This window comes from Aquarana catesbeiana, linkage group LG02 (assembly GCF_042186555.1).
Source record: "Aquarana catesbeiana isolate 2022-GZ linkage group LG02, ASM4218655v1, whole genome shotgun sequence".
NCBI lineage: Eukaryota > Metazoa > Chordata > Amphibia > Anura > Ranidae > Aquarana > Aquarana catesbeiana.
Genome location: NC_133325.1, coordinates 401,839,009 through 401,983,187, shown reverse-complemented (window position 1 = coordinate 401,983,187; position 144,179 = coordinate 401,839,009). Strand labels below are relative to the sequence as shown.

The following is a 144,179-nucleotide window of genomic DNA, read 5'->3' as shown; positions in this document are numbered from 1 at the left end:
TGGATGTTTACACATTTTTTTGCTGTTCCAAACGTATACTGTTATATATCAGTTTTTTTTCACATATTATCACAGTTGGTATATGTTATTTAAACACTCTTTTTAAGCAGTGCCAACGTCCCTTACTCTGATTACCAATTCTTTGGATGCCACTAGTGGAGTCTTTTTTCAATAAGGATGCAGCTTAACTCATACCTAAGCGCGGAATTTTTAGTTTAATATTGATGGTGACTATTGTTTCCTTGCTGAATTTAGCACACACCTCTGTCGGTCTTCATTGACGAATATCCACCTATTTTGCACCGTATGAAAACTTAAATGAGTTCAAAGTGAAAAAAAAGTAAGTGTCTCTTGGAGCAGTTTAATGGACATTTAGGTTCTCAATGTGTTTATGTGTATGTTGTTTCCCCATTTTGCATACTAGTCTTACTTTGCAGGCAATGTCAATAATGTACAGGGTATGTGTAGTGCTATTCTTTTCTCTCTCTGCGGCTACTGAGGTATGATGGTGTCACCTGTATAGTATTTAGGAGCAGAGTCTTCATAATCAGTGTGATCAAGACAGTATCTCTAACAAGTGCAGTGCCTCCACTCAATCAGGGCTTGTAAATAGCAAATGAAATCCATATTGAGAAATATATCTCCACATAGACAGTAATCCACACAGCATTGTATTTGAAAGTCCGTGTATTGAAGAAATAACATTCAATGAACCATCCAACATAAGGTATTTTCCAAACAGGAACATGAAAGCATTAACAGTCTCTATGTATGTCCCGTGAAGCTGCAGCACTTACACAGTCTGTTCTCGCTTAGCAGGAATTCACTCTTCTCCTTCTGCCACATGTCCCTCTCTCCACCCACTTACCCACAAAACCTCTGCTCTTCTTGATGGAGAGAGAGAGAGAGAGAGAGAGAGAGAGAGAGAGAGAGAGAGAGAGAGATTGGAAAGGGGCAAACAAACATTGCATAACAAGAGTATACACTTGGTAAATGGGCAAAGAAATTATCACATCACTACATTCTCCCCTGCTGAAAATCCTTCCGACCCAGCAAGGATATACACTCAAAACAACAAAACATAGCAAAAGTTAACATTGCAGAGATTAGCTGCAAAGGAAATATGATTAGTAACAAATAGGCATCATGCTAGACAGTCTAGAATGAGCTGCAATCATGTCCATCAGAACATGAGGTTGTAAATAGTTCTGTACAGCATAGCAGGGTCTTTCCAAGGTGTCATAAGTAACCACTGGTGGAGGACGTCGAACACAATCTCCTATCCTCAAGCCCTCGGGCATTAGTCCAGATAACTCTGGGACAGCATTAGTGGGAGAACTTGGTGCTCCAACCATGCCTGGAACTGTAGGTACAAAGTTTTGGGCTGTTGGTTCAAAAACAAGAGTATCTGGGTTTAGACCTCCCCTCTGAGGAAGGCTCCCATCTGTAATAGGTGACCTGTACAGGAGACTCTGGTGGAGGTGTAAACCAGTCAGTGTCATCACTCTGGTCTCCACGGTCTGCACAAGGCACATGGTGGTACTGGAAGCAAGTGATTCCTATGCCAGGCTTTGACCCTCAGGTCCTCGAATCCTGTAGACTGGAATTCTAGGCAGTTTTTCTATAACTTCAAACAACTAATTTTACCAGTGATCAGCTAATTTATGTTTGGCTGAAGGTCCCAAACTGCGGAGAAGCACTTTATCACCAGGTTGTAAGTCTTTGTAACGAACTTTGGCATCAAAACACCTTTTACTGGCCGCATTTATTTTTGCAGTATTTTCCTCAGCCATTTGATAGGCCTCTTTTAAACTCTTAGAGGACATAGGGCAATTGTGGGCTCAAGACTTTATAGGCACAGTAATAACTAGATATATGATTAAAATTCTAGTTTATTTGGAAAATATTAAAAATAGAGGATAAAACAAGGAAACATATATAATTCAATTGATAGTTACACAGTTTTACAAATTATGCACTCCATACATAGCTAGATGGTTAAATTAAATAATTTGAGCAAAGTTTAGAGTCAAAAATCTTGATCAATATAGTTACAGTACGTTCCGTTGAACCAGAAGCTATGCAGTGGTGATAATCAGATTCTGTATAGGCTCGACATGTTACGCGCCACATGCGCTTCTTCAGGAGCACAGAATTGAATACTGTAATGAACAATACATTTACGATAAATACATCATGGTATAATATAATTAGATAAGATTAAATAAACAGTGTAATAAGATAATGAGAAGAAGAGGCTGTTCCTGAGATCCAAGGAGGTACGTCTATCCTACAGTGTCCCGGCGAAACGCAAGCAATGTGGGGACGTATGTAACATAATAAAAGATTAATAATGGGGAGGTGGGATGGAGTAAGGAATGCGATATAGGCCGCATAATCAGGTAGGGGTGGGGTAGGGAAGGGGGGGGAAAGGGGGGGGATGGGATGGGGAGGGGGAAGGGGGGGGAAGGAGGGGGGGAGGCAAGAGGGGACAAAGGGAGAGGAAAGAGGGGGGGTAGGAGGGGCGGAGAGAGGGTATACTGTACAGGTATCAGTACTTATGTTTAATCGAATTGTAAACTTAATTAGTAAACGTCAAAGATTAATAATGAAAAACTAAGTAAGTTGTAAAGTTGGAGTTGTAAAGTGTATTGTGTGTCAAAAATCACGTATAACCTGTAGGGTACCCCCTAATATTTCATATTTAAAATTGTAATTAGATTTGAAGTATATATTGCACTTACCCTTATAGACTTTATAGCTATGCCTAAAAAACAACAACCTCATTAGCCAGTATTGATAACTCTCAGTAGTTGATTATCAGCGGTTCTAGTTTGATGGAAGGGGATCTGGTGTCAATCAGAGGTAGATGACGGTATTACACCAAGATTCGTATAGGATTTGTTCCTTAGGAAATTGCTATTTCTGATCCCCAATCTTGCTGAGGCTGTTGTAAAGATAAATCGACCCATAGGGAGAGAAGGAAGGCCATAAGTATAGGGTATCTATCATCTAGAGGCAATATCTAAAGGGCAGTTGTGGATCAAAGCTTACCTGAGTCTGTAGATGGAAATGGTAGATAAGAGGAGTTAATTGCATGGAGCCACACAGCCGTCTCATAGAGAGCGGCTGGTAGTGTGGATCGTACAAGGGGAGACGCCGGAGGCGTCTCTTGTACATCCGCCCTGCCTGTAGTCACCAATTGGCGTAGCCGACGTGACGTCATTCAGGCCGGCCGCCGACGCGTACTGCGCATGCCTCAATCCCCGGCGCCAGCCGAACAGCTGACGGCGCATCGGGGAGAAGGAGGCAGTCGCGTCATGGTATCCCGGCAACTGAGCGAGCACTGAAGCAACTGCGCAGACTCCCCATCTCCGGCGCGAGCCGAACAGCTGACGGCGCACCGAGGAGAGAGAAGGCAGCTGCGTCCTGGTAACCTGGCAACCAGGAACACAAAGAGGCATACTGCTCATATCTCACCCCTCAGTAGGGCCTGACAGCTGCCCGCTCGTCGGGAAGGAGTGGGGGGATGAATAAGCAGCCGCATCCATGCCGACACAGCAACCGGGGACACCTGATGCGCCAATCACCTAGGGGTAGGTGTGGCGCTGGGCGGCCGCACATTGCTAAAAAAAAACATTGCCAGACAATGTAGTGGAGGGGCGTACCCCATAGTGAAGGGACAGCCTCTGGATGTGGTGTTAGTCTAATAAAGATAAGACAAATTGGTTTAGAACATGGTAGTAGTTAACAAACAGCGGCCAAAGGTTATTATAACAACAATCGAGATGAGGAGAAAAAAATATGTGAACAATCCACAACTAGACAAAAAGACAATAATGAAAAAAAAAAAAATTTGATTGGTAGAGACGAGGCATATACTATAGGGGTGCGCATCTTCACTGGCCTCACGATTCGATTCGATTACGATGATCAAGTCAGCTATTCGATTCGATTCCGCGATGCATCACGATGCATCACGATTACAGCGCAAGTCCGCAAGTGCTCATGGTTTTCATCAAAAAAAATTCAAGTAGTCAGGAGAACTCCATTTTTTTATTCTATCTGTTCTTAAGAAAAAAAGAGACAGCAGAGGAGCTCCAGGCTCTCTTCCAAAATACTAAAGGAGATGGTCAGAGACTGCGGACATGCTACAGGAGATGATCAGAGACTGCGGACATGCTACAGGAGATGATCAGAGACTGCGGACATGCTACAGGAGATGGTCAGAGACTGCGGACATGCTACAGGAGATGGTCAGAGACTGCGGACATGCTACAGGAGATGGTCAGAGACTGCGGACATGCTACAGGAGATGGTCAGAGACTGCGGACATGCTACAGGAGATGGTCAGAGACTGCGGACATGCTACAGGAGATGGTCAGAGACTGCGGACATGCTACAGGAGATGGTCAGAGATTGCGGACATGCTACAGGAGATGGTCACAGACTGCGGACATGCTACAGGAGATGGTCAGAGACTGCGGACATGCTACAGGAGATGGTCAGAGACTGCGGACATGCTACAGGAGATGGTCAGAGACTGCGGACATGCTACAGGAGATGGTCAGAGACTGCGGACATGCTACAGGAGATGGTCAGAGACTGCGGACATGCTACAGGAGATGGTCAGAGACTGCGGACATGCTACAGGAGATGGTCAGAGACTGCGGACATGGCACAGGAGATGGTCACAGACTGCGGACATACTACAGGAGATGGTCAGAGACTGCGGACATGGCACAGGAGATGGTCACAGACTGCGGACATGGCACAGGAGATGGTCACAGACTGCGGACATGGCACAGGAGATGGTCAGAGACTGCGGACATGGCACAGGAGATGGTCACAGACTGCGGACATGGCACAGGAGATGGTCAGACACTGCGGACATGGCACAGGAGATGGTCAGACACTGCGGACATGGCACAGGAGATGGTCAGACACTGCGGACATGGCACAGGAGATGGTCACAGACTGCGGACAATAATGCAGAGTTGTGGTGTGATGAAGGCACATAGAAGACAATTCTATGTTATGGACTTGTGTCACAGTGCCCCCCCTCCCCCTCTGTACTTACATGCTGCTCTGCCGGTGGCAGCCTGTAATGAGCAGGGCGATCTGCCTGCTCACCATCTCCCCCCGATCTCCATTCGTGCGGCCGGTGTTCCGCCGGTTGTCACATCTCTCCTGAGGTCAGCAGTGAATTCTCCCGGGAGAGCACTCCGTGCATAAAGCTGTTATTAGTGTGTGTATATTCCGGTCATGTGACTCTCGGCCGCGCCTCCCTTCTCTCACGTCTCTCCTGATGTCAGCCCCGCCCGCCTCTCTTCTGACCTGATAGCTCCAGTCAGTGAGCTGACATCAGGAGAGACTGAGAGGAGGGAGGCGCGGCTGAGAGTCACATGACCGGAATATACACACACTAATAACAGCTTTATGCACGGAACGCTCTCCCGGGAGGGGGCGGGGCCAGAAATCGATTTTTCGGGTCGCATGCATCGATGCCGCATCGGGGACACCCGAATCGCGATGCATCGATGCTGCGATTAATTTCAGCAGCCCTAATATACTAGTATTGATAAATAGCGATAAGTTGTTCCATAATTTATACCTATGTCAAAGGACACAAAAAAATCAACCATATGGTACCTGAGCAGAGATAGGGTCTCACATCTGTTAATGTATAACTGTAAATTAGTCAATAAATAATTTTGTGGTTAAACATGGACGGCAAAAAAGCTAAGCAGTATAGAGGGCCAGAAGAAAGTAAATTAAATTGTATTTAGAGAAAGGGCTTGTAAGTTTGAGCCTCATTAATTCCAGGGGGAGATGTGGCGCATAAACGTTCTATCCACATGGTTTCTTTTTGACACACTATTTTGTCCCAGTCTCCACCCCTGGGATCTATTGGAACCACTGCTAGTACAATGAATGAAATGAGGGAGACATTGAATCTATGGTGAGGTCAAGGTGCCTACTAACTGCTGTCACCATTTTCCCCTCCCCCGAATAATAGACATGGTCCCTGATTCTACTGCGTAGGTGTCTAATCGTTTTCCCTACGTAGAACGCGCCACATTGACATAGCATAAGGTATACCACTCCTTTTGTGTCACAGTCTGCATAGAATTTGGGTATAAATTCTTCCCCATTTGGTAGTATGAAGGATTTCCCTTCTTTTACCCATGGGCAAAAAGAACATTTGCCACATTGGGCAATTCCTAATTTCAGTTGTTTAGGTTTGGGAGTGGTTACAAAGTGGCTTGAGGTTAGTTGATCACCTAGGGACCTGGTTCGTTTAAACGTGATTTGAGGGGAGGGGCCAATGTATTTGTTAATGATGGGGTCTTCTTGGAGGATCGGCCAATGTTTATTAAGTATGTCCCGAAGTTTCTGATGCTGTTGCGAAAATTTGGTGATGAATCTTACTGGGGCACTGGTGGAAATGGTTTTTTGCTTGAAAAGTAGGGAATTTCTAGACTGGCGAATGGCTTTGTTGTATGCACTGCGCAGTATAGTCTTAGTATAGCCCCTTGCTAATAATCTATTGCGGAACGCGTTTGCTTGGGATTTAAATTCCTCTAGATGCGTACAGTTGCGGCGTAATCTGAGATACTGTGCATAAGGGATACTTTTAATAAGCGGTCTGGGATGGGCGCTTTCCACGTGCAGCAAGGTGTTTCCTGCAGTTTCCTTTCTGAACAAAGTAGTAGCTAGACAGTTCTCTTTGTCTTCAAAAATAGTTAAATTTAAGAAAGTTATTTGGTTCGGATGAGCATAAATGGTGAATTTGAGATTCATAGAGTTATGATTGATGATTTGGATAAAGCTGTCCAATAGATTTTGGGTACCTGTCCATACTAAAAAAATGTCATCTATATAACTCCGCCATATAAGGGCGTGGTCAGTATAGATGGTTAGGTCCTCATTGGAGAAAATATTGCGTTCCCACCCCCCCAGGTACAGGTTGGCGTAGGCCGGTGCACAGCATGTGCCCATGGCCACGCCCTGTACCTGGAGGAAGTGGGAATCTTTAAAGCAAAAGTAGTTACTGGTTAGTACAAATTTAAGCAGTTCCAAAATGAATTCACAAAATTCCCAACTGTAGTAATCTTGTTCTCGTAGAAACATGCGTGCCATCTCGATGCCCTGCTCGTGTGGGATGCTGGAGTATAAGGACTCCACATCCAGTGTCACGAGGAGGGCATCGGGAGGGACAGGCAGTCCCTCTATTTGTTTCAATAGATCAAGTGTATCACGGGTATAAGACGGAAGGCTCAGTACATGTGGCATTAAAACAAAATCTATGAGGCGGCTGGCGTGTTCAGACAGAGAGCCAATACCGGAGACGATTGGGCGGCCGGGGGGCATTGTACGGTGCTTATGTATCTTCGGTAAGGCATAAAAAGTAGCCTCTTTGGGTTTTTTAACATTAAGATAGTTGTATGTATCTTGGTCAATTAAGCCCTTTTGAAAGGCCAAACCAATGGTCTCCAGGTATTCTTGCTTGAATTCTTGAATATGAGTCTCAGATAGATGGCGATAGCAATGTTTATTCAATAGAATCCTATTCACCATAGATTCGTAATATGTTTTGGTCATAAGGACGATGTTTCCTCCTTTATCCGAAGCTTTAATTTCTAAGTCTGGGTGGTTTTGTAGGGCTTGGATGGCTTGTCTTTGGGGATAAGAAAGGTTCCCTGGGGTTACTGACGTAGTAATTTGTTTTATATCTTTAATAGTCCCTGTGAGAAATGCTCAAATGTGCGAGTTGGTAGTCAGTTCTGGAAAGTGTTGTGACTTGGGTTTAAATTTTTTTGTATTCGGTGTATGTATAGTAGACGCCACTGTCTCCTGTGAGAGATTTGATTCTTGTGACGATTAATTTTCCTCCAATAGGAGTATAAGGTCTCGGAGGACTTGAAAATCCTCCATAGAAAAGTGTTTCACTTGTTCTGATATGGCTTTATCTTGTTTGGATTGTAACACTTGTTTATCAAGAGAAATTTGTACGTTAGATTGCGCGAGAACAGGTAAACATCTTTTATTGTCTCGTATTTATCGATGTTAGTAGAAGGGCAAAAGCTTAATCCGAATTTGAGGACATCAAGTGTCTCTTTCTCAAAATGATAGGGGGTTAAGTTAATAACTTCCAATCCCGTGGTTATGTCAGTGTCGTAGTGTTCGTGAGCAATTGAAAATTTGCCTGTGTATTAGGTGTTTGGATGTGTGCATCCAGTGTACTTTGTCTGGTGTTGGGCACTCGTTGTGTCAAAGGTGGGAGGGTGGTGGGGGGATTATGTCCCTGATAGTTCATAAGGTCAGTGGGGTTCGGGTTTGTGCGGCCTACCTCAGTGGGGCCTAAAGTGTTGAGTTGTGTCGTATTTTGTGTTTGTGGTTGGTTGCTCAATATCTGTATTGCTTGTAAGGCTGTAGCACCCAGATATTTGGGTTGTGTTAGTGATCGATCATTAGGTTGTGTAGTATGCCCTTGTGTTTGAGGGTGTGATGATAATCTGGTATCTGCATTAGGGGGGCGTTTTTTGGAGGAAGGTGTATAGGAGTTTCCTCCATAGTCTCTTTTTCGAGCTGCAGAGTTGTCTCGGGGATTATGTTGGCCCTGTCTTGGAAAAGAAGAGGTTGATCTAAATGAGTCTGATTCAGTATCCTCATCTGTAGCCCCATAGTTATTATTAGTTTTGGTTGCACGGCGATAGTTTCTAGAGCCCTTTCTTTGCATGGCACTCTGCCAATGGTATGCGAAGCCCTCAGAGAAGGCTAAACGATCTTTAGATAATTTATTTTGTTTTTTATAGATAATGTCTTTCGTAATCCTTGTTATATAATCTTTAGTTTCCTGGACTCGTTTAGAAAAAAGCGTGTGTTCCCTGATATTTTCATTCAATGTTTGTAGTAAGAGGATCTCCTGGTCTAGCGTATTTAATTCTGTCTGATAGTAGAGGATCAAGAGTTTCATTAGATCCAAACTGCATTGGGTCAGTATGTTCTCCCATTTAAGTTTAAATTCTGGGGACGTTACTTGGAAAGAGGGGTAGAGTTGAATCCTTAGGCCTAGGGGGTTAATGTTTTCCCGTACATATTTCTGTAAGAACTCAATGTGCCAATGCAGATTAGCTTTCTTTTTAAGAAGATGTTTAAGTTTGGCCATGTATTGATTTATTCCGATTTCTTGTTCGGTATCTGTATTGCAATTCGTTTGGATCTCTGTCATGTACCCTAACCATCCAGTACCAACAAAATCCATGATAAGGGTGGGTATGCGTGTAATTAGTGGTTTAATGGTAGATAAAACTAAAAGGAGAGGGACAAATAGAAAGACTAGAAGAAGGGATGTGGTAAAAGAGGGTGGGGGGGAGGGAGGGAGAAGAAAAAAAAAAAAGGAGGAGGAAGATTCCTCAATAGTTGGAGCCTATGGTAGAACAGCCGCGATAAATAGAAAATTTATAGGAGAAAACCGGGAAATATCATTAACCACTAGAGTTGAATTAGAGGTACCCGGGTGCTTCCACCCATATTAGTTTATTAGATTTTTGAGCGTATCAGCGCATAGTGGTCATGCGGATACGAGCTGGGTTACAGGTGCCACGTCTTATTTTAATAGATTAGAGGACATAGGGCAATTGTGGGCTCAAGACTTTATAGGCACAGTAATAACTAGATATATGATTAAAATTCTAGTTTATTTGGAAAATATTAAAAATAGAGGATAAAACAAGGAAACATATATAATTCAATTTATAGTTACACAGTTTTACAAATTATGCACTCCATACATAGCTAGATGGTTAAATTAAATAATTTGAGCAAAGTTTAGAGTCAAAAATTTTGATCAATATAGTTACAGTACGTTCCGTTGAACCAGAAGCTATGCAGTGGTGATAATCAGATTCTATATAGGCTCGACATGTTACGCGCCACATGCGCTTCTTCAGGAGCACAGAATTGAATACTGTAATGAACAATACATTTACGATAAATACATCATGGTATAATATAATTAGATAAGATTAAATAAACAGTGTAATAAGATAATGAGAAGAAGAGGCTGTTCCTGAGATCCAAGGAGGTACGTCTATCCTACAGTGTCCCGGCGAAACGCAAGCAATGTGGGGACGTATGTAACATAATAAAAGATTAATAATGGGGAGGTGGGATGGAGTAAGGAATGCGATATAGGCCGCATAATCAGGTAGGGGTGGGGTAGGGAAGGGGGGGGAAGGGGGGATGGGATGGGGGAGGGGGAAGGGGGGGGAGGAGGGGGGCTGGAGGCAAGAGGGGACGAAGGGAGAGGAAAAAGGGGGGGGAGAGGGGGGGCGGAGAGAGGGTATACTGTACAGGTATCAGTACTTATGTTTAATCGAATTGTAAACTTAATTAGTAAACGTCAAAGATTAATAATAATGAAAAACTAAGTAAGTTGTAAAGTTGGAGTTGTAAAGTGTATTGTGTGTCAAAAATCACGTATAACCTGTAGGGTACCCTCTAATATTTCATATTTAAAATTGTAATTAGATTTGAAGTATATATTGCACTTACCCTTATAGACTTTATAGCTATGCCTAAAAAACAACAACCTCATTAGCCAGTATTGATAACTCTCAGTAGTTGATTATCAGCGGTTCTAGTTTGATGGAAGGGGATCTGGTGTCAATCAGAGGTAGATGACGGTATTACACCAAGATTCGTATAGGATTTGTTCCTTAGGAAATTGCTATTTCTGATCCCCAATCTTGCTGAGGCTGTTGTAAAGAAAAATCGACCCATAGGGAGAGAGGGAAGGCCATAAGTATAGGGTATCTATCAGTATCTAGAGGCAATATCTAAAGGGCATAGAGAGCGGCTGGTAGTGTGGATCGTACAAGGGGAGACGCCGGAGGTGTCTCTTGTACATCCGCCCCGCCTGTAGTCACCAATTGGCGTAGCCGACGTGACGTCATTCAGGCCGGCCGCCGACGCGTACTGCGCATGCCTCAATCCCTGGCGCCAGCCGAACGGCTGACGGCGCGTCGGGGAGAAGGAGGCAGTCGCGTCATTGTATCCCGGCAACTGAGCGAGCACTGAAGCAACTCCGGCGCCTCTTCTTCTCATTATCTTATTACACTGTTTATTTAATCTTATCTAATTATATTATACCATGATGTATTTATTGTAAATGTATTGTTCATTACAGTATTCAATTCTGTGCTCCTGAAGAAGCGCATGTGGCGCGTAACATGTCGAGCCTATACAGAATCTGATTATCACCACTGCATAGCTTCTGGTTCAACGGAACGTACTGTAACTATATTGATCAAGATTTTTGACTCTAAACTTTGCTCAAATTATTTAATTTAAGCATCTAGCTATGTATGGAGTGCATAATTTGTAAAACTGTGTAACTATGAATTGAATTATATATGTTTCCTTGTTTTATCCTCTATTTTTAATATTTTCCAAATAAACTAGAATTTTAATCATATATCTAGTTATTACTGTGCCTATAAAGTCTTGAGCCCACAATTGCCCTATGTCCTCTAATCTATTAAAATAAGACGTGGCACCTGTAACCCAGCTCGTATCCTCATGACCACTATGCGCTGATACGCTCAAAAATCTAATACTCTTTTAAACTCTGTTTAAATCATGCCACATACTGGTAGTGCACACAATATAAAAAAACGGTGTGGTTGCGCTACTGTAAAAAGAGTATCAAATGACACATATAGCAGCCAGCATCAACAAAGTAGTGACAATGTGAATAATAACAGGAAGAAACGATGCAGCGCTAAACATAACAATCAGGATTGAGTGATCCACATAAATGTGACTATCAGCTGTGCAACGTGATAGTGTGTAGCTAAATGTAAAAAAATATATAAAAAGCCAAATACAATATTATAATTAGTCCATGATCATATCAACGACCAATAACGTAGACATCATGGTCATGTGAATGTTCAATGAAGAACAGTATAAATGTAGGATGAGTGAGAGGTTTCTCAAGGGTGATACGTGGTTCACAGAGGTGGTGTTCCAATACTCAGTATCCACAGCAAAGAATAGATGGAGCAAATACGCTTACCGAAACTGGTGGACATGTTTGCCGTATGGCTAGGTGTCATACAGGCTTGAGGATAGATCGATCCAAACAGATGTAGAGGCGTATACGGTAGGTTCCACTGGTTCCTCTGTAGCAATGGTAAACGGCCTGGAGAGAAGCAGATGTTCAAAGTCCAGTTACAGGCATTTCTCCAACCGGTGTATATTGGGGGAATACACCTTTCACATAGCCACCATGGGGACATGGAAAAGGAAAAAAAGGCTCCACATAGTGCTTTAAATCCAAAAAAGCAGGTTTATTATAACCCAAACAGGGTATAAAATTCAGATAACAGCATCCAGGATAAAAGTGATCACAGTAAAGAATATCGTGGTACCAAGAACAAAAAAATCAATTGCAAACCGACATGTTTTCGGACTAGAGGTCCTTCTACTGGGGCATATTGTCCTTTGTCTGGTATCACGCTTGTATATATAGACATACAGTTAATTTAAAATCAGCTTCAGCTGTCACACTAAAATCAGCTGTGAGAGGCTGTTGAAAAACGGACCTCACAGCCAATAAGCATCCAGGTGGATAGGAATGACATACACCTGCTCAGCCACCCAATCACGAGTGGCTAAGTATGTCCTATCAGCTGTGAGAGACCGCTATAGGGCAGACCTCACAGCCAATGTCGATCTAAATAAATAGGGGTGGCTTGTGGTGATGAAGCAGCCCGATCACGAGCCGCCAAAACCACCACCTGACGTCACATTACAAGGAGTCCTCCCCACGCTCTGGCTATTGTGTTTCAAGCCTCAGTTCCACTCAGGGAAGAGGCTGGTATGAATACATAATGTGGAGCGGCGTAGCTCCGCCCACACCGGGCGCTCCAGCGTCAATGTGTAGAGAGGCCGAGCGCAGGTAACTGGACAGCTGTATGTGACACCGGATGTCCTAAAAATAAGCACAGATGTGCTAGCATAACAAAACTGTTGTCAGGATCAAAATAAAAAACATAACCATAATATTAAAAACGCAAGGACATACATTTCTAAACTCCTACACTCTATTATCAAAACTAAAAAGCGTATAGAAAAGGAACTTTTATCTCATATTTAGTGCACATCCTAACAGTATCTATTAGAACAGATATGGCTTGGGACAAAAAATCGATCTATCTCAACATCCATCTTGAATACATAATAGATGTATAGAAAATGCTATATCTAGTACCTTTATGCGACTCCATAAAAGACTAAAATTGTGTGTAAACCAGGCCCTGTTCATTCAAATGGTACTGAATGAAAATGATTGGATGATGTAATAGAGATAAATGTTGATGGGTGAGAAATAGAACGACAGAGGTGGAAATGACCAAACCTGAATACACTGCAAAAAGTGGGGCCAAATCTACAGTAGGTCATGATTTATTGATGAAAGCATTCAGGTCCCATTCAACATTCAACCCATGAGGAAAATAATTCTTTAGCTGGAATATCCAAAAAGTTTCAAGTTGAGACACCCCTCTGATGCGTGGGCCCCCCCTCCAGTGCGAAATGTATTTATCAATGATTTGAAACTTAGTGCCTCTCGGATTCCTGTCATGATGTTCGAGAAAATGCAGAGGCACACTATGATTGGTACGGCCTAGTTTTATAGCGGTAATATGCTCATTCACCCGGGTGCTGAACGCCCTTATCGTGCGGCCCACATACTGTCTGTTGCACGAGCAAGTGATGAGGTACACAATAAAACATGTAGCACACGTGGTGAAATGTTTCATGTGGTATGTAATAGAAGTGACTGAAGACTGGAATGTTTCTGACTTCCTACGTCCACATACGTTATACATACAGACATTACAACGTCTGCAGGGGTAGTATCCCTTAGTTTCTGGAAAAAGGGATGTTCTGTTGGGTGCTTCTATAACATATTGTGAGCTCCTCTAAAGGTAACACCTGCATGATTAGGGAGCACCGGACCTAAAACTGGGTCACTTTTCAGAACTCTCCAATGTTGGTTCAAAATATGTTTAATTTGCCTATGTTGGATAGAGAACTGAGTAAACATTGACCATTTGAATTTATCATCAAGGGTAATCTTAGGACTGGTAGTGATTTCTATTTTCCACTCCATCAGACACACCCAACTGAATGTCAATAGGGAGACAGGCTTCTCTCCCAAACGTGAGAAAATAAGGAGAGAAACCAGTTGATTCATGTCTGGTACAATTGTAGACATGTACCATAGCTCCAACATGTTGGCTCCAGGTTTGCTTAGCACCATTAGGGAGGGTACCCAATATGTTCAACAAGGTGCGATTGAAACGTTCAGGGAGAGCATCACCCTATGGATGATAAGGTGTGGTGTGGCTCTTGTCGACTTTAAGCAATATTAACAGCTCTTTAATTAGGTGACTTTCAAAGTCTCACCCCTGGTCAGAGTGAAGTCAATTTTGCAATCCATAATGAATGAAAAACTTTTCCCACAACACTTTAGCTACAGTTACTGCTTTCTGATCTTTGGTGGGATAGGCTTGAGCATATCGAGTATAGTGATCAGTCACAATCAAAACATTTCCCACACCACTGCTGTAATTGTCAATACACAAAGTTCATGCACACTAAATCCATTGGACCAGAACTTTTCAAGTGATCCATAGGAGCAGCTTGAGTAGGCAAAGTTTTCCGCTGCAGACATCTCACACAACAGTGGCAATAGTCTACAACAGATTCTCATTCATGGCCAAAATAAACGGTCTTGGATTAGTCCATAGGTTTTTTCAACTCCTAGATGTCCATGTTGGTCATGCAAACTTCTCAAAACAGATTTTCTGTAGACTTGAGGGAGCACTAGCTGTCTCCTTCCTGGATGATCATGGAACAAATGTATCCTGTATAAAATCCATCAATTCTTTTGAGTTTATCCCATTCTTTAAGATAGTAGGTACAGTACTCTGCTCAGATAGGGTTTTTCTCATGTAATTAGGATCTTTGCGGAAAACAGATTCTCTAACATGTCTGATTACTGGATCTCTCTTGAAGAAGGATCATATCTTTCTCTTGCAGCTGGATGTTTTCTGGTACCCCTAAAGCGGTGGGGCAGCAATACATGTTTGCCATACATTCTTCACCAGCTCCCAGAGAGTCAATAACTCGTAAGTCAGAGAAAACTATTTTGTCTCCTTGTACATTAGCCTGTAGCACAGTAGGCAGCCACAACAGGCCCAGGTACTTCCTCCCATTCACTTTCTTCTAAGTTCACTGGCAACACAGGATGCCTAGAGAGAGCATCAGCCCCAATATTTTTGGGCCCTGGCTTGTACTTGAGAGTGAATTGGTAATTAGACAAGGCAGCAAGCCACCTATGACCAGTGGCATCCAGCTTAGCTGTAGTCAAAACATAAGTGAGGGGGTTGTTGTCAATTCTCACCTTAAACTGAGCCCCATACAAGTAATCATACAGCTTTTCAACAATAGCCCACTTCAGGGCAAGAAATTCCAGTTTGTGAACCGCATTATTATTTTCTGCTGGGCTTAGACTGCGACTGAAAAAATCAACAGACCTTAGTCCCCCCCGGGTACTCCTGATGTAGGACTCCTCCTAATCCATCATAGCTAGCATCTACATGCAGAATGTATGGCTTTTGTTGGTCTGCATAAGCCAACACTGGTGCTTCTGTAAGACTTTTCTTAAGCTGTAGAAAAGCATCCTCACAAGCAGAAACCCACCTCTCACTGAAATGAATTTTGCTGGTTGTGTCAATGGCAGGTTTTTTTTTTGAGCAAGTCATTGAGAGGCTAAACAGTCTTGGAATAGCCTCTAATGAAGCGGCGATAATCGCCACAAAACCCCAAGAAGAACCTCAGTTCTTTCAGATTTGTGGGACGGGGCCAGGTTACCACAGCCTCCACTTTAGCAGGATCAGTTGCTACCCCTTCTGCAGATACGATGTGACCCACAAAGTTTACTGATGAGTGAGCAAACTTACATTTGTCCAGGGAGAGTTTCAGATCTTCTTTCCTCAGACGATCTAGCACTTTAAACAGTCTCTGGTCATGGTCCTCCAGAGTGGAGCCAAAAACAATTATGTCATCTAGGTAGACAATACATTGAGTGGGACAAAGGTCTCCCAGTGTCCGATCCATTAGACGCTGGAAGGTTGCAGGTGCACCACTGATGCCCTGAGGCATGCGAGCATACTGGAGAAACCTCAGGGGGCTGATAAAAGCTGTCTTTTCTTGATCTTCCTCACTCATTGGTACTTGGTAATAACCAGATCTTAAGTCCATTACTGTGAACCATTTGCTGCCTTGCAGGGCATCAGGAGTTTCCTCAATGCGAGGTAGCGTGTATTGATCTGGTACCGTTCACCGTATTAGAGTCCCATAATCAACATATATTCGTACTCCACCGTTTTTCTTTCTGACCACCACTATTGGGGATGCATACGGGCTTTTAGACTCAACAATGATGTTTTGATCTTTCATTTTGTGCAAGCACTCTCGAACATCATCCAGATCTTTAAAAGGTATGCGCCTGGGTCTTTCTCTAAATGGGGTGCTATCTGTTAGGCGAATACTGTGCTGAATACTTTTAGCACACCCAACATCCATGTCATCACTTGAGAAAACATCATCGTATTCCATTAGCTGCTCTCCTAGCACTTGTTTGGGCTCTGCAGGACTATCAGCATCATTCAGGTGAAAGTCTAATTTGGTTTCTTTCTCCTCGACCTTGGCAGGGTAGGAGCTAATGGTTTCCACTGGGTAACAATAGGTTACCTCTTTCCAGGCTGGTATTATAACTGGGTATGTGGTAATGTTCTGAACAGTAACAACATCCATTCTTGGACATTTTAAACGATAATACCAGAAAGGAAAGACTATCTCCCAGCAATTCTTTGCAGCCTCTTTAGTATCAGTCTCTAGCAGGAAAAAGTTACCGGTTGTACTTGGTGAAATTTCCACATAAACCCGCAACACTCTCACGTCCCAGGCTGGAAGCTCTATGGGATGCCATGGATTTTCCACACACCCTCCAGGAAGATCAGGAGCAAAGGTTTGGCAGATATTTAGAAGCTCTGGAGCAACAGACAGTAAAGGTAGAGGAGTTCCCTGTTGGGGCTATAGAAAATGTATGAAAGCAGCCTCAACGGCTTCCACATTGGAACCCACAATCATAGGAGCATACTCATTACCTCCAGGTGGAGGGCTCACATAAGCAATGACTTTAAGTGGGGGATCCTCATCAGCTAACCAGTATCCTGTTCTGTGATTGTTGATTGCAGTTGTAGCACAACCAGTTATTAGGTTTAAGGGGCAATTACTTTTTACTTTTTCACATAAAGCCAGGCAGGTTTGGACAGCTTTTTTGCCCTAATAAATGAAACCATCATTTAAAAACTGCATTTTATCTGGTTATCTTTGTATAATATTTGTTTGATTTGAGTCAATTAAGTGTGACAAATATGCAAAAAAATGAAAAATCTGAAAGGGGGCAAATACATTTTCACAGCATTGTATATTTCACCATTTTTGAACATTAGCGCAGTACAACACTATATATTACACTATTTCTGGATTTTTTTTACTGCTGCTGTTCTTAGCTCTATCCATACATCCATCATAGATGTTTTTGAATATAGAGTGGCACGCACCGTTAATACTGATGGTGTGTTTGTAGTCACTAATAGTGATACAGAGATTGGAAGTTTGTTTACCAGATTGAAAATGTTATGGTTTTCTAATTGCATTTGCAATGGGAAATAGCATTTTTAGAACAATATGTATCAGAACATATGTGCCAAGGAGTCTCAGGTGGGATGTCAACCCCCAGGAAGGTGATTCTGATTTGGAATCATGGTTTAAATATTTCAATGAGGCTGGTACCAAATTTCCTTATCTCCTTATCACCAAAAAAAGGAATAGATTATCCGCCTTCGATAGAGAAATTAAAGATCTAAAAGATAAACTCATTCCTCTCAAGAATTTGGCTCAATACAGTTCTCTCTTATCCAATCTCCAAAACCATCTGGAGAAGGAGGAGAAAGATCAAAGGAATAAAAAACAAAAGAAATACTCTAGGGACGTTGGAGATTATAAATCTGGAGTAGTGTTTAATTGGCAAAAAAAGATGAAGACCTCTGAAACCATTCCAAACGATTCTTCTAACACTTTAGGTGTTTCAGGTAATCCAGTTGGAACAGGTATGGGCTTTCCTTCTAACAGTGGACCTATATAGGCTCACAGAGGGGGAAGACCTAACCAAAGAGAGAGTTCCTCTCAAAGAGGGCAACATGCTAGTTTTCAAACCCCTTATAATAATCAGAGGTAGAGGTTCCCATTCTAACAGAAGAGGAGGTAGGGGTTTTCATAGGGGTAACCAACGTAACCCCTTATAACCACTATAGTGACCATGGTCCGGGTGGCCACTATAGGAGAGATTCTCCTATAAGATATGACAATCATCCTACAACATACAATTCCAATCAACACTAATCTAATCACCAATTCACAACAGATATTCTCCATTGAGAGATGCTCACCATGATGAACAATATTCATACATGGAAGGGGACCCTGATGGCTGTGACCGTTCACCATATAATTACAACCAACATAATCCCAATCACGATAATCAGCTTTTTCCCGGGGAGACTCAAGGGAAAAAAAGAGGGCCAGATCAAAGAGAGGCTCCCGAGGGGGGAGGCGAATTCAGAAGAAAAAAAGGAGAGTGTAACCAATCAAGGAGTATTTAATCTTAGTAATAAAGAACTCAGTGAAGAAGAGAAGTCAATCCTAATTAAGAGGTCTAAAATTTGCCCCTCCTAAAAAGTTGGACAAGTTTGGTACCTTTATAGACATACACAAATATATCCGCAAATTAAACATTCAACGATATTTAATCTCAAATCCAAGTAGGACATATCCACAAGTCATTACATCTAGAACAGTTAATTCTGGTCTATCTAACCCATCCCTTTTTAACCCCCCAGGTCCAATAGCTCCAGCCATCAATGTCTTTAGAGATTTGGTTCTCAAAGACTTGGATAAATTACCTTAAAAGAAAACGTTTGGTCAAACTAAAGTGAATATTGGATTAAAATCTTTGTGAGAGGAAAGACCTAGTTATCCGCCCCGTTTTAATCAATCGAGATAAATACAGAGAATTGTTCAATAATCCTACCTTTTCATACAAGGGTAGTATCATTATCGATAAAGGTTTTAATGAGTACATACTAAATAAAACAGAAAAGGCATTTTTGGTGCCACTTGCCTCTAGAATTCCAACCATGTATTTACTGAAAGTCCACAAAGACCCAATACATCCTCCAGGTCGCCCTATAGTAAGTGGAATTGATTCTATCACTTCACGTATAGGGCGTTATATAGATTATTATTTCCAACCGTTAGTTAAGCAAACTTCCTCTTATCTTAAGGATACTAAGGGCACCATTAGACTATTAGAAAATGTTAACATCCAAGGAGATTATATACTGGCCACGGCTGATGTGGCCTCCCTCTATACCTGTATACCTCATCATTTAAGTATTGAGGCAGTTCAATGTTTTCTGGCTAAAGATAATTCATTTTCTTGTTGCCAACGTAGTTACATCATAGAACTCTTGGACTTTGCCACCAAACACAATTATTTTTGGTTTGATGGCCATTACTATTTACAACAGAGAGGTGTGGCAATGGGGGGGGGCAAATTTGCCCCAAGCTTGGCCAACCTTTTTATGGCCAAGTGGGAGGAGGGTGTCGTCTTGGCTTTAAATAGCCCCAATTTAGTCCTATGGGCCAGATATAGCATCCTCCTCCTTTGGATTGGCTCCTTTTTTTTTGTCATTAAACAGGAATGATCGCGGAGCGCAGTTCTGGGCAGCAGTTTTTGAAGCCAACAATGGCCATCTTCAGCTATCCCTGGAACTGTCTCCTGAACTGGCTCTGCTAGGTATACAGGAGGACGACCAGATGCCTCGTTACACCAAACTCTTGACCTGTTATCTTATGTATTATGCTAAGAAAGCTATTTTGCTCGAGTGGAATACCGCCCCCCCCCCCAACGTGGTCTTTTGGGAAAACTCTGTTAATGGTGCTTTACTGTTATATAAACTGACCTATTTAAACAGGGACTGTCCCAAAAAGTTTGACAGAATCTGGCAACCATGGACGGTGTGAGTAGCTTATTAACCTCATATTATAAAAATTGAATCCCCCTCCCCCTTCCCCCCTCCTCTTCTTCTTTTACAAGAGGAGCTGTATTGATGCTATAGGATAAATAACCGGTCCCCCTTTCAGTCGAATATCTTTTAGCCTCAGAACCAAAGATGCGGTACACACGATATAGCTGTAATCATTGCTTGTCTGTATCTAACCTGTATGCATAATCTTGCTTTTATTATGTACCATCTATTATCTGGTTGACTGTTTATACCAGGGGTCCTCAAACTACGGCCCTCCAGCTGTTGCGGAACTACACATGCCATGAGGCATTGTAAAACTCTGACATTCACACACATGACTAGGCATGATGGGAATTGTAGTTCCTGAACAACTGGAGGGCCATAGTTTGAAGACCCCTGGTTTATACCATGCTTGTTCCTTTTTCACAATAAAATGAAATTCTTGACCGTGAAAAAACAGGAATGATTGCGGTATTGTATTGACACGAGTCCAGTCGAGAGCAAATACATTTTCTAGACTTAGATATTGGATTGTGTAATCGAGAGTTTAAGTTTAAAACCTATTTTAAACCAACCGACTGTAATGGTTTTATACCTGTTAGTTGCAACCATAAATCATGGCTGTGGTCCATTCCTCGCAGTCAATTTTTAAGTCGGCGACAGAATTGTACCGATACACAGGATTTTATTCATCAGGCTTCTGTACTTAGACTTTTATATTTCTTGATAGGGAAAATACTCAGGCGGATGTAGATTTAGAACTAAATAAGACCTGTACTGTAGACAGAGGCTCCCTTTTGGAAGATAAACCTTGCCAAAATAAAGATAACACCTTTAAGTGATCTCTGTTTACCACCTTCTCTATTCAATTTAGACAGCTCAAACATATTCTAGATAAACACTAGAATGTTATAAAAAATGATTGCATCTTGGGCCCCCTTTTGCCAGATAGAGCTAAGATCATATATAGGGGTGCTCCATCTTTACAGAACAAATTTGTCCCTAATATTATCAATCCCCCAGTTAAGCCTTCATTTTTTCATAAGTTAGTGGGTTATTACCCCTGCAAAAAATGTAAAGTGTGGCAACATAACACATGCGGCAAAATGAAAACAAAGCAATTTAAATCTACAATTACCAATCAAGTTTATGATATGAAACAGTTTTTTATTTGTGCCTCTAAACATATTGTATATTTAATCACTTGCCCATGTGGTAAACAATATGTTGGCAGAACTATTCGCTCGATTTCTCGAGTCAATGAGCACATAGCCAATATAAAAAATGGACTAACCAATCGTTGTTCCCAAGCATTATTGGAAATATCATAATCGAGACCCTAGGGGCACCCAATTTTTGATCATTGATCACTATATACTAACTTGGCGAGGAGGGGCCCTTACCAGGGGTGTTTCACAACTTGAAACACTCTGGATTTATGAGTTACATTCTTTTTTTTATATGAATTCTATATACATGGTAGAGGGGTTATTTTGTAGTATATTTATATATCTTTATTTTATTTTGTGTCCTATATGTCATTTGAGTCATGATCATGTAGTTTTATATCTGTTTTTATTCATTACAAACGATATTTTTAGATATTATTTATGTTAATTTTATAGTTAACAATGACATGGTTATACAGGCTTGTCCGTTTTGATACCATATTGAGGCTTGACTTGCAGTTGTGACATCTCTAGGGCTGTTTTTTGCCTTCACATTCTGTTGTCTCGCCTCTATTTCAGATAGAGGCTTGACTTGCGTGTATTTTTGGCGTTATAGTATGCTTTGTGAGCTGTTTTTTGCCATGATTTCTATATGAGGCTTGACCCGCATTCATAATGTCGTCATATCCGGTTGTCTTCCCTCGAATTCAGATAGAGGCCTGACACGCATGCATATGTGCCATTTTTGTGTGATCCCGGAAATGATAGGACAATCTTTACACGTTGTGTTATGCAGCACAGCTGTCCTTTTTGTGGTCACATTTTTAATAAATTAGTGGTAGAAACGTTTGGACACCACAGATGATGTCTGCTTGATACAAAACGCGTCGGCTCTACTGTCCTGTCTATCCCATTACAGTTAGTTTTTTCTGGTTTACCATGAATCGTCCATCTCATGCTTTTGATGTATACTGAAATGTGAGTGGTTTATATTTTTAATACATTTTTTATAGATGGTTTTACACTGTCGAGTCTTCTATCTTCTCTCCTTGGCTTTATGTACTAATGGAGTGTTGATGAGAGGATTCCACCTCTGACTTTCAAATGTTCTGTATATTAACATGTATTGCTACATCAGTTTCGGTGATGATTGGCAATCTCCCTAGCAACATACAGTCCATTTGGAGATGATTGGAGTGGAGCGTCTATATCCAGGTGTTGAGACACCATTGCCTTTATTGACCCATTTGGTATAAGCTGAATTGGGTCCATATGTTCCAGTAAGTCTCCTTATATTCCATTTGGTGGCAGATTTCACCACAGTGGTGATTCTTCTTCTCTGGGTGATCATCACAATTTGGATCACACAATTATCATATACGCCTTTATGAACTTATTCACTTTATTTTGGACTTTTTTAGTTCACCAGTGGTTTTTTTCTGTACTGATTTGTATTTGTGCCATATATTGTTTTGCACAAGTTGTTCATTGTGGTGCTGACTGCTGGTGCTTTGAATATTGATTTTGAATATCCATAAGAAAAATACATGCTAGAACATGCAAACTTTCAGCATGCATATAGTTATCTAAAGGCAGATTGTCATGTGCTGCATTTGTTTAGCCATTCAAAATGAATAAATGTTAAAGCGCAAAAAAATATGTTGTGCTGTCGTTTTTTCAATGCGGGGTGCAGAAACGTGTGCAGTCTGTAAAGGTGCCATTAAAAATGTGTGCACAGTGCACTACCTTATTTTACATTTTACCACACGACACTGAAACAATGTAGTGTAAATTGGCCCTTAAAGGAAAGCTGTCATGGGGGTTAAAGGGCCTTAGTTCTTTTTAATTTAGTGACCTTGCTCATATATGCAGATCAGGAATTAATTTGCAAATATTTTCCAACATGTAAACTCCTTGTGTACCATCACTGTTCATTTCCCTTTTATTCATAGAAAATAAATTGATTGTAAATGATCACCTTGTAAAATGGTCTACTCAGTTTAAAATGGAAACAAAAGGCAACACGTTTTGTATTTTAAAGAAAAATTAAGAAAATTATAAATATCTTTTTCCCCGCTTCTTATAAGTGATCATATTCTCTCTGCTCCCTCTGTTATCAGCTGCATAAGAGCTGGGGGAGGAGAAGCAACAGAACACGGAGCTTCCCAGTAAATGGCTGTGCGGGAGGGGGGGGGCATGTCATGACAAGTCTGATAATTGGAGGAGAGCAGGCTGAGTTCCCAGCACCGCTAGAGTAATAACCACAGTGTGTTCTCCTGCTTAGTGTAGTCAGTTTCTAATAGGAAAGCAGAGGGACTGGCTGGAACACCAGGGATTTCACACAATGGAAGCATTACAAAGAGAACAGGATACTTTTTCATACAAGTACATGATACAGCAGGCACATATCAGGAACATAAAATGGTGGGGTCACAAACACTTTAAAAAAAGAAAAAAGTGATTCTGCGCAAGGACTAAGTACCAGCTCAAGGGTTGGAACTGATTACTGGAACCGCTGCCTCTACCGGTTACTGCCACTAGGTGGAGTAAATAAAAAAGTGAAAAGAAAACAAAGTAGATTTAGTGCTGTTCTTGTTAATATATATATTCCTGATAACAGATGTTTTTGTTTGGAGGATTACAAAGAGGAGCTAATAGACCCACTTCCACTACCAATTAGTGGGAAAAAACCAGTGGAAGAAAAGGAAGATAAATATAGCTGATGCTGTAAGTATGGTCTAATTGGTAAATCTGCTGAAAACAGCTACATCCCCCAATTTTTCCTAAGAACGTGATTGTAAAAAAATATAAAAAATATAAATTCAAACCAATATATAATGATTCTGATGTGTTACATAAAACTGGGTGTATATGATGTAAAACCAAAAATCTTTTGTCTAATCTGTCACAATTGTGCAAAAATATATAAAATCAATAAAGTGTTATAGATAAACCACCTGTTAGTCTTATTTTCTATTAATTAAAACAATAATCCAAAAAACATTTGAGATGAATAAGGTGCTCTTGTGCCAGTGAATAAAAACAATAGTCCAAAAAACATTTAAGATGAATAAAGTGCTCTTGTGCCAGTGAAGCAATCCGTTTATATAATTGTCTTCTCAATAGGTGATCACACCGTGTATGCCTTATTTGTGCTCCTATTGCGGCTGCACTCAACAGATCCTTCTCCCCCTCCTGGGGTCTAAGGCATCCACATTATAAGCCACTGTGTAGCAATATAGGATTTAGAACCGTCATTAATGTTGGTAATGAGGAAATTCCATCATATGTTGAACATCATGAAAAGAGAGAGAGCCCAATAGCGTAATACTGTAACTTTTGTTAATTGTGTAATTGTTTATTACACAAACACGTAGAGAGGTACTCACATTCAGTAGAAATAACATAAGCATATGTTGCTCACACCAGCACCTGTAGCCGGAAATGATGCAAGGACGTATGCTGACTCCGCCCTATGCGTTTCGTGACTCTGATGTCATTTGGAGCGTGCATAGTGCTTGCCTCAATCCCTCTTTATAATGCTTTATGATTTGCATGTCATTATGTTAATGACGGTGGTAACTCCCAAATCACTCCCAAAATGGCCACCACGATTACCATAATGAAATGCAAATCACAAAGCATTATAAAGAGGGATTGAGGCAAGCACTATGCACGCTCCAGATGATGTCAGAGTGACGAAACGCATAGGGCGCAGTCAGCATACGTCCTTGCATCAAGTATTTAACCACATCTAAACACCAATTTTTTATTTATTTTTGGTTTTGCATTATATACACCCAGCTTTATGTAACACACCAGAATCATTATATATTGGTTTGATTTATATCTTTTTACAATCACGTTCATAGGAAAAATTGGAAAATGTAGCTGTTTTCAGCAGATTTCTTTATCTCACGTCCAACTGAGATTTACCAATTAGACCATACTTACAGCATCAGCTATATTTATCTTCCTTTTCTCCCACTGGTTTTTTCCCACTAATTGGTAGTGGAAGTGGATCTATTAGCACCTCTTTGTAATCCTCCAAACAAAAACACCTGTTATCAGGAATATATATATTAACAAGAACAGCGCCATATCTACTTTGTTTTCTTTTCACTATAACAAACACTTTAACACTGAGCATGTGCTGCTTTCAAATGAGAACCCTAAAAAAAAGATTGTTCCCAGCAGCATGGGATGTGAAAAGGGCAGATCTTCCACCATACTTATGCTTGATTAGAAATATGCCTAAATACAATGTGGCCACCTAAAGCTGCCAGATTTGCGTAAGACTAAACTACAATCAAGATTGCATAAATCACATACAGTAAATTTTTGTCATGTTTTATTTGGGAGAGTGATGGCAGCATTTGTCCACCAAGAAATATGTTGATAATACTTTTTTGACTGACATCTGATCTAGTCAATAAGCAGACAGCATTATGCTGCATGCAGTTCAAATTCTGGAGTGAGAGTGATGTTATAAATGACCTTTGGATCTCAATATGATCAAGAGAATGCCGGTCATAGTCAAAGTGAACCATGTCAATAAAAATTAGCATATTAGGCTCAAAGAAAAATAGTAGGTAAGCTTTATTTTTCAAAATCGCATAGATTGCGTAATCAGAGAGCCAACAATCCACCTGTCAAGTAAATGACATCCTGTCAAGGGTGTAGCTAAAACTCATGGATCACAAAAGTTTGGTTGGGTCACATCAATTCACCGCTCCCCACTGTAACCACTCTGTGCACTACCCAGAACTTTGGTCAGTTATGTTTCTTGATAAAGGCCTCCTTTACAACAGGGTGACCAGACGTCCCCATTTTTTAGGGACAGCCACCCATTTCAAGAGTCCCCTATTTTGCCCCTGTTTTAATTATGGCATTCCCAATCTCTTCCCAGTTTCAATAATGGCATCCCTACTCCAGGAACTGTAGGATAATTGCCATCTGCCACACCAGTACAGGCCCACAATGAGGGCCGAAACTGGAGTGGGGGGGGCATGTGCCCCAGACACCACACAGAGAGGGGCCCCACTGCAACCTCCACTCCCTGACATGTAGCCCATCCTCGCAAGCCCTCATTTTCCACTCGCACAATGTGAGTAGGTGAGTGGAAAATTTGAGGGCTGATCTATACCTTTCCCTCTGGTCCCGCTCATTTATTCTCCTCTCTTTAGTCTCTTCCACCTCTCCTCCCCGGCACAGCTGATCTCTGCTTATCTCTTGTTCGCCGCCACTAACAGTTCCAGCTATAGGCTACTCCTTTCCACTGAAATCAGGTACGGTCTGCAGCACCATTTTCCAGCTCTCCTCCCCTCCAGTAGCAACTCTGATCTGGACACACACCTGCGCTTCCTGCTTACTACTGATAGTGGTGTTATGTAAGGATTCTAATGTGAAAGGAGGGTTACTGATGTAAGGAGGGACTCCAGATGTAAAGGGGACTCTTATGGTAAAGTGGGACTCCTGATGTAAAGAGGGCCCTTAATGTAGAGGGCTCCTGATTTAAAGGGCCTTTGCTGATGGAAAGGGAGACTCTTGATGTCAAGTTAAGCATGGCTCCTGGTTTAAAGGGCTGCTGCTGATGTGAAGGGGATCTTTGATATAAAGCAGGACTCAGATGTTAAAGAAGGACTCCTGATGCTAAATAGGGATCTCCTCAATAAGGGGGACTCCGGATGTGAAGGGGACTTTGATGTGAAAGGGGGACATCTGATGTAAAGGGTGGCTCTTGATGTAAGGGTCTGGCCTCCTGATGTAAAGAGGAAACTCTTGTTTGAAGAGGGAAGTCCTGAAGTGAGGGATGGGGGTGGGGGTGGGGGGTCTGATTTGAAAGAGGGGACTCCTGATGTGAAAAGGGAGACTCCTAATGTGAAGTTGGGACTCCGCATTTGAACAGGGGATTCTGATGTGAAAGGAGAAACTCCTGATATGAAGGGAGGACTCCTGATGTGAGAGGTCTTCTGATGTGAAGGAGGGGACTCTGATGTGAAGGGTGGCACCTGATGTGAAAGGGGGTCTTATTTATGTGAAGGGGGGACTCTGATATTAAGAGCAACTAATTATACCCCATACTGACTGTATTTGAGTGTATACAGTACATATTATGTCAGCCTGTCACTCATAGCACAGTAATTATGGAGTATTTTGTAGGTACAAGAACTGCAGACGGTGTACAGTGTATAGCATATGTAGGATTAAAACTTTATTAAACCCAAAATCAAAAATATAATATATTGCAACATACCAATCCTTAGATATGGTGGCTGCATCTGAGTCCCTCTTTTTTAGTCTTTTTTCACTCTCTTTTCACCTAGTGATCTAAGCCAGTAACACTAAGCCTCAGTTCACACCAGAGGCGGCACGACTTGCAGGTCGCCTCACCGAGGCGACCTGCACACGACTGCCTGGGCGACTTGCAAAACGACTTCTGTATAGAAGTTTATGCAAGTCGCCCCCAAAGTCATACAGGAACCTTTTTCTAAGTCGGAGTGACTTGCATCGCTCCCCTTAGAACGGTTCCATAGCACAAAACGGGAGGCGACTTGTCAGGCGACTAGGTCGCCTGACAAGTCGTCCCTGTGTGAACCGAGCCTTAGAGCATTGTCGGTCTAAGGGAGGGGAGTGTTAGATGGACTAGCAGATTTACACTAATAAATTGAAGTCAAACTCCACATCATACTTAAATTAAGTTACAGCAAACAGTTTTTTTACTTTTGGAATAAAGGTTTTACAAAATTAAAAAATTAAAAGAGTAAATAAAATCTGATCATTGTAAGCACTCCTGCCAGCGGTAGATGGTTTGTCTCAACTCTGTAACTGCTAAATATGCAGGACAGCTTGTTCTATTAAAAAACAGCAGACTTACCGGTAGGGTTACCAGGTAAAAATAAAGGAAAGCAAGCCTAAAAAAATAAAACTAATGCAGCCATCACATCTAAGAATTGGTAAGCTGCAATAAAATAAATGTTTGCTTTTGAGATTAATACCGCTTTAAACTCTATTAACCACACTCCTTTAAGCCACCTCAATAGTCAGTGCATTTTTGCCACGGAGGCACTCCGCATGTCTTTTCCGTCCTTAGGTGTCCCTCATTCTAAAGTTCCAAATTTGGGAGGTATGCACCTTCACCTTTCTTCTGTCACCTTACACCCCCTGGCCACCTATTCCCCACACTGGCAGAAGAAAGTGGAGGTAGGGGTCTGCTAAGCAAACCCTGCAAAGTCCTGGTCTGACAGTGCATCCGGTAAACCAGTAGCACTGTTCCCAGTGATCTGACAGCAATCTCTGGGGATCAAGGGTATGAATGGCTTTGAATATTTTCAGACCCATTCATCATTACGTATGAATTGGTTTAAAGGTAAACCCATTCATATACTGTAAATGTAGAAATCTGAAGTGAGGACAATGATTCACCATTGTACTCATTTCACAAATCTATTCATAAAAGTACTTATATGACCTTTAGGGGACATTCACACCAGTGGCTGCATTGGAAATTATGGTGCATCACACTGTTTACTTTTTGTTTAACAAACTTTATTGAAATGTCAAACAGTGACATTTCATTAAAGTGATTGTAAAGCTTTAATTTTTTTCATTAAAATAACAAACATGTCATACTTACCTGTTCTATGCAGTGGTTCTGCACAGAGTGGCCCTGATCCTCCTCTTCTCAGGTCCCACGCCAGTGCTCCTGGCTTCTCCCTCCTGTTGGGTTCACCCGAGCTGAACTGCTGTTCTGTGTCCATTCACATACGCAGCTGTGGTTCGGCCCCGTCCCCTCGGTCTCCTGATTGACTCACTGACAGTGATTGGCAGCAGTGGGAGTCAAGGGCTCCTACTGCTGCCAATAGCCAATCAGGAGTGCGAGTTCCTGGACAGGCAAGGCTCTCGAGGACATGGCTGGATCGAGAAGGGGCTCGGGTAAGTATTGAGGGGGCTGCTGCACACAGAACTTTATCCTGTCAAAAGTATTTTATTCAATACAATAAAGTCAAGTACAATAAAATTAATACTGTATATTGTACAATTCATAATTATTATATAATATTCATAAATGGTTACAAATATAGAGTTGATCATGAAGTAAAAAATTATGATAAGTTAAAGCAATTAATTAACTAATATGTATTAAACCAATAGTAATGTAGACATTCAAATATTATGTAATACTAATGATTAGGAAAATTAAATAACGATTTCCTGAGCAAACTTGAGTTCATGAATTGTGTTTCAATACTGATGTTATCTTTGTAACCTTAGGAACACACAGAACTTAATCCATATGAAAACAAGTACTCAAAGATAATGGAATGCACCCTGGGTTCTGCCAGAGAACTGTGGTTAGTCTGCATGAGTTGCTAAAATGTATCCCAACATGTTTCAGAATTATATTCCTTCTTCAGGGGGGATTTGAGTACTCAGTCCTTTCTAAAATGTAAATATAATTATACATTACTATATATATATATATATACACACAGACATATCTATATAACAGTACTGTGGTTAAGTATGTATGCTATGTTCTGGACTGTTGATAACAGTGCTGAAGTTTTTTTTTAAACCACTAAGCTACTCATTCACCCCCTTGTTATTTCTCGCCTTGACTATTGAAACTCCCTTCTCATAGGTCTACCTCTCTGTAGGCTATCCCCTCTTCAGTCTATCATGATAGCTGCTGCCAGACTTATATACCTTACCAACCACTCCGTGTCTGCTACCCCTCTCCACCAATCCCTACACTGGCTTACGCCCAGCTAATTAGATTCAAAATACTAACAACAACACGCAAAGCCATTCAAAACTCTGCCCCGAGCTACATCACCAATCTTGTCTCCAAATATCACCCAAACTTTCCTCTCCGCTCCTCAAGACCTCCTGCTCATAAGCTCCCTTGTCCCCTCTTTCCATGCTCGTCTCCAGGACTTCTCCAGAGCCTCTCCCATCCTCTGGAACTCTCTTTCACAATCTGTCTGGCTATCTCCTACTCTGGCTGCCTTTAGGCGATCCCTGAAAACTCTTCTCTTAATAGAAGCCTATCATGCCTCCAACTAATCTTTTATCACTTTCATCAGCTCATCCCCCACAATTATAACCTTTTGTACCACTTGCCTCACCCTCTTAGATTTTACGTTTGAGCAGAGGCCTCTTAACCCTCTTATTTTATTGTATTATAACTGTACTGGCACCCTTTTATATTGTAAAGTGCTGTGTAAACTGTCCGAACTATAATAATAATTTATTGCTGCAAACCAGCTGAGCAAGACTTATTTAAAAGATAATAGTACCATATACATCCAAGAGCGCGTATTTCCACCCAATACAAAGTACCCAACTTAGGGCCCGCCTACAAACATCACAACAATCACATGTAGCACCCTCTAGTGTGCTAGAAATGATAGTGTTTTTTTTTTTTTGAGAGTAGGTACATTTCCAGGCTTGGCTGGTAGCCAAGTCTGGGTTTGTTTGATCTGGGCTGGGAGTGGTTTAGGCTAGCCCTGGGTGACTCCCACTTCTTTCCAAAATGTTCTGGTGTTTTCTGGAAAGAGGTGGAGAGGGGAGGTGGAGCTGCCTGGTAATTTGTTTTTGGGGGGGCGGCAACAGTTACTTTCTACCATGTGCTGCCACCCGTGTCAACCACGGCGCGGGATCGCGCCCATGAACTACAAATATGTCCAGCGTTCTGAAGGTGTTGTGAAGTGTGTAGATGGTCATTAGCGTAGGATGTTGTTGTGTTCTGTCTTCACAGGTTTTCTTTTTGGTTGGGGCGGCTGTCCATCTATCTCCGGCTGGAGTCAAGAATCCTGCCCAAGGGAAAAATGGTCTGACATTATTGTACAAATTTTGATGTGTTGCTGTTAGCTACAGGGATCCGTAGTTAGGTCTGTAGTGAGTTGTATATGATCTAATTACTTACCAAATATCTTCTATTTTTGTACGTATTTATTTGTGTATAGCCCTGTCGGGGTTTGTTCCTTTTTCCCCAACCAACTTGTTTATTTTTATGAGATGCCCTTGCTCCCGGGCCCAGGAGCTCATTTTTGTAAATTTCCCAGCTAAGGGACTAGCTGGATGTTTGGGGGGGGGGGGGTGAGTGTAGCACCCTCTAGTGTGCTAGGAGTGATAGTATTTTTTACAGTAGGTACATTTCCAGGCTTGGCCAGGCCTGGGTGTGTTTGATCTGGGCTGGGAGTAACTCAGGGTAGTGCTGGGTGACTCACAGGTAGCGTGTCACCAGGACCTCCCACTTCTTTCCAGAATATTCTGGTGTTTTCTGGAAAGAGTTGGAGAGGGATGGTGGAGCTACCTGGGGTGTTCTGAGGAGCCCTGACCAATCTAGAATGGCAGGGGGCATGCCTCCTTAAATACACAGGGTCCGCCCAGTGTAAAAAACCATGAAATCAGACCGAGACAGAAGTACAGTTAAATCATACTTGTTTAATAATAAAAGTAAAAAGAACAAACGTGGTCAAAACATAGCCAAAGTTCAGTAACCGGAACGGATCGTCAGCCAAGCCAGGAGTCAGGGATCAAAGTAGTGGAACAGCAAGCAGGATCTGTAGCCTGAAGGGATGTCGGCAAAGCCAGTCTTTAAAACAGGAACGTAGGAGATATTTTCTTGTGATGTGACCAAGTCAAAGGCAGAGCTCCTCTGTACTGGACAGCTTAAGTAGGCAGGACTGACAAGCAGGATCAACTTCAGTTGTGTAACTGGAGAGAGATGGGAGCTGGCAATTAGCCAACAGCTGAGCGGCCAGCTCAGAGGGAAGGGCTGAGCCCAGCCCTGACACCCACCTGGGGAGGAGTTGATCGGGTGGAAGATGGAGATGGAGTGTTAGGCTGTCGGGGCCCTTGAGGGAGCCCCCCAGTCTAGGGGGGGTGACCTTGGGCCTGAGCTCAGGCCCAAGGTCACCCATTTGGTAGCAGTAAAATAGCATAAATCATGGACACTGTACTACATTATAGTTTTATTCATAAGCACAAGCTGAAGTGAGGGGCAGCTACTCTAATAATCATGAGGACCGGTTGGCAAGTACCACCCACATCCACATACACTGGGGTTGCCCATGATTCCTTTGCTGCCTATATAGCACACTGTATGGTCTATTTGTCCTTTAGCTTTTAAGCTATTGATTCTATATCATTTTGAGACGTATCTCTCTTATGCACATCAGTGGATAAGACATGTTTGCACAGAGTCGTTGGGATGGCAGTGGATTGAAAAGCATATTGACTCAATTGCCTTGGTGATGGGTTTTTTACGGTTCTTGTAAATGTACTCTCTATTACAGGCGACTAATTTGCTGTTATAACTGGGTACTCTGTAAGTTTTGCTTTACCTATGTTATACTATATTATAAGGCCATTGCCTTTCATGTACTACATAGGGAGGCATATTTGTACACTGCATCAATACCTTTTGTTCCTACCTTGATTGTGTAATGTTTTTATTTTTATTTTTATTGCTAAATAATTCAATATAATAGTATAGTATATAATTAGTAAAAGAAAAACATGTTTGCACGCAAATTTCATACATACAAAAAAGAGATGCCCCTAAAAATAAAAATGTCAGCATCAGATGCTGTTTTACCGCGAAGAAGATGTAAATAAAAACGAGACATAACACAAGGCTATAGGTCATAAAATACAACAACCAAATATATTCTTGTTATAAACAAAATGACATATCATTGATGCAAAAGCTGGGCAGTGACTTATTTGCAGGCTGAATTGTGAACAAATTGTTGCTAGGGTATGGGAGGATCTTTTTGCTCTCAGGAGGCCATCGACTGGATGAATGTTCTTTCTATTCATCTCCCTGTTTCTTGTCCAGCGTATGGGAGAAGCAGTGCAGCAGAAGCCTGTTACACTCAGTTACACTCAGTATATATTTATCCTCCCTTCTCCATTTCATGGACTCAGGAGCAGGGCAACACAGGGGGCTTATGGGATGCCATATAAAGACCTGTCACTGGTAAGGGGAGAGGCAAAGGGAAACTGGCAAATTCAGAGAGAGAGAGAGAGAGAGAAGGAGGATGTGCTAGAGCAAAAGAAGAAAATAGGGAGGTGGAATTCCATGTGAAAAGAACTGGAGAGCAAAACACAGCCAAAAGGGAGAGATGAAAGGGAGATATACAAAGCAATCAGCGGGTGAGATTTAGAAAGGGAGGCAGGAGAGCCTTGTGTCATACTGTTCATCTCCATCACACACACAGCCATCAGCAGTACCCAAGCCTATCGACTCAGCAATCTACACTGAAAATATGTTGCCTGGCTCCGGAGATGCAGCTGAGGGAGGACTGAAAGACAGCCATGTCCCTGCACAAAATCCCAAAGGGAAACAAACATGGGAAGACGCCAAAACCTTCTATGACAATCTAACTGCCACCAAGAAACCCAAATCGGTATGTACATCCTATGTCTCTTATTACTAGATGTTTACGTTCCTTCACCACTCAAGAAATTGCTTAAAATAATGTCACCGCAGTAGGAAAGTTGTTCAGCATGTCCCCAACATACCGTATAACATCGCTTTCGGTGTATTTTATCTTATCGCCTTTCCCCATATTTCCTATTTCAGTCAGCAGTTCTCAGAAAGGATGGCGTTAGCCTACGAACAGGGAAACTGTATATGTGAGGCTTGGAATATCTGTACTTTGAGCCAGGGGACAGTGACAAGCTGATATCTCTAGATCCTATGAAGGTGATTGCTTGTGCACAAAGCTTTGTGACCTTCAAATGTGGAATCAGCAGCTGGTGTAGAATAGGCGACTGGATAAGGTCACTGACCTATGACACCGCCCCATTAGAAAATTGGCCCTGGAACTAAATATACACGTAACAATGTACACAGCCAGCGCACATGAATGTGTGTTTATATATAAGCACATCCAAATTAGTACCGCTTGTTTCATACATGTATAGCTTAGTCATCAATGTATCCACCACCTCTATTCAACTGTTGATCCGCCATAATGTATCCCCTGACCTGACCATGTTCGATGAACCACAGTCTTTAAGAGATGAGTACTAAATTTTGTATCAATTGACCCTTCCTTTTTAGATTGTAAGCTCTAACGAGCAGGGCCCTCTGATTCCTCTTGTACCAAATTGTAATGTAACTGTAATGTCTGCCCTCATGTTGTAAAGCGCTGCGCAAACTGTTGGCACTATATAAAAAATGTATAATAATAATAATAATACTAAATTATTCTTCTATATCCCAATACACATATACATTTTAGAGTAATATATGACTACACCATAGGCTGCAAATGGTCTTGCCTCTGCATTGAACAGCAGGGAGCTGGTGAAATATTTCCAACCTGAAAGATAAGACTTTTGTATGCCAACCCAATATATCATATTACCAGTGACAGGTTGTGCATCTCAGTGTCTGTTTACATATTTTTAAGAATCATTCGTATGTTGAAAGCAGAGCGGTGTATTGATCCTCTGCAGTGAATATACCCACCCCCTTATATTGCTCAAACAGTCTTAGGTTGGTTTAAAGAAACATAGTAAACATATTTCAGACAGCTCAAAAGCTTTGCACTGAGCCAACAGAATAATCTCTTTAACTGTAACAGATGACACAAACACGTTGTCACCAAATACTGTATATGGTGATGAAAAAATAAACATGCTTCTTACATAGTTAGGGCTTGTTCACACTGGAATAAATTCCTAACACTTAAAGCGGAGTTCCACTCAAAAGTGGGACTTCCACTCATCTGATTCCCCCCCCTCCGGTGCCACAATTGGCACCTTTCAGGGGGAGGGGGGTGCAGATACGTGTCTACTACAGGGAATAGACTCCCGCGGGAGTCGGGCCCCTTTCCCGCCCCCCCCCGCTGTCTCCTGGAAAACACACACACAGGTCCCAGGAGATAGCAGGGACCAGTTAGGACGCGCATGCGCAGTAGGGAACCCGGAAGTGACGCAACGCCTCACTTCCTGATTCCCTCACCGAGGATGGCGGCAGCTGCTGAGACCCGAGCGATCGATCGGCTTCGACTGCCGACATCGCTGGACCCTGGGACAGGTAAGTGTTTATTTATTAAAAGTCAGCAGCTGCAGTATTTGTAGCTGCTGGCTTTTAATATTTTTTTTTAAGGTGGACTCCCGCTTTAACAAACGCTCCTATAGCTTTAGTATGGACGTTAGACTCGCTTTAATGAGCTTTAGTATGGGCATTATACTGGCATTTTACAAGCATTAATGACAAGTTAAAAATGCTCCTCAAACGCCCTATGGGCAGTTTTGAAGCGTTTCAGCATTAAGGCGTGTTAAAACTAGACATGTGCGCCGTCATTAAATTAGTTTTGTTTCGTTCCATTTCGTACTAGAATTAATTCGTAATTTGTGTCCGAAATTTCTTACGAAATACAAATTTTCGTTTTGTTAACTTTTCCTAACAATTACGAATGTTCGTTATGATGAATTTATCATTATGAGGGGCTCCCACCATCCCTGTGCTGACTTCCTGGGTTTTTAACTTTTAGGTTCGTTAACTTTTCGTAACAATTATGAATGTTCGTTATGATGAATTTATCATTATGAGGGGCTCCCACCATCCCTGTGCTGACTTCCTGGGTTTTTAACCTTTAGGTTCGTTAACTTTTCGTAAAAGTAATGAATGTTCGTTATGATGAATTTATCATTATGCGGGGCTCCCACCATCCCTGTGCTGACTTCCTGGGTTTTTAACCTTTAGGTTTGTTAACTTTTCGTAAAAATAACGAATGTTCATTATGATGAATTTATCATTATGAGGGGTTCCCACCATCCCTGTGCTGTGCTGACTTCCTCTGATTGTTGAACAAAACACCAGTCACGTTTCTGTTGTAAAGGAATTTGGATCCGAAATTCCGAAATTCGTTAATGAAATTTCGTATTTCGTATAAAATTCGTAAGCATAGAAGTTCCCATTAAATTTTGAAGCGACACAACGCTAACACTTCATATTTGGTGTGAACAGCACTATGTGCTGTTCATTGTATCATTTGCATAGGCGTTTAAGGGGTGTTTTTAATGCCTCTCAAACTTCTGCTTAAAGAGGAGTTCCACCCAATTTTGAGAGGTGGTCTTAAACGAAAGACCACCTCTCCACCCCTAGCTTTTGGATACTTAAAACAATTTTTTTTCTTTATCTCGTACCTAGGAGTACTTCCAATCCAGCCTGGCAATGGCCGAGGACGTCACATCCCCTTCTGCGGCGAGCCCCCCCATTGTATTCTGGGACATGTGCGTGTCCCAGAAGATAAGCTGGCCATTCACAAAGCGCACGTGACTCGCGCATGCGAAGTCGGAAGCCGGCAGTGAAGGCGCAAGGCTCCACTGCCAGTTTCCCTTAGTTGGAATGGTGGCGCCTGCACCCAATCCGATGGACAGATCGGCCTCAGGGGGCCGACATTGCAGGCTCCCTGGACAGGTAAGTGTCCTTATTAAAAGTCAGCAGCTACAGTGTTTGCAGCTGCTGATTTTTAAAAAAAAAAATTTCGGCTGGAACACCGCTTTAACCTAAGTCTGGTTGAAAAAGACACAAGTCCGTCTAGTTCAACCAATAAAAGGGAAAAAACAAACAAACAAACAAAAAAAATACAATCTTATATACACAATCCCATGCTCACAGTTGATCCAGAGGAAGGCAAAAAAAAAAACCCAGCAAGGCATGATCCAATTTGCTACAGTGAGGGAAAAAAATCCTTCCTGATCCCCCCAAGAGGCAATCTGATATTCTGTTTTCATTGAACACTGCGAGCTTCTCACTGTGTGCATTAGGAGCTGCATCAGGAGTTCATCTCATTTCCTGGGTAGAGGATGTCCAGTATTCACCTAGCTTGTTTCTCCCCAGCTTTATTCTTCATGGCCAGTACCTTTCGTTAATTGAGGTTTTGTTTCAAACACAGAGGTTCAACATTACATGTGGGCATTACCTAGGATAGCCTGGATGCAAATGCAGGCTACCTAGGATGCCCACTCCTCCAAACTGAAATCCACCATCAAGTCATTTTATTATGTGCAAAACTCCTCCCAGGAACCAGGCTACTGCTTTCATCAAAGCTGAGGGCTCTTGAAAAAAAAACTGAGGCAGATTGCTGTGATGCTTTAATGAAGCTTGTAGGACACCCTGTCAAGTGTCAACCCCCCACCAGTAGAGATGAGCTTCGTGTTCAAGTCGAACCCATGTTCGACTCGAACATCATCTGTTCGACCGTTCGTCGAATTGCGAAGGATATGGGTCGTTCGTGACAAATTCGTGTGGCGTGTCACGGCCCATAATTCACTGCGGCATCAAAGTGCATTGCTGGCTGATGATTGGCCAAGCATGCACTATGACCCAATCTTCGCCGTCAATAGAGAGAGTTGTAATTGGCCAAAGCCAGGGTGGCTTTGGCCAATTATGGCTCAGGGGGTTTAGAACACGCCCTACACTATATAAGGCCGCCTGCACGGCGGCCCTGTGTAGTGTGTTCCGGCATGCTGAGAGATAGAGAGACAGAGAGAGACAGTGTCATTTCATTTGAGTTAGATAGATTAGGCAGGACAGTCAGTCAGTTAGCTGTACTTACAGTGTATTGTGTATATATATGCATCCCAGGTGTTGTGTGTGTGTATATATATATATATATATATATATATATATGTATATATACACTGTATTCAGTTTAGCTAGATCCGTTCCTGTTATCTTCCTACTGACAGGCAGGCTTGTCTTGTTACAGTATTTACAGCTACCTGAAGAAAATTGCTGGTGTTCTTTTGATCCTATTAGTACCACAGTCAGGCAGCTAGACTATTTACAGTTAGTGTAGTGCGTCCTCCTCACAGTGTTCAGCTAAAGCTACAAGTTAGTTTAGTGTGACCTCTGCACAGTGTTCAGCTAAAGCTACAAGTTAGTGTAGTGCGTCCTCCTCACAGTGTTCAGTTAAAGCTACAGATTAGTTTAGTGTGACCTCTGCACAGTGTTCAGCTAAAGCTACAAGTTAGTGTAGTGCGTCCTCTGAACAGTGTTCAGCTAAAGCTACAAGTTAGTGTAGTGCGTCCTCCTCACAGTGTTCAGCTAAAACTACAAGTTAGTGTAGTGCGACCTCTGCACAGTGTTCAGCTAAAGCTACAAGTTAGTGTAGTGCGTCCTCTGAACAGTGTTCATCTAAAGCTACAAGTTAGTGCAGTGCGTCCTCCTCACAGTGTTCAGCTAAAGCTACAAGTTAGTGTAGTGCGTCCTCCTCACAGTGTTCAGCTAAAGCTACAGGTTAGTTTAGTGTGACCTCTGCACAGTGTTCAGCTAAAGCTACAAGTTAGTGTAGTGCGTCCTCTGAACAGTGTTCATCTAAAGCTACAAGTTAGTGTAGTGCGTCCTCCTCACAGTGTTCAGCTAAAGCTACAAGTTAGTGTAGTGCGTCCTCTGAACAGCGTTCAGCTAAAGCTACAAGTTGCTGTAGTGCGACCTCTGCACAGTGTTCAGCTAAAGCTACAAGTTAGTGTAGTGCGTGCTCTGAACAGTGTTCAGCTAAAACTACAAGTTAGTGTAGTGCTTCCTTCTCACAGTGTTCAGCTAAAGCTACAAGTTAGTGTAGTGCGTCCTCCTCACAGTGTTCAGCTAAAACTACAGGTTAGTTTAGTGTGACCTCTGCACAGTGTTCAGCTAAAGCTACAAGTTAGTGTAGTGCGTCCTCCTCACAGTGTTCAGCTAAAACTACAAGTTAGTGTAGCGCGACCTCTGCACAGTGTTTAGCTAAAGCTACAAGTTAGTGTAGTGCGTCCTCCTCACAGTGTTCATCTAAAGCTACAAGTTAGTGTAGTGCGTCCTCCTCACAGTGTTCAGCTAAAGCTACAAGTTAGTGTAGTGCGACCTCTGCACAGTTTCAGCTAAAGCTACAAGTTAGTGTAGTGCGTCCTCCGAACAGTGTTCAGCTAAAGCTACAAGTTAGTGTAGTGCAACCTTTTCACAGTGTTCAGCTAAAGCTAGCTGTAGAAGGTTGGTGGTGTTTTCCTGATCCTATCACTACCGTAGGCAGCTAAAGTATTTACACGTTAGTGTAGTGCGACCTCTGTACAGTGTTCAGCTAAAGCTACCTGTAGAAGGTTGGTGGTGTTTTCCTGATCCTATCACTACCGCAGGCAGCTAAAGTATTTACACGTTAGTGTAGTGCGACCTCTGTACAGTGTTCAGCTAAAGCTACCTGTAGAAGGTTGGTGGTGTTTTCCTGATCCTATCACTACCGCAGGCAGCTAAAGTATTTACACGTTAGTGTAGTGCGACCTCTGTACAGTGTTCAGCTAAAGCTACCTGTAGAAGGTTGGTGGTGTTTTCCTGATCCTATCACTACCGCAGGCAGCTAAAATATTTACACGTTAGTGTAGTGCGACCTCTGTACAGTGTTCAGCTAAAGCTACCTGTAGAAGGTTGGTGGTGTTTTCCTGATCCTATCACTACCGCAGGCAGCTAAAGTATTTACACGTTAGTGTAGTGCGACCTCTGCACAGTGTTCAGCTAAAGCTACCTGTAGAAGGCTGGTGGTGTTTTTCTGATCCTATCACTACCGCAGGCAGCTAAAGTATTTACATGTTAGTGTAGTGCGACCTCTGCACTGTTCAGCTAAAGCTACCTGTAGAAGGTTGGTGGTGTTTTCCTGATCCTATCACTACCGCAGGCAGCTAAATTATTTACACGTTAGTGTAGTGCGACCTCTGCACTGTTCAGCTAAAGCTACCTGTAGAAGGTTGGTGGTGTATTCCTGATCCTATCACTACCGCAGGCAGCTAAATTATTTACACGTTAGTGTAGTGCGACCTCTGCACAGTGTTCAGCTAAAGCTACCTGTAGAAGGTTGGTGGTGTTCTCATACTGTAGGCAGGCAGTTGATTTTGCTAGCTGCAGTATCAGTATCCCAGCTTAGTGCAGCTACAGGCCATTAGTATGTCTGGAAGGCCAACAAGGAGAAGCAGACAGTCACAAGCCAATAAAAGAGGGCAAGCAGGCTCTGTGTCTAGAGGCAACGGTGCTGGTCGTGGAGACGGTGCATCCTCATCAGCACGTGGCCATGGGACATGCTTGGCCTTTTTTTCGGCAGCTGGCCGTGTTGAGCCGCAGCAAGCGGAAGACTTGGTCGAGTGGATGACCAAGCCGTCCTCATCCTCCTCATCCTCCCTCACCCATGCTCACGGTACTTTGTCTGGCAAAGCAGCTGTCAACGCGGCCTCTTCCCTCGGCTCAATGGCATCAGTGACTCCTTCCCTAGCCCCACCATGTCCTCCTGAGGAGTCCCTCGAACTGTTTGACCACAGTGTTGGGTACATGCTCCAGGAGGATGCCCAGCGTTTAGAAGGCTCTGATGATGATACTGAGCTAAATGAAGGCAGTAACGTGAGCACAGACAGAGGGGGTGCCCAAGAAAGACAGCAATCTGGCAGTCATGCTCCCCCTGCTGCAACATACTGCCAGGTTTGCTCCAGTGATGAGGAGGGAGGGGGTGATGAGGTCACTGACTCAACGTGGGTGCCTGATAGGAGAGAGGAGGAGGAGGCACATCACCAACGAGGCAGGATGCCCTCCAGGGGCCAGCCTAAGGGCAGCACACTGACTGCATCACACCGCAAAGCTCCGCATGTGCAGGGTGCTGCTGTCTCTGCACGTTATTCCAAAAGTTCTTTGGTGTGGGCCTTTTTTGAGACGAGTGCATCAGATCGCACTGCTGCTATTTGCAACATATGTCTCAAGCTTATCTCGCGTGGCCAAAACATCTCCCGCTTGGGCACCACATGCTTGACCAGACATATGTTGACCTGCCATGCAGTTCGTTGGCAAGCATATCTAAAAGACCCACACCAAAGAACAAAGAGGACATCTCCTTGCTCCTCATCAGCTGAGATCTCCAACCCCACTATACCTTCAGTCTTCTCTGAGACCTGCACTAAGAGGAATGAAGGTGTAGAATTAGGTGTGTCAGAGCCAAGTACTTGTGGGCAATCTGCTTTCCGTACACTGACGTCAGATTGTACTAGGCAAATTTCCCTGCCCCAGCTGCTGCACCGCTGAAAGAAGTTCGCTCCCAGCCATCCACATGCCCAGCGGTTGAATGCTAGCTTGGCAAAATTGCTAGCACTTCAACTGCTACCTTTTAAGTTGGTAGACTCTGCCCCCTTCCGTGAGTTTGTGGAATGTGCGGTTCCTCAGTGGCAGGTACCCAAACGCCACTTTTTCTCACGGAAGGCGATTCCGGCTCTCTACCGGCATGTGGAAGGCAATGTCTTGGCCTCGCTGGACAGGGCGGTCAGCGGTAAGGTGCATATTACCGCTGACTCATGGTCCAGCAGGCATGGACAGGGACGTTACCTAAGTTTCACGGCGCATTGGGTCACTCTGCTGGCAGCTGGGAAGGATGCAGGACAAGGTGCAGTAGTGTTGGAGGTTGTTCCGCCACCACGCCTCCAAAATGCCACTACTAATGATTGTGACACACCTCTCTCCTCCACCCCCTCCTCTTCTTCTTCCTCCGTGGCCTCTTCCTGTGCTTTGTCCTCGAAACCAGCGGTGCTCCGTAGGCATTCAAAGGGGCTACGCAAGTACGCAGGCCAAAAGATGCCATGCGGTGCTTGAGCTGGTGTGCTTGGGGGACAGGAGCCACACTGGGGCAGAGGTTCTGTCAGCTCTGCAGGGGCAGGTTCAGAGGTGGTTGACGCCACGCCAACTTAAGGCAGGAATAGTTGTTTGCGACAATGGCACCAACCTCCTCTCCGCCCTCAGACAGGGACAACTGATCCATGTGCCCCGTTTGGCTCACGTTCTTAACTTGGTGGTGCAGCGGTTCTTGAGCAGGTACCCGGGCTTACAGGATGTCCTGAGGCAGGCCAGGAAAGTCTGTGTGCATTTCCGCCGGTCATATAATGCCAGTGCTCGGCTGGCAGACCTCCAAAAGGAGTTTAACCTGCCCAAGAACCGCCTAGTCTGTGACATGCCCACCAGGTGGAACTCAAGGTTGGCCATGCTGCAGCGGCTGCACACGCAGCAGAGGGCCATCAATGAGTACCTGTGCGACTATGGCACCAGGACAGGGTCAGGGGAGCTTGTTATTTTTTCCCCACGCCAGTGGGCCATGATCAGGGATGCATGCACTGTCCTGTCACCATTTGAGAAGGCCACAAGGATGGTGAGCAGTGACAGTGCATGCATCAGTGACACTGTCCCCCTTGTCCACCTGTTGGAGCACACGCTGCGTGGAATAATGGACAGGGCACTTGAGGCAAAACAGAGGCAGGAAGAGGAGGACTTCCTTAGCTCTCAAGGCCCCCTTTATCCAGACAGTGTTCCTGCGCGCCCGCCTATCACACAGGAGGAGGATGAGGAGGAGGAAGAGGAGGAGGATTGTGTCAGTATGGAGGTGGAGCCTGGCACTCAGCATCAGCAGCAGTCTTTAAGGGATCAATCCAAAGAAACACATGGACCTGTACGTGGTTGGGAGGAGGTGGCTGCGGACCATGTCGTCCTTAGTGACCCAGAGGACTCCGGACCGAAAGCCTACGCTGCATGGCCTCCCTGATCCTGCAAAGCCTGCGTAAGGATCCTCGTATTCGTGGTATCAAGGAGAAGGACCAATACTGGCTGGCAACCCTCCTTGATCCACGTTACAAGGGTAAGGTTGCGGACCTTATCTTGCCGTCGCAGAGGGAGCAGAGGATGAAACATCTTCAGGAGGCCTTGCAGAAAGGTCTGTGCAACACGTTCCCAGAGACTGGGAGGTTACAAACTCCTGTTTCTGGACAACATGTTGCTGAGGCTTCGGTCAGTCAAAGAAGGAGCGGTGGAGAAGGTGGCCGTCTGACCGATGCGTTCAGACAATTTTTTAGTCCGCAGCCCCAAGGTATGACCGGTTCCAGCAACCATCGCCAGCGTCTGTTTTACATGGTGCAGGAATACCTAGGGGCAAGATCTGACTTGGACACCTTTCCCACCGAAAATCCTCTGAGTTACTGGTTCTTGAGGATGGATCACTGGCCAGAGCTTGCACAGTATTCAATTGAGCTACTGGCCTGTCCTGCATCCAGCGTTCTTTCGGAATGCACATTCAGTGCTGCTGGAGGCTTTGTAACCAATCACAGGGTGCGTCTGTCCACTGACTCGGTCGATCGACTGACCTTCATAAAAATGAATCAGTCTTGGATCACCACCAGCTACCAAGCACCTGATGCTGATGTAACCAAATAATTTTTTTTGAAATGTCAGATCCCTTCAAAGACTGCCTATGCTGATGCTGAGTGACTATCCTGTTATGCTGAGTAATTATCCTCTTCCTCCTCAATGATCATGCTGATAGCTTGTAAGAACATTTTTGGTTGCCCAATTTTGAAGCCCCTGTTTAACAAGGGAATGTAATTACAATTTTTGATTCAATTCTTTGCAGCAGGGCTAGTTCCTGCGCTCCAACTAAGGTATCTGTGAGAGGTTGCAGTGTTGTGGCACCAGCACCAGTGCCTAAGGCCCAATTTTTCAGCCCCTGTTTAACAGGGGCGTGTAATTACAATTTTTGATGCAATTCTTTTGCAGCAGGGCTCGTTCCTGCGGTCCAACTAGAGTATCTGTGAGGGGTTGCAGTGTTGTGGCACCAGCACCTAAGGCCCAATTTTTCAGCCCCTGTTTAACAGGGGCGTGTAATTACAATTTTTGATGCAATACTTTGCAGCAGGGCTCATTCCTGCTTTCCAACTAGAGTATCTGTGAGGGGTTGCAGTGTTGTAGCACCAGTGCCTAAGGCCCAATTTTTCAGCCCCTGTTTAACAGGGGCGTGTAATTAGAATTTTTGATGCAATTCTTTTGCAGCAGGGCTCGTTCCTGCGTTCCAACTAGAGTATCTGTGAGGGGTTGCAGTGTTGTGGCACCAGCACCAGTGTCTAAGGCCCAAATGTTCAGCCCCTGTTCAACAGGGACATGTAATTAGAATTCTTGATCTAATATTTCACAGCAGGGCCCGTTTCTGTGCCCACCAAGATTAACTGTGAGAACTTACAGTGTTGTGGCACCAACACCACCACCACCACCAAAGGCCCAATTTTTCAGCCCCTGTTCAACAGGGGCATGTAATTACAATTCTTGATCGAATATTTCACAGCAGGGCCCGTTTCTGCACCCACCAAGATTAACTGTGAGGACTTACAGTGTTGTGCCACCAGCACCATGACCACCAAAGGCCCAATTTTTCTGGCCCTGTTCAACAGGGGCATGTAATTACAATTCTTGATTGAATATTTCACAGCAGGGCACGTTTCTGCACCCACCAAGATTAACTATGAGGACTTACAGTGTTGTGGCACCAGCACCAACACCACCACCAAAGGCCCAATTTTTCAGCCCCTGTTCAACAGGGGCATGTAATTACAATTCTTGATCTAATATTTCACAGCAGGGCCCGTTCCAGCGCCCACCAAGAGTAACTGTGAGGACTTACAGTGTTGTAGCACCACCACCACCATCACCAAAGGCCCAATTTTTCTGGCCTTGTTCAACAGGGGCATGTAAATACAATTCTTGATCTAATATTTCACAGCAGGGCCCTGTGAGGGCTTACAGTCTTGAGGCCACAACAACACCTAAGGCCCAAATTTCTGCTGAGTATATAGGGCAGGCCCCTACTTTCAAACATCCAACTTACAAACGACTCCTACTTGCAAACGGAAGGAGACAACAGGAAGTGAGATGAAATCTACCCCATAGGAAGGGAAATTCTCTCCTGTAAGAGTTAATATGGGAAAAACTTTTCTCCTTTCCACTGATGCTTTATCACCAATCCTTGTTTCACTAAAACCCCCAAATTTTCAAAAAACATTTGTCATTGGGACAAAAAGTGAGGTGAAATCTTCTGAAGAGGAGCACAGACAGCAAAACAAATGTCACAGGGGTGATAACTCTTCCCTATGTTTTCCAAAAAGCTTAAAAACAGATTTTTTGGCTGGAGCTACACTTTAAAAATGTACCAGTTCAAAATTACAAACAGATTCTACTTAACAACAAACCTACAGTCCCTGTCTTGTTTGCACCGCCTGTATACTGCTGTTCAGAGTATATAGGGCCTGGGGGCCCCACGCCTTTCCTTTTTTTAATTTGGGTACGGGGTTCCCTTTAATATCCATACAGGACCCAAAGGGCCTGGTAATGGACTGGAGGGTACCCATGCCGTTTGTCTCACTGATTTTCATCCATATTGCCAGGACCCGACATTACATTAAAGCTGCAAGCAGTTTTAAATGACTTTTTTTCCTTTAAAAATGTCATTTTGTGCAGGGACTGTTCTAAGCACGGGAAACATGCGCCACTTTACAGGCATACTATAGACACCCCCCCAGGTATGATATTTAAAGGAATATTTCACTTTTTTTTTTTTTTTTTTTTTTACTTTAAGCATCATTAAAATCACTGCTCCCGAAAAAACTGCCGTTTTTTAAAAGTTTTTTTTTGCATTGATACATGTCCCCTGGGGCAGGACCTGGGTCCCCAAACCCTTTTTAGGACAATACCATGCAAATTAGCCTTTAAAATTAACACTTTTGATTTCAAACGTTCGAGTCCCATAGACGTCAATGTGGTTCTGACGTTCGTGCAAATTTTGGGTCCGTTCGCAGGTTCTGTCAGTTCACCAGTTATGATCTGCTGGCATTGCTTAGAGATGTGGGGATACCCAATGAGTTTAGTTAAACACTTAAGGACCGAGCCTCTTTCTGAGATTTGTTGTTTACAAGTTAAAAACTGTTTTTTTGCTAGAAAATTGCTTAGAACCCCCAAACATTATACATTTTTTTTCCTAACACCCTGGAGAATAAAATGGCGGTCATTGCAATACTTTCTGTCACACCGTATTTGCGCAGTGGTCTTACAAGCGCACTTTTTTTGGAAAAAAAGTGAAAAAGATACACTTTTTTGAATTAAAAAATAGTACAACAGTAAAGTTAGCCCAGTTTTTTTTATATTGTGAAAGATAATGGTACGCCGAGTAAATTGATACCCAACATGTCACGCTTCAAAATTGCGCCCGCTGGTGGAATCTACCCTTAAAAATCTCCATAGGTGACGTTTAAACAATTCTACAGGTTGCATGTTTTAAGTTACAGAGGAGGTCTAGGGCCAGAATTATTGCTCTCGCTCTACCGATTGTGGCGATACCGTTTTCTTATGCGGGCGCTACTCACGTATGCATTCGCTTCTGCACGCAAGCTCGTTGGGACGCGACGCGTTTACATTTTTTTTAATTATTCTTATTTATTTTACCTTTATTATTTATATTTTATTTTTACACAGTTTTTTTTTTTTTTAAAGTGTGTCACTTTTATTCCTATTACAAGGAATGTAAACATCCCTTGTAATAGAAAAAAAGCATGACAGGACCTCTTAAACATGAGATCTGGGGTCAAAAAGACCTCAGATCTCATATTTACGCTAAAATGCAATAAAAAAAAATAAAAATTTTGTCATTTAAAATTTTTTTTTTAAAATCGGCACTAAAGATGAATTAACAGGAGACAGAGGCTCCTGTCCATTCATAAACTGAGTAGAGTAAACAGTTTACTCTGCTCATTTATCACAGGACACAGGAGCGCTCTCGCTCGCTGTGTCCATTAACTAGTTCCCCCCATAGCCGGCGGGAGAGGAGGGGAGCCGACTGCGGGGAATGAGGGGGGCCGAAGGAGAACAAGGGGGGTGCAGAGAAGGACATGGAGGGGGCCGGAGGAGAACGGGCGTGGAGAAGGACATGGAGGGGGCCGGAGGAGAACGGGCGTGGAGAAGGACATGGAGGGGGCCGGAGGAGAATGGGGGTGGACAAGGACATGGAGGGGGCCGGAGGAGAACGGGGGCAGAGAAGGACATTGAGGGGGCCCGGGAGGAGCACACAGAGCAGCTGGGGATGATTGGTGCGGCTGGAGGGACAGCTGTGATTACCAATCTCCCTGTATAGCTTTTTAGCTGACAGCTGCGGGAAGGGGAGAAGGAGAAGCGGCTGTCAGCTAAAAATCTATACAAAGGAGATCAGTGATCACCGCTGACCCCCACCGCATTGATCATTCCCGGGAGATCGGGAGGCACTTGCGGGTGTGCGGGAGCCGCCGCAGAAATGCGAGAGTCTCCCGCACCTTCTAGGAGACTTGAGATGTCTGTATATCTGTGGCCAGCAGCAGTGTGGCCAGATTTTCGCCCTGAACAAATAAATGGCTGGCGCTGCTACTGTTCATATGTAACTGCTAATTCAAGTAGTTACATGCAATTAGAGGATCTGACAGGCTCTGGACACATGCAAGTTGACTGCAGCTAATCAACCTGTTTGTACACGGTCATAGCACATGATGCTGCTGCATCAAGAGGCTGGTGTTTAGCTGTATCCGAATGCAGCAACCTATTTACTTGCATTCACCCACCCGAATGAAGCCTTATGCACTGCTGCCTCTGACTGCTAGTCTTGGGAGATTTAGAGTGAGATTTGGTGATGTCACTACTGTACTACTCACTGTTCTACTTTCTGGAGATTCTGACATGAGGAAGCAAAGCTCTACATCCCCTTAACTACTTGTCGACCACCTTATAGCACGTTTACTGCTACAGGGCGGCCGTGCTGCACAGGATCACGTGTATATATACGTGATCCTGCACTTCAGGGTATCAGATGTGAGTGCATGCCAGCGGCGGCTCGCACCCACTGTGATTTTATACAGCAGGGTCCTGCGGACCTGATGTCCGCCGCCACCTGCTGATCATTCGGTACACAGGCAGAATGGCAGTCTACAAGGCAGACCACCAATCTGGCAGTACAGAAGGCATGGATCCTGTGATCCTGTAAAGCCGGAACATTGATCCATGCCTTCCACTAGTAAAAGCACCTCCCCCACTACACTGAATTACCAGCTAGGCACACATTTAACCCTCTGATCGCCCCTGTTATCCCCTTCCCAGCCAGTGTCATTAGTACAGTGACAGTGCATATTTTTAGCACTGATCACTGTATTATTGTCACCCAAAAAAGTGTTAAAAGTGTCAGGTGTCCCATTTGTCTGCCGCAATATCACAGTCCCGCTAAAAGTCGCTAATCACTGCAATTACTAGTGAAAAAAAAAGAAATTCCATAAATATATCTTACAGTTTGTAGATGCTATAACTTTTGCACAAACCAATAATTATATGCTTATTGGGATTTTTTTTTACCAAAAACATGCAGCAGAATACATATTTGCCTAAATTAATGAAGAAATTAGATTTTTTACATTTTCTTGTTGGATATGTTTTAGAGCAGAAAGTAAAAATTATATATTTTTTTTTTCAAAATTGTAGGTAATTTTCTGTTTATAGGCCGAGAAAAAAAACAAAAACAAAAACAAAAAAAACACAGAGGTGATCGAATACCACCAAAAGAAAAGCTCTATTTGTGGGAAAAAATGTGGGTACAGTGTTGCATGACCGTGCAATTGTCAGTTAAAGCAGTAACGTATCGCAAAAAATGGCCTGGTCAGGAAGAGGGGTAAATCTTCAGAAGGTGAAGTGGTTAATCAGTGTAAAAAGAATACATAAATATATATAGTGCAGCGCTATAATAGTACCCTAATACCACATCTAATGCAAATAAAACTGTGGAAAATAATCAGTCATTAAAAAGTCACACAATGGGGGTTATTTACTAAAGGAAAATCCACTTTGCACTGACAGTGCACTTGGAAGTGCAGTCGCTGTAGATCCGAGGGGGACATGCAAGGAAAATAAAAAAACAGCATTTTAGCTTTCACGTGATTGGATGATAAAATCAGCAGAGCTTCACCTCATTTCAGATCTACCCCTTGGATTTAGAGCGACTGCACTTCCAGTGCACTTGCAGTGCAAAGTGGATTTGCCCTTCGTAAATAACCCCCAATAAGTCACACAATAAAAGTCACACAATAAGAAAGTCCATATAAAACAAAGTCTTGATTGATGTGATTGTCTATCACCACCGTGCTTTTCTTTAAGGCTACTTTCACACTGGAGCATCACGGGCGTTGGCGGTAAAGCGGTGCTATTCGGCCACTAGTGGGGCGTTTTTAACCCCTGTTAGCAGCCGAAAAAGGGATAAAACCGGGTAAGTTTGCTGGCGGGTTTGCAGCGCTGCCCCATTGTTTTCAATGGGAAGGGGTGCTTTAGGAGCGGTAAATACACTGCTCCTACAGCGCTCCAAAGATGCGGCTTGCAGCGCACCGCTCCAGTGTGAAAGCCCTCTGGCTTTCACATTGGAGACACAGCAATGGCTGTTTCAGGGCGCTTTGCAGGCGCTATTTTTAGCGTTGTACTGCCTGCAAAGCGCCCCAGTGTGAAAGGGGCCTAAACGCTAAATGCTTGTGCACACCTCCACCTGCTATTTTACCTGCTCACCTCAAGAATGAGTCAGGTAGACTCAAACACAACCTTTGTCTTATGTCCTGTACACACGATAGGATTTTCCGACAACAAATGTTGGATGTGAGCTTGTTGTCGGAAAGTCCGACCGTGTGTATGCTCCATAAAGCATTTTTTTGTTGGAATTTCCGCCAACAAATGTTTGGGAGCAGGTTCTCAAATTTTCCGACAGCAAAACTTTTGATCGTGTGTATATAAGTCTGACGCACAAAAGTCCACGCATGCTCAGGATCAAGCATAAGAGACGCACTGGCTATTGAACTTCATTTTTCTCTGCTCGTCGTACATGCTGTATGTGTTCTTGACATTCGGAATTTCCGACAACATTTGTGTGATCGTGTGTATGCAAGACAAGTTTGAGCCCACATCCGTCGGAAAATAATCCAGGATTTTGTTGTCGGAATGTCTGATCGTGTGTACGGGGCATTAGGCTCTTCAAAATCTCCTTTCTACTCTGGGTCAGCTTGTTCGGCTTTCACCCTCTTGTAGTTTCAACTACTCCCACTGTGCTTTGTATGGGTAATGCCACGTACACACGAGCGGACTTTCCGGCAGACTTGGTCTGGCAGACCAGACTCCGTCGGACAATTCGATCGTGTGTGGGCTTCAGCTGGCTTTTTTTCCCCAAAAGTCAGACGGACCTAGAAATAAAACATGTTTCAAATCTTTCCGACGGACTCAAGTCCGGTCGAAAAATCCGCTCGTCTGTATGCTAGTCCGACGGACTAAAACCGACGCTAGGGCAGCTATTGGCTGCTGGCTATCAACTTCCTTATTTTAGTCCGGTCGTACGTCATCATGTACGAATCCGTCGGACTTTGGTGTGATCGTGTGTAGGCAAGTCCGTTTGTTAGGAAAGTCCGTCGAAAGTCTGTCGGATAGACCGTTGGACCTAGTCTGCTGGAAAGTCCGGTCATGTGTACACGGCATAAGAGGTTGGTCTCACTTATAAACAGCCTTTCCCCTTATGCTGCGTACACACGATTGGAAATGCCGCCAGCAAAATTCAGATGTGAGCTTTTTGTCGGAAAATGCGACCGTGTGTATGCTCCATCGGTCTTTTGCTGGTGGAATTCCAGCCAGCAAAAGATTGAGAGCATGTTCCTATCCGAAAATGCGATCGTCTGTACAAATTCCAACGCGCAAAATTCCTACGCATGCTCGGAAACAATTCGACGCATGCTCGGAAACATTGAACTTAATTTCCTCGGCTTGTTGCAGTGTTGTACTTCACCGCGTTCTTGACGGTCGAAAGTTCAAAGAACTTTTGTGTGACCGTGTATATGCAAGGCAAGCTTGAGCGGAATTCCGTCGGAAAAACCATCCAAGTTTTTTCCAACGGAAAATGCGCTTGTGTATACAGGGCATTAGACTCTCTTCCTCTCACAAGAGCTCGTTTCCAGTCTCAATGCTTGTGCACACCTCCACCTGAGTGATGTAGATGGCTATCTGCTGATGAAGACCAATCAGAGGTCGATACACGTGCAGGGGGGAGGAACCGAGCCTACTACGTCACGCAGCCACGGTGGTGAGCGGACGCTCTCATTATATACATATGCGAACAGTTGTTTTATATCTTGTAAGTGTCCTTAAGCAGGTTTTTTTTTTTTAATTTGAGAAAAAGAGAGCACTATGTCTGTTGTGTTTATAATTCGACAACACGAACGTAGTGACGTACTATGAGAGTATAAGGAGGAATTCATTTCTCATGCGCCACCCTTTGGGCCCCTTCTGCTAATTTTAAGTTAGTAGAAGTCTGGTGAGCGTTGATTCACGATTTTCAGATCGTACATAACAAATGCCCTTTAAAATACGTTTGGCATAACTACATGCAAAGCACCTTCATTATTATCCCATTAAAGAAAATGAGAATTTAGAAATTTCATCAATTGCCACGTCGCGAATGTCCATTCTAGATTACGAATAGTAGTTTACAAGACCAAACTTTTCCTAGTCGTTCCTTGATTCTGAGCATGCGTGGTTGTACTTTCAACTTTTGTGTGACGGATTTGTGTCCTGACCTCCTGAAAATCAGACGTGGAGCTGTTGTTCGCCAAAAATTTACTAGCCTGTCATCCAACATTTGTTGTCCGAAAATTGGAGAACAATTGCCGAAAGGAGCATACTAACGGTAAGAATTTCGGACAATAGCCTGTCAAACGACAACCCCCTTCCGAATTTCGCATCCTGTGTACAAGGCTTTAGGCTCTGTTTCCACTACTGTGAGTTGTTGTGCGACTTGACACATGTGACGCATGAAGTTGCATGACAAGTCATAATCCATGTATTTCAATGGTTCTAATTGGTGCGACTCAAGTCGCAGCGACTCTAAAAAAGGTTTTTGCACTACTTTGTTCTTACTTTGGGACTTGTTCTCGCTTGGTTCTCACCGGTCTCATGACATTGCATCAAAAATCACATTGCAAAGTCGCGCTGTAAATCACATGACTTTGGGGTCGCAATACTGGAAACCTAGCTTTATGGTGTGTTACTGCTGTGACTATTTCCCTCTAGCGTGACCAATACTTGTGGTTATCGATGAACAGTGTAGTGTGCACTGATCCATCATCCCACAGCCCCCACAGAGATGGATTATACCTATGAAGGCCTGTCATCAATGCACAAGCCATCAATCCACACTCATACAAATCCTAATCAACCGTGTGCTAGTACGCCAATATCTTTGATAGCATTATATGCCATGTCAGATGCGCTGCAAAAAAAATCTATTATATCTAAGCAAGAAACATTTTTAACTGTCAAGATAATCTAATTATGTGAAATGATAATTGTGGCCACATGGCTTTTCACTGTAATGACCTAAGCAGCATCTTCAATGAAGTTAATGAGACAATTTAATGATTAATGCAACTGATAAAGATAGTAATGCTGTATCTAGGAAATCTAGACACCTTTAAGTCTGGCTTTTTTGAGCCAATTCTATTATTGTCAAAAGATGGACCTTTTTTCTTTTTATGATGACTCTAGCTGTCTATGCCCTCCTAACCCTCTTGTTCTGAATTTTATTGTAACTGCATTGTCCCACTTTATTTTGTAAAGCTCTGTGCAAACTGTTGGCGCTATATCATCAAGGGGGAGAATAGGGTTCAGGAGGACAGTATTTTCAATATTAACCACTTGCCACCCACCATATAACAAAATGACGTCGGCAAAGTGGTTGCGACATCCTGACATTGCGGCAATCGTTGTGGCGTGTCAGTCTGACGGAGACTCTTTACCACATGATCAGCCGTGTCCAATCACGGCTCATCATGATGTAAACAGGAAGAGCCGTTTATGGGCTTTTCCTCACTCGCGTCTGACAGACGCAAGTAGAGGAGAGCTGATTGGCTGTTCCTCTGACAGGTGTGGTCTGCGCTGATTGTTTATCGGCGCAGGCCCCCCCTCGGATGCCCACCCAGGACCACAAGGGATGCCACCAGGACCACCAGGGATGGCATCCCTGGTGGCCATGATGCTAATGTGTGCCCACACATGATGCCAATGTGTGCCCACACATGATGCCAATGTGTGCCCACAAGCCATACCTGCCAGTGCCTCCTAATCAGTGATGCCTATCAGTGCCCATCCATCAGTGCCACCTATCAGTGCCACCCATAAGTACCCTTCTGTGCCGCCTTTTAGTGCCCATCTGTGCGGCCTATAAGTGGCCATCAGTGCTGCATATCAGTGCCGCCTATGAGTGCCCATCAGTGCCACCAAATTGGTACCACCTCATCCATGCTCATCAGTGCCACCTTTTCAGTGACTGGCAGTGCAGCCTCATCAGCGTCCATCAGTGAAGGAGAAAACGTAATTATTTACAAAATTTTATAACAGAAACGAAGAAAAACTTTTTTTTCTTGGTCTTTTTTTATTTGTTTAGCAAAAAATAAAAACAGAGAAAAAAATAAAAACGCAGAGAAAGCTCTATTTGTGGGAAGAAAATTATAAAAAATTTTGTTTGGGTACAGCGTAGCATGACCGTGCAATTGTCATTTAAACAGCGACAGCACTGAAAGCTGAAAATTGGCCTGGGCAGGAAGTGGGGAGAGTGCCCAGTATTGAAGTAGTTAAGTTAAAATCAAGAACACAGGGACATGGTCTCAAACTAGCAGTGGCCTCTAACCGACTAGTGAGTCAGTCAACAGTAAGGCCGGGTTCACACCTATGCAAATTAGATGCGGGTTTCCCCGCATCCAATTCACATAGCAGGAGAATGTGACTGGCTCCCTATGGAGCCGGTTCACATATCTCTGTTGTGGCTGCAGAGCGCACTGCACAGAAACGCTGTGCGTCTTTGGCTCCATTTCAGGGCCGAATTTAGGCTTAGAATCAGCCCTGATTTGTCCCTGAAACGGGGAACAGGGACGCTCAGCACTCCTGTGTGATCCGCAGCGGGTTACAGTGTGAACCCGGCCTCAGTGGTTTCAAACATGCTTGAGGCAAACATAGATCTATACTCAGACAAAAAAAATTAACCCTTCCCTTCCATACCTAAGCCTATTTCTGACATTTGTTGCTTACAAGTTAAAATCTGTATTTTTGTAGAAAAAATGCTTAAGACTTAAAACCCCCAAATATATATATATATATATATATATATATATATATATATATATATATATATATATATGAAGTCTTTTGCTAGAATTATTATTGCCCTCACTCTGATGATCGCGGCAATATCTCATGTGTGATTTGGACACCGTTTACATATGCGGGCACAACTTATGTATGCGCTTTCTTTGCTGTATGAGCACTCGGGTATTTCAAATTTTATATATATTTTTTTCTCATTTATTTTATTTATTTTTTACACTGTCATTTTAAAAAAAAATTCTGATCACTTCCCTTGTGACAGTAATAGGTGGTGACAGGTACTCTTTGCACTTAAAAGTATTCAGAACGGCAAAAACGACGGTTCTGAATACTGTCATTTTTTTAAAAATCGGTGCATTGGCAGCCGAGTAAACCGGAAGTGATGTTGTGACGTCGCTTCCGTGTTTTTACAAAGGAAACTCGATCTAAAACTCGATCTAAGCCATTTCTGGCTTCGTTCCAGCCGGCGGACACGCCAGATCGTGGAGTGGATCTCCTGGTGGGACGGGAGGCCCAGGAAGAGTGGCGGAAGGCGGCAGGAGGGGGGGGACGTCCCCTCCTGCTCTTTTAGGATAACAGCCGGGCGGCTGGTTGATGCTGCAGGCATCAACCTGGTTTAACCCATTCAAGCCACGAACACAAATTTGCGTACAGTCGGCGCAAAGAGGTTAAAAAAATAAATACATAAAAATTGGTAAGGCTCGATGGACCACTTGGACTTGTTTCTGCTATTACTCTTCTGTTTCTATTTAAATACTGAATAATAATGTAGCAGTACCCTCTTGAGAGCTGCTGAGTATTGTGGTCCATCTCTCACCCTGCCCAGCCAGGCGCTCAGTTCACATTAACCCTCAGGCAGAAAACCAGGCCTTGAACGTTGTTTTTTATTTTATTGAAGGTATTAAACTTGGATGGGGTAAGGGAGTATGGGATGCCCACTTGATTGAAGCACAATGTACACGGGACTCAACCTATATACAGTCTCTGTATATACACCTCTACACTTCAGCTCCAGCACATCTTTTGCTTGCAAACTCTCTCTCCTTAACACCTCCAGCACATCACGTGCTTGCACTTCCAAGACCAGCTAGCTCTGATTTGCAGGCCTGACACTGGCGCAGCCAGGCCTATATTGAATTTCCTTGGCATGCAGAGACCTCGGGCCCCTTTGGTGTAGCAAAAAATGTAGAAAGTCCCAGTGCTAGCTGTCCTCGTGGCTACTGCTCCCAGTACCACTTCTTCAGGCACTGCCAGCTCTCCTGGCTGTAGCTGCCTCTCTCCACTCCCCATGCAACCACAGTCCACTCCACTGGCTCTGCACCCATCCCAGACTGCAATCTCCCAGTCCTCTCAGGCGTGCCTCCCCAGTCCTCTCCTGGCTGTGTGTCACTCACCAGCCCTCTTGGCTGCGACCTATTGTTCCTCTCCTGGAGACTTTGCCTGGCAGTGCTCTCCTGCTGTCCTCTCTTGCACCAGTGTCACCTGTCCAGGACACCTCCATCTGTTATGAGAAGGGTTCTGTCCGCACCCGAGCCCCAGGCCCAAGGTCACCCCCCTCCCCCCCAGACTGGGGAGGGAGTTCCCTCGAAGGCCACGACAGCCTAGCACTCCATCTCTAGATTCCACCTGAACAACTCCTCCCCCACTGGGCTGACCCTGAATATTTAAAATATTTAAGGATGCCTGTCCCCTGCCAATCCAGGTTGGGGATTGGTCAGGGCTCCTCAGAATACCCCAAACAGCTCCACCTTTCCTCTCCTCCCTTTCCAGAAGATATTAGAATATTCTGGAAAGAAGTGGGAGATCTTGATGATGCTGCCTGTGAGTCACCAGCTCTGAGTTACTCCCAACCCAGATCAAAACACACCAGCCAAGCCTGGAAATTTACCTACTCTACCAAAAAAACACTATCACTTCTAGCACACTAGAGGGTGCTACTATAATAACGATGACCAATGATGACCTTAGATATAATGCCTATTATATCTATATAATATATAGATATAGTACCTATGCATTTTTTTTGCATTATATGTAATAAATACAAGTCGTGTCTATACAGTAACAGCTATCAGTCATTATCAACTTGCATATAGCTAGCTTATTACACTACAGAAATCAGTCTGTTTTGGGAAGTGTACTGTAATTAGTCTGATTAAATCACATGTAAGCTCCATTGTCCTACTAGCACTTAAATCTTAGAGTGCCTATAGCCAAAGGGTTAAAACACCTGTCACCTCCTGTCTCCAGAGACACAACAAGAAGTTAGTGGAAATCTCCCTGTCACAATCTGAGGTCTGGAACACCTGGGACTTTAAACCTCTGGGTCTAGCGGAGCAGTAGGGATGATTAAATGGGTGTGCCAGGGTATGGGTCTTGTTAGGTGCAGGAGCAGTGTGACTGCAGGCAAACAGGGCTGTGTCAGAGTTGCAGGATCTAAGGAGCTTCCTGGTCTTCACCAGAGCCACTGGAGGTCCGGATGTTGCACTGCAAGACAGCCCCCAGGTTGCGGCTCTCTAACACACCCGTGAAGGCACAGTCTCAGCAGACAGCACACAGGATGGACTCAGGCTACACACAGGATACACGGACTAAAGAAAAGACTACAGCAGCTACCAAGAAGAGACACTAGGGGGAGGACACAGAACAAGAGTGTAGTACAGGAGAGCGGGGGAAACTGGGCAATAGCGCACGGAGAGATGGACGCAGCAAGCAGGAACGGGGGCAAAGCCAAACGACAAGAAACAATGCTGTAGAGAGACCCCACAGCAACAGAAAACGAAGGGATATATGGACAGGAACTGAGGGAAATACAAGAGCGCAGCAAGAAGGAAAACACTGAGAACTGTACAGAAGGAACAGAAAAACGCCAGAGGAAGGAGGTACGGCTTCAGCGTGGAGACATGTTGCTCGAACACTAACCCACAGGTGCAAATGCTTAATAATACCTAAGTTCAGAGCCGATTGGCAAGAACCTGAGCAGCTTGGACTGGGGGTAAAACCTGGTGCCGCATCATTGTACATGGAACCCATGACACTTCCAAAGTGAGGAGAATTCCCCTCTTATGCCTTGTACACATGAGCGGATTTTGCGTCGGAAAAACCATCCAAGTTTTGGAATTCCGCTCAAGCTTGCCTACTCAAGGTCACACAAGTTCTCTGAACTTTCGACTGTCAAGAACGCGGTGACGTACAACACTACGACGAGCTGAGAAAATTAAGTTCAGTGCTTCCGAGCATGCGTCGAATTGTTTCCATGCATGCATAGGAATTTTGCGCTTCGGAATTTGTACAGACAAACCAATTTTCGGATAGGAACTTTTTTCCGACCGAAAAAAAGAGAACCTGCTCTCAATCTTTGCTGGCAGGAATTCCACCAGCAAAAGTCAGATGGAGCATACACACGGTCGCATTTTCCGACCAAAAGCTCTCATCGGTCTTTTGCTGGCCGAATTTCCTGAAAGTGGTGGACTGGCTCAGAGTGTGAGTTGTACCCCACTCCTTGAGGGATTGTTGCAACCCACGCTTAACTAGCAACTCTATTTTTTTAATAAACGGTAACTGTATCACGCTATGGAGCTTTTTCTTCTTTATTTATCTTTGGGGTCTGAGCGGTAATTCTTCATTCAGTGGATCTTCTGAGCGGTGACCTGTGAGATATATTCCCAATAGAGACCCAGTGGCTGGGGGACACAGCCACCTGTTCGTATGATCTCTGTGACAGGAGATCTAGTGATCTGGTAAGGGGCAGATTTGTTTGAGGTGGAGGAATTCTCTTTAACATCACGCTCCCCAGGGAGACATCCTTTGAATGCTTCACACTGTTTGAAGATTGATGTTTTCCTTCTAATATGAAAGATTTTTCCAGCAAGAATTTTTTGACTATATGGACTATATGAAAATTTCTTGGTTTCTGATTCTCTGTATCCTAAAAAATTTGACTGCAATGGTTTAATTTGTGAGATCTAAGTTTTTATTGTTTGTCAGCAAACACTATTTTTTCTTCATTATAACTTTTTCTTTATTGTTGTTCACTACACAAGGATGTTATTGTTGTGGTCACATCAATCAATTATGATCACATTCACTTAAAAATAGCAGCGCAGCCTATCCTGTATATAGCAACTCTATCTGTCCGCTTTCATACTATTTCCCCAACCACCTGGGCATAACATGGGTCACATAAGGACTTGCCCTCCAGGACTCGAGTCCCACATCCCCAGCAGGCTCTGCAATCAGAGCAACTGTCATGGTGGTGGGTGCGGCGCCTGGAGGAGGAATGGGAACATCTCCTCTGTTGATGGGTCCTAGACAGAGTCACATCTGGACCTGGATTAGGAAGGTTGACGTTGCGGCCTGGCGAGGTCCCTGTCGTCTCGAACAGTAAACTGGCAGTCCGACCTGGACGGCCTAAAAGGAGAAGGGTAAAAGCATGACATTAGGGGATATGTCCATCCAACCGTGGACCTGCCCCCCCCACGTACCTAGAGCGTTAGGACTGGCCACACGGAGGCGGTGACCTGTCCATGGCACCCTGGTGGACGAATAGGTGATGATCCTGCAGCCTTGTAGGAACACCCACATGTCCTAGGAGAAAGGAGTACAAGTGGCAGAGCATTGAGAGAGCTTCCCCTTGAAGAACCACCCCCCCTACCCACTCCTGCACAATGGCCCTGGGCTGGAGCTTGTCCCTCACACAATGACGGATGGAGAACTCTTAGGAACAGTAGTCTGCTTGAAGATGCAGGAGGAGTAATAGTTTGCATGGAGATGCAGGGGAAGATTTATATCTAGTCTATTATGCACATTCAGTCTTCAGGCTCTAACTTTATTTAAAGTGTATTGGAATCTTTAAATATGATGGCAATGATGAATTCTATGGGCATCCCATATCCCTATCCAAGTTGTACCCCCCCCCCCCCAATGAAACAACAAAAACAAAGCTTGCAAAAGACTGTTCATTGTCCCTGGAAAGGATGCATGAAGTCTGGTAGTGGGGTGATTTGGCGGATTGTTTGTCAGTAGTGCTAACACCATGACTACACGTACATTGAAAAATGCAAAATTAACCTGGAATATGCAAACTGCAACCTGCATAGGTGTGAACCAGTCCTTAAGGGATGAGGTAGCAACTTTTGGCTGCCCCCACAGATACAATGGAGGAGAAAATATAGCCACCTAGGGAGCAAGTGTAATACAGCCATCGCATTTAAGGACTGGTAAGCTGCCAAATATTGCATATTTCTTCAGTGTAAAGTTGTTGTTTTTAGAAATGAGAGAGAAAACAGACTGTTCAGCAGACTGGTTGTGTAGCACTACAAAAGTAAGGGCTATTTCACACCCCTGTGTTTTGGTACTGTGTGTTAAAAAAATCATGCGTGTTTCTTTTGTGGTTGAAAATCTGGCAAAGAACACTTTCCAAAGGAATTATTATTATTATCATACAGGATTTATATAGCGCCAACAGTTTACATAGCGGTTTACAATATAAAAAGGAGACAATACAGTTACAATAAAATACAAGAGGATTAAGAGGGCACTGCTCAGAAGAACTTACAATCTAATAGGGTGGGGCAGGTGGTACAAAAGGTTGTAACTGTGGGGAATGAGCTGATGGAAGTAGTAGAAGATTAGTTGGAGACGTGATAGGCTTTCCTGAAGAGATGAGTTTTCAGGGATCGCCTGAAGGTAGCAAGAGTAGGGGATAGATGGACAGGTGGAGGTAGCGAGTTCCAGAGGATGGGAGAGGCTCTGGAGAAATCCTAGAGATGAGCATGGGAGGAGGAGACGAGAGAGCTTGAGAGTAGGAGGTCTTGATAAGAGGGGAGAGGACGATTTGGGTGATATTTGGAGACAAGGTTGGTGATGTAGCTTGGGGCAGAGTTGTGAATGGCTTTGTATGTTGTGGTTAGTATTTTGAATTTAATTTGCTGGGTGATTGGGAGCCAGTGTAGGGATTGGAGTAGAGGGTTGGCAGATGCTGAGCGGTTGGTAAGGTGGATAAGTCTGGCAGCAGCATTCATGATAGACTGAAGAGGGGATAGTCTATGGAGAGGCAGGCCAATGAGAAGGGAGTTGCAATAGTCAAGGCAAGAGATAACGAGGGAGTGAATGAGGAGCTTGGTGGTCTCATTTGTTAAAAAGGGGCAAATTTTAGAGATGTTACGGAGGTGAATGGCAATGCATTTAAAATGAATGCAAAACGCATCACACCTAAAGCGCACTGCACCTAGCATACCTCTTAGTTACAGTACATTCCTCATTGTGCTATTGTATTTATGTATAGGTCATAAATGTGTCACAGTGACTTATTCTTTTGTTCCGTTTACAGCCAAAGCCTCAAAATGCAATCACCATTGCAGTATCTTCACGGGCACTGTTCCTTATGGAGGAAGAACAGCGAATCTACAAAGAGAAGGGTTTGGAAGAGTATGTCCGATACCAGCTGGAGCATGAAAATGAGCCACTTAAACCAGGAGCAGCATTCCCCTTTGTAAAGGTGAGCTCAAGTCTCTGAGATAAGAATGGGGTAATAACTATTCTGATCTTTATTTGAGCTTTACTGATGTGCAGCAATGAAATATTGATGTTATGTATATTGATGAAATATTGACCTCATATTATATGGTTTTGGTAAATCCGAAGACAAAAATCTGCAGAAAATCGTGTGTATGGGGTCTAAAGCCTCGTACACACGGTTCGATCGTCGTACGACCCAGCGTCATGAATTTTGTCAAAAGCGCATGTGCAGGATTTTGTCTATCATACTAACTATCCGCAAATTGTCGTTCGACAAACACGAATGTAGTGACGTACTACGAGAGTATAAAGAGGAAGTTCATTTCTCGAGCATTTGGCATAACTACATCAGTATCAACAGCATAACTATCCCATTAAAGAAGATGAGAATGTGCGCTGCATTTCGACATTTCATCAATTGCCACGTCACGAATGTTCATTCTAGATTACGAACGATAGTTTACAAGACCGAACTCTTCCGGGTCGTTCCATGATTCCGATCATGTGTGTTTGTAATTTCCGCAGACGGCTCGTCTTACAAAATTTTCCATCTGATTTTCGTGTCGTGTGTACGAGGCCTTTAGAGTTTAAATTTGTATGCAATCAGTCAGGCCCTTGAAATACATGGTTTTGGTAAATCTGAAGACCAAAATCTGCAGAAAATCTAATAGTGTGTATGGGGCATAACACTAACCTCTCTATCCCTGTAAAGAAAAGATGAGTATACATACCTTTTTTTGGAAGCCGATCTGACCCGCTCTGACTCAGTCTCCAGTGGCAGAAGCTCTGCAGAGGACACAGACGACAACGGCTGTGAAAATGAATGGGAAGCGACGTCACCCATGCTAAGGGGATTCTGTTGTCGTCCGTCTCCTCTGCACCCACCCCTACAGTGAAGCCACGGCTGACAGCTCAGCGTGGGATCCGGTCGGAGCGGGTCAGATTGGCTTCCAAAAAGGTATACACATTGTTTCTTTACAGGGATAGAGGTTAGTGTTAGATCCCTGGTGTCTATAGATGCAGATATTTTAGTTTTTGCATTGACTTCCACTTTAACTGGTGCTCAGAATGTGTTGTGCATCCATTTCTGCTATCAGTTTGTTAATTTAGATTTAAGCCCACATTCACATTTGGGCCAATTCGACGGCTATTGCTGGCAAAAAGTTGTTCCTGTACCACTTTTGGTGACTTCAGGGGGCGATTTGAATAGACATCTGTGCATGAACCCGCTTCAACTCGCTGAACCTGCACAATTTCTAACATGCATCAGTGTGAACCTAGGCTAAGGGTCAATTCATCCAAAGAACTGATATTTCAGTGTTTGGCAGTAGCTGTTAAACCAACTGACAACATATTGCATCTTTTATTTCTATTGGTGAGACATCTGTGCATGTGTTCCTTTGTTTTTGCATACCTGTTAAACGCATCAAAAACACATCAAAGGTGCATCTACACACATTTTTTGGTGCAATTTCAGTGCATTTTCCCCCTATTTTTCTAATCTTTCAGAAATTGCAGTAGTATGAAAATCGCATTTAAAACACACCAAGTCATATATAATTACATTGGAAATCAGATGAAATTGCAGTTTCACTAGTGTGAACCAGGCCTAATGGTATTCTCTGATAAGTAAAATGCTCTGTATACACAAACTGTCAGGCTCGGTTCACTGGATGCGGAGCTGATCTAGCAATCCGCTGGCAAGCCTATTCATTGAAAGAACCCGAGGGTCCCAAGTTGTAGGGACTGAACCAAGAAGGTGACTGACTTTGATCATGGAAGCTGTGGAGTGGATTGTTACATGCAAGGGCACCCTGAAAAGATTCAAATTCACATCGTCCTCTTGGACCATGTGTCAAAAGTGTCCAATCTGTCCACCGCAATATCGCAGTCCCGCTAAAAATCACAGATCTCTGCCATTACTAGTAAAAAATAAATGCCATAAATCTATCCCCTATTTTGTAGACACTATAACTTTTGCGCAAACCAATCAATATATGCTTATTGTGATTTTTTTACCAAAAATATGTAGAATAATACAGTATCTCACAAAAGTGAGTTCACCCCTCACATTTTTGGAAATATTTTATTATATCTTTTCCTGTGACAACACTGAAGAAAGAACACTTTGCTACAATGTAAAGTAGTGAGTGTATAGCTTGTATAACAGTGTAAATTTGCTGTCCCCTCAAAATAACTCAACACACAGCCATTAATGTCTAAACCACTGGCAACAAAAGTACACCCCTAAGTGAAAATGTCCAAATTGGGACCCAAGTGTCAATATTTTGTGTGGCCACCATTATTTTCCAGTCCTAACCCTCTTGGGCATGGAGTTCCCCACAGTTTCACATGTTGCCACTGGAGTCCTCTTCCACTCCTCCATGACGACATCACAAAGCTGGTGGATGTTAGAGACCTTGCGCTCCTCCACCTTCTGTTTGAGGATGCCCCACAGATGCTCAATAGGGTTTAGGTCTTGAGACATGCTTGACCAGTCCATCACCTTTACCCTCAGCTTTTTTAGCAAGGCAATGGTCGTCTTAAAGGTGTGTTTGTGGTCGTTATCATGTTGGAATACTGCCCTGCAGCCCAGTCTCCGAAGGGAGGGGGATCATGTTCTGCTTCAGTATGTCACAGTACATGTTGGCATTCATGGTTCCCTAAATAAATGGTATCTCCCCAGTGCCGGCATCACTCATGCAGCCCCAGACCATGACACTCCCACCACCATGCTTGACTGTAGGCAAGACACACTTGTCCTTGTACTCCCCACCTGGTTGCCGCCACACACGCTTGACACCCTCTGAACCAAATAAGTTTATCTTGGTCTCATCAGACCACAGGACATGGTTCCAGTAATTCAGTCCTTAAGCTGCTTGTCTTTAGCAAACTGTTTGCGGGCTTTCTTGTGCATCATCTTTAGAAGAGGCTTCCTTTTGGGACCCATGCAGACCAATTTGATGTAGTGTGTGGTCTGAGCACTGACAGGCTGACCCCCCCACCCCTTCAACCTCTGCAGCAATGCTGGCAGCACTCATACGTCTATTTCCCAAAGACAACCTCTGGATATGACGCTGAGCACGTGCACTCAACTTCTTTGGTCAACCATGGTGAGGCATGTTCTGAGTGCAACCTGTCCTGTTAAACCGCTGTATGGTCTTGGCCACCATGCTGCAGCTCAGTTTCAGGGTCTTGCCAATCTTCCTTTAGCCTTGGCCATCTTTATGTAGAGCAACAATTCTTTTTTTCAGATCCTCAGAGAGTTCTTTGCCATGAGGTGCCATGTTGAACTTCCAGTGACCAGTATGAGAGAGTGAGAGCGATAACACCAAATTTAACACACCTGCTCCCCATTCACACCTGAGACCTTGTAACACTAACGAGTCACATGACAAAACAGCTAATTGGGCCCAATTTGGGGTGTACTCACTTTTGTTGCCAGCGGTTTAGACATTAATGGCTGTGTGTTGAGTTAATTTGAGGGGACAGCAAATTTACACTGTTATACATGCTGGTAGGTTACTTGGATCCTGTCTAAATTGTCCCTAGTATGTATGAATGTGAGTTAGGGACCTTAGAGTCTAAGCTCCTTGAGGGTAGGGGCTGATGTGAATGTACAATGTATATGTAAAGTGCTGCGTAAATTGATGGCGCTATATAAGTACCTGAAATAAATAAAAATAAATAAAAATACAAGCTGTACACTCACTACTTTACATTGTAGCAAAGTGTTCTTTCTTCAGGGTTGTCAAAAGATATAATAAAATATTTACAAAAATGTGAGGAGTGTACTCACTTTTGTGAGATACTGTACATATTGGCCTAAACTGATGAAGATTTTTATTTTTGGGGATATTTATTAAAGCAAAAAATATTTTTTTTTTTTTTAAATTGTCATACTATTTTGTTTATAGTGCAAAAAATAAAAACCGCAGATCAAATACCACCTGAAGAAAGCTCTAGTTGTGGGGAAAAAAAGGACATAAATTTTGTTTGGGTACCATGTCACATGACCACGCAATTGCAAGTTAAAGCGCAATTGTAAGTAAAAGTAAGTTAATTACAAAAAATGGCCTGGTCATTAGGGGGGCAAATCCTTACAGTCCTTAAGTGGTTACATTTGAGTAACTGTATAACCTACAGCTAGGGTTGTTACATCATCCCTTTAAAACCAAACATATATGAATTACACAGGTTCTGAGGCTAATTTAATGCAGATAAGGCACCAAGTGAGTTTAATTATCACCTTAATCAGCCACAGAACCTGTGTAATATGTATTCGGTTGTAAAGGGATGAGGTTGCAACCCTACCTACAGCCTTTTTTGCTGCAGATGCCTGTGTGGCGAAAGTCAGGAAAGCTATATGTCAGGTTTCTGCAGTAAGGAGACCAGACACGTAGCTACACATAGAAATAGTGAGCAAACAAACAAGTATATATCCTTAAAGTGGTTGCACAGGTAAGCCAATAATTAGGCTTACCTGTAGCTACACTGGATATCTCCTAAATCCAGGGCTGTTTTTCAGTGGGAACGAGGGGGGAACGCAGTTCCGGCACCTCCAGCACTGAATGTATGTAATAGCATGGGGTGTGGGGTGTGCTGGAGGGTCTATTGATGTTGGCTGCTTGGGGATCTATTGTCACTGGTGGGGATCTGATTTTTTGTGAGCGTCTATTGTTGCTGATGGGGAATCTATTGTGGCTGGGGGGGTCTTATATTGCTGGAAGGGATCTACTGTTGAGGGAGAGGTCTATTTTTACTGGCTTCTGGAGGATCTATTGATGCTGGCTGCTGGGAGATCTGTTGTTGCTGCTGGGAGGGGGGTTTAATGTTGCTTGGGTGGATATTTTGTTACTGGGTGTGATATTTTTTGTGGGTGGTTCACTGTTGCTGCAGGGAATCTATTCTTGTTTGGGTGGAGTCCATTGTTGCTGGGGGAGTCTATTGTTGTGTGGGGATCTATTGCTGGGATTCTATTGTTCCTGGCTGCAGGGAATCTATATTACTGCTTTTCTTTTTATCATTAACATGCTCCATACAAATGATTTAGCACCACAAAATGATACTTGGTTCTGTGTTCTCTAAAAGGGGCAGTACTGGTAGGTGGGTAGGGGGTGGAATCAAGAGACGGTGGTCAGTGGTGGGTAGGGGCAGAGACAAGGGGTGACTCAGACGGGGGGGGGGGGTTCCTGCACCTATTCTCCGAGAAAAAAAAGCCCTGCCTAAACCTGCACGGTTTAGGAGATATCCCCTGTATTTGCATGTGCCGACGTCATTGGCACATGCGCACTGAAGCAACGGCACTTCCGACTGTGCTGTTACTGGTGGCTTCCGCGCGCATGCGTGGGAGTGACATAATCGTGGCTCCGGCCAATCACAGCGCCGGAGCCCGTGATACCCAGAAGTAACTCTGGGAGCGATGTCGGTCGCCGGAGCGAGGTACGAGGACAACTGCAGGGGCTTCGATCTCAGGTAAGTAATTCATAATGAGCTAGTATGCTATGGTATGCCTACAGTAAGAGATCACTTGCCGGAACTATAGAGGGTACATCGAGATATGCGGCCAGCTATCAGCTTACTCCGCGGCTGCAGTTCTCAAAGGTGAGTCTATGAGTATGCATACCAATCAAAATTGTCTCACTGGCAGCACTGTCACAGCCAGTGAGTGTCCATTACCAAACCCAGCAGTTTCACCAGAAAAAAAGCCCTGGCTGGCATGGGGGGGGGGGGGTGTGAGGTTGGACAAAATAGCTAAAGAACTAAACTACTAAGTACAACTATATACAAGGTACTTACAAGGGTACAGGGAATGCAGGGATGCAAGGTAGCGGAGGACAAACTGGGTACTAAGCAGGGAGCCGGAGCAAGGTAGAGGAGGACAGGAGCTAGATCCTGAAACAGGATCTCTGGCAACAAGGGGGCAAACAGAATAGTGACACGCTGGGGAAAGGGAGGAGTAGCCTTAAATAGCCACTTAAAGTGGAGTTCCACCCATTTAAAAGTCAGCAGCTACAAAAAGTGTAGCTGCTGACTTTTAATAAACAGGCACTCTCCTGTTCCACGGTCCAGCGATGCAGGCACACGAAGCCTCGCACCTCTCCCCCTCCTCTCTGCAGCACCAGCATTGTAACTGTGGCCTCCTGGCTGTGGCTTCACAGCCGGGCGCACACTGTGCATGTGCGAGCCACGCTGCACATTGTGAATGGCCGGGCAATCTTTCTGGGATTTGTGACATGTTCCAGAAGATTGTAGGGAGGGAGGGGGGAGAGGTGAACTTCCTTCTGGTGCCGCGGCGCCAGGGGAGGAAGTGGGAGCTGGGTGCCTGTCAAAACCGGGTACCCGCTCCCTCCCAAAAAAATGAAATGCCAAATGTGGCTTGTCAGGGGGTCACCAGTACTTAAAGCGGAAGTTCCATTTTTGGGTGGAACTCCGCTTTAATGGCTGAACGCAAGTGTGGCTGATTACTACAGCCTGCAGGATTCTGGGAGACATCTGCTGGTGGACGCTGGAATTGCAGCAAACAGCCCAGAGCAGCACAGTGCCACCAGCAAGTGAACTCAATCCTAACCCTATAGTTGTTAATGAAAACTGATCTTTTGGAACTTGGTGAAAAATGTTCTTCCTCTTCTTCCTCTTCCTTGCATTTCTTATGATGATTGGTTATTTTTATTGGTACACCCACCAAGCACATCTTATGTTGGGATTGCTCTGTTTCATATTTAACGGTCTTGTGTTCATGGACATTTTGAAGGAAAGGCACCCTGTGTGGGTACTCAATTTCACCTCTGTTTACATTTTTGTTCATTGATTGTGCCTTAATTGAGTTTGTTACTGTAATAAAAATATTGAAAAATAAGACACCCACTTACTATTTAGAAGATTACGTTGTCTAAACTGGTGGCGGTAGTGGCACCTGTAGAGTCATACCCCTGGCCTCTCACTACATCGCTGACTGTTTTCAAGGGCAGAAAAATGAATCTGATTGCTGTGACCCCAGTTCCCAACACATATAAACACAGCTGATACCCAAAAAAACTGGATTCCAAACTAGACATATACTTACCAGAGGACAGAGTTCCAGGATCAGACTGTCACAGAATGCTTGCAGACTAAGCGCAGTTAACTTGACCCAAGGAGGGAGCCAGAGGCAGTGTCAGTGACTGGTCAATAGCAGTGGCGTGATTGTGAATCCGAGAAAAGAACAAAGTGGGAGAAGGAGAAAACCAAGCGTGAGGTTAGAACAGATCATTTTTGAAAAAAACACACCAAAGCAAATTTTTATTTGCTTACCATATGATATAGCTGAATAATGAGGCCAAAGTAAATGCTTCAAGAGTTGCAGCAGGTGGCACTTGTGCATGGAGGTAGACAGCTGACCTTGTGCTTGGTGCAGCTCACTTAATCCAAGGAGGGAGGCAGCAGGTGTTGGCCACAATGGGGGAACAGGCTGGTCAACAGCAGCAGCGTGATTGTGAGTCCAGGAGAATCTAACTGCACAGAGCGGATGAAGGATACTATAGCAAATCGCTTCAGGAGTTGCAGCAGGTGACATTGGTGCTTGTAGGTATGCAGCTGACCTTGTGTTTGGTGCAGTTCATTTGCAGGTGCATGCGGCAAAGCTTGGCGGCAGTGATAGAACAGGCTGGCATTGTGAGTTCAGGAAAAGCTAACTGCACAAAGAGGAAGGAGAAAAAACTGAACATGATAGTATATATGTTGATGCTTCATTGCAGTCATTACCCCCGGAGACTGCTATATTCATTCATTCATATTGCCCCCAGAGAGTAGACCGCGCTCTACTGCATTCATTCAAATTGCCCTCAGAGAGTAGACTGTTCCATTGCATTCATTCATCCTGCCCCCAGTAAACTGCTCCTTGCATTAATTCATAATTGTCCCCAAAGAGTAGTAGGCTGCTCCATTGAATTCATTTATATTGCCCCAAGTAGACTGCTGTGTGCCCCCCAACTTCTGCAATGGAATGGCAGCTGGCGGGAAAAGGGCACGTCGGCGTGGTTTTTATACACTCCCATATGCAATGATATCAGACATCCTTAGCACAGAGCAGGCACGCACCCTCCCAGAGCTGCCCCACCGCCACACAGCACAGGCGCGAATGGCTCGGTCTCGACCCTTATTGAACACCGTTCAGCCACAGTGCGCATGTTTTTTACAGCCATCCAATACCCTTAACGGACATTTACGTACAGTATAAACCACCTGATTTTTACAAACTGGTAATTTACAGGCAGCTGGCAACCCTGTCATACAGTATGATGTGGCATTGTAGTTGAGTCTTGAAGATGTCCTTCCTAATAGCCTAGTGATGACAGTAACCTTTTGCCATTTTTTAAAAACAGAGAAATAAATCTCAATTGTATTGTAGAGCAAAATAGGTTGCTAAATTAAATTGCTGTTAAATTTGTTGTACTTATGTATGCTAGTACCATAGGGACTAAGCATTCCAAGTGGAAGGCCATTGAAGATTTATCACCCTCCATCTCTATTCTTATAAATTTACATAGATGGTCTAGGGACTTGCTATGATGCTCTGATATTTAATATTGGAACTATATATTCAGTTCAAAGAAATCTTCAATGCAACATAAAATGCTCTTCTGAAATTCATTACTGTTTGCCACATTTTCTGCCAACTTTGCTATATCCTTACATAACTGTATCATTTGCTGTTTCAGCATTTTTCTAGGTTCTAAATAGTCTACATGCTCAACTTCCAAGCCTTCTTACAAATTATTCTTTGGTTAACTGCACCGTGGCACCAGTCTGCCTTATAGACTGAGCATGTTGCACAATAGCTTGCCTACCTGCCAATTCTAAAATCATCCCATCTTTGTTGAGGTGTGTAAGCACGCAGTAACAAAGACTATTTCCTCCAAATTTTGTGTTTTCTTCTTGAGGCCCACACAGAACAGATTGGAAGGGAGAATTTCTCTAATAAGAAATTGAAAAGCAATTAAAACCTGACAGAGGTTTCATCTCCTCTCCACCCTATTTTAAACTTAAAAAAAACATAACCACAGGGGTATTCCTATACAGCACAGGCTTACTAGAGTTTTTTTCTATTTTATTTGAGGCAGAATTAATGTGTAAGATAGTTTGTGTTTTCTTTATTTACATGGAATCTGGATAGGAAACTGGTAGTGAATACATTAGTGTTTCCACATCTGATTGGATTTTCTTTAAAGTAGAATTCCAGGTTTTATATCACTTTAAATAGGTAATTTGGGCCAAAATGGTCCAAGCAAATTATTTTAATGCCAGCATGGTCCGGCTACTGGGGCTGCTATATTAGACTGTAGTGGCATTAGCTACATTAGATACAGTAAACCGAGCTGTGCTCTGGCAGCTAAATCATGCACTTTCACTCTGCTGATAGGTATAGATCAAGTTGGTCTTAGTGTATCAAAGTCATTCAGGAGAAGCCTTTGTATTTTTATCAATGAATAAAAGTTTTCCTCGGATTGGCCAAGGTGAAAAGCTTTAAAATCCACCAACACCATGGTAAAAGAACGTTCACTAGATTTCCCTAATGATCAAATTACTTTTTAATTTTCTGATTTAATACATTTTAAACAATTGTATCAATGTTTCATACTGTATGCCATTACAACAGTTAAGGAACTATTCACATGTCAGCAAGTACAAATCAGGGATTTCAGTAGGTAAAACATACCACAAAAGAAAATAATGATAACATTTTATATGTGCAAACAACTTAAAATTGTGTGTTATTACCAGCCTGAGCACACGCACTGACCTACCTGACACGCACTGACCTGCCTGACATGCACTGACCTACCTGGCATACACTGACCTACCTGACACACACTGACCTACCTGACATACACTGACCTACCTGACACACACACATGCAACATACATATACACTGCATACACACACAGTACATGCTACATACATACACATGCATACACATACATACAACATATATACACGCTGCACTTGTAAGCAAGTTAGAATTGCCTATTAGGCAATGTCCTGGCCGGGAGGGTAGGATTTAATGCCTTTCCTGTTTTTTTGCTTTTTGGCGGGTATCTTTGGGTTTGACCCACTGCTCTTATGAGATATTAAAGGGACCGTGGTCCAGAGCCCAGGAAGGAGGGAAAAAGACAAAGAGCAGAGAATGTACAGTACCTGTAAGGAAGTGAAACGGAGAACAACACCTGTGAGGAGCAGTAGAATGCCGTTCATTACTATCTGGATGTAAAGCCATCTAAACCTGGGTGTCACATACCTGACTGTGGAGCCTGAGATGAGGGTGGCCTCTTGCACATTTCCTGTCCAAGCACCCCTGGTAGTGGAGACAGGGACTGCTAGGGCAGTGAAAGGGCGCAGGTGCCAGGAAGCTGTAGTAGTGAGCTGTGGCTTGGAGACACGGGAGTTCTTCCAGTGGTGGTGTCACGTACCTTCGAATAGAGCCTGACGAGCAGAGGAAGGTCTCTCCCGTTCAAGGACCACTGAGGTTGCAACAGCGGCCGTGAGAGCCATGTAAGGTAGGAGTGCCTGCAATGTTCTCTGTTAGCAGATAAGTAGGAGAAGCAGATGGCAGCAGTAGTAGAAGGTGCTGGTTTGCTGCGAATGCAGGTACATTGTGGAAGCAGGTGTGCTGCGGATGCAGGTACGTTGCAGCTGCCGGTGTACTGTGGACACAGGTATGTAGAAGCTGTTAGAAGCTGAGGAGACTTGTGCAGAGTCAGACAAGCCAGGTTATACATGGGAGATCAGATACTGTACATAAGAGAACTCAAGCAAAGAATGGTCAAAGTTCAGACAGAGGTTTGGCAACAGAGAATCAAGTAGATGCAGATAAATCGATGTCAAGGCAAGCTGAGGTCAGGATTGGAGAGAATAAGGATGGTCAGGAAGCCGGGTCAAATAAGATCAAGGACAGGAACAGGATACAGGGGAAAGCTGCAGATCAGACATCAAAAGCCCTAGTGCAGCTGCCATCCTCATATATGCCATTTGGGCGCCAAAATAATGGGACGTTCGTGCAATTGCGAGAACATTTGTGCGCATATGCATATTCAAACGTCTGTGACTGACAGGAAGGGTAATTATGGGATTGTGTCCACGCATGGGTAATTGCCTCTGCTCTTGAACATCCGTTGCGCTATGCCCAGCATGTTACTGACAGGTGGTATAAAGTCTGGTCACAAGCCTTGCTCAGTGGCAGCCAGGTGAAGGGTCAGGATCAGGTTCAAGGTCGGGAACAGGCAGTCGGTTACGTGCTGGCCGTGGGGTACCAAATCAGGAAGTGGTGACGTTGTCAGAAATCCAACCTGAGGTCGGTACACTTCTGTTAAGGGATGGTATATGATGGGTTACACAGATTTGTTTTAATCCAATATGGTGATTACAATGGTTTTATGGTGTATGTTCTTGAGTATGTTTATCTCTATTTACTAATATGTTTACACATTTTTAGAAATATCTTTTCACTATATACGATTGTTCTACTTTACATTAATCTATATGTGATGCGATACATATTTATATGTGTGTGCGTTGCTATAGGTTGCTGTAGGCTTTTCTGTTTCCTTGCTTTCTATGTGTATCACATAACAGAAAGCATGCAATTCAATGATTAGTGTCACCTGCTATGCAACTAGGTAGGGCTTTAGGCCCCTTTCACACTGTCGGACCGTTCAGGTCCACCTGTCAGTTTTGTCGGCGGACCTGAACGGGCGCTCCGTGCTGGTCTATGGAGCGACGGATGTCAGCGGTGACATGTCCGCTGACATCCGACCTGGTCCAATCCGCTAAAATCAGACAGATGGCCCTGCGTTCGCATCCGTCCCTGGTGGATCGGATCGGGTGAGATCAGATGAAAATGGACATGCTGTCCGTTTTCGTCCGATCTCTCCATAGCAACCAGCGGCACTCCACAGGCCCCTCCCCACTCAGTGAGCAGAGAGGGACCTGTCATCCGCCGGCTCAGTGGAGATCAACGGAGAGATCTCCCGCTGAGCTGGCGGACTCCGTGGCAGCGGATTCGCCTCATGAGAATTAAGCCTTATAAGGAAATCTACGCTGCTCTTTCTGTGTAATGATTAAGCACACTTGGAGTGTGTGAAATGCATCTACCAGCCTTCTGTCAACACTTTGGGATGTTCTGAATAAAAGAATTTTGATCCAGTACAGAGTGCGGCCATTTCTTCTTTTGAAGCTCCCATCCCGTATAGAGGTATAGAGGTTCAAGAGTTAAAGAGGAGGTCCAGCCTGGGTGAAAAAATTTGAAAGTCAGAAGCTACAAATACTGTAGCTGCTGACTTTTAATATTAGGGCACTTACCTGTCCAGGGAGCTTGTGATGTCGGCACTCCAGCCGATCTTCGGATCGACTCCCGGCTTCACTGCTGGTTCCCTACTGCGCATGCGCAAAAGGTGCTGGGCTTTCCAGTTGGCACGGTGGTGAGGGAAGCCTCTGGGTGTCATGCTTGTGGCTGTCAGAGTCTTGCTATGCCTCATGGGATTTGTAGTTCTGCAACAGCTGGAGGTCCGCTAATTGCATATCCCTGCTACCCTGTTTCCCTGAAAATAAGACCTAGCGTGATTGTCAGTGATGGCTGCAATATAAGCCATACCCCCCAAATAAGCCCTACCCTGTTTCCCCGAAAATAAGCCCTACCCTGAAAATAAGACCTACAATGACTTTAACTAGGGCTTATTTGGGGGGTATGGCTTATATTGCAGCCCTCACCGACAATCACGCTAGGTCTTATTTTCGGGAAACAGGGTATAGACTAAATTCAGATTCAGGATCAAAGAAATGCTGTGATTGTTCGTAAGGGGTTGTAGATTCATCTGACTGTCCTCTCTCCATCAGTATCTAATCCGAGGTCACACTCAGAGGACCTACTGCTGTATCCATCCTCCTATTTTGTTCTATTTTGGAGGTATCCTGCATCCCCAGAGCTTCTCTCCAGTTTAAGTACTACAATAAAAGGGTAAAGAGTCCAAGGGAACTGGAACCTGATTATTGCCAGAGGTTTTTAGTAAGCTGTTGGAACTAGATAGAGGGCAGGTAACCACAAGAAAGGTGGGAGAACCCAGTTATTTCCAGAGGCTCCCTAGAAAGTCATGGCTAGATAGAGATAGGTTGAATAGTTAGCAGAAATTACACCAACAGTTTAAATGAATCAACTGTGTACCCTCAGGGAAAAGAGAAAATAGGTCTAGGACTAAGACTCAATAGCTAGAAGAACCCCTCCCCTTCCGCTTGAACCCAGGAGATCAAACATCTTAAGCCCAGCAACAGTGTGCTCATGAGAGGGCATCCACATTTTTTTTTTTTTTTACATCCAGCCTGATGCTCAACTTTGAAAGTAAAATCCTGGAGAGCAAGGACCAGCAGGTGGCCTATGAATTTCACACCTTGGCCTGGTCCTGGGCCATCTGTGTTAAGGGAGCATGGTCTGTTATTTGTCAGAAGCTGTGCCCCTGGAAACAGTAATGTGTCCAAGCCCAGCTCAATGACCAGACACTGTCACTCCACACATTACTAAAATTTCTCTCTGCTGCTGTCAGTCGCTTATTCAAAAAAAACAATGTGTGCGCCTTTCTGTCAGCCACTTTGTTACAGCACAGCCCCTGGGTCTACACTTCGGGCATCAGTCTGAATCACAAACTTGGGGCTACCAGCAACAGATGTCTGCAAAGAGCTTGCTTCAGGTTTTAAAAACCTTCTCTAGTCTTTGAACTACACTTGATTCCTATTAAATTCATGCCTTTGGTAGGATCTGGGTTGTTTCTAGGGGCAGAAGATCACTCCCTGATTGCTTCTAAGTTATTGATTTGGGTATATCTAAGACTCCAGGCCTCTTCTAACCCTATAGACATTTTTCAGGTTTGCTGTTAAGCCCACTTTTTAATGGGATATGCTTTTAAACACCAATCAAGCTATAATAAATGTGTTTTTTCTGTTTGCCTGGCTTGTACACCTTGCAGTTCGCCTCTCCTACTCATTCCACTATCTCAAAAGGCTTTTGCCACTTAACCAGAGACTAGTTTTCCACCTGGGAACTAAGGCCAACACTCTGTCCCCTGGGTGTAAAATTTGTACCCTTGCCAATCTGTTGTATATCCCACTACAGGCCCCCTGAGCTTGCTGGATATGTTCCCTAACAATGCTGGTCACAGTATCAGTACAATTTTGCATAGTTGTAATGTGTATCAAGCTCATGTATGGCATTGCCTCATTCTCCAAAGCTTCTTTAGCAACATCTAAAAATACAGAAGTTCAAAGGGAGAGAACCCTGTTGAGAACTATGATACCTTGCAGATAGCAAATAATAATTAGGGCAACAGATGTTCCCAATGTTTCCCATCTGTGTAATGCCCCGTACACACGGTCGGACTTTGTTCGGACATTCCGACAACAAAATCCTAGGATTTTTTCCGACGCATGTTGGCTCAAACTTGTTTTGCCTACACACGGTCGCACAAAGTTGTCGGAATTTCCGATCGCCAACAACGCGGTGACGTACACCACGTACGACGAGACTAGAAAAGGCCGGTTCAGAACCAAGCGCGGCACCCTTTGGGCTCCTTTTGCTAATCTCGTGTTAGTAAAAGTTTGGTGAGAGACGATTCGCGCTTTTTCAGACTCGTGGCTTTCAGATCATTTTCTGCCATTCAGTTTGTGCTTGTGGGTTTGTATCTGCTCTTCAGTGCGTGCAGTCAGTTCGTATCGGAGTTTTCTGTGCGATCTTGCCCGCTCGTTGCTGTTTTTCAGGTCGCTCTTCACAGGCCTTGCTGTTCTTCAGTGCGTTCTGTTACTTCGTTCTGAGCAGCCGACCGTCCACTAGCCATGTTTCGTATGCGTACTCCTCGTATGGTTCGTGCTGTGCGGGGGCTTGGTGTTGGGGTCCTGACCTTGACACAAGTCCAGTCCATGAACAGGGTGGGGAGGAGTTCATGGACCAAGAATTGGTTGCTTCAGCGTGACCAGTTCTCTCATATGCCTTTGCTCCGTGAGATCCGTGAGAATAATCCTGATGATTTCAGGAACTTTCTCAGGATGACGGACCCCGTGTTTCACCGTTTGTTGGCTTCGCTGACCCCTTATATTAGCAGGCAGGATATCTGCATGAGGCAAGCCATCACTCCGGAGCAGAGGTTGGTCGCTACCCTGCTGTATTTGGCCACAGGGAGAAGCCTGCAGGACCTCAAGTTCTCGACAGGCATCTCCCCCCAGGCTCTTCTTTGTGGACATTTACTGCTTGTGTTTGTTTGAGCTGACCCTGACAGAAATGTGTGGAGTCCAGAAAATGTCGTGATTGTGTAACCTTATACAAAGCACTGTTGGCTGTTATTTACTAAATGCAAAGACACTTTTCACTACAAGTGCACTTGCAACTGCACTGAAACTGCACTTGTAGTGCAAAGAGGATTTGCCCTTAGGAAATTACCCCCATTTTCTCAGAAAACAACAATTACATCACCCCAAAAGTGTTGTAGCGTTGGGACAATAATCCACACATTCTTGATGAGCAATCTTTTTAATACCTGCACAATCACATGTGCATTTACCAAAGGTTTTTCTGACAAACCAACATGTTTGTTGTATAACAATTTTTGTGGTGGCATTATCCAAAATCAAAATGTGCATTTTATAGAAAACAGGCCTGTGTAAAACCCACAAGAAAGACACAAATCTTGATCTTACAAAGTTCACATTTGGTAGAACTTGAAGGCAATATCAGACATGAGTATTTAGGAACTGTGTTTGATATTGCGTTCAGATGGGGGGAAATCACCCCTGGAAAAGACAAATTTGGAAGATGCACACAAATTTCCCAATGTCAACATGTGCTAGCTGCCATCACGGGGGATCAAGGGATGTGTTTTGGGGGAGAAAGCCCTTCCTCACCGCTACTTTATTATTGAGGAAGGGGTTGCACCCCCAAAACGCGTCCATTGATCTCCCGTGATGGCAGATAGCACATGTTGACACACTGTGTGCATCCTCCAAATTTGGCTTTGGGAAAAATCACAAAAACATTTCGCACATTGTAGCAGACAAAAGAAGAAAGTGATTTGGAGGGGCTTTAAACTCGCCCCAAAACATCAATGATGTTTTTATATTTTGGAATAACATCATTGATGTTTTGCTTGATGATTTCCAATTGTAAATTACACCCCATGATCTCCCCGATCACGATCTGTGCACTTTCTGATGTGAAAGGATCTTCATCCACAACCTCACGATCACCTAAAAAGAGAGGAACCCAAAATAAATTAGGTCTAAAAAATATGCCGCCATCCATCTCTTATCTGAGCCTGTGGTCACAGACACTCACCTGTTGTGGTGACTAGTTCCATCACGTCTTCTTCCTCCTGCTCATCTTGTGTTGGGTGGATTTCCCCTTCTTCCAGAGGGGGGGGGCTCTGGTCTCCTCGGATGAGGGGTGTCCTCCGAGTCTTTTATCCCCTATGTAATACAAAAATGGTATAATTAGCACACAGATATTTGATGGCAGAACTATAAAGATGAAACATTGCTTGGAAGTGGGGTACAATGATCTATTTTAGCAGAGTTCCAAGTTGTAGCATTTTTAGTGTCCTTTGTCAATCTGCGATACTTTACCTGTTTAGTACAAGCTTCACAGATGTAGCCCCCCCCTATAGTATACACTGGAGCACCTGTGTGGCCCCCCTAATAAAAATGGTGTTCTGGGGTCCCACACTAGTGCTCCAGTGTCCAGATGTGAAAACAGCTGCTCAGTGTCCTCTCCTTACACAGAATCTAGTTTGCATTTCATTCTAGTAACAAACCCATCTACACAACCCAAATCTTTGAAGACAAGTATAGGGCCTCAAAATGGTGGCCAAATGCATATGGCCTAAACAATGGTATTTTTATAGTCCAAAATAAAAATGTGTGATCCGAACGAATAATGTGCCCATGAACATGAAAGTTGCCATTTTAAACTGTACAACAGTTCCTAAAAGCACATGGAGCAGCACGAACGTAATAAACACAAGAACAATAGGAACACAGCACAACTACTTACTTTTTTGCAGCACCCTCCGGATCTTTCTGTACTGCTCATGTTCTCGTAATTTCAGGTCCGACCACCGCTTCCTGAGCTGATCTTTCGATCGTCGTACCCTGAATTTCCGGTGCAGACTCCTGACCACTTTCGCCATGATCTTGGCCTTTCGGACATTGGGGTTGGGGTAAGGCCCATACTTTCCATCATAGTCGGCCTTCTTCAGGATGTCCACCATCTCCAACATCTCCCCAAAGGACATATTTGAGTCCTTTAATCTCCTTCTGGATTGGGACGTTTCAGGCTCCGGCCTTTCCTCCCCCTCCTCCTCCTCGTTGCTGTACTTAGCACGATCCTGCTGTCTATCCGCCATGTGCTCTTCCTCCACTGCGCCGAACGAAAAGGGGCGGGGAATAGAATAGAAAGAACTTCAGGGGCAGGCGGAGTTATACGCATGCGCAGTGTGTATAAATCGTAACGCGCGCGTCTTACGTACGATCTGTGAGCGGAGGAAGGAGCATCGGAGACGCCGATCGTGCTAACGAAGGAAGGATCTAAACTTGGGCCTATACTGCTTCGAAATTGAAGCCTATATTGTAACAAGATTAGGGGAGTTTGGCCTGACATTAGGGTTTGTCTTGTGTTGTGTCTTGCAGAGAAAATGGATGGGTTCAACGACCACAATTTCCTGCCCCTGTTCATAGACAAGTACAGGGAGCTGCCCTGTCTGTGGCAGGTGAGACACCCCCACTATAACCACAAACAAAAGAGGCAGGCAGCGCTGGAGAAACTGCTGGAGTTGGTGAAGCCGGTGGTCCCCACAGCAACCATCCCTTATTTAAAAGCTAAAATTGGTGGCCTGAGGAGCACATATCTTAGGGAGAGCAAGAAGGTCACAGATTCCCAGAGATCCGGAGCTGCAGCAGATGACATTTATGTCCCCAGGCTGTGGTACTATGAGAGACTGCGATTTCTGTCAGACCACACTGAAGTCAGGGAATCCCTCTCTACTCTTCCTTCCACGCTTCCTTCCATACCAGCTGAGGCTTCTGATGTCCAACCTGGGCCTTCCAGCCAGGAAGAAGTGGAGGAGCCCAGCTGGAGTCAGGTATAGCATTCTTCTACAGATTTCTGGGCAATAAAGAAATGATGTTTACTATAGATGTTATTATTGATCATTAATTGCTGATTAAAAAAAGTGTTTTACATATCAATAGACAGTAGTGGGCACCCAAAATTGGGACAAGAATGAAAAATGCTGGGCTCAGAAGGATAGTCTGTTATATTTGTTAACATTCAATTTGCAGCAGTCAGGAGGTGAAAATTGTGTGTGATTGATGTAAAAAAAACTAAAACTATGTCCCTTTTTCATACACAGGAAGACCTCAGCCAGGAGGAGGCTGTGGAATGTGGCAGTCAGGAGGAGGCGGGGATTAGTGTCAGCCAGGAGGAGGCGGGGATTAGTGTCAGCCAGGAGGAGGCGGGGATTAGTGGCAGCCAGGAGGAGGCGGGGCTAAGTGTCAGCCAAGAGAAGCCTGGGACAAGTCCCAGCCTGACTGAGTCTCAGGTTCCTCCCCTCCACCTGCCATACAAAAGGGCCAGGAAGGCCACTCCCAGTCCTGTGCAGGATTCATCATACAGGCTGATCCAGGAGGCTTCTGCGTCCCTCAGAGCCTTCCCCAGTCCTGAAGAGGCCTTTGCCTGCATGGCTGCCACCAAATTGCAGGGCATGCAGGAGGGCCAGCGCAAGATCTCTGAGGACCTGATTTATAAAGTCCTACGTAAGGGGGAGAGTGGGGAACTGACACACAAGACAGATGTCATTGAGATCGACGATGCTCCTCCTCCTCCTCCTCCTGCTGCCACAACTCCACCACCACAGCCAAAGGCTGGAAGGAAGTGTGGAAGGAAGACCAAAGAGTGATTGCCCTGGGTTCAGTCTGGTCTGACAAAAGCTGCAGTCTCTCGTATGACCACAGCCTGGGGACACAGATGTCATCTGCTGCTTTCCGGATCTCTGGGACTTCTGGACCAGACTGCACTCCCTTAGATATGGACTCCTCAGGCCACCAATTTTGCTTTTAAATAATTGATGTCTGCCCTGGGGGTCCAAGGCTTCGCCCACTTCTGCAGTTTCTCCAGCGTTGCCTCCCTCTTTGTTTATAGTTGTGACCCCTTAATAAAATATTTTTAGGTAAATTCTACTCTCCTGTGTGTGTTTTCATCCAAAAAGGACCGTTTGTGGGTGACGATTCAGGCACATTTCTAACATAAAATGTGAAATTAACAAGAGACAACAACACCAAACAATCTCCTACAGATTAAATAGAACAACATATCAATGGTGTTGTGGGAACTTGTCACAAAAAACACACAAACATTTTCGGGAGTACAAATCAAAATCACCAAAAAAAAAAATTAAAAAAGAGAAACACAAAAAAAGATTCTACATTAAAGTCAAAAAAATAAAAAAAAAATGTCAGATGTGAGAAATCAAAATATATTGAGGGAATCCCGATAAATAGTAACGAAAGAAGTTTGTGAGAAGTGTGTGTGAATATGAGCAGCAAAACTACTTAATTCTTGTCACATTATAAAGAAGAAGAGAGTGCGCTGTATTAAACCATTTTGAACATTGCAGCGTGACGAAAGTGCTGTATCCATTACGAACGCTAAGTTTACCAGAACGAGCTGTCCCGTGTCGGAATTTCTTCTGAGCATGCGTGGCACTTTGTGCGTCGGAACAGGCCACACATGGTCGGAATTGACGCGATCGGATTTTGTTGTCGGAAAATTTTATCTCCTGCTGTCCAACTTTGTATGTCGGAAAATCCGATGGAAAATGTCCGATGGAGCCCACACACGGTCGGAATTTCCGACAACACGCTCCAATCGGACAATGTCCATCGGAAAATCCGACCGTGTGTACGGGGCATAACACTTACTTTAGCATATTTTTCAAAGTTTTTTTTAGACCTTTCCACCAACCGCTCTGGAGATGGTACACTAAAGTTTACTTAGCCTAACCACCAGCCCTACCAGGTCCATTGCTATTTGCTGAAAAGGTGGTGGTGATCTGACACTGTGTAAAGACTGGTACATTCCGATGTTAGTACAGTGATCTCCCCCGCTGAGCTTTTGTGTTCTGACTGGGGGACGCCCCCCCTCTGCTGGTTTTCCAGCATGCAGTTTGACAGATGTCAGACAGTTTTTATTGAACCAGCTGATGTCTCCTGACAATTGGCCTGTGTGTACAAGGCTTTAGACTCGCACTATTTTCTCGAAACTGCACATACCCAGGCCAAAAGAAATGCAGTAATGCCCCAAGTGACCCCAACAGGAGATGCTAATAGGCTAAATCCAACACTGCCCTTATGTAGGGCCCATAACTTCACCCTGAATTTTTATCAACCTGATACAGCAATTCCTAGTTGACTACCTTGTGAGGAAACATGAACTCCCATTAGGACTATCATTGTGTACCTTTAAGTTCTACAGAGCTTTACTTTGTGAGAGTGAGATCATGTAATTGGGTTGTCCCAAGAGACCACTGGTTTCAGCATACCAGGCACCCCAGGGGTCTCTGAAAAAGTATTCATACCCTTTAAAATTTTCCAAATTTTGTCATGTTACAACCAAAAACATAAATGTATTTTATTGGGATTTTATGTAATAGACCAACACAAAGTGACACATAAAATTGTGAAGTGGAAGGAAATTGATAAATGATTTTCAAATTTCTTTACAAATAAATATCTGGAAAGGGTGACGTGCATTTGTACTCAGCCCCCCCTGAGTCAATACTTTGTAGAACCACCTTTCTCTACGATTACAGTTGCAAGTCTTTTTGGGTATGTCTCTACCAGCTTTGCACATCTAGAGAGTGAAGTTTTTGCCCAGTCTTCTTTGCAAAATAGCTCAAGCTCTGTCTGATTGGGTGGAGGGCGTCTGAACAGCAACTTGCCACAGATTCTCAGTTGGATTTAAGTCTGGACTTTGACTGGGTCATTCTAACAAATTAATATGCTTTGATCTAAACCATTCCATTGTAGCTCTGGCTGTATGTTTAGGGTAGTTGTCCTGCTGGAAGGTGAACCTCTGCCCCAGTTTCAAGTCTTTTGCAGACTCTAATGCCGCGTACACACGGTCGGACTTTTCGTCTACAAAAGTCCGACAGCCTGTCCGACAGACTTCCGGCGGACTTTCGGCGGACTTGCAGCAGACTTTCTAACGAACGGACTTGCCTACACACGACCACACAAAAGTCCGACGGATTCGTACGTGATGACATACACCGGACTAAAATAAGGAAGTTCATAGCCAGTAGCCAATAGCTGCCCTAGTATGGGTTTTTGTCCGTCGGACTAGCACACAGACGAGCGGATTTCGGGGTCCGTCGTAGTTACGACGTAAAGATTTGAAGCATGTTTCAAATCTAAAGTCCGTCGGATTTGAGGCTGAAAAAGTCTGCTGAAAGTCCGGAGAAGCCCACACACGATCGGATTACCAGCCAGCTTTAGTCCGTCGGCGTCCGTTGGACTTTTGTAGACGAAAAGTCCGACCGTGTGTACGCGGCATAACAGGTTTTTTTTTCTAATGCCATGTACACACGACCGGATTCTTCGTCGGACTGAACTCCAAAGGACTTTTCGATGGAGTTCCAACAAAACGGACTTGCCTACACACGATCACACCAAAGTCAGATCGTTTTGAACGTGATGATGTACAACCGGACTAGAATAAGGAAGTTCATAGCCAGTAGCCAATAGCTGCCCTTGCATCTTTTTTTGTCCATCGGACTAGCATACAGACGAATGGGTTTTTCGAGTCCGTCGGAAAGATTTGAAACATGTTCTATTTCTAAAGTCCGACAGATTTTTCGACAGAAAAGGTCCGATGAAGCCCAAACACGATCAAATTGTCCGACGGATTCGTTCCGTTGGACCAGTTCGGTCGAAAAGTCTGGTCGTGTGTACATGGCATAAGATTGCCCTGTACTTGGCTCCATCCATCTACCCAACAACTCTGACCAGCTTCCCCCTGCTGAAGAAAAGTATCCCCACAACATGATGCGGCCACCGCGCTTTCATGGTGGGGATGGTGTGTTGAGGGTGATGTGCAGTGTTAGTGTTCCAACACATATAGTGTTTTGCTTTTAGGCCAAAAAGTTCAATTTTGGTCTCATCTGACCCAAGCACCTTCTTTCACATGTTTGTTGTGTCTCCCACATTGCTTCTCACAAGCTGCAAACAGGACTTCTTATGGCTTTCTTTCAACAATGGCTTTCTTCTTGCCACTCTTCCATAAAGGTCAGATTTGTGGAATGCACGACTAATAGTTGTCCTGTGGACAGATTCTCCCACCCGAGCTGTGGTTCTCTGCAGCTCTTCCAGAGTTACCATGAGCCTCTTGGCTGTTTCTCTGATTAATGCTCTCCTTGCCCGGCCTGTCAGTTTAGGTAGACGGCCATGTTTTGGTAGGTTTGCAGTTGTGCCATACTCTTTTCATTTTCAGATGATGGATTGAACAGTGCTCCATGAGATGTTCAAAGCTTGAGATATTTTTTTTAAAACCTAACCCTGCTTTAAACTTCTCCACTTTATCCCTGACCTGTCTGGTGTCTTCCTTCCTTCAGGATGCCGTTTGTTCACTAAGGTTCTCTAACAAACCTTTGAGGGCTTCACAGAACAGCTGTATTTATACTGAGATTAAATCACACAGGTGGACTCTATTAACTAATTAGGTGACTTTTGAAGGCAAATGGTTCGACTAGATTTTAGTTAGGGGAGTAAATGGGGCTAAATACAAATGCATGTCACACTTTTCAGATATTTATTTGTAAAGAATTTTGAAAACCATTGTAATATTGGGGGTTGTTTAGCTTAATGTAGAGCCTATCAGTGAGCTGAGTCCATGCCAGTTGTGCCATTTAAGGTCTTGTTAGCCCACTTTTATTAAAGGAAAAATAAGTCCAATAACAGAACAGTTGCCCACGCAGGGGTTTCAGCTTTCCACAGCAACAATATAAATGAAAAATGCCAAGCCACCGGGCTGTCTTCAGCAGCACCACCACTGCTCAAGCTCCCACACAGAGCCCTCCTTACTCCTGTCAGCGACCTCAGGCTCGGGTCACTGGCTTTCACAGTGCCGCCTGCACTCTCTGGCTACTCCAGTGCACACCTGCACTCTCTGGGTTCTCCCTTGAAAGCCTGGACTCCTCGGGAGGGTGGAGCCCAGAACCATGGTCCTGACTCTACTATCAGGCCCACACACACCTGAACAATCAGTGTGCCGGTGAGTCTTAAAACCCGGACCCAGGACTGGGGATTTCATCCCACCTGGATCTCTAAGAAATCCCCGGGCTCCAGGTCCCAAAGTGGGCTTTAATAAATAATGAGGAAACTGAAAAGCCAGTTTCCTCCCAGACAAGCAAATACACTGGAGCCCCTCAATCTGCCTGGTTGAGAATCTTGGACCCTGTACACTGGTGGGGTACCACACTACCACAACATTTATCATTTTCCTTCTACTTCACAAATATGTGCCACTTTGTTTCAGTCTATCACATAAAATCTCAATAAAATACATTTACGTTTTTTGGTCGTAACATGACAAAATGTGGAAAATGTCAAGAGGTATGAATACTTTTTCAAGGCACTGTACTGTGAACAAGAAGAGGGCTCAGAGCTAGCTCTTCCACATGGGAATACAGAAGGACTGCTACACCATGTATTCCTGCTGGAGCACATGGCCCCCTCCTGGGGTGCCTGGTGGGATTCCCCCTGTAATCAGGACTCTGCCAGTAATGGAATTTTGCTGAATCAACTTTCCTTTTGATAAGGTATGGACCTGAGAAGCCTGCATTAGTTAGTTAGGGATGAACTGTGTTTAATGTGTGCTGCATTATAGGCTGTGCTGCTGCAAGTCTTCAGTAAAGTTACTGTTATCCATTATATGCCTGGTATGAAGGTACACGGCGTATCAAAAGAACAGGGCCTGCAAGCCCGGGGGTAAAGAGCAAGGAACAGAAGGCCATCACAAAGGGTTAATTCAGGGAAGGAGTTGGGGGGGGGGGTGTACTTGCTACCGGTAACCATGAACTGGTGGGAATGTAACAGCACCCAGAAAGCGGAGAGTGATATTGGCATGGGTGACAGGTCCTCCGGTAGCAAGGGGGTCGGTGCTCTGACTCCTTCCCTAGCGATTGGTTCCCCAAAAGCAATCGGGACTGAACCAGCAGTAGGGAGACCCTATGGACCTAGCCACATGGTATGGGAGAGTAAGGAGTCAATTAAGTGCACGTATGAGGTACGTGCTTAGTGCACAGCGGGACCCCATTCTGTCACTGGGAGTGAGGTGGCAGAGGAAAGTCAGACTGGTGAATTGAGACACAAGCTCAGCGGTGTCCCCCTCTACATGCTAAATTTAGAAGACAAGTTGTGCAGCGATATGGGAGTAGTAACAGGAGGAATTTGCATGTTGTAACACAGCTGCACAAAATGTACGGCTCACCTATAATCCGGGGTTCCGCTTTAATGTTGAGTTCTTATGAATGGGGCCCAGGCATTAGTGAGCGCATACACTTGAAGAGGCACCCCCCACGTACAGAGCCAGTGGGACCCCCCTCTGCACTTAGACCTCTCAATATACCCAATTTTAGGGTGCTACTTGTTCCTGGAAACTGGTATACTGGTTACTGGAGTAGGAGGTAGCTTCCATAGCAGAGGTGCCTCATGGGTGAGACTTCTTTATAAGACAAAAAAGGTAATGCACCTGGGAATAGTGCGTTTTCCCAGTCCCAAAGGTCCAACAGCATGCACGTTGGATGTGTACGCAGTTTGTCAACCCCAGGCATTGGAGGATTTGTGCTTCAATTTCTAATAGTCCTTGGCCTCCTCTGTGACCAGGGACAAATAGGCTTTCTGGTGTTCCTGGAAAAGAAATAGCCAGCAGTCCTGCCCACTGCTCTTTAAACCAGGTGTCATGGAAGTGGTGAGATCTGTTATGCAGTATTGTAATTGTTTGCAAGTAATGGCTTACTCTTATTGCACCAGAATGACCATAATCTGTACCACCTGATTTGGAGTCTTTCGGGCCTTCCCTGCTGCCTGAGCCAGAGCTGTAACCTGAGCCCCAGCATCTGTGCATGGGAGCCAATCGGCATCTAACTTCAGCTTGTTCAATTAAACTAAGAGCTGCACGATTCTGGCCAAAATGAGAATCACGATTTTCTTGCTTATAATAAAGATTCTCGCGGCGTAACATCATCTTTCACATTATACAAAAATGGGGCTAATTTTACTGTTTAGTTTGTTTTTTTTAATTAATTGAAGTGTATTTTTTCCCCCAAAATTGCGTTTGAAAGACTGCTGTGCAAATACATAAACTATTGCAAAAATCGCCATTTTATTCTCTTGGGTCTCTGCTAAAAGAATTATATATAATGTTTGGGGGTTCCAAGTAATTTTCTAGCAAAAAATACTGATTTTAACTTTGTAAGAAACAAGTGTCAGAAAAATGTTTAGTCTTTAAGTGGTTAAACTTCCCTCATTTACAGACCGAAGTTCATCCCTTTGTTCTAAGAACGAAAGGATTTCAATGTTTAGGCCTCATGCTCACAAACTGCTGATAACAGCCTATGTGTGCATGGACACATTGATAACATGATGGGGAGTTTTGTTGACTGTAGAAAAAAAGTCTGAAGCCAAAAACAGCTGCTGTAAAAACGTCCAGTGTACATGAGGCCTAATGACCTGTACACACGGTCGGACTTTCCGGCGGAATACGTGCGATCGGAGCTAGTTGTCGGAAATTCCGATTGTGTGTGGGCTCCATGGGACTTTTTCCATCGGAATTTCCAACACACAAACTTTGAGAGCAGGCTATAAAATTTTCCGACAACAAAATCCGTTCGTGTAAATTCCGACAGTGTATGGACAATTCCGATGTACAAAGTGCCACGCATGCTCAGAATAAATTAAGAGACGAAAACTATTGGCTACTGCCCCGTTTATAGTCCCGACGTCACCGCGTTCAGAACAATTGGATTTTCCGACAACTTTGTGCGACAGCGTGTATGCAAAACAAGCTTGAGCCAACACCCGTCGGAAAAAATCCATGGATTTTGTTGTCGGAATGTCCGATCAATGTCCGATCGTGTGTACAGGGCATTATAGTTATCTACCAGCGCAGACAATGTTGTGAAAAACTTGGCAGGCTGCACAGTTTGTTTCTTTTGACAGTTGAGTGAGCGGAGAACTCTCTACACTTGTTACATGAATGAATCAGGAAATTCTGCATAGAGATTGTGAGGGGGGTTGAATCGAGATCACGATTTTTTTAACGATTAATCGTGCAGCTCTAAGGAGCATAGTAGAAAACTTTTCTCAATCAAACGATGTTTCAGACAGTGTATGTGGTTTTCATTTTAAAACTGAATGTTAAAATCAAGTGAAATTTTCTAACAATATTCATCCATTTATCAAATGTATAAAGAATATTCTTGTCTAAGATTAATTACGTGTATGGCCAGCATAAGACATTTAGAAGCAGCAGCATGCTTTTTCCTCACCTGTCACAATGGGGTTAAAAAACAAAAATTTGTCCCTATAGTACAGAGTACTTTTTGTACAGAGCAGCCCTGATTTTCCTCCTCTGGGGTCCCCCACCGATGCTTCTGGCTCCTCCTGCTTTCAAAGAGCCCCTACCAACGCTGTATCCTGGCCTAGGCTGACAAGGCCCAGGCCTAGGGCAGCACTTTGGAGGGGGGCAGGACGGAAAGAGTCCCCGCCAGCTTGCGCTGTTAGTGTAGAGCCAGTCTTATGACGTGGATTGGGCTGAGAGGCAAATAAGTCTAGCGCCCCCATAAAGCGGCCTCACTGCTTCCGGTATGCAGGCGGCCAGCATTCCGCAACTGTGATGGGGGGGCGCCACTTCTAATTTTGACTGTCCTATCATCCTGGATAACAAACCTTCCTCACTGTGCTATGTTTTCTGCTGCACTATTGGCATGGTTATATCTTCTTAGTCCTCTCCATAAAATTATCAGAAATTTGTGCTTAAAGTAGAACTATAGGCCACACTTTTTTTTCATTTTGGAAAGAGTAAGGGAGTGTTATAGCCCGTGCCATTTTATTTTTTACCATCCCTGTCCCATTGCAGAGATTTCCCTTCACTTCCTGCCCCATAGCCAAACAAGTAGTGATAGGAAATCTATGCAAATGAAGGAAATCCATTGACCCCCCCCCCCAGGCCCTCAGAACTAGTGTCCCCACTCGAAAATTTCAGGGCGGTTCTTAATTAAGCAAGGGGTGTGGCCTTGACAGGAAGGGGTGGGTCATATTTAAATTGGGGGGTGCACGAGTTTAGTCAGGCCTAGGGCAACACAAAACCTAAATACACAATTGGCCCCTACAGAAAGCCGCAAAGTATAGTATAGTGTAGCAAGGAAAATACCCTCTGCCTTTAGAATCACTTCATTCTCCTGCCCAGGACTACGCCCTGAGGCATTGCTTCTCACACATTCACAAGTTCTCAGGCACTTACTAAAATGTATGGAGGGTGTACTGAGCTGTATATGTGCTGCACTGTGTATACTGACGTGTATGGAGGGTATACTGAGTCGTATATGTACTGCACTGTGTATACCGACGTGTATGGAGGGTATACTGAGCCGTATATGTACTGCAATGTGTATACTGACATGTACGGAGGGTATACTGAGCCGTATATGTACTGCACTGTGTATACTGACATGTACGGACGGTGTACTGAGTCGTATATGTACTGCACTGTGTATACTGACATGTACGGACGGTGTACTGAGCCGTATATGTACTGCACTGTGTATACTGACATGTATGGAGGGTGTACTGAGCTGTATATGTACTGCACTGTGTATACTGACATGTAAGGACGGTGTACTGAGCCGTATATGTACTGCACTGTGTATACTGACATGTATGGAGGGTGTACTGAGCTGTATATGTACTGCACTGTGTATACTGACATGTATGGAGGGTGTACTGAGCTGTATGTGTACTGCACTGTGTATACTGACATGTACAGTGCCTTGACAAAGTATTCATACCCCTTGAAATTTTCCACATTTTGTCATGTTACAACCAAAAACTTAAATGTATTTTATTGGGATTTTTATGTGATAGGCCAACACAAGTGTGAAGTTTATTTTTTACAAATAAATATTTGAAAAGTGTGGCATGCACTTGTATTCAGTCCTCTTTACTCTGATACCCCTTACTAAAATTGACTTCAAAAGTCACGTAATTAGTAAAGAGTCCACCTGTGTGTAGTTTATTCTCAGTAAAAATATACAGCTGTTCTGTGAAGCCTCAGAGGTTTGTTAGAGAACCTTAGTGAACAAACAGTATCATGAAGGCCAAGGAACACACCAGACAGGTCAGGGATAAAGTTGTAGAGAAGTTTAAAGCAGGGTTAGGTTATAAAAAAAATATCCCAAGTTTTAATCATCTCACGAAGCACTGTTCAATCCATTATCCGAAAATGGAAAAAGTATGGCACAACTGCAAACCTACCAAGACATGGCCGGCCACCTAAACTGACAGGCCAGACAAGGAGAGCATTAATCAGAGAAGCATCCAGGAGGCCCATAGTAACTCTAGAGGAGCTGCAGAGATCCACAGCTCAGGTGGGAGAATCTGTCCACAGGACAACTATTAGTCATGCACTCCACAAATCTGGCCTTTATAGAAGAGTGGCAATAAGAAAGCCATTGTTGAAAGAAAGCCATAAGAAGTCCATTTGCAGATTGCTAGAAGCCATAATGGCGACACTTCAAACATGTGGAAGAAGGTGCTCTGGACAGGGGAGACCAAAATGTAACCCTTTGGCCTAAAAGCAAAACGCTATGTGTGGCAGAAAACTAACACTGCACATCAACCTAAACACACCATCCCCATCGTGAAACATGGTGGTGGCAGCATCATGTTGGGATGTTTTTCTTCAGCAAGGACAGGGAATCTGGTCAGAGTTGATGGGAAGATGGATGGAACCAAATATAGGGCAATCTTAGAAGAAAACCTGTTAGAGTCTGCAAAAGACTTGAGACTGGGGCAGAGGTTTGTCTTCCAGCAGAACAAATACCCTAAACATACAGCCAGAGCTACAATAGAATGGTTTAGATCAAAGCATATTCATGTATTAGTATGGCCCAGTCAAAGTCCAGACCTAAAACCAATTGAGAATCTGTGGCAAGACTTAAAAATTGCTCTTCAGATGCTCTCCATCCAATCTAACAGACCTTGAGCTATTTTGCAAAGAAGAATGGGCAAAAATGTCACTCTCTAGATGTGCAAAGCTGGAAGAGACATACCCAAAAAGACTAGCAGCTGTAATTTCAGTGAAAGGTGGTTCTATTATTATTATTATACAGGATTTATATAGCGCCGACAGTTTACGCAGCGCTTTACAACATTAGGGCAGACAGTACAAGTACAATACAATTCAATACAGGAGGAATCAGAGGGCCCTGCTCGTTAGAGCTTACAATCTAGGAGGGAGGGTCAAATTACAAATTATTCAATCAGGGGTGCTGAATACAAAAGCACGCCACACTTTTCACATATTTATTTGTAAAACATTTTGAAAACCATTTATCATTTTCCTTCCACTTCACAATTATGTGCCACTTTGTGTTGGTTTATCACATAAAATCACAATTAAATACATTTACATTTTTGGTTGCAACATGACAAAATGTGGAAAATTTCAAGGGGTATGAATACTTTTTCAAGGCACTGTATGGACGGTGTACTGATCTGTATGTGTGCAGCACTATATTTTCTGAAATGTAAACAAATAATGACATTCTGTAGGCCAAGTAATTGACTGACCAACTAATCGGTTATGAAAATAGTTGACAACTATTTTCATAATCGATTAAAATCCATTATCTTGATTAGTTGTTTCAGCCCTAAACATTTGTAAGGGGAAAATGTGCGATTTGTATAAATTCTCTGATGTGTATGATTTTCCTGTCTTGATTCTCTTAGGCCCTGGAAGCAGTCAACAGTCACCTGCGTCGGCTTTACCCAGATAGTGAAGATCTATTTGACATTGTCCTTATGACAAATAATCACGCACAAGTCGGAGTGAGACTCATTAATACCATAAACCATTATAGTAAGTATGATGCTATGCAGCCACTATGTTATATACACAATAATTCATGGTCCTATCCTTTCTGCATTCTTTTACTACAAGCACAATGACATTAGTAATGACCATCTACAGTATATATTTAGGTACTCAACACACAACATGTCAGTATTCATGGAAAGACCATACTAGGCTTTAATACTTAACAAGGCAATTTAATCACTTCAGCCCCGGAGGATTTGGCTGCTCAATGACCGGAGCATTTTTTACAATTTGGCACTGCGCTGCTTTTTTTTTTTTTTAATTAGAAACAAAAGTTTATTGAGTTTTCCATTTGGTACAAAAGAGTTATGCAGGAAATTTGTACAAAGTATTACATATAGCAAATATAATTGTGCTGCTCAGTAAACTCCAAAATAAATTAAAAACATTATTAAACAAATAAATTGAATTCAACCGGTAATGCTGGTGTCAATTTTTCACATACAGTTAAGACCATGTATATTGTACATTTGCATATTGACAATGCATAATCCAAGAGGTAAGTTGCACAGGCATAAAATGTGTCAAGCAGAGTTATGAGATGCAAGTTGTAGAGGAGTTCAGCCATCTGTCCCAGATTTTATTATATTTGGCCGGGCATCCTCTATGTAAACCACTTTTTTATATGGCAGTGTGTTATTAATTTCTGCAATCCAGGCTGACAGTGTAGGGGCTCTCGCCTGGATCAAGTTACGAGCTATTATTTTCCTTGCTGTGAACAGTTTCGTGTAAGAAGTGACGTGTGAATTTATCTATTTCATCTTCTGGGAATAGGCCCAATAGACATTGCTTGGGGTCCAGGGATACTGGTGAACCCATTTGATCATGTAAGAATTGGACTATTTGAGACCAGTATCCCTGAATCCGAGGGCACTGCCAAATTATGTGGTCAAAGGTACCAACCGTAATCAGACATCTGGGGCACCTGTGGCTATGAGATGGGCAAAATTTGGCCAATTGTTGTGGGGTTAGGTATGCTCTGTGGGTAATGTAAGTTTGTATAAGCCTGTCAGACAGTTTAGGAGATACCAGTTTGGGAGTCTAGTATTTCACCCCAATCCTCATCTTCTATTTCGCCTGTCCCATCCGTTCATTTCTGTTTGACAGAGTATGCTAGTTTGGTTGTAGAGGGCGAGGTAAGACGCTGTTCTTCGCAAACAATTACTGTGAGTATGTCTAGGGAAGATATATCGGGATATGTGGCCGCGAACTGGGTGTGAAGAGCATGGCGTACCTGGAAGAAGCAGAATAGCATATGATCTGGAAGTTTAAATTCTATTTTTAGCTGGTCAAAAGTTTTAATTTCTCCATTATAGAGCACATGTGACAGTAAGTATATTCACCGAGATATCCAAATTGAGGGGTCAGGTACCTGGAGCAGCTCCGGTAGGAGTCTGTTGTACCAAAGAGGCATGTTGTCATGAAACACTGGGTAATCCAGCCTGGAGGTCACCAGAACCCAGACACTCTTGTGCTGGAATGAGAGATGAGGAGATATCAACGTGCCCTTTAGTCCTCTCAGTATGTCACAAAAGGGGTGTGGGCAGTGTGAGTCCGACGATTCTGATACCAAGGCTAAATACCTATGTCTATCTGACTTATCTATGTGATAAAAATGTGATAGTTGTGCGGCCAAATAGTAGGTCCCAACATCTGGGACAGCAAGGCCCCCCAGTGTCGTCGGGCATTGTATTGTCTTCCATGAGAGTTTGTGCCTGCCTGGTCACCATATAAAAGATTGCAGAAGCATGTCCATGATTTTAAAGTATTTGAGAGGAATGTATATAGGGGAATGCCATATCACGTACAAGATTTTTGGTAAATGTATCATTTTACTAGGCCTATACGACCTATCACACCCACCGGTAATCTTGTCCATGTATGGATCTAATGCAGCGTACACAAGGGCGAACTTTTCGACAGGTCTGGTCCGACGGGCTTTCCGACAGACTTTCAACGGACTTTTGAACGAACGGACTTGCCTACACACGATCACGCCAAAGTCCGACGGATTCATACGTGATGACATACGACCGGACTAAAATAAGGAAGTTGATAGCCGGTAGCCAATAGCTGCCCTAGCGTGGGTTTTCGTCTGTTGGACTAGCATACAGACAAGCGGATTTTTCGACCGGACTCGAGTTCGTCGGACAAATTTGAAACATGTTCCAAATCTAAAGTCCGTCAGATTTTTGACAGAAAAAGTCCGATGGAGCCCACACACGGTTGGATTGTCCGCCGGATTCGGTCCGTCAGACCAGTTCGGTCGAAAAGTCCTCCCGTGTGTACATGGCATTAGACTTAATAAATGGGATTAGTGGTTCCACATTTTGGGGGATGAAGTCTGTCAGTGACCTGGAGATCTGTATACCCAAATGTTTAAGAGTACTCACTCTCACTAGTGGTAAGCTAGCCTGTTCTCTCGTTGGGGGGAATATATCAATGGGAAGGATTTGGGACTTGTCCCAGTTCATTTTGAGCCCAGAAAACCTGCCAAAGTTCTTGATAACCTGCAGGGCCATTTGGAAGGAGGGACCCGAGTCTAAGAGATATAGTATCATGTCGTCGGCGTATAGCCCTACCCTTTCCTCCACGTTGCCTGAAGCTAAACTGTGGATATTCGGATGTTCTCTAAGCGCCACTGCCAGGGGTTCCACTGCTAGAGCATATAGTAGGGGTGAGATGGGGCATCCCTGCTGCGTCCCCCCGTGAAAGTGGGAAAGTTAGCCACGACTCTAGCCTGTGGAGCGTTGTATAGAATAGCAAGCCACTTAAAGTTAGGGCCAAACCCAAAGCTATGTAGACAATGCCACAGGTATTGCCATTCGACCTAGTTGAATGCCTTGGCTGCATCAAGGGAGATGACTACTTTAGATCCTATTTGCTGGTGAGAGGCCTGGACAATCATGAAAAGATGTCTAGTGTTAAATGCAGTGTTTTAGGCTGGCATAAAGCCTGTTTGGTCGGGGTGTATGAGGGAGAGGATAACCTTATTTAGACGCAGGGCTAGAATTTTTTCCTTTATCTTGATGTCTGTTTTTAAGAGTGAAATGGGCCTATATGATTTGGGTAGGTGGGGATCTTTGCCTGGGGCCTTGGCTTTGGGAAAGTGGGAGATAGCAAGTTTAATATCGTCTGCGGACAGAGGAGCCTCGAGCATCTCAACTTGTTCTGCATTTAATTTAGGGAGTGTAAAGGCATCAAATAGATTTTCTATATCTTGTAAGGGGTAATTCACCTTGGATGTGTATACTTCCTTAAAGAATCCTTCAAATTCCTTGACTATCAATGCAGGGTCTGTAATGTTGTCTGTGTAATGCAGATTTCAAGGTAATGACCACCGGGGGTCTGGAGTCGAGGTGTGCCAGGTAAACTAGTAGCTTACCTGGGCGTTCCCCGTGTTCAAAGGCTATTTGTTTACTGAAAAACATCTTATATCTAGCTCGCTCCTGACACATCTGGTCAAACCTGGTTTGCAGCTTCAGCTTTACCAGTGTGGCTGGTGTAGGAGATGTCACATAGTTAGTTTCCATTTATAGTTGCGATGTAGCTTGAGTATAGTTAAGCTCAGAGTTTCTTCTAAACCTGGATATGCATTCAGTGAGCAGCATTCTAGCACGTTTTTTGAACGATTCCCACTCATTCAATGGAGTGGATATGCCAGTGTTATTTTGAAAGAAGAATCCCCATTCCAGTACTAGCCTATCTTTGTCAGGGAGTATGGTTAGCCAAAAGGGGTTCAACCTCCAATTCGGGGGGGGGGGGGGGGTTGGCATAGGACGTCAGTTCAACCCAATAGGGAGAGTGGTCAGAGAGTAGTCTGGGGCCAAATCCAACATTATGTAGCCTGGGAGTTAGATTAGTGGATATCCACACGTGGTCTATACGGAACATGGTAGAGTGAGAGCTAGAGAAGCAGGAGTAAGCTTGGCATTTTGGGTAAAGGTGTCGCCAGGTGTCCACTAAGTCAAAACTTGTCATTAGTCTGCTGAACCTAGTGTCATGATCTGGTAAGGGTGGTTGTGAGCCCTGTCCCAGGCGGTCAAGGGATTGGTCACCATATTAAAGTCTCCTAGCCATATTGCTGGTACACCCGGGTATTTAGCCATGAAAGAAAATCCCTCGCTAAGAATGGTGGAATTGAAGGGCGGGGGAATGTACCAAGCTAGTATCAATATGGGGTTACCCGCTATTTTGGCATACAATAACACATATCTGCCCTGGGGATCTAATACCACAGATTGTATCTCAAAGGGTACTGACTTGGCCACCAGCACTGAGACACCCCTGGAACATGAGGTGTCGTTAGCGTGGTAAGCCCAGTCGATCCAGGGGCGCCGCGGCGCTCGCTGTAGGTGTCCCTGTACATGGGTCCCTACTAGTACAATCACATCAGCCCTCTGATTTTTAAGAAATGAAAACACTGCAGTGCGTTTCAGTTTATCACCCAACCCACGGACATTCCATGTCAGGCATTTTAACCTAGCCATGAGCACAGTATGGTGTAGTGGTCTAGTCGAATGGGCTCACACGTCTCAGTCTTGCATTGGCGTTGTGGTGCGCCTGTGCAAGTATATCCATAATGCAATAAATCTTAAGACATCAGCATATCAATGGTCATATTCGTGCAAAAAGTATGTGCAATAGACACCAAAAACTTCAGTAGGAGTAATAACAAAACCCTAACCCTCCCAGCTCTGCACACACCCCAGCTTGTGTGAGCATAAATCCCAAACACAGTACCCAACTTGTAATAGTATCTTAAGAATTGCCAGCTTGGTGACCACTCATTGGGCGACACCGGCTGGGGCAGCTTGCTTAGAAACATGGGTAACAAGATAGTCTGAGGGGGGTACTTCCTCCAACAATCTTCCAGGAGCAGGGGGTGGAAATCCTCTGGAAATCACTGCGTGTAGTGAGACTCCGGTGACTCACCGGTCGTGTGCTGCAGTCGAACTGGAGAGAGTGACCGCAGGGTAGCTCTGAATCCGCCGACGGCGTTAAGGCAAATGAAAGTCCCACAGTGTAGGGGGGCTGTGATCAGGTTTGGGCAATGATATGTTCAATGATATTAAAGAAGGTCGCGTTAACAAGGGAACCTAAATGAAACTCAAGCCAAAGGGGTGCAGTCTAAATATAAGTGCGATTCCTCCCAGGAGTGTCAATGGCCCAGTTAGTGATCAAAGCAGAGTGATAGTTTAAGGGGAGAAACTTCCACATGTTACTTACAGCTTATGCAGGGTTTAACTGATCCAGCCAGTCGCTGGCAGCCTTGGTTCCTCAAAGAACTGAACCCTATCTTCTCCAACAACCCGGAGGCGAGCGGGAAACAGCATGGCATACTTGAGATGGCGGACTCGCAGGCGCCGCTTGATGTCAGTGAATTGGCTGCGCTGTCGCTGTACCTCTGCAGAGAAGTCCAGGAAGGCCATGATCTGGTGATTATGCAGGGGTATGTTGCCTTTCTCTCTTGACAGATGGAGGATGGCATCACGATCCTTGTAGTTAAGGAATTTAGCAATGAAGACTCGAGGGGGTGCACCCTGGGGTGGCTTCTTTGCAGGCATCCGGTATGCACGCTCCACCACAAATGATTGTGAGAAGGCCTCCCGCCCATATGCAGTAATCAATAGTTCTTCTAAAAATGTAGCTGGGTTATTACCTTCCATGCCTTCAGGGAGACCTATGGATCGCAGATTGTTCCTCTGCATGCGATTCTCGAGGTCGTCTTGCTTCTGTTGCAGTTGTGCAATGAGGCGATTTGCCTGATCCAATGACTCCTATAATGGAGGGATGGCGTCCTCTACCCGACCCAGGCGCTGTTCTGATTCCCCAACTCTGTCTCTCAGCTGTTGCATGTCTTGCCTGAGTAAAGAGATATCTATCTTTACCTCCTCTATCCTGGTAGTGAGGGATGTTTGGCATGCAGCAATAGCCTCTAGGATCTCGCTTTTGTCAGCAGCCCACGCTGCACAAGAGGAGGATGGGGAGCCGCTATCTTGGTCCTGTGACTGTCCGTCCTGATGGCGGAATTGAGCAAGTTTGCTAGCAGTTTCAGCCGTTTTGCGAGGTGGTGACATCGTTCTGCTGTGTACTGGGACTTTGGTGGTAAGGTACCGGTCTGATGGCTCAATTTACTGGGGTCAGGATCAGATAATAATGTCACTGCCAGCGGAGCTCAGCTCAGGCATGTCTCACCGCATGCAGCTCCAGGCCACGCCCCGGCACTGCGCTGCTTTAACTGGTAATTGCGCGGTCATGCAATGCTGTACTCAAATGAAATTTGTGTCTTTTTTTACCACAAATAGAGCTTTCTTTTGATGGTATTTGATTGCCTCTGCGATTTTTATTTTTTGCGCTATAAACGAAAAATACTGAAAAATGTTTTTTTTTTAAAATGACATTTTCTACATTTTGTTATAAAAATAAAATTAATAAACTCAATTTTAGTCGTACATTTAAGCCAAAATGTATTCAGCCACATGTCTTTGGTAAAGAAAAATGTCAATAAGTGTATTTTTATTGGTTTGCGCAAAAGTTATAGCGTCTACAAACTAGGGTACATTTTCTGGAATTTACGCAGCTTTTAGTTTATGACTACCTATCTCATTTCTTGAGGTGCTAAAATGGCAGGGCCATACAAACCCTCCCCCAAATGACCCCATTTTGAAAAGTAGACACCCCAAGGAAATTGCTGAGAGGCATGTAAATCTTGCTTTTTGTCACAAAGTTTTGAAAATTGAAAAAAGAAAAAAAAATACATTTTTCTTTCCTTTTCTTCATTTTCAAAAATAAATGAGATCTGCAAAATACTCACCATGCCTCTTAGCAAATACCTTGGGGTGTCTACTTTCCAAAATGGGGTCATTTGGGGGGGATTTTGTGCTTTCTGGACATTTCAGGGCCTCTGTAACTGTGATAGGTAGTGAGGAGTAAAATCCCAATTTTACGCCTTTAGAAAGCCTGAAGGCGGTGCTTGGTTTTCGGGATCCTGTACATGGCTAGGCTCCCAAAAAGTCTCACTCATGTGGTATCCCCGTACTCAGGAGAAGCAGCAGAATGTATTTTGGGGTGTCATTTCACATATGCCCATGGTACATTGAGCAATAGATCATTTAATGACAACTTTGTGCAAAAAAAAAAAAAAATTTAATTTTCCCGCAACTTGTGGCAAAATATAAAATATTCCATGGACTCAACATGCCTCTCATGAAATAGCTTGGGGTGTCTACTTTCCAAAACGGGGTCATTTGGGAGGGGTTTGTGCTATCTTGGCATTTTATGGCCTTCAAAACTATGATAGGTAGTGAGGAGTGAAATCGAAAATTTACACTCTTAGAAATCCTGAAGGCGGTGCTTGGTTTTCGGGGTCCTGTATGCAGCTAGGCTCCCAAAAAGTCTCACACATGAGGTATCCTCGTACTCAGGAGAAGCAGCAGAATGTATTTTGGGGTGTAATTCCACATATTACCATGCCATGTTTGAACAATATATAATTTAGTGACAACTTTGTGCAAAAATAGGACAGGAGAGCCCGAGAAAACCAGTGAAGAAGGTGGGGGGGGTTCCTTCCCACTGCTTGTAAAAGCGGTCTAGAGGCTAATTAGCTGCTAGGATTGCCTTTACATGAAAGCCGACCGCTGGCTGAAAAAAATGAAAAGTAGACACCCCAAGGAAATTGCTGAGAGGCATGTTGAGCCCATTGAATATTTTATTTTTATGTCACAAGTGATTGTGTAATTCTTTTTTTTTTTTTGTCATTTTTCAAAGTTGTCACTAAATGATATATTGCTCACACATGCCATGGTTATATGTGGAATTACACCCCAAAATACATTCTGCTGCTTCTCCTGAGTACGGGGATACCTCATGTGTGGGACTTTTTGGGAGCCTAGCCGCGTACGGGACCCTGAAAACCAATCATCGCCTTCAGGATTTCTAAGGGCGTAAATTTTTGATTTCACTCCTCACTACCTATCACAGTTTTGAAGGCCATAAAATTACAAGATAGCACATAATCCCCCCAAATGACCCCATTTTGGAAAGTAGACACCCCAAGCTATTTGCTGATAGGCATGTTGATTCCATGGAATATTTTATATTTTGCCACAAATTGCGGGAAAATGACAATTTTTTTGTTTTTGCACAAAGTTGTCACTAAATGATCTATTGCTCAAACATGCCATGGGCATATGTGAAATGACACCCCAAAATACATTCTGCTGCTTCTCCTGAGTACGTGGATAACACATGTGTGAGACTTTTTGAGAGCCTAGCCGTGTACAGGACCCCGAAAGCCAAGCACCACCTTCAGGCTTTCTAAGGACGTAAAATGGTGATTTCACTTCCTCACTACCTATCACAGTTTCGGAAGCCATGAAATGACAAGATGGCACAACCCCCCCCCCCCCCCCCCCCCCCAAAGACCCCATTTTGGAAAGAAGACACTTCAAGCCATTTGCTGAGAGGCATGTTGACTCCATGGAATATTTTATATTTTGCCACAAGTTTTGGGAAAATTACAATTTTTTTTTTTTTAACACAAAGTTGTCACTAAATGATATATTGTTCAAACATGGCATGGTTATATGTGGAATTACACCCCAAAATACATTATGCTGCTTCACCTGAGTATGGGGATACCACATGTGTGGGACTTTGGGACTTTTTGGCAATCTAACCATGTACAGGACCCCGAAAAAAAGGGCGTACATTTATATCACTCCTCACTGCCTATCACAGTTTCGGAGGCCATGAAATGCCCAGATAGCACAAACCCCCCCCCCCCAAATGACCCCATTTTGGAAAGTAGACACCCCAGGCTATTTGCTGAGAGGCATGTTGAGTATTTTGCAAATCTTGCTTTTTGTCGGCGGTGCTTGGTTTTCGGGATCCTGTACATGGCTAGGCTCCCAAAAAGTCTCACACATGTGGTATCCCCGTACTCAGGAGAAGCAGCAGAATGTATTTTGGGGTGTCATTTCACATATGCCCATGGTACTTTGAGCAATAGATCATTTAATGACAACTTTGTGCAAAAAAAAAAAAAAATTTAATTTTCCCTTGTGGCAAAATATAAAATATTCCATGGACTCAACATGCCTCTCATGAAATAGCTTGGGGTGTCTACTTTCCAAAACGGGGTCATTTGGGAGGGGTTTGTGCTATCTTGGCATTTTATGGCCTTCAAAACTATGATAGGTAGTGAGGAGTGAAATCAAAAATTTACACTCTTAGAAATCCTGAAGGCGGTGCTTGGTTTTCGGGGTCCTGTATGCAGCTAGGCTCCCAAAAAGTCTCACACATGAGGTATCCTCGTACTCAGGAGAAGCAGCAGAATGTATTTTGGGGTGTAATTCCACATATTACCATGCCATGTTTGAACAATATATAATTTAGTGACAACTTTGTGCAAAAATAGGACAGGAGAGCCCGAGAAAACCAGTGAACAAGGTGGGGGGGTTCCTTCCCACTGCTTGTAAAAGCGGTCTAGAGGCTAATTAGCTGCTAGGATTGCCTTTACATGAAAGCCGACCGCTGGCTGAAAAAAATGATACCAAGATGATACCTAAACCTGCAGGCATCATTCTGTTTTAACCACTCAAAGTCCAGCAACATTTTCGAATCTCCGAAAAAAAAATGAATGAAATGAAAACACATTTTTTGTCAGTGCACATGTCTAATACCAATACGTTGCTGGTCCTTTTTGGAATACATTGTAATGTTCTTTTTTTAATGCAGCCTGTGGGCTGAGTGAAAAAAAGAGATTGATTGGTGGGTATGCCCACCATTAGAATACCGCTCTTCATCCACCCACTTCTAATGATGGGCATACATGCACCATTTGTTTTTTTAACTGTGGTGGTGAAATCACCTCCTACAGCGATGGAGTCACTGATTTACGTATCGTGGAAACAAACCCTATTGCTGTCAAGATAAATCAGTGCTTCAGCTGAATGGCGTACCTGCTAAGCAAATGATGGTTAACAATAAAACAAAGTAACATTACAGTATAACAGTAAGATTTACCATACCTGCAAAGCAAATACAATAAAACATAGTAAAAATAAAACATTTTTTAACGCAATCTGTGCCTAAAAAATATATGCCGAAGCATGGGGGCAATCGGCCCCTAATGTTAGGAGCAAATTGCTCCTCCACCCCTGCCCCCATGCTTACTGTGGTGGTGAAATCACCTCTGACATCGCTGAAGTCGCTGATTTACATATCGTGGGAGCAAACGCTGTTGCTGTCAAGATAAATAAATCAGTGCTGCAGCTGAATGGCATATCTGAAAACAAAAAAATGGTTAACAATAAAACACTGTAAAGTATAAAAGAATTACATACCTGAAAAGCAAACATGATAAAACATAGTAACAATAAAACATTGCATTGTAGAATACAGTAAAAAAAGAGCAGAACAATAGAGAGAGAGAGAGAGAGAGAGAACAATAAAAACGACAACTATCTTTGTTTTTTTTATTATATATATATATATTTATTTATTTTTGGTTTTTTTTGTTTACACTTTTATTTGTAACTAACGGTTCGGGTCTCCCAAAATGCGATGGCATCTTTGGAGACCCTGTGTAAGTGTGTCCTAGTCTGTGCAGTGCTGTACCCTACGCTAATACTCCACTAGTGTGTGGTGGCGTTCCAAACATTCAACCAATACAAAGATCAGGATGGTCAGGACAGGAAGGACAATAATAGCGGGTGTCATGCCTATATCCACGCTTTCTACAGACACAACATTTTCTTTGGGGGGCTCATTAGGTAGGGGAACCAGGGAGGACATACGAAAAATGCCTCTCATGCAGCCAGCTTACTGCATTTGGACTGGGAAGTTGGGCCACAGCACCGTCACAGCACTGGAAACAGAAGGGCTGTGATGATCTCTTCCTGGAATTTAAGGAAGGATCCAGTTTGCCCTGAAGCTTTGTATAGTACATAATCATTCAGCAGAGGCAATTGAAATAAGTATACAGACACTTTTTTGTACCAGCGTCTGGCCTTACGGGCAACTAGGTACATCGTCAACAACTGGTCCTTGAGGTCCACCCCTCCCATATTAAGGTTGTATTCATGGACACAGAGGGGTTTCTCCACAACACCAGTTGCCGTAGAAATTTGGACCGTCGTGTCTGCGTGAAAAGAGGACAGAACAAAAACATTCCGAGTATTCCTCCACTTCACAGCGAGCAAATTATTACACTTCAAGCAGGCTCTCTCTCCCAGCCTAAGACAAGAATCTACAAGCCGCTGGGGTAAGCTCCGGTGATTAGATCGCATGGTGCCACATGCGCCAATTCCGTGATCAAACAAGTGACTAAAAAGTGTCACGCTTGTGTAATAATTGTCCACATACAAGTGGTACCCCTTTCCGAATAAGGGTGACACCAAGTCCCACACAATCTTACCAGCGCTCCCTATGTAATCTGGGCAGTTCTCCGGCTATGTGACTATCTCTTCCCTCATAAACCATAAAACTATATGTATAGCCTGTGGCCCTGTCACAGAGCTTATACATCTTGACCCCATATCTGGCACGCTTGCTGGGAAGATACTGTTTGAAAGACAAGCGGCCAGAAAACTTAATCAGGGACTCATCAACGCAGACAACTTGATGGGGAGTAAACAAGGCTGCAAACTGTTGGTTGAAGTGGTTTACGAGGGGCCGAATTTTGTAGAGCCGATTGTATCCAGGGTCACCCCGAGGACAACAGAGTTCATTGTCATTGAAGTGCATGAACTGCAAGATCTGCTCGTATCATGCCCTGGGCATGGAGGCAGAGAACACGGGCATATGGTGAATTGGGTCAGTGGACCAATATGACCGCAACTCGCTCTTTTTAGTTATGTCCATGAGGAGGGATAGGCCCAGAAAGGTCTTAAATTCAGAAACCGTAATAGGTTTCCAATCTTTGGCAAGGTCAAAAGGAGATTAGCGGCGATGAATTGACCAGCATACAAATTGCTTTGGTCCACAATAGATCTATAGAGATCTTCCGTGAAAAACAGCGAATAAAAATCAAGTGACGTAAAATCAACTGTTTCCACCTGAATTCCGGGTTGGCCAGTGAATGGGGGAAGTACGGGTGCAGCAGAAGTGGTGGGCTCCCAATTAGGATTGGCAAATGCAGCAGGAAGGGCACTATGGGCTCAACAGGCCTGTCTTTGTCTTTTTAGTGGCTGCGGGACACTACTAGTGCTTGCCACCTCGCCAGCTTGAACTGCACTTATGGGACTCACCACGTCACCACGTGTTACTGCAGTGCTGGTTTGACTACGACCAGGTTGTGCTAGGCCGCTGGTGATTGCCAGTTCACCTGAAGGATGAGCGGCACTAGTACTGGATCTCTGCTCCATATGAGAGCCCTGCGGTTCTTGCACCTCAACGACAGCAGGGACCACAACTCCGTTGTCAGAGCTATCTTCCAGGGTGCTGCTGCTGTCTACTGGTTCGTATTCTGAGCCTGAATCTGACAGATGAGTGACTTCCTCTTCACTATCTGTCATGCTCAGAAACATGTAGGCCTTTTCACTAGCGTAGCTTCGATTTGACATTTTGGTCTCTAAATTTACTGGTACACTAGTGAGATAAAAGAGCTCCTGACTGTCAGCAACTGCTTCAAACACTACCAAAAAAAACTGTTAGCGTTCGCAGGGATCAGGCCTGACTCTGCGAACGCTGCAGTTACTGTATGTGTTGTGTTTTTGTAAGTGACAGTGATTGATGCTGCACTTGGGTGGGGTGGGCTGGGCTGGGAGGAGGGGCTAAACGCAGGTGCTAGCAGCTATCTGGGCTGATCCCGCTAACACTGCGTTTTTGGGAACCCTAAACTGCTGGGGACGCTAGTATAGATCCAATCATATCAGATATCGATCCATTCAGACACTATACTACTAAGGGAGGTGTATGTTGCGTGCGTGAGTGTTAGCGCTACTGGCACTAATCTGACGCTGCCTGGAGCGACACAGACCCTGGCTGACGCTAAAACCTAACTGAGATCAACCGCCAGGCGATCGGGGGGTTAAACCTTTATTTGGTAATTTATGGCGGGTGCCCTGATGCTATAAAAAACAAACTAACCAGCATCACCCGTAACACTAATACGGTGATCACTGGTGACAGGGGGTGAAAGGGTTAACTAGGGGGCAATTAGGGGCTTAAAATATAATAATAAAGGTAGTATATGGGGGTACATTAGCAAACAAGAAACAACGACTCCTGCGCACAGGTGGATCACCATATAAAAGATGCGTCAACACCGGCCTTGCTGCCCTCAAGGATAGGGGATCCTAGTGCAAACCGAAATAAAAGAAAAACAGGGGCGCACCAGCCTTGTGCATTAACTTTTAAAACATTTATTAAATAAAAATGATAAAAAGAAACAACTCACAAGCAATAGGTGGAGGAGGCACAACATAAAGTGTACCGACAGCCAGCATGCGACTTAGAATGAGCGATGCCTTCCAGAAATCGTGGAGGGACGCACAAACATCACAATCAGCTAACGCGTTTCGAAGGGTTCGTCCCTTCTTCATCAGAGCTATGCAGTGATCCCTCCTTCAGAAGGGACTGCTGAAGGAGGGATCACTGCATAGCTCTGATGAAGAAGGGACGAACCCTTCGAAACGCGTTAGCTGATTGTGATGTTTGTGCGTCCCTCCACGATTTTTGGAAGGCATCGCTCATCCTAAGTCGCATTCTGGCTGTCGGTACACTTTATGTTGTGCCTCCTCCACCTATTGCATGTGAGTTGTTTCTTTTTATCATTTTTATTTAATAAATGTTTTAAAAGTTAATGCACAAGGCTGGTGCGCCCCTGTTTTTCTTTTATTTTAGTATATGGGGGTACCTGACGCTATAAAAACCTGATGGTGAAACCAATCAACTAACTGGCTAACTAGCGCCTCCAGCGACACAAATACGGCGATCGATTAGTGACACTGACGGCAGGGGGTGAAAGGGTTAACTGAGGGGCGATCAAGGGGTTAAACCTTTATTGGGGGCGTTTAGGGGGGGTAACCCAGACCTAACGGGGGCTACTACTAACTGCCCTAACACTTATTTCACAAATAACACCAATGCAGTGATCAGTGAAAAATCTGAAAACTGCAATTGGTGACACAGTGACAGGGAGTGAAGGGGTTAATTGGAGGGGGGCGATCGGTGGGTGGCAAGTGTACCTGTGTGTACTGGTGTTAGTGTAGTGTTGTGCAACTCACGGTTAGATGTTATCTCTCCTCTCACTGGAATCGAAAAGACCCCAGGAGGAGAGATGACATCACTTCCTCCTGTCTGTGTGTTTACACTTGCACAGACAGGGGAAGGTTTCCATTCGTTAGCAGCGATCTCCAGACCATAAATCATTAGTCTGGTCCTGGGGACTGATCGGTCCTCTAATGAATCTGACCGCCGCGGGCACGTATACCCATTTGCCCACCCGTGCCATTCTGCTGATGTGCATCGGCGTGTGGCAGTCGGCAACTGGTTAAGAAAGTGCAAAGTACACCACATGTAAAGTGCTGCATCAATTAATATATGTGTTACTATATGTAGTTTACTCAAATATAACATAAAACAATAAAAACTGATTGGTTGCTTTAGTACTTACACTTTTCATATATTGATTATGCTTCATTTGCTAGCTTACTATATGGAGTATTAGCTATGCGTAGCAAATATAATTTTGACTGGAGCTAAAAAATGCTAATGGCCAAATCTAAAAGCATGGACACTTCACTAAACACCTGTAGCACTGCCCCCTTGGGGGTTGCTTAGAATTGCATGTTCATCTGCGCCACTTTGGCCCTGTGAACTTTCCAGCCCTCCTGACACTCTAGGTTCGGATATGTTGTATGTACATTTAAATAAAACAGACACAATGCAGATTGGTTAGCTCTCTCTGATTTTACTCGTTCAAATGGAGAGTCAAGTAACAGGGTCTTAGTCAACTAAGTCCTGGGTAAATAGCCAAAACTCAGTTGAAAAGGTCCACCGAGTTAAATAAATGAACAACTTGGAATCACAGATATAAAATAGCAATGCACATAGGAACATACAATAAATGAATGAATGAATATCTAAAGAACACCAATAATTGTTGTATATACTATCACTGCAAAAAAGGAAACCCCAGGGTGGCCTATTTTACCTTTTAGCCTAATGAGAGACTGGGTATTCTGGATCTCAGGGGTGTGTCCCTTTAAATGGCAATAGTATAACAATGTCCAGGATGCAAGGCCTCGCAATGATCTTCACTGGCAAGTTGGAGCTCATAGAACAAGAATCCTGAATGTGGCACGGTGGTATGTGGTCAAAGCAAAACAGCTGTACCTGGCTAGTTGTAATCCTTAGAGTAATTCCAGGTGTAAGGTGTCTATATACAGTTTTTTGTGAAATAGGATAAGGCAAAGATTGTATTGGATGGCAGATGCACTCTCACCAAACTGAAGAACAGCGTGGGAACCTCCTGAAGAGTGATCCAAGTTAATGCATCATTCTGCAGAACAAGCGGAGATGCCCGACTGGCTGCTGGGACTGTGAGTTGTCTGATCCAGCGGGTTACAGCGACACTGCGGTGATGTCCCCTTGTGTAGCAAGCAACTTTGGACCCGCCTGGGTCAGAGCTGGGATCGCTGTGTCACCATGTGGTAGGCTGCAGCCCTCTCACACACAGCAGCAGAGGGGTGTTTACTTGATGGACCCCGGGAAGCAAGAGGCTTGGGCCTAGCCTGCTGAACCCTTTTAAAGCCTCTCCCAGAGTTCTTTCTTTGGAGCAGATGGCATGCTGGGATGTGTAGTCCAGGGATAGTTCTGCAGAATCAGGATGTCTGTTCAAGAGACTACAGTCCCCACACTGCTCTCTGCTGGGCGCAGTAAGATGATGCAAGTAATTTCAAGCCCAACACTAGAGGAACTCCGGGACGGTCAAAGAAGGGAGAGGGCAAGTCTGCAGTGCCAGATAACTGCAGTCCGCTGTCGGCTACACACCAAAGCCACAATTATCACTATAGCTACTAGATAAACATAACCAGAATTTCAAACAACTATTTACATTCTGAAAAGACATTACTATCTTGAAGACATTCCCAGGAATTCATAGTATTGTACCTTCAGACGACAAATGTTGGTGTCTGTGACATATATTAAATATATTCGTGTACCTGTCAGAAACAGGTAAAATAATTAGTTGCATGGAGGCATCTCGACAGGGCTGGCACAGAGGAGGATTGCTAAAATATGACATTTTGTTTGATATTCATTGTATTTGAATCCCCACCCATGTTGACTTTCAGCAGTGATCAGCTGCTATTACACCAATTGCTGCCAGCTTCAAAGCAACCAGTGAACCATATGCAGGAGGCTTCCACATTCATGATAGCCTCCCGGCACAAATTACACCATTCTCAGCATTGGCATAACTATGTACGCCGACTCAGAGTTGGTCTTAATTACCACCCGTTTGCTAATCTGTGAACTGACAGCAATTATTTAAGAATCTGTTGCAGACATAGTGACTGATTCCTAAAGTGCCGCTTCCACGGACAACCTGAATCTTGTGCAGGTGTCGGTAAAATTCCTGAAACTATTGCAAGGCTGTCTTGAATTTGAAACAGATCTTTTTAATGGGGTCATACTGCAACAAAACGGTCACAAAGGCTCTATTTGCATACTTGTACTGATTAGCAATTAATTAGTTATACAGGGGCAAATCTGCACTACATAGCAGAATATTTGGGGACTTAAAGTAGAACTATAGGCAAAACATTTTTTTTTCATTTTGGATAGAGCAAAGCAGGGTTATAACCCCTATCAGTTTTTTTTATTTTTTTTTTTGCCATCTGTGTCCCATTGCAAAGATTTCCCTTCACTTCCTGTCCTATAGCTATAGCCAAACAGGAAGTGAGAAGAAATCCCCACAAATTAAGGGAGAGTTGGGGGGAACCCCAGGTCACCAGAACTAGCACCCTATTGGAACATTTCCCCTCCATTACTTCTTTGGGGACAAATCAAAATTTGAGATTTTCTTTTACTTTCACTTTCAATGATAATGGTAAACAGGACAAATAGAGGGTGAATCTCCTTAATGGGGCACAGACAGCAATAAAAACTGACAAGTATTTTAATCCCTCTCCACTCCAAAACTAAAAAAAAAAAAAAAAAAGCCTTGCCTTTATTTGTACTTTAAAAACATTTTGTTGCAAGTGCAACCAATGCTCCTCTCTTTTGTGGAGAAAAGAGAAGCAGGGATGTTGAATTCCTATCACCTGACACCCAGAACATTCAGTTCCAGGCGCCAGGCAAGAAGTTTTTAAGGGCAGAGGAGGAATCTGGGTCTTATTGACCCCAGAGCTCTCCATAAAGAGTGCCTGTCACTGCCTATTGCTGTCACAAGGGATGTTTACATTCCATGTGACAGCAATGAAAGTTTTAAAAACAAAAACAATGTAAAGCGACAGTGTAAAAATAAAAAAATAATTAACCGCCCCCACCGTCGGTCCCACACTCATGCAAACACAGATTGGCCCACACATGTAAGGTATCACTACGATCATTGGATCATGGCCAATAATTCTAGCACCAGACCTCCTCTGTAAATCTAAATTGGTAACCTGTATTGATAGTAAAAGTTTTAATCATCTGTTGCCGTTGCACGGGCATGCCCAATTTTAAAGCATGACATATTTGGTATCTATTTACTCAGCGTAACATCATTTGTATTTTACCAGAAAATTGGCATTCAAAAATCGTGTGATCATAAAAAATTGCAACACCCACTAATTTATTTTCTAGGGCCTCTGCTTGAAATATCTATATAATGTATATGTTTGGGGGTTCTAAGCCCATCCCTAAAGGAGACCACATCTTCTGTTGGCAGTGTAGTGTTTCTTGCCAGCCTCATGACCGAGGCATCCACTGCGGGCACTGCGTCAAACAGTTGTGCGTCCGTATCCGACAGGGGATAAAGCTTTTGGAAACAGTTGAATGGTACCAGTCTCTTGTCGACTTTCTTCCACTCTTCATTTCTTCTGCTCCCCACCTATTTAAATAAAGTGAGGGCAAAATCAGCTATATGGAACCACCAAGATGGCCGCACCTGCACTTTCGGCTACCCACCCCATCCAGGAAGAAAGGGAAGCAGGAAGAGGCACGTGGAGCGCCCACAGCTATCACACAGGCTGCAATTGCAGAGACAGCACCTCTACACTACAGAGCAGGAGAAAACAGAGAAAAGAAATCTGGCAGTAGTATAAGGCAGGACAGAGCCGTAAACCCACTGTGGGGACCAAATGGTGAGTCCCACATACACTTCCCCAAAAACATCCACAGAAATTGGCTCCCCCACTCCTCAGCACATTTAGCAGCCCATGTGACGGGACATCCTCTCAGGAGAGCATGAACCTGAATGGCAGCACCAATTTGGGTGAAGCAGGGGCTGACAAATCCATTATCCTGTGTGGCCTTGAGGACAAAAAAGAGAATAGGGGCAGGGGGGCGTCGCTCTTTTATAGTTATAATGGCTCCGTGGGTTGGCCAGGGGTGGAGCAACCATGTGTATGCTGCCATGAAGGCACCAGGATAAATAAAAGCTGATCATTTTAATCACCCCTGCCAGTGTTAAGTGGTTTGTCTCATTCATGTAAACTGATATATTCTGCTGGAGAGTTTGTACTGTGAAAAACAGACTTACTAGCTGGACCACCAGATGAAAATAGAAGAAAGGAAGCCTAAAAAGGAAACCAATGCTGCCACCATATCTAATGATTGGTAAGCTGCAATATAATAAATGTTTGCTTTTGGGTTTAATACTGCTTTAAGGCTTGAATGTTTGTAATTGCTGTATATTGTCATTTCAGATCTTTTTATTGAACGTTTCTGCATGACTGGAGGCAACAGCCCCATTGGCTACCTTAAAGCTTACCATACCAATCTATACCTCTCATCTGATGCTGAGAAGGTACAGGAAGCTATAGAGGAAGGTAAGTAACTGTCTTCAATAGAGATGAAGTCTGTGAAGTTCATGGCTACATGACTGTTAAATATAATTATACTATATGCAAGGTGTTTATATTGTTATAATTTTTTTAAGTGGAAAACACTTGCTGATTACTATCCCGAGTCAGTTTTGTTTTGGCACTGGGAGCTAAATTCAGAGCATATAGTTTTAGTGCAGACAAAGGAAGTAATGATTATATAAAGTTAAAGTGGACCTTTCCCTCTTTCACCAAACATCACATCAGCATGCAGCTCTGCATGCAGATATGAAATTATTTTACCTTTATTAGTTAATACACTTTTTGCTTTTACTTATAAATACTGTTTTTCCACTTCCTGGTTGAGGGAAGCACTGGTGATATAATGCTGGCCTCACAGCTGCATCCTGGGAAGTTCTATTTACATTTTCCCAGGTGGCAGACCCAGAATTCCAGGCAAGTTCCAGGAAGTAAAGGGAGATAGATTGATCTGCCCTTAGTAAAAATGGTTACACAGGGAGAAGTTTTTTTGAGGAAAAGAAAAATAAGGTATGCAAAGAATGAAAAAAGGTAAACTGCCTACAGTATACTGTACTGCAAGTATCTGTTTGCAGATTATCATTACTAAACATTTCTAAAATTCAGTTTTTGTGAACTTTAAGGGTAAAGTTCCTATTAAAATATTCAGGTTAGCAATTATGTTAGCTTTAAGGGTTAGGGGTTACTATTAAGGTTAGGATTTGGGTTGTCAAGTGTTAGGTTAAATTTAAGTGTTCTGGTTAAAGTATAAATCTAACTAAAACTTTTTTTTTTTAAGTGGTTGTAAAGACTCAAGGTTTTTTACCTTCATGCATTCTATGTGTGAAGGTAAAAAAAAACCTTCAGTGTGCAGCTTTCCCCCCAAATACTTACCTGAGCCCCATCTCAATCCAGCAATATGCACAAGAGCAGCGGCTCTCCTGGGTCTCTTCCTCCTTCTTGGCTGAGATAGCAGAGGGAGATACTGTCAAAGCCAGTGAGCCAATGAGGGGAGAACAGGAATGAGGGCGGGCAAGAGCCGCGCTCCGTGTGCGAATATCACTTTAGGTTTTGTATACAGTAAGGAAGGAAAACCATCCTCACCAGGCTTGTTGTTGTCCTTTTTTTTTTTTTTTTTTTTTTTTTTGCTGTCCCATTATGGAAAGGCCTGTGTCAACTAGCTTTTGTTTGCTTCAAACCGGTTTTACAATCCAATACAAGTATTTTGAAATTTAAAACCCGCTTAAAGCAAGTCAAATGTACCTGTCCATTTATTCTGAATGATCTCATAAGCGTCTCAAATTGATGTCAAGCTGGTGCCATCAACACAAGCTCTTACCTTCACTTCCTGTTCTGGAGGCACAGCAAGAAGCGAGTGAGATAAACCCCTTCTTAGTTGGCACTTCAAGAGGTGTCCCCGTGTCCCAGTGCCAAGAGATTCATCAGACAGGAAGTGAAGGAAAATCTGAAACAGGGACACCTAGCAATACAAAGCTGTCAGGAGCTCCAGCCTTCCAAGCAGTACTATATAAAAGGTTTGTCATTGGAAAATTTCTGTCATTTCGTGTTTTGTGAAACTGTTGTCAACGGGACAGGAAGTGAGGAGTCATTTATGTAACAGAGCACCTGAACAGCAGTAAAAACTGGGCAGAGTTTTACTCCTTTAATTTATCGAAAAGTAAAGAGAGCTAAGTTAGGTTAACAATATTTGGAGAGTTGGAAATGGTTATTACCCCCACCAGTTTTTTTTTCTGTCCTATCAGGGAGCTTTCTCTTCATTTTCTGTTTCCAAAACAAGGATCAATCCCCTTTTATGTGTCAACTGAATAGGTCTTCACCTCGGTGTTGGAAAACACTCCCTATCCTGTGGCATAACTAAAATGTAGAATGGTCTTATTACTTTCTGAACCAGAGACAACTGAATATAGTGACCATTAGACAGCAGCAAAACCCTAAGGCCCCTTTCACATGGACACCTCAGTTGGACTGACTCCACTTGCTCCGCCCATCCCCGCTGAGCAGGCGGATGACATGTCTGTCTCCGCTCACTGTGCAGAGCGGAGATGGACCCAGACCCGCTCTCCTCTATGGGGAGCTCGGGTGAAAACAGACTGCCTGTCCATTTTCATCCGATCATATCTGATCCGATCCACCAGGCGGATGGAAAATAGGACCACCATCTGTCTGGATTTTGCGGACAGGATTGGATCATGTCACCGTTGACATCTGTTGCTCCAAAGGGGTGAATAGAGGGTCCAACCAGGTCTGCCTGAAAAACTGACAGGCAGAACTGATCGGGCAGCCCATGTGAAAGGGCCCTTACAGGGGATTTAACACTTCCTCACTCTATTCAAAATTAAATAAAAGTTTTGATTTTACATACACTTTAAGGGCCCGTTTACACTTGCTTCAATATGTTGCATTAGACATGCTTTTTTAAAGCACTCTGAAAGCCAATCAAAGCACCTGTCACTAAATAAAATGGTTACCGTATAGTCGTGTTTGCTTTGCTTTAAAAATATAACCTGCGTTGCTATGTTGGTGCTTCAAAGCGTCTCCAAAGCCTCCATAGAAGTCTATGACAAAGCTTGCTTACAGCACCTGAATCTTCTGAAAGACTTTTATTTGGCTTTAGCTTCGCTTTGTTTTGGAGGTTTTGCAGGTATGAGATATACCAGGATATTCCAGGATGCACTGGGAAACCAACAAGACATCATCACCAGTCACTTCCAGTTCATGTGTGTATATTCTAGAAGTGTCTGGTGCAGACGTCACATCTGGTGTGGAGTGCGGAGCAGCAGAGGATCAGCAGAGCTGGAGGACCAGAGCAGGAGAAACTAGCAGATGTCACACATGGTGTGCCGCATGGGGACAATATATCAGGAGGTGAGTGGGGACCAGTGAGAGAGGAGGATCAGAAAACCAGATGATCAGCAGGGCTAGGGGGTTACTACTGAGTGAGGGAACAATAGAGCTGGGAGTTACTACTGAGCGAGGGATCAGCAGAGCTGGGGGTTACTACTGAGCGGGGAATCAGCAAAGCTGGGGGTATGACTGAGTGGGGCATCAGCAGAGCTGGGGGTACTACTGAGCAGGGGATCTACTGAACGAGGGTACTAATAAGCTGTGGATCTGCTGAACAGGGATACTAAGGAGCTTGGTTCTACTGGGCCCCTTTAAAACAAATATAATATCAACACACAAGGGCATTTACAAAGCTTCATATAGCCTGGGTTCACACATATGCGATGCAGAAACCAGCACAATTCCGGTGTGGCTTCCCGCATCACGTCTCTCGCAGGTAGTTCACACTGCTTTATGCGAACCGCTGCGGGTGTCAATACAAAGCTAATGACACCCCCAGAATGATTTGCAGATCGCAGTGCGAACTGTGAAATGGTGCAGGAATCGGATCACATGGGTGTGAACACCCATGCAATCGAATTCCAGTGCGGACCAAATTCGCATAACACAAACATCGCATGTGATCTGCACAGCCATGCGGTGCGAATTGTATGCAATGTCTGACACCGCAATAGTGTGAACCCAGCCTAAAGCATCACCCAAGCATCACTGAATCATCACCAAAGCATCAAAAAGCATGTTGAAGCGGTAGGTGCTTTAATGTGTCTTAAAGTCAAAGCAAGTGTAAAGTCAAAGCAAGTGTAAATGAGCCCTAAGGGTTAAGGTCTAGTTAAAGGTTAAAGCGGAGTTCCACCCATTTAAAGGTCAGCAGCTACAAAAAGTGTAGCTGACTTTTAATAATGAGACACTCACCTGTGCCATGGTCCAGCGATGTGGGTGCAGGTAGCCTCACTCCTCTCCGTGGCACCGGCATTCTAACTGTGGACGCCCACTGAGAGCCGCGCTGCGCATTGTGAATGGCCGGGTAATCTTCTGGGACCGGTGACGTGTCTCAGAAGATTGGAGGGAGGGGGGAGAGGTGATCTTCCTTCTGGCGCGGCAGCACCAGGGGAGGAAGTGGGAGCTGGGTACCCCCCCCCCCCCAAAAAGAAATGACATGCCAAATGTGGCATGTCAGGGGGTCACCAGCACTTAAAGCGGAAGTTCAATCTTTGGGTGGAACTCCGCTTTAAGTTTCAGGTTTAGGTAAAGTGTTATTTCAGGGGTACAAGTAACCTTTAATGCCTGACACCTCTGCCACCTGCCTCTGGTCTGTTCATTTCCTACTTAAAGATCCACTTGGTTGGTCTGTAGTTTGATTCCATGTTTACTAATTAAACGCATTCAGACAGTGTGGAAGTGGGGGGAAATGTAAGGGTAACAGAAATTGCTACCAATGAAGAACACTCTCTTTTCAGTAGGTTTGTTTAAGCCTCAGAATCCTGCAGGGGGGCTTCAAATACCCAACACTTTCCATATAGGAGTAGTCAGAAACCATGTTCCATGAGGCCAACAGGAAGCTGCACCTCAAACCGTCAGGAGGCAGCCTCCTGGCACAGTGCCACTTCTCCATCCCCCATGAAGCCAAACACCCGCTCCTCCCCACAAGCATAAGTCCTGTTAGCATCACAGAAAAAAAAAAAATTCCAAGGTATTTCCTGAACTTCTTGTCCAAACATATAGTAAAAGGCACAAAACATTCTTAGAACATGTTCAACAAAAACATTTGTCTTCAAAGTGAAGGCAATGCAAGAAAAGGAAGGTTGTGGCATACACATAGCATAATCCTATATAAGTCATGTGACCAAAGTTGCTTCCCAATTTATTCAAACTTTGGGGGCCTCAACTCCAATACCTTTCCCTGTAATGGAAAGTGTGCTGACCCAGAACTATATCTCTGAATTTCTCTCTCCACCCCACCACACTGAACCACCTGCCTCCCAAGGGTGGGTACACCCCAACACATATAATAGGACACCTACACCCTGTTACAGATGGGTAAAGAAAATAATAACTACCTGGTGCTTTGTAGTGGTAATAGAAACTGACGCACACAGGGAGTTGCCAAAGCAGGAAAGAGCCCACAGGTATTTAAAGTAGCATAGGAAGTTATTGAAATCTCTGGGAATCCCGCTCTTATCCTTTCTAGACAGGATTGTTTGATTGTGCTTAAGTTAATCCCATACACTATACTTTTTATAGACACAGACAAATCTTTCAGTCCAACAGTAGGTCAGGTTACAAAACATTCTGGCAGGGCATCCTTGTATGAAAGCAAATGTTATTTCATTCTGGTAGCATTTTGATAGGTCATCTTGTGACTGCACTTGAAACCTAGCCTAGAATGAAGTCTCAAAGCAACAAGAAGATGATGTGAGGGAATACAGCACCTGTTTAGTGGATAAGTAAAATGTTAATGGTATTCGGGGTTACCCAAGGTAAATCTATAATTAAATTTGTTTTGTAATGGTATAGCCACAGTTAATTATTTTTGTAAAGTTTGTGTGGAAGAGTCATGCCATTCATAAAAACAAAAGCCCTTTCTATATACAGTCCTGCTACATGAATTATTCTATTTCCTATTATTTTACCTATTTTCTTTACTTTAGTAGCTTGTAAGGGGGTTTCTCCTTTAATGTGTAGACCCTGTCTCACAGGGTCTGTACTTTTCTAGTGTTCTGTCCCTTTATTATATAAGGCTGGGGAGGAGCCCGTCTGGAGTGAATGTGGAGAGAAGGAGCAGCCATGTAGAAGCAGTATCATAAGACACTATAAGGCCTAGAGCCTGAAGAAGTCACACCATGAGTAAACCTTGTTTATTAAAACCAAGTTAGCACCACAGTACCCCTCCTAGTTAGAAATCGGGGGACTTTTAAAGACGGAATACTAGAAGTTAGCTTCTAGAACCTATTTACGTGTGTGGAGCTGGTAGGGTGGAGTGGACCACTGCAAAACTGCAATCAAGACACCTGGGCCGGGAACTAGCTTAAAAACCAGCCCCTAAGTGAGCCTGTCATTTAAACATGCTTTTATAATATACATAACAGACATATAGAGATCTTTCTAGCTTTATCATGTGATAAATTAAAAAAAAATTTGAATGTGAATCTTTCTATTTTTGATTTATCAAATTGCTTTTTTTTTGGCCCTCTTGAAGGATTTTACAAGTTTGAAGGTGACTCGGTTGAATTGATGATAGGCAACTCCTATCCTCATATTGATTAGTGGTTCCAAATTAATAATAACTACTGCAGTAGGGAACAGACACAAAAGATACGCTCAGCATCTTTCCAAATTACTGTTCTGCTTTATTATGACGCAATTGAAGGTTTTTATGCACATGATTACGTAGGTATCACATTAATATTACAATTGTACGTTTATGGTAACAAGGGGCGTTACATAGGCAGGCTTATTCTAATCAGGACTCGAAAGAATGTAAACATGTACTGAAAACATTATTAGTGCTGTGTACCCAGTGAGGGCAATGTGCAATACATACAAAATACAATACAATTATATACAGAACTTACAAATTTCCATTACAGTCTCCCCTCTTTTGATCAATATTTTGATCACTAACCATACCTGCTATCACCTTTAACCTGGAACCTCCACACGCTTAGGTGGAGGTAGTCCTGGCCAAAGAGGCAAAAAAAAACTCCATTGTGGAGAAAATAATAGCTGAGCAACTTTTTCATTACAAAATGACTTTTCATTGTGAAAAACAAATGATTGATAAGACATATTTACAGAGTACTGGCTGTACACTCCTGTGGCCAGAATGGCCTTCTAGCTGAATTGTGGACATGCTGACTTATCAGCATATGTAAACACAGACAATTCTACATAAAATGGAAGACGTACAAAAGACAAATATGACTTCAACATGGCTGAACTACATTTCAAATATATATATCCCTTACAATTAAAGTAATTTAATCAAAAAGTACCCTAGACTGTGATCACAAGAGGGAAACAAATCAAACACGAGAAATTTTTTTTACTTAAGTCATTTTTGCAGTGTCTGGTGTGGATCCAGGTGACTTTTCCTTCAAGTTTTGCAAAAACTGTACATGAAATAGATGCCGTATTGAGTCTCCAAACATTTCCTTATATATAAATGTCTCTTAACAATCCAAAAGTCACCTGGCTTTAGTTTTAGATCCTTCCAAACTTTTAGGATCTGGAATTAGGGCGAAAACACATAAATGAGTTTGTAAAAAACCTTAAAAGATCATCAGCATTCTCCGTGAGATCCGAATGGAGGACTTCAGCTGCTGAGACAAAATATAAGCAAGTGAGTAACACACTCCCAAACCAAATCCCATAGGGAGAGAGTCCAACATCCCCCTTAGGGGCTTCATAAAATATAAGAAAACATTCAGGCAAAAGTTTTCTAGTTTCTTACTCTACTTTGTCCGCTACATTGTAGACAGTAAGGGGTGTAAAAATAAAACCTCAAAACTTCTAGTAAGGACTCTCCTATAAAAATGATTTCCTCTGTTACTCTCTGTACTTTCTGGCACTCTGTATTTACAAACTACTTCTGATAACACTTTTTACTGTGGCCTTTGCAGTAGCATTTGCCACTGGACATCCAAAAAACATGTCCATACAGACAAAATGCATACTCGTAAGATCCTGACTTGGGCATCTGGATATATCTTTTTGTAATCTCTGGGAGGGATGTTCAGCTTTTGGTAACACCTTTGGTAACAGGTAAAACAAGAAGTGGTGTGTTATAAAAACAACTGTGGTGAACCCTGGCTCTATCCCACGCTCATTTACTAAGGCAGCCATAACTGCTTGTGACTGATGACACGGTCCATGTGTCAAGCTGAAGGGAAAAGAGTGGCTGGCAGACATAAATGATCACCTTTTCCAAAGTCCTGTTTCATAAGAAGTTGCCCCCTGTGGACCACTTGTTCTTCTCGTTCTGGGGTCCTTAAAGTTGAATTATTAATCCCAGCTATACTGGGCCAGAACTAGGGTGGAATCTGTGAGTTGCACAGACCCATCAAGTGTCCGGAGCTGTAAATGCAGCATCCTTAGTCACCTGGTCTGCTTCCATGTGTGAAAGTTAATATGGCTACCTCAGCAAGAACCTGGAAGGCTGAAAACAGCCGATCAAATTAACTTGGCATGCTTGGTTGGTTTACCTGCCGAAGTAAAAACAAACTTCTGGCCCTTTAAATGGAACCAAAAGCTCTCTATATCTCGACTATCTATATAAATATACACTCTTTTTATAGCTCGCAGGCTTTGCTAAAACATGGAGCTCTGCTTCTTGAGCTGGGGAAAAAGGATCCAATGACTTTGAATACAGAGTATCCTTCTGGGTGATAAACTGCATCCTCAAATCTACAAAAAATGTAATATCTGGGTCTTCAGGGAGTGTGTCCTGCACTGGGCTCACAGCAGCTGATTCCCACATCATCAATTTAACACATGTGTCTTTTCCTTTCTTTTGAATAAATGTACGCATTTTTCATTGTTAGATTTGTACATAAACAAACTCATATTTTAAACCTTTCATTAGACAAACATTTAGTTAGCTGTAAATTTGCTGCACAGAATTTCGGACCATTGACCAAAACAATATCTAACTTTGTCTAATAGCACCTTTGCATAAGAGCTACAGCTCTGATATATCGGGATGAACCCTTCATTACTGGGTCCAGCTTCCATAAATATATTACAATGTCTTGTTTTCTATCACACTATTTGTGTAAGAACTCCAGTTTCATGTTTCAAAAGACAACTTCTTCCTGGCAATATTATAATAAATGATAACAATACCCTGCGGTCATGGAGAGATGCCCATAAATCCAAAATATTCTTCTGCTTATACCACTGTACTTACAAGAAAAAGGGGCACATCATTTCACAATCCACACATTCTGCTTTGGATTTCAAAAATAAAAATAAATAAAACAAAAGAATCAACAATCTGTATGATGGACCAGAAAGCATCAAAAACTATAAAACAACTGGCTGCAGGTGGCATCTATCCTAACAGGGTGTGTGGACTTGATGTGATGGGTCTGTTATATTTACATTCTATTTAATATTACTCTTACATCATGGACCGCACATCAAGTTTTCATCAAAAACCTTACAATATCATTTTTGTAGAAAAACTTCTTATGTATTCCATCCATCTTGGCTTTGTTAAATATTATGGCAGCTTTATTCAAAATAACAACCTCATCTTAATCTTTTTTTTCTCTCAATAAGGGCTTATTGTATAAATGTAAAATTACAAAATTGTTATCTTAATCTAAACTAATCTCATTTTTACAAATTTCCCCAATAACCTGGATTTCATTTCCAACCAAAGGTTGTCTAAACCAGTTTCATTATATCTATATAATTGTTAAACTCATATTAGAAATTAATACTCATTATTACTTAATTTTACTTAATTTCCCTTTTTTAAATGCACTGTTTCCACTATCAAAGGATATTCAATTTGTGTAATACACGGTTAAATGTAACCTTCATTTTACCATGTTTGGAAAACAGATTCAAAATAATTGTGATCACATTGTTTACCATTAGATTCGTTAATCCGGCACATTTTGTTATAAATGTTTTGTCTAAAAAACTGGAATTGGCATGATGTCCTTCCAGCTTATCACTGACCTCTCATCCCAGCCACATTTCTTTCATGAGAGCACAAAGGAGGGGGTCACTTCTGCGTACATGACACACACAAGCAATAGAACTAAAGGTCCCAGCATTCGCACACACACCAATATCTCTCTAAAATCGCTTACATTTTTCCCATTTGTACACAACACATGCATATCATTCTCTCACTTTCGTTTAACTCTTTAATATTTCCCTGCCTAAATTCTGCTTTCCTTATTTTGTTTAAATAACTTTTATATCTAGCTTCTATGATTCTATGATCAGATGGGGAGCCACAGTGCTCATCCCATCTTCCCTCTCTGACAACATATAAAGTATTCTGTTTTACCTCTCATTTCTCTGTTTCTGACTTTTACTAGTTGTAGTGCCTGATCCCAAATTCATCCCACAACTTAACATGAAAATGTCCCTTTCTGTCTAGTGTTAATGTCACCCTTGATCCATCCTGCTCACATAGATAGCTGTTTCTTTAGCTATTTACTCTGCACGATTCTTAGTCCCTGTGGACTTTGGTAACCCAGTTACCCATTGTGGATCCCTGTCCACTCTAACCATTAATCTAGGGGCTCAGTATAGGCGGAACCGCACCTTTGGTTCATATGTAGCGCTCCTCTTGCGCTGGGCATTTTTGAGGGTCTCTTACCCTTCATTCCCTTACTTAATTCAATGCCCATAATGACTGGCCAGTCTTCTCTCTTCTCTACTTGTGCCTATACCCTCTTGCCTCTAAACTACTTTATCTAGCAGATGTACTACATATACCTGTGAACAGTACTATTCTTCCCTTTCTTATCTATAACACTCCAATGGACAATAGACAGGGACAACATAACATATAACCACCAATCAATACAGTTCGATTAAGGGGAGTAAAATAGGTACCCTTTGTCCCGAAAATGCCTTACCGATCAAGGAAGTCTGATAACTCAAATGTAAGCAAAAGGCTTACCTCAGCCGGCTGATTATCAGAAATTCCCGGATCGTCTCAAGCTCCTCGTTTCGGATACTCAGGGTCACCTGGAATCCCCTCCTAAGGCAAAGCTCGCCATGCTGACTCGGTTGAATTGATGATAGGCAACTCCTATCCTCATATTGATTAGTGGTTCCAAATTAATAATAACTACTGCAGTAGGGAACAGACACAAAAGATACGCTCAGCATCTTTCCAAATTACTGTTCTGCTTTATTATGACGCAATTGAAGGTTTTTATGCACATGATTACGTAGGTATCACATTAATATTACAATTGTACGTTTATGGTAACAAGGGGCGTTACATAGGCAGGCTTATTCTAATCAGGACTCGAAAGAATGTAAACATGTACTGAAAACATTATTAGTGCTGTGTACCCAGTGAGGGCAATGTGCAATACATACAAAATACAATACAATTATATACAGAACTTACAAATTTCCATTACAGAAGGTTTTATGGCTTCGCGCTAAATATTTGTATTTAGTGTCAGCATGGACCTTTAAAGACCTGCTATAGGATCTGTGATGTTAAATTCATCTTGTAGATGGGACCAAGCTACACCATGTGGCCAAACTCTACAGCTGGGGCTCTACTGTTAAGCGGGGTATACACAATCTTTTTTTTTTTCATTCATCCAGCTAGCTGAAAAAAAATAAACTTGACAGATCCTCGCATCAACACAAGCATTGTGATGAACCAGCTGATTTTCAGTCCATGTATACCCTGCTTTAAATTGAGTTTTCCAGGTTGTCCTCTGTCTGCCATGCGTGTGCACAGATGGTGGTTTCAAACCCTTACACTTCATCCCTCGATTAAGTCTATAATAACCCCCAAACACCTGGAGTGGTGTTTGCAGTGCCCTGTAGGCCCAACATGGTTCAATATAGGGCTCTAGAAGTACAGCCAAACACCCTGGGATTATGAGTCATGGAGGCCTGGGTTATCTGACATGTTTTACTTGAGGGGAGTCTTCTTTCACCGCTAGGAGGGTGACCCCTTTCCCTAACCCCCCACCAGCTTCTATGCTAATCAGGCTTGCACTAAAAAAAAAAATCAAAGATGCTCATTTCCCAGGTATTGGCTGTGCATTCCGATTCACGCTTTTGGTCTCTTACTTCACAGTTCAGACCATATAGAGGCTGCTCTTTGCATTGAACTTTTTTATCTAAAGTAAGTGAAAACAGTCTACAATCACAACAGTGGGATCGGTGCAATTCCACAAGTATGGTAAATAGTATCCCAACAGTCCATAAAGATAATAGCACCCCAATATTAGTGCAGCTCTTCAATAAAGTCTTGTAAGATGGAGGAAAGGAGAATGGTGGTACTTACAATTACTATATCATTTCTTCTGCTTAATTCCTAGTCAAGAGTCTCAGCCTTCAGTTCCTGACGAGACCTCTTCCCAAAGGGGGCCTGACTGCCAATGACAGTCAGGCTGGGGAAGAAAGCATTAGATGATGTCGGATATCCTCCAGCCAGGAGATTTTGCAGGTTCTGACTTGCTGCAGCTTCTAATGCACACTACAATAAGCTCAAAGTGTGCAGTGAAATCAGAAAAAAAAAATCCAGTACTGGAAAGGAACCTGTATAACCATGTAAGGCTGAAGGCAAGGTTGAAATTCATCTTTAGATGCATTACTGGTGTAAATCAGACAACCAAAATGAGTCAAGTCGTCAATAAAAACAAAAATTGTTATAAATAATCTTAACTAGATTTTTATTTTATTTTTTTCATCACAATTACAGGTATTGCAGCTGCCACAATTTTTAGCCCCAGTCACAATGTGTCTATTAATGAGGATCAGCTGCGAGTGGCATTTGATGGAGATGCTGTCCTTTTTTCTGATGAATCTGAGAAGATAGTGAAGGAGCACGGCTTAGATATGTTCTTTGAACATGAGAAGGCTTATGAAAACAAACCACTGGCACAGGTACTGGCATCCTTTTATTACTTGAATTAATGTTTTGTTAGCCCTCTTCTTTTACCTGAGATTTGTTTGTAATGGGCTGTGCTAAAAGGAATTTTACTGATAAATCCAAGCTAAGACATAAAATAAACTTTTTCTTTAAAGTCTGTGCTGACCAATCTTATTCAGCAGCCAACATAAACAGACGACATGCAGTCTTTAGAAACATTAATCAAGAAAGGTATGCAGCGCTGTGAACTTGAATCCAAAGTTAATAAAAAGTAAAAACCGGGTGTCTTCTCATACAAATACTTTCCTCCACAGTTTCCCCACCAATGAAATAAAACACTCACCAGATGCACTGACTATACAGTACACAGAGGTCAGGTTTTACTTATTCAAACCATTAGGGCCCCTTTCTCAAGGGCGTTCTGATCAGATCTGCCTTTTAGTTTTTCAGACGGGCATCAACAGGTAGGGCTGTCTGTGTTCACTCTGCATAAACTGATCGGACACGAATGTGACATCCGTCTCGCTGTGCTCTACTCAGCAGGGGATCAGCTTACAGATCCCCTGCTGATCAGAGCGAAATCTGCCCTGTGTGAAATGCCCTTATGGACAGGGCTGCCGTTAGAATTACAAAAATTACAATTTTTTAAAATGATTTTTCCAATTTTTAAAAATTTTTTTTTACAATTTAATTTTTACATTTTTAAATGATTTTTAACACTGTTGGGGGGGGGAGCTTGGATGAAATATCAGGGACAGACCCCTGACATTGAATTGAGGACATAGATTCCTCAATTCCTTTCTCTGTAGCCTCAGCATTAACCGCTTCAGCCCCGGAAGATTTTACCCCCTTTCTGACCAGAGCACTTTTTGCGATTCAGCACTGCGTCGCTTTAACTGACATTTGTGTGGTCGTGCAACGTTGCACCCAAACAAAATTGTCCTTTTTTTCCCACAAATAGAGCTTTCTTTTGGTTAGGGTTGTCCCGATACCGATACTAGTATCGGTATCGGCACCTATACCGAGCATTTGCCCAAGTACTTGTACTCGGGCAAATGCTCCCGATGCTTCCCCCAATACCTGGACTGTCAGCGGTGATCGGCGCGCGGGGGGAGTTACAAGCTTCTCCCCCCACGGCTTTCAGCTGCCTAGTGACATACAGCGGTGATCGGTGCTTGTACCTCCCCCACACGCGATCACTGCTGACTGTCACTGCATCCTCCTCCATGCCCCCTCCGTTCCTCTGTCCCCCTTCGCTGTCCCCCTCCATTCCGCTGTCCCACTCTCCTTCTCTGTCCCCTCCGTTCTGCTGTGCCTCTCCACTGTCCCCTCCGTTCAGCCGTTCCGCTGTCCCCCTCTCCTTCTCTGTCCCCTCCGTTCTGCTGTGCCTCTCTGCTGTCCCCTCCGTTCAGCCGTTCCGCTGTCCCCCTCTCCTTCGCTGTCCCCTCCGTTCTGCTGTCCCTCTCCACTGTCCCCTCCGTTCTGCTGTCCCCCTCTCCTTCTCTGTCCCCTCCGTTCTGCTGTGCCTCTCCGCTGTCCCCTCCGTTCAGCCGTTCCGCTGTCCCCCTCTCTTTCTCTGTCCCCTCCGTTCTGCTGTCCCTCTCTGCTGTCCCCTCCGTTCAGCCGTTCCGCTGTCCCCCTCTCCTTCGCTGTCCCCTCCGTTCTGCTGTCCCTCTCCACTGTCCCCTCCGTTCTGCTGTCCCCCTCTCCTTCTCTGTCCCCTCCGTTCTGCTGTGCCTCTCCGCTGTCCCCTCCGTTCAGCCGTTCCGCTGTCCCCCTCTCTTTCTCTGTCCCCTCCGTTCTGCTGTCCCTCTCTGCTGTCCCTTCCGTTCCGCTGTCCCCCTCTCCTTCTCTGTCCCCTCCGTTCTACTGTGCCTCTCCGCTGTCCCCTCCGTTCTGTTGTCCTCCTCCTTCCTTTGTGAATGGACAGAGTCAGCTGACTCTGTCCATTCACATAACTGAAACATTGTAATCTCTTGTGATTACGATGTGTCAGTTTATGAATGGAGAGGAGCCGCTGTCTTCTCTCCATTCATTCTCAGTGCAGCTGAGGCTGCTGAGAAAGGGACTGGGGAATCTCTATCCTCTGTCTCTTTCTCTGTCTCAAGGGGAGATATCAGGGGTCTGTTAAGACCCCTGATATCTCACCAAAGCCCCCCAACAGGGCTGATAAAAAAAAAAAAAAAAAAACACATATTGCAATAAAGAATAAAAAAAATATTATTGTAAAAAATAAAAATTGTAAATAATAAAAAACAAAACAAAACACACAGACACCGTTTACCCCCCCCCCCCCAAAAAAAAATGAAAGCATTGTTTAAAAAAAAAAAAAAACACTGTCACGTGACATTTAAAAAAAAAGAATCGGTATCGGCGAGTACTTGAAAAAAAGTATCGGTACTTGTACTCGGTCCTAAAAAGTGGTATCGGGACAACCCTACTTTTGGTGGTATTTGATCACCTCTGCGGTTTTTATTTTTTGCGTTATAAACAAAAAAAGCGACAATTTTGAAAAAAACGCATTATTTTTTACTTTTTGCTATAATAAATATCCCCCCAAAATATATAAAAAAAAAATTTTATATATTAATTTTTGGTTTGCGCAAAAGTTATAGCGTATACAAAATAGGGGATAGATTTATAGCATTTTTATTATTATTTTATTTTTACTAGTAATGGCGGCGATCTGCGATTTTTATCACGACTGCGACATTATGGCGGACACATCGGACAATTTTGACACATTTTTGGGACCATTAACATTAATACAGCGATCAATGCTATAAAAATGCATTGATTATTGCAAAAATGTCACTGGCAGTGTAGGGGTTAACACTAGGGGGCGATCAAGGGGTTAATTGTGTTCCCTAGTGTGTGTTCTAACTGAAGGGGGGGAGGGGACTGACTAGGGGAGAAGACAGATCGCTGTTCATACTTTGTATGAACAGACGATCTGTCACTTCTCCCCACAGAGAACCGGGATCTCTGTGTTCGCACACAGAGATCCCTGTTCTCGCCTTGTTATGCGGGAGCCCAACGGTCATCAAGACCAGCAGGGCACTTGCATCGGCTCTGGGGGCGAGCTGCGGGTGTGCGCGCCCCTAGTGGCCACCAGAGGGAGCGACGTAACATAACGACGATTGGCACAGCCGAGCCATGTTGCCGCAGTACAAGTGCGGCGGCTGGTCAGCAAGCAGTTAAAGGTGAATTAACAGGAGACAGAGGCTTCTGTTCATTCACAAACGGAAGCATAGTAAACACAGTTCACTGTGTCCAATTCAGAAAAGGAAGGGGCCAGCAAAAGACATTTTTCCCTCACTGTCTATCTGTCATAGATGTTTTTTATCTACCATGAACTACAGAAGCGTATAATACTTTGAGTGATCACATGTTTTTTTTTTTGAGACACATGTTATAACACGTATTAGCACATTTTACCACAAGCAGCGCCACATCCACTTCATCCCTCTACACACACTACTGGCATGTTTGCATATGTTTCCTCACACAACCCAAAAATATGTGTAAATGATATCAATATTTCCTGATTGTAGTGGAATTATTTTTGTGTTTATGTCAACTCGATGCTTTATTTGCAGGGTCCTCTAAAATGTTTCTTGGAAGCTCTAGGAAAGCTGCAGAAGAAGTTCTACCACAAAGGAATGAGAATGAACTGTCCCATACGAACATATTTGGTTACTGCTCGTAGTGCAGCCAGCTCTGGGGCTCGAGCACTAAAGACCTTGCGTAGCTGGGGCCTGGAAACTGATGAGGCCCTCTTCTTGGCTGGAGCCCCAAAGGGACCTCTGTTGGAGAGAATCCGCCCACACATATTCTTCGATGATCAAATGTTCCATGTGGAAGGAGCTAAGGAGATGGGAACAATAGCAGCACATGTCCCATATGGTGTGGCACAAAGGCAAAAACACACACCAAAAAATGCAACATCCTCTGCCAAGTGAGACTGATATATCATGTAATCTTGTTACATTTTCTACCTGGATTATCATTATTTATATCTTTATTTAATATTGTGCACATGGAAAATTATGGGAATAATCGTATATATTTTCACTCGTATTTATAATACTGTACAATGAAACAAACTATAAAGAAAGGGCCAGTATGGCATTAGATAAATGCTAACAAAGGCATCATCTCTCAATTTTTCATGGCTGTCTGCTTCAAATTATTTTATGAATGTAATAGGTGAAAATGTATTTTGTCACTTTGGGGTTGATTTACTAAGAATAAGGTGAAGCAATAGATGTTAGACTCCTAATTGCACCTAATTCAAACAATTAAGACTTCAACGTGGTGAATGGAGAAGCATAATAGAAGATGCTAAACATGGTTCCAAGAGAGCGTAGAACTGCAGGATTTAGCCAAGATCTTGTTTGCGTGTAAAAAGAAACAATTGGCAAGTGTGATTTCTTGATTGGCTGCTTTTGATACTAATATTAATTTTCTTTCCTGTTTTGTAGTGTTTTTTACATGTTCTGCAAATTAAGGTATTTTTAATGAATGTTACAGAGCAATGCATACTTTTTTCTAATGTTAAATATATCTATAAAAATTATGGTTATATCTCTAGTATATGACAAATATTTAACATGTCTAATTTGAAATTTTTTTTTGAATATCTACTTAGAATTATATATTTTAATGCTTGAATCATGGTACTACTATATATTCTAGTTAAAACTATGGGCAGCACAGTGGCTTAGTGGTTAGCACTTCTGCCTAGCAGCAGTAGAGTCATTGGTTCGAATTCCAACCATAACATCAGAGTCCTGCATGTTTTCCAAGTATGCATGTGGTGCGTGAAGGTGAGCTTATAGGAGCAGCAGTTTGGTTGTGTGCCTCCTCTGCCACTTCACAGAAGGGTCTGACAAACACAGCCAGCCGCACCTCCTCCTCTTCAGCAAAGAGTGAGGAAGAAGTGGCTGTGGGCACAAATAAATATGTGCATGTTCATTTAGGCACGAATCTGCGCCAATTAAAGTGATTGTAAAGTCAGAAGGTTTTTTATCTTTATGCATTAAGATAAAAATCCTTCTGTGTGCAGCAGCCCCCATAATACCTACCTGAGTCCAATCTAGATCCAGCGATGTTAGACGAGAAACTCGGCTGGCCGGGACCCCCCTCCTCATTGGCTCCTGTCAATCAAAGTCAGTCAACCAATGAGGAGAGAAAGGGGTCAGGGCGGGGCTGCGGCTTTGTGTCTGAATGGACAAAGGGAGCTGTGGCTCGGCTTGTGGTGCCCCCATAGTAAGCTGATAATCAGTGTCCTGATTGTCAGTGCAGTCTAACCAGTGCTGCCAATCAGTGCCCACCAGTGCACATCAGTACTACCTCATCAGTGTATCTTATCAGTTCAGCCTCATCTGCGCACATCAGTGAAGGAGAATAATGTACCTATTTTCAAAATTCTATAACAAACTATGAAAAAGAAAGCTCTATTTGTGTGCAAAAAGTGATAAAAATTATATGGGTACAATGTTGCATGACCGCGCAATTGTCATTTAAATTGTGACAGCACTGAAAACTGAAAATTGGCCTGGGCAGGAAGAGGATAAAAGTGCCCAGTAGGCAAGTGGTTAAGGTACAACAACTCTCACCACCCCACCCACCCCTTTAAATTTGTTGTTAGATGCAAGAATCTAAAAAAACAAAACAGGGTGTAAAAAAAAAAAAAAAAAAAAAATGCAGCATACCAACAATCTACAACATAGCACCCCCCCACCCCCCCCCCCCCCAGTTCCCACACACATACATTTCTGATTGTGGTAAGCGGGAAGCTGCCTTTCCGTCTTGTAAGAGAAGAACAACTGACATCTTTTAGTAACAATAACAAGACAAGGGTCAGCAGATGCTCACAAACCATAAATGCATGGTCAGACAGAAACAATACACACAAAATTTAAGCCATATCCACAAGAACCCACTTTTTAGAAACATATGCACAACAATTACAGCAGCCAAAACAAACATCAAAGCAGCCTTAGTGGGTTGTTGGTCATTATGCACAATATCACTCCCCCGCCAAAAAAAAAAAAAAAAAATGCAAGGACTGACAGCAAATAATCTGACCTCTTCTCAGGCAAAGCAAACCCCACTACTGCAGTCCTTTATATAACATAGGTTGTACTGTGAGTCTGCCTACACATGGCCAATAAAGAATGTGCCCACCAGTGCCATTCAATCTGTCTCTTCATGTATGCCTAAAGTGTCTGCACCTGATTAGCATCCTTAGCTATGTGCATCAGTTTGACACACTACAGGTCAAAGATCAGTCCTTTAGTAAGCACAGAAAGAAAGCAAGGGTTATATAAGCATATGTACCTGTTCCATGCACAACAGAGAATGTTAAATGTCCAAGTCCCTGTGAGGGCTGCTTCTCCCAACTTGCTGACAAGCATGTTCGTCATCAGCATTCAAAATATGTCCAGTATTTCCTATCTATTCCAATGGCTCTAGTTCACCCCAGTGCCGCATGTTGTTGTGCAGCCCACCAAATTAGAAGATGATGAATGTGTTCTGCATGGAGCTACCCTGGAATATGACCAGAGACCTCCTAAATGCACTAAAATGCATTCTTGCCTGCAAATTCTATGGTTTTTTTAGGAGACAGCACCTGCTGGCATCATAACAACCAGTGACTCACCACTGCTGTCAGCAGTGATTTCCCAATGACAGCAGAATGGAAACAACATGTCAAAAAAGAACATTTGCTTTTCAGTCTGTCATGAATTTGAAGGAGAACCCCATGCCCAAAAAAATAAAAAAAAAGTGTGGCTTCCCCACAAAATCACTAACACACCCTTATCCAAGTGTACAGTCCTTTAGGCCAAGAAAGGGGGTGGAAGAGCGAGCCCCGCCCCAACGCACAGTTTTTATTTGTAATGTCAGCTCTTTTGTTTACATTATGTGAAACCCCTCTAAAATGTACCAGATTAAAAAAAAAAAAAAAACACACACATTATTATTAGTTCAGGTACTTATATAGCACTGTCAATTTACACAGCGCTTTACATAAATATTGTGCATTCACATCAAGTCCTGCCTTCAAGGAGCTTACAATCTAAATTCCCTAGCTCACATTCATACACCTACTAGGGATAATTTAGACAGGAGCCAAATCAACTACTAGCATGTCTTTGGAATGTGGGAGAAAATCCATGCAAGCACAGGGAGAACATGCAAACTTCAAAGAAGGTAGTGCCATGGTTGAGATTTGAACTGACAACCCTAGTGCTGCTAGGCCAAGGTGCTAACCACTTAGCAAAGAAGCTGCCACATGCATGTAGACTGCATCTCTGTGGTGTGAAACAACCCTAATGCCCTGTACACACGATTGGACATTCCGACAACAAAATCCATGGATTTTTTCCAACGGATGTTGGCTCAAACTTATCTTGCATACACACGGTCGCACAAAGTTGTCGGAAAATCCGATCGTTCTGAACGCGGTGACGTAAAGCGCGCATGTCAGGACTATAAACGGGGCAGTAGCCAATAGCATTTGTCTGTTAATGTATTCTGAGCATGCGTGGCCCTTTGTGCGTCGGATTTGTGTACACACGATTGGAATTTAACCGATCGGATTTTGTTGTTGGAAAATTTTATTTCCTGCTCTCAAACTTTGTGTGTCGGAAATTCCGACAGAAAAAGTACAATGGAGCCCACACACAAACGGAATTTCCGACAACACAATCCGATCGCACTTTTTCCGTCGGAAAATCCGACCGTGTGTACAGGGCATTAGTCTGTGGGCATGCTCAGTGTAACAAGCAATATATCTCAAATGGAATACAAATGTGGCACTTTGTTACTAAATCAGATGTGTGTTGGCTATATGAATCCCAATACAAAGGATCATAATATTTTTTAAAAATAAAAATAAATAAAAAAATTCAGAGCGTGACACCACTATTTCAAAGTGACACACATAAAAAAAGAAAAAAACATAAAGCAGGGATTCGATGTTTTCAACTTCGCTCCGCCATGTACATTAAGCCATGTGATTTATCCTTGTAGTTATGTGAGTATATGCACAATATTTATTAAACAAAATCTGAGGGTTGCACTATGGAATGTATTGAATACTTGCTTATGCCTTACATGGCTTAATGTACATATAAGACCACCTATAATTTTGGGTCTTAGCGCTTGGTAGGATGCTGCCATTGGTGTTGGTGTGGAATTTACAAGGCTGCTTATTGCCATTCATGAGTGAAAACATATGACAAGATTTACAACGATGGTGGAACCCCCCCTACACATAACTACTTATTTTATTTGGACATTTACAAATAGGTGATGGACTTACATCAGGATTTATTTTTATTGATTAATGAACTTATATTATTATATATTATTTTTCTTCATTAGGGTGTCACTGTGGAATAGTGGTGTCACTATTTTTTTTGTTCATTTTTATGTGTATATAATGTTGGGACACATATCACATTTTTGAAATAATATTATGAGCCTTTGTATTGTGATACATAACCAACACACATTGAATTTAGTAACAGTGCAACATTTGTATTACTTTCAATTTTGCTTCAGCACTGGTATTATGTGTGGTTCGTAAAGAAAGCTGTGGGAGCTTTGATTTTGATTTTTGGTAGATGCTGCGTACCAAGTGCAATTTTTCTACCATTTAGTTAATATATCTCAAAAGTCTAAGTCCCTGGGCATGCTCAATGCACATGGCAGCACATACATAAGTATATATACTGCAGAGAATATATGCTCCAAAAAAAAAAAAATGTTAAAACACGGTACTAGCATTATTTAAAAAAAAAACGAGAAAAGATAAATATTTTATATGAAGCAAAAAATAAAACAGCTAAATAAAACTACAAAGGAAATGAAAAAGTTCTTAGAATATCTATGTTGGTGTTTCTGTGCAGAGTAACAGTTCTATAGTTACAAGTATTGATGTATACTGGTAAATATATATATAAATGTTAGCCTGTTTATTAATTGGGCTTTTGCAAAAACAGGTTTTACGCTTTTCAAACAACATTTCCAAGCTCCAAACAAAGGCATTTACTATAGCACGTCCCAAAAAACAGAGTGAAGGCAATTTTTAGGTTTCCTATTCTGGGCATGCTAAGTTGTGTCACTACTAAGATGTTTGAACTAGGGGAAGTCAATGCCTGCTTGGATTTTTTTTAAATATATCACTTTATACAGACAAATTTAGAATTCTTTAAAAAGCAGTTATTCTTTAAAATGTTCAACATATGTATAAGAAGTATAAATTGCTTGAGATCATGTTTTAAACAAGATTTTTCACTGCTGTGCACGTGGTTCTTGGAAGGGAACTCGTTTAGACGGTCATTTAGTTTTGTGACCATTAGTAAATTTGCATTTGTTGCTATTTGTTGACTGAGTGCTTTAATAAATCTTTTCTCCGTCTAAAAGTAGTCAGTCATGCACAGGAGTGAGCCCATTCACAGACGAGGTGCTTTAGTAAATCAACCCCATTGTCACTAACAGTGTTGCCTTTCAAAGCTGACTGGAAAAGCCTTATGGTTATTCACTGTTTTGTTATGTTACGTTCCCTAATCAGTTCTCTTTCTTCTAAAAGAATATGGGGCTGTAACTTGTGTTTGTGTGTTAATGTTTGATCATTTACTGTATCTTGGGATGGTATATTTTCTTTAGATATTTAACTCTTGGTTTGCACTCCGACCCTTACTTGTTTCCCTTACCATAATTAAAACTTTGGTAATTGGCCAATACAATACCAAAGATATCTCATTCACTACATTTGCTTTTGCCTCTCCTTATAAAATAAATGATGTCAACTGCTACCAAAAGCTTGGCCCCTGATCAAAACGGTAAAGTCGCTCTCTGTGGTGTTGCTAAAGGTGAAAAGCGATAAATTGAAACACTTATCTTATTCTTTGCTCCAGCAGGCTTCCTTTTCTGCTTGGGACCGGTCCCCTTCACTTAGGTGGCTGGCTGCAGCTCAATGATGTCATCACATACAATGCAGAACCAGCAGGCCTGCATTGTATGCAAAGGCCCACTGCATCCTGAGAGCACTGAACAGCGTAAGAGAATGCCAGCTGCTGGGGAGCGAGTAATGAGGTAAGTATTTGTGCTTATTCCTTCATCCCCTAGCCAAATGAGCATTTAACCCTTGTAGTGGGTTGCAGGGGTTTGCAGCAAACCTGTGCTTTGCTTTGCCCATGCAGAGCAAAGCAACATATTTGATTTAATCTTCCTCCCCAAAACTGCAAATTTCCCATTTAATGGCTCTGGTCAGCTGCCTGGATAAAGAACATTTCCAGTACTTCTCAGAATGGAAGAGCATGTGACTCACTCCATGTGGGAGTTCTGGGCCAATCACCAAGCACCAGCACCTTGAGCAACTAGTAAGAAGAATATTTTTGGTAAGCAATGTATACAGATAAACATAAGATTTGCAAAAAAAAATGTATATTTTATTTTATTCTACATTTTCTTCTTATGCAATATAAAACAGCGCATATGTGCTTGTCTAAAATAGGTAGGTTCGATAAATGCACTATCCAACCTGAATATATATGAGAGAATTTGCACATATAGATGTCCAAAATCTCGTTTATATAAAGATATAACATAGTTTTTTGCACATGTTGATATTCATCCAATGCGTTTCTTGCATCAAAGTGTACTATCTGCGCTGGATGATTATCGGCAAGTGCAAAAGCTATGTGATATCTATATGAAAAAAAAATTTATGGACGTCTAAATGTCTATTACAAATCTTATGTTTATGTGTACATACTTCATGTACAAATATCCCTTTTTTCTTTTCTTTGAGTCATTTTCGTATACCAGGATATGGACAGTGACTCCCTTCTTCTGACCACCCTTCTTCTTTGCTCATGTATCATCTGGTAGCTTACATGGGGCGGCTTGGAGCAGAGGCGAGCAGGTGGAGGTTTGAATTAAAGTGAATCTGTTGCTTTGCTCTGCATTAAATTATGCCAGTGTAAATATTAAAGGGGTTGTAAACCTTTGTGGTTTTTCACCTCAATGCATTCTATGCATTGAGGTGAAAAACCTCTTGTAGTGCACTAGCCCCCCAGAGCCCCCCCTTTTCTTACCTGAGCCCGATCGTTCCAGCGCCGGGGACGAGCACACCCGCTCTAGCCGGTGTCTTGGGACCTGATAGGATAGATTGATAGCAGTGTCAATCAAATCCAATGACTCCTGCTGTCTGTGTCAATGGACACGGGAGCGCACCCGCACGGGTGCCCCAAGAGAGAGCGCTTCTCCGGCGGGGCACTCAAGAAGAACAGGAGCACCGCTTAGGGAGCCCAAAAGAGGAGGATCGGGGCCCCTCTGTTCAAAACCAACTGCACAGAGGAGGTAAGTATGACATGTTTGTTTTTTTTTTTAATTAAAAAGGAACCTTTAGATATCCTTTAAATCCAGTACTGGATTAATACAAGGCAGCTTAAAGTGCCAGCACCTTACCAAATATTTCAGGTGTCAAACCCAGGATTCATGTTTTGAAATGATGACTGCTTCAACTGCCTGCAATGTGCACATTTAGGGATGTGAGGTTTACTACAGCTTTGACTTCAAAACTAGAAATCTCCTTTTCTACGTTTACGGACATCCTGGCAACCCTGTAGATAAAGTGAAATTTAATCAATGACCTGTAGGTACCTGCTTTTAACACTTATAAGCTAAAACCTCTAAGCTATAATCTTTATAAATTGCCATAAGGAATAATATTTTTAGCAATCACAGCCAATGATAGCTGGAAATACCCATGACATAACTGAAAATAGCAATTGTTCCAGCAATTAAAACATGGTAATGTTTAGTGAATTGAGTATGCTGTCAGCTAGCAATGTTTGCAGGCCATAGGTTTACTTTAACCTTGCCATGCACGGTTAAAAATTCAATCAGGAAAATCAATTATTTTACTTTTCTGTTAATCTCCTAGTCACCCAAGGGTACTCTTGGTTAGATTTCAGACAGTTAAAGTGGTGTTCCGTCCAAAATTATACTTTTTAAATAAAAATACCCATATAATACACAAGCTTAATGTATTCTAGTAAAGTTAGTCTGTAAACTAAGGTCTGTTTTGTTAGTTTATAGCAGTAGTTTGTTATTTTATAAACTTACAGCAGGCCGTGGCCATCTTAAGTGTGGGCATCTGAAGCCAGACTGTATTTCTTCCTGGATCTCATCCTTGCAGATCTTGCACATGCTCAGTGCAGCACAAGCAGTGTAATAGGTTTCAGGTCAGGTTTCCATAGCAGCGGCAGTGTCAGAGGAAGTTGCCGCCCCTTCCCAGAAGACACTGCAAACAGGAAATGATGCGATGAGCCATGGCTAGGGAGGAGGAAGTGAAAAATGAATACAGCAGATATACAGTAGGTGCTGAGAAAAAAAAATTAAAAATATCCAATTCGTTTGCAGTGCACAGTTTAGTGAGGGATGCTGAAGAGTTGTAAAAGTGGGTGGAACTCCACTTTAAGAACTATTTGCTGGTGTCTGGCTTCAAACTTTATCTGCAGTCCAAATATGGCTAGCTTGACTGCAACAATGACGCAGTATATGTGGTCACCAGTAAATTGTATAACTGAAAAATGTCACTTTTTAAAACATGCACTGGGTAACCATTGTGAATTAACAAATTGGTAAGGAGGTAGCAGCATAAAGAGTGTCAATCAGTGCACTGTGATTTTTCTATATGTCTTGGTCTTTGCTAAATGTTTGTTTTAACTTTTGTGCCTTTATGTGATCTGGATTGTACAATTGAACTCATAGTCTTCCTGTGAATGTAACCTATAGAATGTACTGAAGCATCATGATATACATATTTTTGAATAAATAAAACTATGAGCAACAGTGTGAATGTGATTAAATGTTAGTGGTCTTGATCTTGACTTGATTAAACTGTGTTAAAGTGGGCCAAACACAGAGGTCAATATTGTGTTGCTAAAGGACTTTTATTGAAAAGATTTTTTTTCCATAAATGAAAGTGTGGTGAACATCCTATTGTGTTTTTTTTTTTCCTGTATAGAAAGACACACCAACCCTTGTGGAGATTGTGTTCATATGCCTCTGAAAAAAGGTCAACACAGGGTTGTGCATATGGCCCTCTGCTGTTTTAATACCAGCACATATCCCTGTTAAATGGTGAGGGTAGAAAAGTTGTGCAACTGCCCAACCTAGTAAACTGACAAGAGTCCAATTTAATTCCAATTTGACTGAGAAAAATGAGGTTGCCCATTTAAAGTAAACCTGTACTCAGTTTTTAAACAGTAGTAAACCGCATCCAAAAATCAAAATACTTTGGGAGTCGCTGTTTGCGGCGTGGCTCTGAAAGGAATGGTACACACATGCCATTCCTTCAGAGCGCATGCGCTGGTGACATCACAGGCTGCATCTATCTATCTATTTACAGTACCTTTAGGTAAGCCTTATTATAGGCTTACCTGTAGGTAAAAATCATACATGGGAGTTTAAATCAAGTATTTTTAATTGATGTGTGCTCAAACAACATACAACATATGTACATAACCCATGTGCCTGTTAACATTAATATATATATATATATATATATATATATATATATATATATATATATTAAAAATAGCTAAAAAAATATGGGATTTTTTTTTATTCAATATTTACTTACTCACTAAACTCAAAACATTAAAAAGCAGTACCTCAAAAATGCTTGTGCTGTAATCCTCCAAGCCGTTATAGTCCTCTATTCAAAGCAAACAATGAAGGGGCCAAATCTGGTATTGCCAACCAACTCTCCCATACTCTTTCAAACTTCTCTGGGCAGGTTCTATATAAATATGTATATTTTTCTCTGAATAGAGTATTATTTATTTGCATTTTCCATTCACCTTTTGTTGGTGCTGGCTTTGAGTAAATAACGAGCAGAAAGCTGACGGGTGCAGTACTTTTATTCTTTTCCCTCAAAGGTGTGCAGTAGGGTTGAACACCACAGAGGTTAATCCTTTTAACTCCCTAAGCACCTTAAGCATTTTAAGCACCTTAAGCGCCGTGAAAACTGTAAAATGACATATAATACATTAGTTTACAGAGATCACAAAAAGGGGGTTACAACAGAATTACAAATGTGGATTTACAAAGTGGAGTTCTGTTATCTACACACATATCTAAAATAACATTAAACATCTAATGAAACATGACTATATGTTCAAAGATTTTAATTGTCTACATCTTTTAATTAACAACATGGGCTCAATTTATGCCTAAAAACATATATACTTTTATAGACAATGCACCTTTACTGCATACCTTGCTCCACTTGCCAATTGCCAAGGGGTGCAATTTTAAACTTTAGAAAACTTCAATAAACAATCGCCTTCCCACGAGGTACTGCTGGCTTGCTTGCCTCTGAATGCTGAATCAATGAGAACCCCCTTTCTCTAAAACTAGGGGAAGGAGGAAGTGTCTGATGATTAAAACATTCCCCAGGGAAACAAGAGGAAGGCAAAAAGGCTCCATCTGTCAGTCAATTCTGAACAAGGGTTTAAAGTGACAAGCTGACAGTTACACTCCCACCAAATTATGTTATGTTATGACGAATATGACATACATTATTAACAGAGCATAACCATGGCCGCTATAAAACGTGAGTCTTACACAATTTAGCTTAAAGGTACCTCTGTAACTGGCTACTGTATTGCGGTGGTATGCTAGTGTATCACTAAACTGACAACTCCTTTACTATCTATGAGAACTACTAGCTTTTGAATAGGACATTCAATAATTTAGGGTTTTGATACATAGTCCTTCTTATCTTACAATCTTCTGTCACCCACTAACACCATGACAGAGACTGTCCTTTTCTATTGTAGTTTCAATCACACGTCCTAGCTGCCACTGGTATCTAGGAGAAATATCTTCCTTGATTATAACTATGTCGTTTACTTTCAGGTTAAGTCGAGGTGTGTGCCATTTCTGTCTTGTGGAAACATTCATGATGTATTCCCTTTTCCACCGACTCCAGAACTGTTCTGCTAAATACTGTACTCTACGCCACAGTTTAGCTGCATATACATCTTCACTTATGAATTTCCCAGGTGGAGGTAATGCAACCTTGAATTTCATCAGGATAAGGTGGTTTGGAGTTAGAGGTTCTGGTGCCTTGGGGTCGTTGATTTCATCGACAGTTAAAGGACGACTGTTGACAATGACCATGGCTTCATAAATTAGTGTTCTAAGGGAAGCATCATCTAGTCTGCTGTAGCACTTAGCACATTACGAATGGTTCTAATTTGGAGCTCCCAGACTCCACCTGCATGACTTGCGGAAGGAGCATTGAAGATAAACTCACTGTTTATCAGCTAGGAAAGTTTCTATCTCAAGTTCTGCCTTCAACACGACACTCAATCTTGCTGCGGTGACTGCAGCTGAGAGTTTAAGCCTTGGGATGCTCATGATCTTCGTCGGCGCGACTCTTGCTTTAGCCATCACGAAGCTGCAATGAACCTGACTTCTGTAATTCTTGTACCTAAGGTACGAAAAGGCACCATATCCTATGTTGCTGGCATTGGAAAAGTGGTGTAGTTCCACCTTCACTCTAATGCCCCGTACACATGGTCGGATTTTCCGATGGAAAATGTCCGATGGGAGCGTGTTGTCGGGCATTCCGACCGTGTGTGGGCTCCATCGGACATTTTCCATCGTATTTTCCGACACACAAAGTTTGAGAGCAGGCTATAAAATTTTCCGACAACAAAATCCGATCGCGTCAATTCCGACCGCGTGTGGCCAGTTCCAACGCACAAAGTGCCACGCATGCTCAGAAAAAATTCCGAGACGGAATTTTTTTTGTGTGTCAAGTTACCACAACACCATTGATATCTTATATTATGTAATCTCAAGAAGGTTGCTTGGTGTTGGTGTCCCTTGTTAATTTCACATTGTATTTTTGAAATGTACCTGCCTCCTCACAAACAAACTGTCCTTTTTTAAGGAAAACACACATAGGCAAGTATAATTGAAACAAAAAATCCTTTATTAAGGGCTAAGAACCAAACAAAGAGGGAGGCAACACTGGAGAAACAGCAGAAATTGGCAAAGCCTTGGACCCCCAAGGCAGACATCAATTATTTAACATCAAAATTGGTGGCCTGAGGAATCCTTATCTAAGGAAGTGCAGTCTGTTCCAGAAGTCCCAGAGATCATGAAAGCAGCAGATGACATCTGTGTCCCCAGGCTGTGGTACTACAAGAGGCTGCATCTTTTGCCAGACCAGACTGAACCCAGGGTCATCACTTTCTGGTCTTCTTTCCACGCTTCCTTCCCGGCTGTGGCTCTGGTGTTGGAGATGTGGCAGGAGGAGGAGTAGGACCTGGAGGAGGAGGAGGAGTAGTAGGACCTGGAGGAGGAGGAGGACTATGTGTGAGATCACAAATGTGGGTAGCACATTTTATTTGGTCCCTCAACCCCTTATTGAGAGCTTCTAAAATTAAGGACTCACATAGGAGTCGTTGGCCCTCCTCCATCTGCAGCATTTTGCAGGCAATTATGCAAGCAAAGTCCTCCTCCACAGTGTGGGGGGTTCTCAGGGCCTCTGTAGCCTTCCAAAAGAGGCCTATGGCAGCCTCCTCCAGGTTACTCCTCTTCCTGCCACTTTGTCTTTGAAGGTGTAGGGGAGGGACCTGGGTATCAGGCAGCCTGCTTGGCCCGGTCACCTCCTGGCTGAGACTTCCCTGTGTATGAAAAAGGGACATGGTTTTAGTTTTTGCATCATCAATCACAATCATAAATTAGTACTCCAAACTAACATCTAGTTAACATCATTGATTGGACAAGCAGAAATATTTAGAGGAATGCTCCACCTGGCTCAAGCTGGGCTCCTCCACATGTTGCTGCCTGGAAGGCCCAGGCTGGCGTCAGAAGCCTCAGCTGGGGAGGAAGGAAGCCTGGAAGGAAGACTGGAGAGTGATGACCTGGGTTCAGTCTGACCTGCCAGAAAATGCAGCCTGTCATAGTACCACAGCCTGGGGACATAAATGTCATCTGCAGCTCCGGATCTCTGGGAATCCTGGACCTTCTTGTGCTCCCTTAGATAAGTGCTCCTCAGGCCACCAATTAGAATCTTCAAATGGGTGATGTCTGCCGTGGGGATCACCGTCTTCACAAATTCCAGCAATTGATCCAGTACTGCCTTCCTCTTTGTTTGGTTCTTATATTCAGGGTGGTTTATCTCCCATAGACAAGGCAGCTCCCTGAACATATCAGTGAAGATTGCCATAAAGTCGTTATCTTTCAAGATATCCATTTTCACTGCAAGACACAGCACAAGACAAACCCTAATGTCAGGCAAAACTCTCCTAATCTTGTTACAATATAGGCCTCAATCTAGAAGCAGTATAGGCCCAAGTTTAGATCTTACCTTTGTTATCACGATCTGCGCCTCCGATACTTCTTCCTCCGCTCACAGATCGTACGTACTACGCACGCGTGTTATGCTTTATACACACTGTGCATGCGTGTAACTCCGCCCGCCCCTGACGTTCTTTCTAGTCTATTCCCCGCCCCTTTTCATTCGGCACAGTGGGGGAAGAGCACATGGCGGAGACACAGCAGGTGCGTGCTAATTATAGCAACGAGGAGGAGGGGCAGGAAAGCCCGGAGCCGGAAACGCATGGATCCAGAAGGAGAAGATTTAAGGCCTCCAATATGTCCTTTGGGGAGATGTTGGAGATGGTCGACATCCTGAAGAGGGCCGACTATGATGGAAAGTATGGACCTTACCCCAACCCCAATGTCCGAAAGGCCAAGATAATGGCGAAAGTGGTCAAAAGTCTGCACCGGAATTTCGGGGTACGTCGATCAAAAGATCAGCTCAGGAAGCGGTGGTCGGACCTGAAATTAAGAGAGCATGAGCAGTACCGAAAGATCCGGAGAGTGCTGCAAAAAAGTAAGTAGTTGTGCTGTGTTCCTATTCTTTTTGTGTTTATTACGTTCGTGCTGCTCCATGTGCTTTTCTTAACTGTTGTACAGTTTAAAATGGCAACTTTCATGTTCATGGGCACATTATTTGTTCGTATCAAACATTTTTATTTCGGCCTATAAAACACCATTGTTTTGGCCATATGCATTTGACCACATTTTTTAGGGCCTACTTGTATGAAAATAGTTTGGTTGTGTAGATGGGTTTGTCACTAGAATGAAATGCAAACTCGATTCTGTGTAAGGAGAGGACACTCAGCAGCAGTTTTCACATCTGGACACTGGAGCACTAGTGTGGGACACAAGAACACCCTTTTCATTAGGGCGCCCACACAGGTGCTCCAGTGTATACTATAGGGGTGTCTCCATCTGTGAAGCTTGGACAAAACAGGTAAAGTATTGAAGCTTGACAAAGGACACTCAAAATTCTACATCTTGGAACTCTCCCAAAACAGACAATTGTACCCCACTTCCAAGCAATGTTTCATATTTATAGTTCTGCCATCAAATATCTGTGTTCTAGGTATACCATTTTTTTTTTTACATAGGGGAGAAAAGACTCGGAGGACACCCCTCTTCCGAGGAGACCAAAGACCCCCCACCTCTGGAAGAAGGGGAAATCCCCCAAAGAAAAGAAGAGCAGGAGGAGGAAGACGTGGTGGAACTAGTCACCACAACAGGTGAGTGTCTGCGACCACAGGCTCAGGTAAGAGATGGATGCCGACATATTTATAATACATGTTTTTTTTTGGTTTCTATCTTTGTAGGTGTTCGTGATGTTGTGGATCCAGGGCATTTCACCTCGGAAAGTGCACAGATCCTGATTTGGGAGATCATGGGGTGTAATGTTGCATTGGAAAATATCAAGAAAAACATCAATAATGTTATTCAAAAAAATAAGAACATCATTGATGTTTTGGGGAGAGTTTAAAACCCCTCCAAATCCCTTTCTTTTATGGTGTGCTACAATTTTTAAATTTTTTGTCGAAATTGTAGAAAAGCCAAATTTTGAAGAGGCACACAGTGTGTCAACATGTGCTATCTGCCATCACGGGAGATCAATGGACGCGTTTTGGGGGTGCAACCCCTTCCTCAATAATAAAGTAGCTGAGAGGAAGGGGTTGCTCCCCCAAAACACGTCCCTTGATCCCCCATGATGGCAGCTAGCACATGTTGACATTCGTAAATTGGTGTGCATCTTCCAAATTTGGCTTTTCCTGGGGTGACTTCACCCCATCTGAACGCAATATCAAACACAGTTCCTAAATACTCATGTCTGATATTGCCTTCAAGTTCTACCAAATGTGAACTTTGTAAGTTCAAGATTTGTGTCTTTCTTGTTGGTTTGAAACATGCCTGTTTTATCTTAAATGGACATTTCTACTTTTTCTAATGCCACCCCAAAAATTGTTATACAACAAACATGTTGGTTTGTTTTAAAAACCTTGTCAAAATGCACATGTGATTGTGCAGGTATTAAAAAGATTGTTAATCAAGAATGTGTGGATAATTGTCTCAACGCTCCAACACTTTTGTGGTGCTCTAATTGCTGCTTTCTGTGACAATGGGGATTATTTCCTAAGGGCAAATCTACTTTGCACTACAAGTGCAGTTTCAACTGCACTTGTAGTGCAAAGTGTCTTTGCCTTTAGTAAATAACACCCAACAGTGCTTTGTAAGGTTACACAATCACGCCATTTTTAGGACTCCACACATTTCTGTCAGGGTCAGCTAAAACAAACACAAGCAGTAAATGTCACCAAAGATTTGCTTAATGTTTTTTTTTATTTGATAAAGGTTTCACACATTGTCTGGCATATTGATAGCCCCCCTACCCGCAAAGAATTCAAGGTATCTTAGCCGGACATCACGGGCACTCAGGGAGGGCAAGCCAGGACGGCCACTTTCAAGCGCCGTCAGGGTTGGTTCATTTTGAATTCCGGCTTCAGGCCCAACTGAGCCAGCATAGTTGGCAGAATGTTGCCGTAAAAAGTTGTATAGAACACAGCACGCCAGGATAATGTGATTCAGTTTATACTCGCCCATATGTATGGGTGTAAGAAATAGGCGGAACCGGCTGGCCATGATTCCAAACGTGTTTTCCACCACTCTTCTGGCTCTGGCCAGCCGGTAATTAAAAACACTCTGGTCCGGGGTGAGGGTCCTCATCGGGAATGGCCGCATAAGATGGTCCCCCAGTGCAAAGGCTTCATCCGCAATGAAGACGAATGGGAGTCCTTCCACATTGTCTTCTGGAGGTGGCAAGTCCAAGCTGCCATTCTGGAGACGCCTGTAGAACTCGGTCTGGGCGATGACTCCACCATCGGACATCCGGCCATTCTTCCCCACGTCCACATACAGGAACTCATAAGTAGCCGACACCACCGCCAACATCACAATACTATTGAACCCCTTATAATTATAATAGGACGACCACGAGTTGGGTGGTGGGATGATGTGGACGTGTTTCCCATCAATTGCCCCTCCGCAGTTAGGAAAGTCCTACTGCTGGGCAAAGTGGGAGGCTACAGTCTGACATTCCTGTGGCATGGAAGGAAACTGTTGAGGAAAACAAAAAAATTAGGCTTTTTGCACATAAACATGGAAAGCAGATTAGACACAAACATTCGTGGCCAACATCAAGATAACATTGATTTATGGGAATTTTTAAAGACCAAAGTATAAGGTACACCTATCATATTCCCCCTCCCCCCCTCTCATGGGCCATTTCTAACATTATGGGGGGGAAGCTCTTGGACAGGTAACCCTCTCCACTTCATTGAGAGATGAATGCCTAAATAATGTGTATTACTTGGAACAGCCCCTCCTTAGTTACACTATTGGCAGCCCACTGGACAGGTAAGAAGTGTCATAATACAAAGATATAAATACACACTGTACACATTTGAGCACATTTGGACATTCTGCTATTACCTATCAAGATAATAATAGGATACAAAAACTTGAAACAGTAACATTTGAAAGCATACAGGCAGGCCCTTGCACTACATGCTTTGGGGAATTCATCCATAAATCTGAGCACAGAAGAGATGGGTATAGTGTGTATGGGTTTGGCAAAGTCAGCGGATAGATGATTGAGGATAGATAGGGAATTGGTATCAGCTGACTTAGCAGTTGGGGGGAGGGAGGGTTCCAAATGATTTGGGGACCCCCCAAAAAAGCCTCTGGCACTCTGCCTGAATTTAAAGCACAAATCACATTTAAAAACATTTTAGGGGGTGTTTGGGGTAAATCCCTACTATGGAGCTGATACAATACATTGCTAAGTGACTACATGAGGTGAATATAGGGGCAGGAGACCATGCTGGGGAGGTAAGTGAAGGCAAATAAGTATGAAGGACCAAAAAAAACACATAAAAATCCAGCATGCATGAAAACAAAGGGGACATTCACAGCATATTACAATCATGGTAATTAGGGAATGAGGAACGAAATACAATATATTAACAAACATTATATACAATAAAATGTGATATTAAAGGATAAAAATCTTACCTTAATATACTCCTTCTGCAGGACCTGGATGATGGCAGAACAGGTCTCTGGGATAATGATC

At 43.2% G+C, this 144,179-nt stretch overlaps 1 protein-coding gene across 1 annotated transcript; it reads left to right on the top strand.

Annotated features, from left to right (window-relative positions):
- The first annotated feature begins 33,166 nt into the window (after positions 1-33,166).
- NT5C1A (5'-nucleotidase, cytosolic IA) lies at positions 33,167-135,500 on the top strand. Its single transcript, XM_073615284.1, has 6 exons — positions 33,167-33,828; positions 60,760-60,927; positions 91,018-91,147; positions 110,035-110,157; positions 122,456-122,640; positions 126,226-135,500. The coding sequence occupies exons 1-6, from the start codon at positions 33,688-33,690 to the stop codon at positions 126,586-126,588; spliced, it is 1,110 nt and encodes a 369-aa protein (XP_073471385.1). The 5' UTR covers positions 33,167-33,687; the 3' UTR covers positions 126,589-135,500.
- Positions 135,501-144,179: the final 8,679 nt, after the last annotated feature.

Coding starts and splice junctions, on each gene's coding strand:
- NT5C1A (XM_073615284.1), top strand. CDS start 33,688: ATGTTGCCTGGCTCCGGAGATGCAGCTGAGGGAGGACTGAAAGACAGC. Junction 33,829..60,759: donor CCACCAAGAAACCCAAATCG/GTATGTACATCC, acceptor TTCCGTTTACAG/CCAAAGCCTCAAAATGCAAT. Junction 122,641..126,225: donor AAAACAAACCACTGGCACAG/GTACTGGCATCC, acceptor CTTTATTTGCAG/GGTCCTCTAAAATGTTTCTT.